The 144,179-nt window shown below is 37.5% G+C and overlaps 1 protein-coding gene across 1 annotated transcript; it reads right to left on the bottom strand.

Annotated features, from left to right (window-relative positions):
- Positions 1 to 44,449: 44,449 nt before the first annotated feature.
- On the bottom strand, positions 44,450 to 139,877 carry LOC130599204 (histone H1A-like). The gene is made up of 21 exons (XM_057409478.1): positions 139,799 to 139,877; positions 138,715 to 138,777; positions 137,873 to 137,935; positions 117,971 to 118,006; positions 115,190 to 115,243; positions 102,461 to 102,493; positions 101,059 to 101,085; positions 93,295 to 93,342; positions 90,367 to 90,390; positions 87,335 to 87,385; positions 86,781 to 86,831; positions 81,791 to 81,841; positions 79,948 to 79,998; positions 79,331 to 79,381; positions 71,322 to 71,351; positions 56,797 to 56,823; positions 55,680 to 55,730; positions 49,937 to 49,978; positions 47,352 to 47,369; positions 45,584 to 45,631; positions 44,450 to 44,679 (listed from the first exon to the last, which is right to left on the bottom strand). The coding sequence occupies exons 4-21, from the start codon at positions 117,999 to 118,001 to the stop codon at positions 44,513 to 44,515; spliced, it is 855 nt and encodes a 284-aa protein (XP_057265461.1). The 5' UTR covers positions 118,002 to 118,006; positions 137,873 to 137,935; positions 138,715 to 138,777; positions 139,799 to 139,877; the 3' UTR covers positions 44,450 to 44,512.
- Between the last annotated feature and the right edge of the window lie 4,302 nt (positions 139,878 to 144,179).

Below are 144,179 nucleotides of genomic sequence, written 5' to 3'. Positions count from 1 at the left end.
AAGAGTCTCTATCTTAATTTATCTAGACTCTGCATTTTTTGCTTGAGGAGAACTTCAGCAAGGACACAGAGCATTTTCCATTTCTGTGGACAAGGTGTATCAGGGTTTCCTTAGTCTGCTCTGAACATGGGTCTAATGGGAGAATGGTACAGCCTTCATGTGTATGCACGCAAAACACCCAACCCAGCCATAGCAACTGCATATATTGTTGAGATGAGGAGGAGGTTGGGGGCCAAGGGCTGGCTACCTGACGTTTGATTTGAAAGGGACCAAAGCACTGGCTATGTGAAACAGCAGGAACAGATGGCAAAGATAATATTGTTATTTTGACTCAGAAGAAGCAAGTAGGAATTAAGCTGGTTCACTGCTAATATTAAAAAATGTTTGTCTTTCATTCATTTACTTATGTAGTTGGGCTCATTTCTTTAAGTCATGCATTTAGCAGCTATTACTTTCAGCTCAGACTTTGCAATGAATTTTACTAAGGGCTATATTTTACAACCATCTGGAGCTTGAAAGTATAACAGAATGTGAGCCTCTGCTCATTTAGAGCATCTTTCTGGAGCGCACAACCTAATGTTTCCGTATCTGTACTATCTACACAGTAGGAACAAAATAGAATTTTATTTAATTTGTTGGCCTGGGACCAGCTTTGCTAAAGCATCTTCTCTCTCAGGTCAATCTGTTACTGCTGTGATCGGAAAGAGACATTTTCCACCCTTTGCCTCTGAACAGCCCAACTGCTCACAGAGGACTGCAGTCAGCAGCCTGCCTGGCAGGATCCTACCTTCCAGAGATGAGTGGGGTGATGGACATGGTAAATGAAGCACAACCTTTCTTCCATGCTGAACCACTACCCAGTGCACTTTCACATATATCTCCAAACTCCTGGTGGCTAGTTACAGACTCAGCAGCTTTGAAACAGTGTCAGGACAAAGAGCTTGCCCAAATACCCGTCAAAGCATTGAGGGAGTCAGAATTTAATACGAAACTAGGACAGAAAGTGTAATTACTGTCCCAATATCATGAGAATAACTGCAGAATAAAACCCTTTTCATAAACATATGAAATTCTATCTTAAAACTAGCTAGGAATTTTTTCCCCCTTTCATGGCATGACCCCTGGAAAGGATGTTTCAGATCCTTATTCTAATGCTGTTTAAGGTTGCTAATTTCAGTTACCTATGGACAGTTGCTAAGCAGATGTCCTCAAGATTTCAGTGCTGTCAGAAGTTTAAGTGTTTAACAGTGAAAAAAGTTTTGTATGTCTGCTTCATCTCTTTCACAGTCCCATCCTCTTCATTGAGAAAATGATCATTTCACCACATAAAATAGTTTCATCAAACTAGTGTATTTTGCTTAGCTAAAGTTCCTGCTCGATTTGGCTAGGATGGGATTTCTATGAGAAGTTATGGTTTTGGATCCAAAAGATTATAAAAGATCTAGATTGATAGAAAATATCAGAGATTTAGGTATAACACTGAGAAATTTAATTAAATCTGCTAGTATTTTTTCCACTCTGCATCATTTCTGATGACACTTGATCACCAGAAAATGTCCCACTCTGGTTTTACACTGAAGATCCAGTGCTGGACTAACTGCAAAGAACACAGAATGTAAGCAGCTCCTAGAATAAAATCACTGTTAGAAGCTAAGTTTAAGATTTACAGTTCCTTTCCCTCAAATTTTGCGTGGAACTTCAGATCAGAAAAAACAATAGCGGAACAATGTAATTAAAATATCAGAAATGTTACAAATAGCACAGTTTCAGACAATACAGTGTCCTATTGCCAAATCACAGATAAGCCTGAAGGAAATCATATAGACTCTTTTGGTAGAACATGAGGCAACATTTGAGCTTAAATTATAAAAAATATTTCTTTAGCCCTGAGGTTAGTTATGAAACAAAATCAAATGTAACCACCAATGAATATAGACACACTAAACAAGTGTCCTTATGCCCTGCATGGAAGTGCTTTGATGTAGGTACAACAGAGAGATCTCTGTCTCTCTGGTGGTTTCTTACCTGATGTATTAGGGAGTGAAAATGTGGAGTTTTAGATAAATGAGGGCAAGCAGGATTTTCCGTAGTTTTGGGATTTTGTTAGTCTCTTTGCCCAAAAGTACCTTAGTAATACCATCTCCATACAATTTTCAACCAGGAGAACCAAGAATAGCAGGTTCTCACTTAGAGCTTTGTACCACATATAATCCAGATGGCAGTGATAACATTTCACTCTCCATCCTCTTTCATGTTTTGGGCTGCAGAAGGAATCACTGAGGCATGAAGAGAGTGAATTGGTCACTTGGCAGGAATCAAACATAGTTCTTTTTTGCCTACCGTGTGCCTTCACTTTTCTCCCAGAATACCACTACTGACATAATTTTTGCTTCTCTAGAGCTAAAGATATCTCATTCCCCACCTAAATGCTAAGCAACTAGAAGTTACAGAATAATCTGCTATCCTGAGCCTTGACACTAGAGGCAATAGGCCATTTCAACTTTTTTTGCTGTTGCTGTGAGTAAGGTTGCAAAAAAAAAGGCTCCACAAGAAGTTAAGGAGCTGGAGGTTAACAGCTGATGCCAGGAAGCAGCACTGAATTGCTTGACTGTTCAATGATTTATAGAGTTGCAAGCCTAAAGAGTTTTTTTTTCAGGTAATGTCACATGCATAACATTTTGGGAGAGAATAAACCAGAGGAAGATCCTTACTAAAATTCTGAGAGGGTCTCATTGGATTAAATTTGCCTTGTTTTTATTTTCTTTTTTCTTCTCTCATCAGAAAAGAAAAAAGACTGTTCACAGCTGGTGACTCCCTATTTTTACACTGTTTGAATGGATATTTTTTACAATGTACCTAGGACATTACTTGTTGAATTATTTATTTTTCAACAGAGGACATGAAGACACAGTGACCCCAGTTTTCACTTGTGAAAGGCTCTTCACAAATAGCTACTTTGAAAGCCAGTGCAGCACATAGGTGAGATTCCCCAGGTATGTTTAATTACTTAAGTTGACTTTCATCCTATTTTCCCAACAGGCTTAGCAATTTTAATGGAGAATTCTTATGGGACACTGTGGCAAACATAGTGTCTCTTTTTTTCTCTGAATAACGTGCTGTTTTCTCTCATTTTGAAAATATTTTATCTAGTTTCATGAAGTGGAAAAGGATAGGTTCATATTTTGAGAACTCATATTGGATTTGAATTTCATCATAGCGAATAACTGAATATTATATGTTAGGAAGGATGTACTGAAAATCCACTAAGGGGAAATTGATCTGAATGATGTGACAAGGATGAAAGAAATGCTTTTCCAGCAAATTATTTCAATGTTCAAATTGCCCTGTCCCCAGGAGTTGAAATCTTAAGTGCACAAACAAATTTGGGAGACTTTCCAGCAAACAGTAGCTAGGTTTTAATACAGTAGGTCATGTATTCTGGGACAAGTGATATTTACTGTCATAATGTTAAATCTGAAGCAAAGATGTTGATATTAGGAGAAAGAACGGTGTCACAGAAACATAGAATAGTTAGGGTTGGGAAGGACCTTAAGATCATCTAGTTCCAACCCGCCTTGCCATGTGCAGGGACACAACACACTAAACCATGTCACCCAAGACACTGTCCAACCCAGCCAGAAGTTGAATGTTTTATATTTTTTTTCTACAAGGAGCAGAAAGTCACCAGGAAATAAAAAAAAAAAGGCATATTTGCTTATATTTGTGTTATAACTTGCTCTTTCATCTATAGGAAGCTGCATCAGTACTTTTGCCTAGATGCATTTTTTTTATGTATGTCCTCATAGCTGAATCATACAGATCATCAGTCCCTCAAACATTAATCTTCATTCTCATGCTTTTTCATTTCCAAATTATTAACTATCAGGTCGAAGTGCCTCTATGAACAACTTTCTACTCTTTAGTCCTCAGTTTCATCCCTCCCTGTTATTCCAGTCTTGAAGATCATCTAGTTCTTTCCTATCCTCCCTGAATCAATAATATTATTCTTTATTAGGTCTTACAAAAGTTTCATTATTACAGTCCTAGTTATCTTGTCCTTGATGATGTTCTTTGGCAAGTAAATTTATGTTACTGAAGAACTTTCTCCTGAACCATCATTTCTCTAAATGTACTCCCCAACCTGGCACACTGATTTTTGTTGGGTTACAAAGGAATCTTTTTCCTTCACAAAAGGCAACTACAATTTTTTTCTAGGTTCCATCAAAGTTCTTTCTACTAGTGCAGGAAAATTTGTAAGAAAAAGATTCAAGTCTCCTTAACACTGAAGAGATCAGCCATAAAATCAAATTGGTGTCTTTTCCATTTAGATAAACTGACTACTGATTTAAATAGAAGGTGTGTTGAAACAATTGCATGATCCTAGGAAAAGGTTAGCAGTTACTCATATCTAGAACTTGAAATTGAAATTCACAGTGTGATTAACATTTCATAAGCAGAGATATCAGTAAAGAAGTCAATCTGATACAGTTACAGGCAGCACAGTATTTGAGAAAACTTAGATGGTAGCATGCTGCATAAACATTTCTCTATTACATATGAAATACTGTATAAAATATAGGACCTTTCTAAAAAGTAGCAATGATATGGTACAGCTGGGAGTCATTTCACTGCATAAACATGTAACAAAAGTAACCTTCTGAGTGCTCAGCTTTTGTGCTTTAGCCCTGCTTTTTGAGATTTATCCTGGGGACAGATACACAATGTTACTGGATCCCTTTAAGACTGCAAAAAAAGTTTGTTTGGGTCCAGGAATTATAGATAGTGGGGATTTACTTCCATTCCAAATAAAATAGCTGGAAAATTAATTAAACAAGAAGTTGTGAATATTTGACTGGTAGGGACAAAACAACCAAGATACAAAAATGGAGAATTGTAGTTTTCTAATATGTTAGAAGCACCTACCTATAGCAATTATCTATTATTTTAATGTTAGTTACAATAGTTGTCTTTTAAGTAAATAATTTGTTTTCCTATATTTTATGAGGATTATTGAATTTGACAAAGGTCTTGATGAGAAAAGTTTTTTTTAAATCCAAATCTTGTTATTTCCAGAGGGTGCAGAAAAAAGGAAGGCAGAAAGAGGCAGAGGAAGAAGCTGGAAACAAGAGCAAGCAAAGAGAACTATTACCCTCACAAATGTTGACATTTTCGACTGGAGAAAAATCATTGTGGGATAAATCTATTTTGTGAACATGTTCAAATGTTTTCATTCTAAATGGAATTAAAATTATCTTTTAAACATGAGATGATGGCTGATAAGCCAGCTTTGCTGCTTTTCACCAGTTATCTACCACAAAGCTCTTTATTAAAACACATACAAGGAAAAGAAACAAGACAAAGAAATATTTTAGAGACAGGATGATAAATTTAAGCCCTGAACTTCACAAAGTGATAGAAGAACTTGTGTGTGAAGTCAGCCCTTTCAGAGATGCTATAACTGAGTGAACTGAAACACCAACAACCTTTCACATACATGCTCCTCTGAATATACTTCGTAAGTGAAGCATGTATGGAGAGCCTTATCATGACTATATGTTATAAAAAAAAAATACTAAGCATTATTCATATCTACACATTAAAAATTTATATAATTAAAATATTTATCATATGCTAAATGAAGCACACAGGATTCAGAAATTATGTGTCACTTGCCTCCTTTTTACTAATCAATTGGTGCTTCTTTGGCACTGTTCCTTATCTTCAGCACAAAAATGCCAAATAAGAATATTTTTGGATATATTAAAGAAGTCTTAGTAATTGATTTCAATTATAATATCGCACTTAAGTGAACATTTCATTAATTTAATCAACAAGTTTGAGCACAAAAATAATTAGTGATAGATATCTTTTAACAGTATTACACTATCTTTATTATACCTTAATCACTTGGAAAGGGTACCTGCAAGGCAAACTTTCAAACTACAAATGCATTTATCATGAATAACTGAAATTACATTATTTTTACTCTTCATGACTTTTTTTCTATGACAGAAATTGCCAACACATGGGATCTTAGTAAAAATTCAAGTTTATCTACAAAGTGTGAAGGAAAAAACTATTGAAAAGAGGAAAAAGCTGCGAATGAAGAGAAATAAAATTTTTCAATGTTTTGAAAATTAAGCAAAATAAAATTTTTCAATTTTAGTTTCCTATTTTCTCTTTATCAACTGGCTTTCAATCTTTACAGCTTTATCTTCTGAAAGGCTGTAATTCATATTAAAAATAATATTTTAAATATCAAAATCTTTTAGAATGGAAAGATGATTTAATCTGATAAAGTAACAGACTTTTAAATATAGGATTCCGTAACATATACAGTATCGGTGACATATTTTGTATTCTACAGGCAAACTGTTTAGATAATGTCTCTATGAATTCACGCTAGCATGGTGCAATATTTAGGGGTGTGATGATTAGTAGATCCATTTAGAGTACACATACTATGTGACCTCACATTTAAACTGGTTTCTTTGAGGAAGCCAGTTCCTTCAGACCTCCTTCAAACATGCTTAGGAAACATTGACAATAATGTCAATGATAGACAGCACTGAGAGTTGCAATAGCTTATTCAGTACAATAAAATTCAGGAGGGTCTTTTTTCTTTGTTTATTAAATGTTAACCATGTTCTGAGTATTTATGCTAGTTTAGGTCCTGTGAGGATGTCGTGCTTTAAACCTAGTCAGGTAACTCGTTCACTCACTCCCCCCCTTCTTTCCCTCCCCCTACTCCCAGAGGGACGGAGAGGAGAATCGAAAAGAATGCAACTCCCACGGGTTGAGATAAGAACAGTTTAGTAACTAAGGTATAACACAAATCACTACTGCTACTACCAATAATAATGATAAAGGAAATAACAAGGGAAGAGAATATATCACCTCACAACCAGCCGACCGTAACTCGCCCCCCCCAGCCCGACCAAGCACCGACCCATACCTCCTCCAACCCTGCAGTCCCCCAGCCCTTCCGGCTAACTCCCAGTTACATCCTGGGCATGGCGTGCTGTGGTATGGAATACCTCTTTGGCTAGCTTGGGTCAGGTGTCCTGTCTCTGCTTCCTCCCGGCTTCCCCTCCTCCCTGGCAGAGCATGAGGCTCACAAAGTCCTTGGCCAAACCAAAACATCATTGTTATCAGCTCTGTTCCCGAGCTGAAAGTCAAAACACTGCACTGCACCAGCTACTAAGGAGGAGAAAAATGACTGCTACTGCTGAACCCAGGACAGAAGACCATCAGTATTACTCTGTCTTTTGGAGCTTGATTTGGCTGCAGTGGCTATGAGATACCTCACACAGGTTTAGACAGTCTTACGCTTGTCAGAAATGGATTTGTAGGTATGTGAAGATAACAGATCAGAGAAGAAGGTATCTATCTAATGAGTTTTTCATTTATGGACCTATATTTTTCTTAAACCCTTTTCCATGTATCTAGGTCCTTCTTTCACGTTCAACAGCTGGAATAATCATCTTTACCGCATGTTGTATAGAGAATTATATTATTTCTCCGTTCTGTACACATTCAGTATCAACTGGTTATTGTTGCATCAGGATATTGAAAGACAGTCAAACAGCTGTCTCATAACAAAAAAAGGATGTGCAATACTGGGGTCCAGGCTTCCCTTTGTCTTACAACTTTCCATGCTCTTGATCCCTCTTTGCCTATCTCAGACTGACATAGCTACGAAAGCAGGTATATATATATTTTTTTTTTTTCCAAAGTTAAAGAGAAGAATTGGGGCTTACTTCTCCAGTGGGCATGGTGCAGGTGAAACAAGAAATTAAGCAAAATATACTTAAAAATATAGTGTTGGCACTGATACCAATAAAGACCAGAGAAGATGATATTTTTAAATCACTCTAGATGTTACAATGTGCTAAGGTAGGAGTAAAATATGTTCACTGTCATTAAAGATGTAGGAAGCATGACAGAATCATGCAATCAGAGCTCTAAATTTATCATGTTTGGTACATAGTTGAAACAGCAGAAACATCTTGCACTATGAACAACTGAGCTAAGTATAGCTCAGCATAGGCTTCTTCTCCCCAGCACTGTCATTGAGGAGCTCACCATTGAGGGAGAAAAGATTCAGGGACAAAAGCTCTGTTTCCACATGGTGGGAGGCACATTGCCTTTCATATTGCACCTGACTGACAGCTGGATGTCGTGGTTTAAACCCTAGCCAGACAGCTTGTTCACACACTCCCAGTGAGTGGTGCTGGGCTGAGAGCAATTGAGCCCCCCGCCACCCCCCTCCCCCCTGGGGCTCTCCCCTTCCCCGCTCCCTGAGGAACAGGGAGGAGGATTGAAAGAGTGCAACTCCTACAGGTTGAGACAAGAACAGTCCAGCAACCAATGTACAACACAAATCACCACCGCTACCACCAACGACAACAATGATAAGAGAAAATAACAAGGGAAGAGAATACGATACCACCAGTCGAGAAACATGTCCCAGCTGGAAGCCCGGGTCCTTCTGGGTAACTCCCAGTTACCCCCCACCCCGGGCATGACGTGCTGTGGTATGGAATACCTCCCTGGCTAGCCTGGGTCAGGCGCCCCGTCTGCTTCCTCACGGCTTCCCGTCTCCCTGCAGAGCATGAGCCTCACAAAGTCCTTGGTCAGGGTAAACATCACTTAACAACAACCGAAAACATTGGTATCACCAGCATTGTTCCCAGGCTGGAAGTCAAAACACAGCACTGCACCAGCTAACACAAAGGAGAAACATGACTGCTACTGCTGAACCCAGGACACTGGACTTTAAGGACTTGACCTTCCAGTTGTTTGAAGAATGGAAATGTTCCACTTGACTTTAGTAGTGTAAATTCAAGCTTTCAAGCTGAGAGGAAAGCCTTTGCCAAAGTTTTAATCTTGAACAGGAATATTATTCACTGCCATAGTTTCATCAATGTCTCTTCAGAGAAATGAATCACTGATTAGGAAATGGGTGTTTTACACTTCTGTAAATTTGAAGCAATTGTAGTAAGTCTTGGAAGAAAAGCCCCTGGACAAGCAGTATCAATAGAAATTTCTTTTTAGGTTTTTATGATGTCCTGAAAAATTCAAATAATCCTTATATTCCACATAGTTTTGCAGGGGTGGGGACAGTCAAGGGATACTGTAAAAATATTGCTCAGGGATTGAGCTGATTTATGCTCATGTTTGAATCCCACCTGGCTGCTGGATATGGTTTTTCTTCTAGACTGTTTCATATGTCAGTTTCAGTCTGGAAGAGAAAAAGAGGATGGAAATAGAAGGCAGCCTATTGCTTATAAGATTAGGGACTTAGCAGCCAGTGTTGGTACTCAGGGATGGCTTTTCCTTGTTTGGGTCTGCAGTAACTGTGTTACGAAAGTACGTGTGTTCAACACCAGTAAGCCCTTGTATTGTAATTCTCCCACCTCATATACCACAAAAAGACAAATTCCACAAATCCAAGTTATGCTTGTTCCATTTTCATTCACTAAATACAGTTATGTAGGTAGTGGTAGTCTCTGCGAAATGTCACCTATTGGTAAGCAAAAAAAAAATCCAATTAGATAGTCTAGTGGAAACTTCTGTGACATGTAGGTGACACAAAATTAAAAGAGGAGAGGGAGTGAGAAGAGAGAAATGACACTCATGCATCAAATCTAATACGAATGTGTTTACTTTTGGCAACTAGAACCTACCATAAGTTCTGCATTGCACTTTTTCCATACATCAGAATTATGCTAGTATACTGAAAACATTTCCATTTCTAGCTTTGATATTAGGCACATAGTGTAATAGTGTCATAGATGAACTTCATACAGCTTTGGCCTTATCCTTATCAAAGCTATAGAGGTGTTCTCTTAGATAGTTAAGAATATAGCAAATGAAGAAAGATGTGCTCCTCTCATGGCTAATTCATCCTACCTCTTGAATACTTATTGCAGAATCAGTGAACTGTCATAAGGAGTTACCAGTCCCTCTTCATTAACTACAGACTTAACATTGACTTAGCAACTACATTACATTGACACCTGGCAAACAAGATAAAGTGAGACAAATCACATCAAAGTCTCCTTTGAGTGATACAGTTCTGTATTCACTCTGAGCTTTAGCTGTTATCCTTTTGTATAGCAGCTCATCTTTACTGTGACCTACTGGGAAATCAGAAATACAGCCTCAGAGTTTGTTCACAGTTCATTTTATAGGTTTATACTCATAAAGTCTAAAGCAATAGAAATATATAATACAGATGGGATTTTTTTTCCTCATTCCTCTATGGCTCTACAAATTAGGGCAACTGCAGATGCAGAACTTAGTCCAGATGTAGGAATCTTAAATAACAGGATTTAATTTCTAGATATTGGTGCTAGTCAATGTTCCTGAAAGTTATGTCACTGGGATTCACAGAGGTTTTACTACTGAAGTGACATCTGGATTACCAGAAATAAGTTTAATGTAGCCCACTATTTTCAAATATATTTGAAAATATGCCATAGTATTGAATTTCAGAATGCAACTGTTTTGACAAAAGAACCTGGATGCTGTTTTAGAAATTCTGGAGGAGCATATACTTTCTTGGCATTTCAGAATTCATTGCTACATCAAGAAAAATGTTAAGAATATACACCAACTCAACCATAGCACAGACAGCTAGAATGGACATTGTGAGGCGATCATTCTTGCCTCTAGGCAGAATCAGCCATAATGGTGTGAGTCCTGATACGTGTTTATCTAGTCTTTCTTTTAAAAGTTCTGAAAATTCTGTGGAGTCTGCCAATTTTACACTAACTATCTTTACAACCAGATTTCTAATGTTTTAGTATTTAACCAAAATGTTTAATTATTTATATTTTTTTTCTGATATTTGGAGTGTGTGAGAGTAGTATGCACACTTTCTCCTTTTTATCCTCGCACACTGGATTTTTAGTCAGCAACCAGAATCACATTTGTTGAAGTACTACACCATATAGATTAGGAGAGATGGTGTCTACTCTGCAGGAAAAAAATTATTATATATGAATATTTGTTTCACATAGAGAATTCTTAGTATTGTTATATGGGGCTATAATTTGTACAGCACAAAGGCAGAAATACTAAGCCCAGGGCTGTGGTTTGCAAGAACATGTAATGGTTATAAAGGCTGTTTTCTGTTCCGTCATGAGTGACTGGTAGAAGCAGGCAGTGGAACAAATGTTTTGTAGAATGTTGTGGAAGGCTGAGGCAGGAGCTGTGGGAAAAGAAATGGTTTTACTGATGTGATATCAGGTTTGGTATGTCTCTTCCTAAAGCTTAGATTTAAGCTACTTCATTGTCTCATGGGATATTAGTGATTATTTTTTTTAACAAAAAAGAACAGAAGCATATCTTACACTTCCAATTGAAAAAAATTAAACATCTGAAGATGCCTTTGGATATATTAAAGAAAAGCACAAAATTAATTAATTCTGGTATGAGCAATTGGTCTTCTGTCAGGCACAGTGATGAGATCTGGGGACTTCCGTTTTCCTTTCTTGTATCTGTGAGGGTATAATAGAAATTACTGCCCACTGAAATTGAACAAGGGGGCAGAACTCATTACATTTTTATGGGTGATCCCAAATACTTTTCCATTTTTAAATTAGATGAGCTTAACAGTGACTGTTGCTTTTGTCAATTTTCAGGTTAAGGCCAAATATTAATATGCATCGGAGTTATGATGGTTAAAGACAAAGTGACTTTTTAGCTGAATTGTCATTATCTAATCATTTATATATATTATTATGATGCTAGTGTTCATGTTGTATGCCAAGCCCTGTGCAAATATACAGGAAATCATGGTTACTAATAACGACAATAAACAGCGCATCCAGCCTAGAGGAGTTCAGGAGCACTATGCCTGGATGGCTGGTTTGGTACCAGCTGGGGGTAGCTACCCTGGCTCTGACAAACTCATGAAGCAAATAACTCTGTTCACACGCTGATAAGCCCCATCTCCATAAATGCTTTTAAGACCATATCTGGTGGGTGAATTAATTCGTTGCCTGTGAGGTGACAGTGGTTCAGTCCCCAGGAAGACTCTAGGTTACCAACACATCACAGAAGCAAGTCTTTGTTGTCTAGTAATTATCCAGCATGTGATCATCAGTTTTGCAAACAGCGCTGGGATCATGCTGTAAAGAGGCAATTCTCATCTCCTCAGAGGAACTAACAGTCAAAGTGGTTTGGGGTGATATTAGTCCATCAGTAGAAGATGGTAGAGACAGCTTGTTATATTTGGGTGCTTGCCAAACAAAGAAAGGAAAAGAGAATACTAATTTTTTAGAGGGCAAGCAGCTTCAGCTGCAAAGCTGCAGATTTATGCTGGCTACACCAACTGATTTGATCAGGGACTGAGATCCATCAAAGCTATTATAAAAAAAAAATGATTAAACAAAAGCAGACACAGCCTGTCTGTGGTTTGCAAGGGAAATGGATGAATTCTCTGTTCATAAAACTGAACATGAACATTGTACAGCCAAAGATAGCTTCTCAGAAATACTTGAAAAATTGAATGCTACCGTCTGAGGGAAGAATGAAAATGCACCAGGACAACAAGATTTAACTTTGTAGCAGTGAGCTTATGGTTTCTTAAGTTCCATATCCACCAAATAGCACATTGCCTCATGTCTCTTGAGCCTTCATTTTGCTTTCATCTGCTTTCACTGTCCTCTTGTTTCTCATGTCTTCCTGGGGTAACTAACTCCTTGCATATCTGGTATATCCTCTCAGCTGGAGAGAGAAAGAATGGAAGAAAGTCTTCCTCAGTAAGGAAAGATCTCATTAGCTCATTTGCACTCATGTTTGTGCCCTCAGTTTTTCACTCATCTCAAACGCAATTTTTCACTAATTAGTTTGCTCCCAGGCCTCTTTCTCACAAGTCTAAAATTAATTTCATAAAAAAGTCACTAGTTTGGATACTTTGGAAGGTTGCCATTAAAAGAAAGCATGTTTTTAAATGGTAAAACAATTTAATTCAGTTAATTATAATATACAAACATTAAATGTTAACGTTCAGATGTGTGCACATTTCGTACAATCTAAGATGTTGTCCTAGGTAAATATGTCAGTGCTCCAAAATGAAAAGCTTTACAGCTTTTCCACTTTTTCCTCTGGTGGAGAATACCAGTGATGGGGTTTGCTCAAATCTGTGCCTCCTACAGGTCTTCGCAGTAGGAAAAATCTGATTTCCAAGGTAAAACACAGTAATTGGAATAGCTTCATCAATGAACCACAGTGATTTGTTCAGATCTCTGCGTCCTGTGGGTCTTCACAGTAGGCAAAATCCAATTTTGAGAGTCACATATAACAATAAATTGACATAGCTTCATCAATGTCAGCAGCAGAACACTAACATAAACCATTACTAAAATGACAATAGTTGTTTGTGAAAAGATGAGACAGAACAGCATTGGAGACTAAGACCTCTTATAAATGCAGACATCATGGGGAAAGAGAGTGCTTAATATACAAACCTTTTGTTAGCTTATCCAAAATAGACTTCAGACATTTGTGCTTTAGTCTAGCTTGAGTTATTGGACTTTATATAAAAGGCCACAGGATGAAATATAAGGGCTTATTTCAGGTTTAAATCCTGGGAATTTACAAACGTGTGCGCATGGAGAGTGCTCTCGGCATGCATATGTCCTTAAAAGTAAAGGTGCATTGCTGCATCCACACACAGACACTCTCATCCATCTTTGCATATTACTTTTGCAGTAATGAGAAAGCTATGTCCTCAAATTGCTGATAGTGTTGGCATAGCTCCACTAAATGTACTTTTCAAGGGGTTGGTATCTGAGCTATCAAATGGTAGTAAGTCATCCACAGTGTGAAAAGCATTTCTTGCTGATGTCTCAGAAGACAACATCTATGTCATGTGATTCTGGATTTAATTATCATTTTGTTATTTATTTTTTTTAACAATCTTTAAAGGGTATGAAAATACTGAAAATACTGGAGAAGGTCTTCCATACTATTACTCAGTGATCTTAATAAGTATCAGCCTCTCAATTTAATTTCACAGGATCATAGAAAACTTAGGCTTGGTAAGAACCTTTAAGATCATCTAGTTTCAACCCCCTGCCATGGGGCAGGGACACCACACACTAACCATGTTACCCAAGACTCTGTCCAACCTGGCCTCGATCACTGCCAGGGATGGAGCATTCATAACTTCCCTGGGCAACCCATTCCAGTGCCTCACCACACTAACAGTAAAGAACTTCTTCCTTATATCCAATCTAAACTTCCCCTGTTTAAGTTTTAACCTGTTACCCCTTGTCCTGTCACTACAGTCTCTAATGAAGAGAGAGTCCATCCACAGCATCCTTATAGGCCCCTTTCAGATACTGGAAGGCTGCTATGAGGTGTCCACGCAGCCTTCTCTTCTCCAGGCTGAACAGCCCCAACTTCCTCAGCCTGTCGTCATATGGGAGGTGCTCCAGTCTCCTGAGCATCCTCATGGCCCTCCTCTGGACTTGTTCCAACAGTTCCATGTCCTTTTTATGTTGAGGACACCAGAACTGTACACAGTACTCCAGGTTGGGTCTCATAAGAGCAGAGTAGAGGGGAAGGATCACCTCCTTCGACCTGCTGGTCACGCTCCTTTTGATGCAGCCCAGGATATGGTTGGCTTTCTGGCCTGCAAGCACACACTAAAACCGGCTCATGTTCAGTTTCTCATTGACCAACACCCCCAAGTCCTTCTCTACCGGGCTATTCTGAATCTCTTCTCTGCCCAACCTGTAGCTGTGGCTGGGATTGCCCCTACCCAGGTGCAGGATCTTGCACTTGGCTTGGTTGAACTTCATAAAGTTGGCACTGGCCCACGTTACAAGCATGTCAAGGTCCCTCTGGATGGCATCCCTTCCTTTCATCATATCAACCGAACCACGTAACTTAATGTTGTCTGCAAACTTGCTGAGGGTGCACGCAATCTCACTGTCTATGCCACCGACAAAGATGTTGAAAAAGCTTGGTCCCAACACAGACCCCTGAGGGACATCACCCATTACTGGTCTCCAACTGGACAATGAGCCTGTGACCGCAATTCTTTTCGTGTGTGAATTTTTTATTCACCAAGTAGTCCATCCATCAAGTTGATGTCTCTCCAGTTTAGAGACAAGGACGTTGTGCGGGACAGTGTCCAATGCTTTGCGCAAGTCCAGGCAATTGAAATCAGCTGCTTTGCCCCTATCCATCAGTTGTGTAGCCCCATCAGAGAAGGCCACCAAATTGGTTCAGGCAGGATTTCCCCTTAGTGAAGCCATGTTGACTGTCATGAACCACCTCATTGTTTTTCATGTGCTTTACCATGCTTTCCAGGAGTACCTGCTCCAAGATTTTGCCAGGTACAGAGGTGAGACTGACTGCTCTGTAGTTCCCTGGGTCTTCCATTTTCCCTTCTTGAAAATGAGGGTTGTATTTCCCTTTTTCCAGTCGTCAGGAACTTCACCTGACTGCCATGATTTCCCAAATATGATGGACAGTGGCTTAGTACCTTTGTTCGCCAGCTCCTTCAGGACCCACGGAGGGATTTCATCAGGTCCCATGGACCTGTGCACATTCAGGTCCTTAAGATTGTCTCAAACCTACAGTGGGCCCAAGATCTTCATTCTCACAGTCCCTGCATCTGCCTTCCAAGACTTGAGTGGTGTGGTAAGAGCACTTGCCAGTGAAGACCGAGGCAATGAAGTCATTCAGAACCTCAGCCTTCTCCAAATCATGTGTAGCCAGTTCTCCTGATCGCTTCTGGAGAGGGCGAAGCCTTTCCTGTTACCTTTCATATCCCTTGTCAGATTTAATTCTAACTGGGTCTTAGCTTTCCTGACCTGGGCCCCAGTTTCCCAGACAACATCCCTGCATTCTTCCCAGGCTTCCTGTCCTTGCTTCCACCTTTCAGAAGCTTCTTTTTTAACCCTCTTAAGTTTCCTCAGCAGCTCCTTATCCATCCAAGGAGGTCTCCTGGCCTTCCTGCTGCACTCCCTTCTAGTCGGGATGCAACACTCCTGAGCTTACAGCAGGTGATCCTTGAAAATCAACCAACAGTCTTGGCCCCCTCTGCCCTCTAGGGCTTTATCCCATGGAACCTTCCTAAGCAGGTTCCTGAAGAGGCCAAAGTCTGCTCTCTTGAAGCCCAGGGCAGTGAGCTTGGTGCACGCTCTTCTCACTGTCCTGAGGATCTCAAATTCGACCATCTCATGATCACTCTAACCAAGGCTGCCCTGAAGAATCACATTCCCAACCAGCCCCTCCCTGCTGGTGAGCAGGAGGTCAAGCATGGCATCCCCCCCCGTTGGCTCCTCTATTACTTGCAAAAGGAAGTTGTCTTCCACACGATTGAGGAACCTCCTGGATTGCTTGTGCTGGGCTATACCGTCCCTTCAACAGGTATCAGGGTGGTTGAATTCCCCCATGAGGACAAGGACCTGTGAGCATGAGGCTGTTCCTATCTGTCTATAGAGCACTTCATCCAGAGAGTCCTCTTGATTGGGTGGCCTGTAACAGATCCCCACAATAATGTCCCCCATAGCTGTTCTCCCTTTGACGCTCACCCACAAGCTCTCTGTTGACTCATCACGTGTCCCCAGACAGAGTTCCATACTCTCCTGCTAGTGCAGGGCTGGGAAGAAATGTCATTCAGTATTCCTCAGCATGTACTGTTATGGAAAGAAGGAAGCAGGGAGATAAAAAAATGGAAGTTGGAAGAGACCTACAATGATCAAGTCCAACTGCTCGACCACTTTAGGGATGTACAAAAGTTAAACCATGTTATTAAGGGTGTTGTCCAAATAACTTTGAAACACTGATGGGCATAGGGCATTGGTCACCTCTCTAAGAAGCCTGTTCCAGATTTTGGCTCCTCACTACGTAAAGCAATGCTTCTTCATGTCTACCCCAAACCGCCCCTGGCGGGGGTCTGAACCATTCCCACATGTCCTATCAATGGATCCCAATGAGAAGAGATCAGCACCTCCCTCTCCATTTCGCCTCCTTGGGAAGAGCTGCAGAGAGCAATGAGGTTACCCCTCAGCCTCCTTTTCTCCAAACTAGACAAACCCAGCCTCCTCAGCCGCTCCTCACAGGACATGCCTTCCAGCCCTGTCACCAGCTTTGTTGTTGTCCTCTGGATGCATTCAAGGACCTTCATGTTCTTCTTAACAGTGGGGCCTAGAACTGCACCCAGTACCCGAGGTGTGGCTGCATCAGCGCTGATTACCGCAGGACAATCACTTCTTCCTGATTTTTCTGTTGTTTTGGTCTCTGTGGGTTTGGGGTTTTTTTTTGTTACTAGCTCCCAGCTTCCCGCATTGATGCCCTCCTCCGTATCTGTATGCGCTGTGGTGGGCACCTTTGGCCCCTGCACGGTTTGGGCCCGGCGCAAGGAGCCCAGCTCCCTCTCAGCTCCCCTGACACGTTTCAGCTACTGACAGCGTCCCGCAGCTCAGCCCCTGCTGCAGGAGCACCTCCACCAGGGCGCACCGAGTGCAGCCCTGCCCGTTGTGCCCCCGCGCCTCACGGGACCAGTGCAGGCACCTTCTGCACCCCGATCTCTGCGCTGCAGCCTCCCCTCTCACCGGCTCTGTCTGGTGCCGACGCTGCCACCGCCGGGGCAGCCAGAGCAGAGCTCCCGGACCGGGTCCCGGCCCTGAGACGAGCGCTCCCCGTCCCGCTGGCGGTTGGCTTCCGCAGCGCGAGCTGGGCTCCCGCGCTCCCTGGGGCGGGCTTTCCCCGCTCAGGCCGGGCCCGTCCCTCCTGGCACCGACCCACCGACCCCTGTGGGTCCCCGCTCGCCTCGGCGGAGCTGCCGGCTCCTGGGCGAGGCCCGCGAGGGCTCGAGGCTCCCTCGGTGGCTCTCGCCGCTCAGAACTGAGGCTCCTGGACGCGGCGTTTCCCCTCGCGCCGGGCTTGGAGCCTCCTCTCTGGAGCTGCTCACCTCGGGAAATATGACTTCAGAAACTTTAACTGAAAATTTTTGGTAAAGACGTTTATATGAGGAAAAGAAGCGGCTGAAACATTAAGAACAGAACTGATCGTTCCATCACAAGCGTAAAATACTCAGCTCCATCTAGAACTAAGTCTTTGTGTATTAACCAGTGATTTTATTTTTAAAGGGTATTAATATTAGAGAACAAATGTTAGAGTATGATTTAAACAGTAAAATACACATATATCTAAATGAAAGTGGTACATTCTTGGAAGCAGAAAGCTGACAATGGTTGCATGTGATAGAAGCTCCTCATAGTAGGGGTCTCAACAAGGATGAAAGCTGTCAAATGGGGTCATACTTAAATCTTGTTAATTGCTCTATTGCGTATTTTTTTAGAGCGTTTATGATATTAACTAAATTGCAGAAACCCTTTTTATTACAGTGTGCCAGTCATTACTATCCATGATACAGCTGCCCAGAAACAGATAGATTTGTAATATATCCCTTTAAAAAATGTGAACTGCACTCCCATGCCTGGATTACTTTTACAATACTTCTGCCTTTGGTTACATGGATTTGTTATTCTCACTAATTATAACCCACTGAAGCTATTGGCCACCAACAACACTGCTATAAACTGAAAATGTTAGACTATTTTTAAGTTTTAAGTTTCAGGCAAATTAGAGGCACACTGTTGGTTTTATTTCCTGGAAATCAGAGCACCCAGAAGTTTAATTTTCATGACATTTAGCATTTAATAATGTCACTGTCATCAGTACAAATTTTCCAAGTGCCTTTTCTGCTTTTGTTTTGAAAACAAATATGTGAAAAAAATTCTTTAGTACTTCAGTTTTCTCTTCTGCTTTTTGGGGAAGCATCCAAATGATTAGCTAAACTATCAATCAGTTAAAAAAGTAGATTCAGGGTTGGATCCAAATGTCTTTAAAGTCTATAGAATTCTATTAACTTCTGTTGCTTGTCCCCAGGGATGATAAATGAGTTGGCAAGGCATTCCTGGGAAAAGCTCTCTTGACAATTAACTAAAAAGGAGGAAGATTTGCCTTATTTAAACATTTAAGGTCTTAAAATCTTCTTAGAAAAGCAGATAATTTAATTAGTTTTTATCTTCTATATCTGTAATTATTTTTTTTTTTTTTTACTTTTTTTCTGAATTTGAAAATAACAGTTAATTTGACTCCTCATTCCGGCTTTCTTGTTCTGGTTTATTAATTTGATCTATGAGAAAACATATAATTCAATTGAAATGTAAGTGGTAGGTATGCAACTATAGTGTACCCATGTATACACTCACATATAGATAGATACATAGCAGAACACTATATCGACTTCCATACTCTATAAAATCACCAAGCAGTAGTGATATATGCAAATTTTCACATGCTAGATTTATACCCACTCACATCAAGGTCAAGGAGAGAACAAAGAGTTTCAGTTGTTTTGAAAAAGGGTGACCATATCACTTTGACAAGAAAATAAGGTATTTAGAGAGATGTATGGAAGGTTCTTATCAAGTTGCCTTCATGTTGCCTTTTCTTCATTGAAATGCTACAACTAATCTAAGATCTAATTTAACAGCGTGGTACTCAAGACGACTCCTTTAGATCGTTTATCTTCTGAAAGAAAAAAGATCACAGAAGGTGAACTGCACAACAAATGTGCATTTATATCTTTGCAATTCAGCTTGAAAGTGTGTAGGGGAAATTCAGCTGGAAAGCTTTATTTTCCTATTTCTTTGTCAGGTCCAAAACTGATCAGACCTTCATATTGTAATAGACCTCTACAGAATAAAAAAGCAGCTGATTAAAGTGTTCCTGTCTACCCTTTAACATAACCAAAATTTTTCAGTTCAATGATTTGGTTTCAAAGAATGTTTGTTTTTTTTCTGCTATCTGGAGCTTATAATGGAGTAGATGGGAGAATAAATGTATTCCTGAGCAAAATTTATCCAAGAAATAGAGAAAACTTTAGAATTATAAAAGCAAATATCAAACTTATCAGGAAGAAGCTGCTTATTAGCTCTGCTCCTAACAACATTCGGTGATTTGCTGGTTCAGACACCAGACAATATTACCTCATATTATTTCGTGTTGGTGACTAAGGCAAAACCCAAGAGTCTGGGATATGGGCATGCTTATTACCATTAGATATTCTGCTGGAAAACAAAGAGGAGGTTTCAGTTTAAAAAATCTAGAGAGGAGTTTGTCTGTGGGCAGAGCATCCTTTCATCTGTAGAAAATGAGACCATTTAGATTTTTTCTTAACAACAGAGAACAAGAACCAAAACAAAGGTAAAACGGGTCACACTGGTCATGTGAGCAAGGACATATTTTTTGCTTTGAAAATAAGCAACCCATGCTAAAAAACATTCTCTAGTTTGTAACAAAGTTTACTAGTTAGTATTAGTAAAACAGAACATCCACTTACATAATAAGTAACATCTGGAAAGAGAATATTTTGCAATAGCTTTCCAAAAAGAAGAATTGAGTAAATTAAGTTGCTGGGCTTTTGGACCAGGCAAAATAAAATTATGCTCTATTTTTTTTTTTTCTCATTTCTATCACAATAAAGGATATGACTGGAAATTGAAGAAAACTCCTGAGAAGTATTTATAGCAATAACTAACACAGTTCTTGAGATATAAGTGTCGTAGAACAGATTTTTGTGTGGAGGATGTATCACAAGAAGTGAGCATATACAGAAATCTATAAACCAAGAGAAAAAAAACACAAAATGCCATATTACATTGTTTAATTGAAAGGCTAAGATTTCTGCATTGAGATGTACACTGTGTATAAGGAGGCTTTGCCCACAGATGAGTGATATGACTCCTTGACTGTTTGGCTAATTATGAATTTTTGGAGAATTTAGGATAAATGGAAGGTATGAAAGCTAGGTATCTGGTGACCTTTTCAGGTGTATAAATAATACATGCTTCATATTTTTATTTGTCTTTGAGCTTCTTCCATCTGGAGAACAAAAGGTGGCAGAAATACCACATTCTCAAAGCTGAATCTTTAACAAATTCTTCTTCTTTTATGCATAGTTCCTGCCCAGGAACTCTCATAAGGCATTTTATATTTCCTCTTATTTTGTCAGTTACCAGCCCCTCGTTCTTTCAGTTTCTTGTTGGTAATTTTCCTGACTGTGTGGACTACAGGCTGGTCATTGGAGACTGTGGGTTTGTCTGTGTTGGTTGTGCTTGCAGCTGTATTTTAAATAGCCGTTTTGATGAACATATGTGATTTTGGTACAGATTAAGTTCTATTCTGAACGACTGCAGCAACCATTTAGCTTTTCATATGTCAGAGTGTAATCCACAAAGTATGTACAAAGACTAGCTAAGATCAGTATTGCAAAAAGCTCATTAGGAATAAATACAATGCCAAAGGACTTTTTTTTTTTTTTTTTCAGGCTGATTATGAGAAATGTCATGTATTTGTATTCAGATTTGTATATACTTAATACTGATAGGAAATGTACATATGTAAATGGTTGTCCTTCAGTTTTGGATCCTCAGGAAAACATACCACAGCCACTAGAACAAGATTTATATTTTTTATTTTCCTAAATGGATATCAATCAGCATATTTTTGCACTATTTCAGGGTAATTTGAGTAAAACCATGCAATTCAAGTAATTTTTGTAAAGTCTTCAGGTGAATTTAATGAGGAAAATGCTTGCCACTTTGAGTGGACCTACTTCTGTTCTTCAAAGCAGGTACTGAGATTAGGAAACAATAAATGACTAATTTTATGTCACTTATCCAATTATATTAATTGTTTATATTACCAATGCTTTCAGATATCTAATTGAAACATTGTGGAAATGAGATCTGGAACATATTCTTGCTATTACCCAACTCAAATGGGAAGACAGGATTAAGGATTAATAAAAAAAAAATTTACCAAAAGAAGCTGAATAAAAGTAACAGCTTATAGTATATTATAGTATATTTGTTCTGGTTATTGGAATTAGATAAAGTCTTGATTTAAATTAACTGATTTTAAGAGTGCTATAATCTCATTTTAAGATAGCTTTCAGAGTAAAAACCTATGGCAATAACATCCACAATAACCTATTCAAAATCACAAATTGGGAAGGAAAAAATGTCACTAGAAATATAAAAAGGCCCACTGAAAGAAAATTAAAGATTGACATTTTAATCATTGCTGTCAGCTCCATCTCCAGAGCAGAGTTCACAGGTGACTATGGAGGCCTTCACAATGAAGTTATCAGCAGTACTGTGCTGTGAGAAAGCCCTTTCCATCAACTACCTGGATATTTCATACACTTCTGGGGTCCCCTCCACTGATCTCAGATATATCAAATTGGCATGTTTACCTGTTGGAAACCTGGATTACTTTAGTTTTAGGAGTGGCATCTCACATCATAGCTTTCATCTGACATATGCTAATAGCAGATGGTTGGCTAGTATTTTGTCCATTTACATGGTCTTCGCTGCAAGTCAATCTGATTTATCCACAGAAGAAAAGTAGAAGCATTAAAATGATTTGTTTCTTGGAATCTTCATGTTGGTAAAACACTGTTTTTCCTCACTTTTGCCATGCTGTTTCACTTTCTGTGTTCACTTTAGTTTTTAGAAAGTGAATAATTTGTATTTCACAAACAGACCATTCTTTTGCTGCTTCAGGTTCTATAAAAATATTTGTCATTAGTATGACTTGTGGAGTCAACTTACTGATAGTACATTAAGCTGCTCCAAGTAAGTGAGAGCTTCAGGCTACACTGGTCAATGAGACATAAAAATAGCACCAGTCACAAAGCAAATTTTCGTGATTTAGTGAGGCTTTTTCCTGTCAGCAATTTGATTGAACGTTAAGAAGAAATGATTTAGGATTGTAGGTAGTCTTGCAGTCTTGCTGATATAAGAGCTACATTCAACCTTTCACTCCCTAGATAAGATTAAATGGAAAACAGACTTCAATGCTGAGCAGGTAGATAAAGAAAAACAAGAAGAGCAAAAGAGGCAAGAAAACACACACACATGATCATACACACAATCAGGTCAACACTTCGTTAACATTGCAGCTTTTCCACAAGAAACAGGGCAGGTTTACATTTCTTTGTCAAACACAGTTCATTACTGCTTCTTTTGCTTCTGCCCCATGGAAACCTTACCAGGTAATGTGTCCAAGTGTATCACATTCCTGCAATGACAAATAACCACTGTAACTACTGTGGACCTCAGCAGAAAATATAAAGTGCAAAATGTGAGCAATCACAGAACTCAGACTCTCTACTGCCCTGGTTTCCTTGTCTTCCTCTTGGAAGTCTTTGAGCGAGTTGTTTCTTCCTTGCTTGGAGAGAGATTGGTGGGAAATTGCAGTCCAAATCCATTAGGTCCATTTAGGAAGACACATTGAAAGTAGCGGACAGGAGCTAGGAAAACAAAGAAGAGGTGGTTTGTGTTTATGGCTTCCAAACTGGGGCTCTGAGTCTATTCCATGTTCTTTCAGAAAACATCTGTATAATTTCATTCTCATTAAGTGAGTTACAACATCACAAATCTCTAGTGTGATGACAAGCCATGTTCCACATAAAGATTTTAGCTAAAAGGCTCAACGGAATATCTTTGTAGCACAAGGTGAGAAATTATTGACAATTTCACATTTAACTCTATTATTTCTGTCAGTGTTATAGTCCTACCTCGCTAAGAATATTTGCATTTTGGGATAGCTGAACCAGTCCCCCAGATTCTTACATATATTTTCTGATTTTATATTTCACAGGCACTTTCAGATACATTGGGAGTTTCAGAAGGTCTCATGTCTAATAGTGTTAATGACATTATTTTATTAGGCGTCACATGGATTATCTTTTATTATGAATAAGGGATTATAAATGACAGTACTTCTTTCCTAGACTTTCACATTCAGGTAGGTTTTATCCCTTTTGATTTTTGAGCATTAGCCTGTGTAGTTACACTTCTTTCCATTATATTTTAAAAGCTTTCAAGAGCACATACTTTAGCACAGGTGGAATTGACCTAATTTGTTTCAAAAGCTGAGTTTTGCACTCTGAGATTAACATTGACAAGATTTTAAAAGATAACTATTAGTCAGTTGTGTGTTTGGAAAAATGATTATAGGAATGTTGGCATCTCAAGCAAATTGCTTTTCATCCAGTTGATTTTCTGATGACTTTTTCTTTCCTCTGCTGTTCACTCCATATTAAATAATAATAATAATAATAATAATAATAATAATAATAATAATAAATCAGCTGTTCCCCATGACAGTTCTAAACCAAGATGGACTCCAGGGCTCCCTGTGCTATAAACTGAGGTTCAGGGTGTATTTATTGACTACCAGGTCATAGTAAACAGTGGAGCACAGAGCAATGTGTCAGAAATGCTGGTATATTCAATCCGATTCTATTATCCTCTGTGGTATTCTTGCCTGACTCACTCAAAGGTTAAGTCTTTGTTATCTAAAAGCACACTTGAAAATTGAGATGGAAATCAGATCCTTTTGCAAAAGAATTACTGTTTTTCCACTAAATCTAAGAATAGAAACAATTCTTTTCCCCAAAATTTTCAGTATTTCTGTTGTTCTTCTGTGAGATGGATCTGAGATTTCTTCTGAAAACAGAATCAAAACAACTCCCTTGACTAGAACTCACAGGCCAAATCATAGAATCAGTTAGGTTGGAAAAGACCTTTAATATCAAGTCCAACCATTACACTGCCTGCCAAGGGCTACCAAGGCCACCACTAAACCATATCACTGAGGGACTCATCTACACGGTTTTTGAATGCTTCCAGGGACAGTGATTCTACCACTTTCCTGGAATGTGACAGACCAAGTTTTCCCTGTGAGGCCTGACAAGCCATGGAGTAGGTGCATGGAGTGGATGTGCTATGTCCTCTACCACTGGCCATTTTATAGAGGTACTTGGGCAAGATATGTTATAGTTTCAACAAATAGACTTACTCCAGCTTTGAACTAAGGTAACTTTTGTGAGTAAACCTAACTAAAAGCAGTGTATTGCCTCTAAACCTTCTATAATTAAAATCAGTTTCTGTCAGAGATTTCTCTATCAGATCTTCTTAAAAAAAAACAGACAAAAAAAAACCCAAAACAACAAAACAAACAAAAAAAAATAAAACAGAAAGCAAACAAACAAAAAAAACCCCAGCAAACACGCATACCCCTAAAATTTAATCACAGTGGTTGCCAGTTTGATAACGAGAAATATCTTACGGGAAGAAAGCTGCCAATTAAAAACTCATCTTTCACTGTTTAATTGGAATTATTTCTACATATTCTTCTTATGGATATAAAAAAGAAAATAAAAAGTAAATAAATCTTTCTACTTTCTGAAGAGGGCAAATAGGGCATCATGCACTTTCTAGCCCAAATTAATACCAATAAATAGTTTACTTCAATGTAAAAATATACTTACCTGTATTTTACATGCAAGAAGAATGCAAAAATTTAGCTCTTTTTCACAAATTCCTGATACGTACTAGCTTACATACATAAAAGCACTTTTAAGGTGGTTATATATAGCATACCTGACTCCATTGTGTTTTCCAGAGGTGTTATCAGATCATCATCATTCTAAAATCACTTATTAGTACTAGCTACTGCAACTGTTTCATGTGAAAACCTGAATCACAGTCTATTGTTAAAAGCCCCTATATTCGTGGAGGGAAAGGGCAAACTTTCAGATTTTTGCAGCTTTGCCAACAGCCACAAAATATATGGGCCATAATACTTAGTTGAAAAATAGGCACAGAAAATAACTATTTGGAAAAATCTAAAATTTATATGCATTTGGAATGTCTGTTGCTAAACATATTACCACGATTGTGTTATTTCTGAGATGCCTGTAGTTTTTATAAAGCGAGACCTGTTGTTTGGCTAATATGTACTTCCGTTGGAAAGTAACGGAGTTACTTTGTGGACAAACTGGAACGGGAAAGTCTGAAGAGTGGAATTTGCAGGATAAACAGTGCAAATGGGATGTGAATAAGTACAAAGGGGCTAGAAAATTTGGGATGTGTACAAGTATTTTTAAGATAAGGAGGAAAAAGCAGTCCCAATTCTTCCAGGAGAAATGTTTAAGAGGTATAAGGCTCAAACACTTATGAATATTGCAGCGTGCTGTCATCCAAAACCAGTGTTTTGGACAACCACTCTGCTGTCAGCCAACAGACAAAACCGCTGGTAAGAGATTAAACTGTTTTGAAACATTGCATGGTATGTGAGATCTAGTAGTTACTGTTATCAGAATACAGGATTTAGTAAGGAAGGTGTTATGTTCCCAAATGTAGGTACAGGAAGAGAGAATATTCAGGTTTTGGATGATAGTCAAACTGTTAAAGAAAGAGGTTTTTTTGGTTTTGGTGGTTTGTTTTTTTTTTTTCATACTCTCTTTGTAGATTGCTTCTTATTAATTCTCCCAGTACAAAACTACACATTTATAAGGGAAAATTTCATCAGCATACAAATTTCACCAGTGTGCATTGCTGGGATGTATCTTTTATATTTTACCTAATCAAGCAACCAGAACTTTGAAGTAGACATATTGCAAATGCCCAGTGGTTTGATTGTTTTGGGTTTTTTGTTTTGTTTTGTTTTGTTCCTCTCTCCTTGCCCCCCACCCCTCCTTCTGGTAAGTCTCTCATATATTGTATTTCTTCTTTATGGCTGATGAGAGTCACACTTTTGTAAACTGAAAGATCAGTTTTTAACATACTTGAACTTGTTTATCAAAATGTCAGCTGCCCATATAGTAAGTCTATGCTGAAGGAAATGGTTTCAGATATATGCTTTTTCCTATGTGCTTTTTCACTATTTCCCTTTCATGCTGCCTTTCTTAGGATGCTTTACTTAGCAAACCTCATCTGCAAAACATGCAGATAAGAACTTCATTCAAAAAATACCAATATCTTTGGAACTGTGTATCAGAGTCTGCAGCAGTGTTTTGATATAAGCTGTAGTCAGGAGCACAATTTGAATTTTAGCATGCAAATAAGAATACAACATCCTGTTCTGACTTTCTAATTCTTACATTCAAAGAGAATACACAATGTGTCTTTTAAACTGAAGAGGGTTCTCAGTTTGAATGTGTTGTTGAATACCCTCAGGGCAAATGTTACACCTCCCTCCCAGACGCCAGAAGCAAAATGTGGTTTAACATTAGACACCTTTCAGCAGCTTAGCTGAGACAAAATAGTGACCTATATCTGGCCTTCTGCTTTTGTTTAGTATGTAGTTTATGAGACTTCATGTAATTACTTAAATTTCCCTTATGAGCAATGCAGAGGGAAAAAAAAGAAAAAAAAAGGTTGATGATGAAAATGTATAAAAATGGGGTTTTTAACAAATTAAAACATGCTGTTATATAAGGATATCTGATATGTCAAATGAATTAACTTCTGAAGGGCTGGAGAAGGGGTATTTGCTTCCTTGTTTTTCACTTTGTGAAAAGAATGGGCACTTTTTCCTCTCACAAAAAGAGAGAAATCTTTTAAATTGTTTTTGATCTTTTAAAATCATTTTTGTCTAGATGGAAATCAGTTGGGAGTGAGAATAGCCAAGATGAGTTCCAGAAAGCAGAGAAACAAACAACCCCCCTTGATTCCAGGTTTGTGTGAAGCTGTTTAGGCCTGGTGAAGAGGAAATTCTGAGTACATTTCATAGATAGCCAATAAATTATACAAAGATGCCCTGGAATATTTGTATAATTTATGCCCTTGATGTTTAAGTGACATGCATCTCATACAGAGGGCTGTTTTCAAGAAATGTGAGTAATATTGCAAGAACACTTTCTAGGTGCTTTCAGTTCTTCAGGAGACAGGAGAAAACCAGCCTATTGATGTCTTTCTGGATGGCAAGATGGTCCTCTGTATATCCCCCCAGCACTGTGCCATCTGCAAGCTTTAATGATCTGTTGCATCATCCAGATCATTAATCAAGATGATAAATGGAACCAGTACTGACCCCTGAGTTAGCCTGCTAGTAACTGGCCTCTAGCTAGACTTCCTGACACTGATCACCATCCTCTGGGCTTGGCAGTTTAGGCAGCTTTCAGTCCACCTCACTGCTCATCTAGCCCGTGCTTCATCAGCTTGTCTATGAGGATCCTATGGGAGACAGTGCCAAAAGCCTTACTGATGTCAAGGTAGACAATATCCACTGCTCTCCCCTTGTCTACCAAGCCAGTCATTTCGTCATACAAGGTTATTAGGTTGGTCAAGCTTGACTGTCCCTGTGTGAATCCTTCCTCACTATTCAAAATCAAATCCTTGTCCTTTGTGCATGTGACAGTGTTTTCCAGGATTAGCTGCTCCATCACCTTCCCAGAGACTTAAGTGAGGCTGACCAACCTGTATTTCCTTGGGTCCTCCTTCCTTTTTGAAGGCCCTTTTTAAAGACAGGAGCAATATTTGCTTTATTCCAGTCCTCAGGCACCTCTCCCAGTTGCTGTGATTGTTCAAAGATTATTAATTTTACTTTGAAGCTCTATTTTAACATTTAAAGAGCTAAAATACAAATTACATACTATTCATTGTTGTTTGTTCTTATTAAGCCTATTGAATGGTAAAGGTAACAGGTAACAGGTAAAAGGCAGCTAGCTGACACAAGTTTCAGTAAAGGATGAGACACTTGAAAACAAATAAAATCCAAAGCCATAAGATTGTTGGAATAATTAAATGGTGTTATTAGATACTGTTCCATTTCCAAATATTCACATAAGGCAAATATATTAGCAGAATTGACTTGGCTGAGAACCAGCAGACAGGCTCACAGAATTAGATCTAATTTTCAAAGCATGCACATCTGTGATACCCCCTACAAATACTTTTATGGTGTCATCCATAAGTCCTTTACAATCCCAAATAGATTACTCTGTGTCTCATAGTGAAGAGTCAAATCCACATGTGTATGGCATAAATCATCATTATATGAATCTGCATAGAGTATTAGAGTCAATGTATGAGAAAGCTTAACACTCAGGTTTGAATATTGCTTAACAGGTGGTTATAGTTTTTTGCCTTATGGTTGCTTACATTAGTTAACAGTCTTTATTTACTGCCTGGGCAGAAAGATTCACACTCAGCCATTTACATTTCCAAAGCATGAGAAAACAGACACTGATGAAATGACAGTAAGATCCCAAACCTTTTGCTGCTGAGAAGTATTATGGAATTACTGGGGAAGACTGAAGCTTTAAATCTTAATAGATCACCAGAAGAACCTTCCATACAAAGAGAATAAAAGGGTCTTCAATCAGTGATCCCCTTCTGTAAGAAACCAGAATGGGGAAAGATTTTCATGAGAAGCCCAGTCTTTAGGACACAGACTGTTAAGTGTCTGTCCGCTAACTAAAAGAACCCTGTAGTGGAAGAGACACTGTGAAAGTTCAGTTCTAGGTAAGCACTGACTTTTTCGTTTTCATCCTGCATATTTCTCCATTTGTAGACTCTTATATTTTAAGCAGTCTATTTTGGAATTGTTTCTGTGCTGATTTAGCTGAAATAGTTCTTTAAGAAAACTGATGAATATGAGGGCACTCTATCCTTAGAGACATGATGGATCTTAAAAGTTAAGGTGCTGGGACACTGAAAGAGTTTGTCTTCCAATGCACTGATTCACAGTTTCTAAAGATAATGGGTTGTAGCTCCACTTAAGCAGCATGTCTGGTTTGGGAATTGATAATTAGGGGGCTAAAGAGGGAAAACCAGTTTTCATTTCCTTCTTTAGCTGTATTCAGTCTAGTTGAGGACATATTTAAACTCCAAGGATGTCGAGGGATCTTGTGATAATTTTCATGAAAGCTTCTCCTTAGGTAATATAATTTGGTATCATTTTTAGGTTGATAGGTAGACTCAATGATCTTAAAGGTCTTTTCCAACTGAAATGATTCTATGATTCTGTGAATGTCAAAAACACTACTTAGGTGTAGCTTTCTAAATTCAAAGTGCCAAACTACTGTTCAAGTGTCTACTCAAGCAATTAATGGAAGTTTTGGTGATCCAAACAACAACAACAAAAAAAAATGTAGTCTTTCACAATCACAATAGTCTTTTTAAAAACTAATCTTATAAGGAAAGGAGGCAGAAAATTCAGAGAAGAATTAAATTTACTAATCCTAAAGAATATAAAGGTGTTCCTGCTTATGTCTTACAATGGTTAAAGTCCATTTATGTAAGGCTGAGATAGCTGTTTTTAATGCAAGTCACCAAATAAATTATTCATTAAAAAGCAATAGCTTTCAGCAATAACAGTTTGGCTATTAGGGAAAAATTACAGAGAATGCGTGAAGAACAAAAATTTATTTCTAGCGTTTTCTAGTTTGAATTATATTCCTTCATTTAGAGGCTTTCCTAATAGAATTAAGCAATTCAACAAAGCACAAAGATTCGGGCAATCATAGCATTAGAAACAACTAATTAGTAAGCAATTATAAGTAAGAGGAAAGTACTAACAATTGCACTTACTTCTTTCTGATTGCTTCTCAGAAATGCACAGACCATGTTTTGGTTCGGCAATCAAAATTGAACCACACAAACATAAAAAAAATCTTTTTCCATGAACTGGAGAGCTGATTTTTTTTTTTTTTCTCACTTACTAAAGGGCAAGGAAGAGAAGCAGGTATTTTCCCATTTGCTCTGTTTGCCTGTCAAACACTGGGCTCTTTCCCTTAATACTTCAGTAAAATTACAGTATGTCAAACTGACCAGAAGAAGCAGAGATACAGATGGGGAAGGGAAGCCATGTGGAATCCTTGATAAATATCACAAATTTTTGCATTCATACGTTCTAATACAAGTATATAAGTCTTTGAGCTTAGTGGGGCTGTGTAACTGACATTTAATTAAATCCCATTTCTTTGAATAGCAAAGCTCAGTGCTGAGGGCCCATGCAGGAAAATGAATGCTGTTCTCTTAATTGTCCATGTTTAGATATTGGCTAACGAAAGCAACATGGTTTGTTTCAAAAATTAGGTTTATCTTTTTTTGACAAGTCCTTTTTGAGTCCTTTCTTGATACTGAGCATGCTGTACAGAGACACCACTGCCATTCTTAAGAAGTACAATGCTTAATGGGAAGATGGAGGGGTAAAAGAAAGGAGAAAACTTTTATATGTTCATCACACTTAAGCAAGAAATATCACTACCACTGTACATCAATTCTATATATGTGAAAACATCCCCTTAAAATGACATTTCTCTATCATTGTACAGACAATGTGTGGACAGGGAAAAAAGGAAATTGTCCTATGAGGGTACTTCTTTTGCATCTTATTTTGTGACTTAAATAAGGAAGAAAAATGAAGAATGGTCAGAAATTAGTTCTCAAAGCTACTTTCAAAGTAACTGTGATATAATACAACTAATTGCTTATCCTTGCAAAGAAACACCATCAGTGTTTTCATATCCATTTTAGCAGGACGTCTGTCAGTATCAGTACAAATAGTACATGTCTCTAATAACACTTTCTTGGTATAAGGTAAGTTTTAAATGTATCAAATCGATAGTTCTAGAGGTTATTCTGGTAATATTTATTGTCATTAGAGGGGAAAAATATCACCATAGTAAAAGTATATATAAGATCTAAAGACAGAACTGGTTAAAGGCATGATATCTTACTTATCAAAGTCAATGATTTTTTAGAAACATAACAAGAAAACTCAATGAATGACATCTTTGTTCTAAGAAAACTGATTTCTGCAATTTTATCTTTAATGGGATATACAACACCTAACAGTCATTTAAGGGAGTAAAATACTGTGTATTTTGCTTACTGGCAAGTTAGCAAACAGGCACTGTCTGATGAGAAGACTTAATGGGTAAATTAGCTGTATCTTTAGAAAAAATTACTTTTGTTACACAATAAAACAATGCAAGATGTATCAGTGAGACATATATGTGGTAATACAGACACTTCCAACAAAGCATAAAAGTAATTCAAGTACAGTCTTTAAAATTTCGCTACTATTGAGCTTTCAAATGAGTCTAGTACTCGTATTATGTGTTTTACTAGTGAAACATAGGAGCAAACTCAAGAAACTATATTCAAGAGGGACCAAAAAATTAATACGGGTCTGATCTAAGGTCTATTATGACCGACTGGATTTTTTCAGAGCTTGCAGTCATAGTTACATGAGACTATAGTGGTATTTGGTGGGCAACAATACAGAATTGGATTTTATTGCTTTACTGAGCAAAACAATGACAGCACCTTGACAGGAAGGTAATCATGTACCTTATGCATGTTGATGTTACATGGTCTCTGTCAACTCATTCCTATTGCCAGCATGTTTAAATGTTATTACAACTTATTGCATTCAAATAATTTAAGTGTTTATGACTAGGAGGATGGGATCTGTGCCTTGTGCTATTTACATTCATAGAATCATAGAATCATAGAATGGTTAGCATTGTAAAAGACCTTAATATTACCTAGTTCTACACCCCCGTCAAGGACAGGGATGCCTCACACTAGATCATGTTGCCCAAGGCTCTGTCCAGCCTGGCCTTGAACACTGCCAGGGATGGAGCATTCACAACTTCCCTGGGCAACCCATTCCAGTGCCTCACCATCCTCACAGTAAAGAACTTCCTCATATCTAACCTGAACTTCCCATTTACGTTTAAACTCATTCCCCCTTGTCCTATTGCTGCAGTCTCTAATGAAGAGTCCCTCTCTGACATCCTTGTAGGCCCCCTTCAGATACTGGAAGGCTGCTATGAGCTCTCCGTGCATTTTTCTGTTCTCCAGGCTGAACAGCCCCAACTTTCTCAGCCTGTCTTCATATGGGAGGTGTTCCAGCCCCCTTATCCTCATGGCCCTCCTAGGGACATACTCCATCAGCTCCATGTCCTTCTTACGTTGAGGACACCAGAACTGTACACAGTACTCCAAGTGGGGTCTCATGAGAGCAGAGTAGAGGGGCAGGATCGCCTCCTTTGGCCTGCTGGTCACACTCCTTCTGATGTGGCCCAGGATAAGAGTGGCTTTCTGGGCTGCGAGCACACACTGAAGCTGGCTCATGTTCAGTTTCTCATCGACCAACAACCCCAAGTCCTTCTCCACAGGGCTACTCTGAATCTCTTCTCTGCCCAACCTGTAGCTGTGCCCAGGATTGCCCCTACCCAGGTGTAGGACCTTGCACCTGGCATGGTTAAACTTCATGAGGCTGGCATCAGCCCACCTCTCAAGTGTGTTAAGGTCCCTCTGGATGACATCCCTTCCCTCCAGCGTATCAACCAAACCACATAACTTAGTGTCATTGGCAAACTTGCTGAGAGTGCACACAATCCCACTGTCCATGTCGCCGACAAAGATGTTGAACAAGATCAGTCCCAACACTGAACCCTGTGGGACCCCACTCATTACTGGTCTCCATTTGGACACTGAGCCATTGACTGCAGCTCTCTTCGTGTGGCCATCCAGCCAGTTCTTTATCCACTGAGTGCTCCATCCATCAAATTGATGTCTCTCCAGTTTAGAAACAAGGATGTCATGCGGGACAGTGTTGAACGCTTTGCACGAGTCCAGGTAGATGACGTCAACTGCTTTGCCCCTATCCATCAGTTCTGTAGCCCCATCATTGAAAGCCACCAAATTTGTCAGGCATGATTTGCCCTTGGTGAAGCCGTGCTGGCTGTCACCAACCACCTCGTTGTTTTTCATGTGCCTTAGCATGCTTTCCAAGAGAATCTGCTCCATGATCCTGCCAGGCACAGAGGTGAGACTGACTGGTCTGTAGTTCCCCGGTCTGTAGGTCCCCTGGACTGACTGGTCTGTAGTTCAATGAAAGATGAAGCTAAATTAGAACATCTTCCTCACCTTGAATTTGCACAGAAAACCATACAGAAACAGAAGGAGACTGTTTCAATAGAAAGAATAGTTTCTGTTTCTGTTTGAAACTGTTTCAGACGGAAAGAAACTGGAATTCAATAGGTTGGCTTCTTTAAAATATTTCACTGAGTCTGCTGTCAGTTCTTCTCTCACTAATTAAGAACTGCATCACATTATTATGATTTCTCTGCTGGATTTGACTATATTGATGAGACCTGGAAACATGAACTCACTACAACATCAGGATGCTGGGTTTAGAGCTTATAAATGTTTAAAAACAAAATTATGTTGATGAAAATGCAGAAGAGTTGCTCTGTTCTCTAAGCAATGTCCCCATTAGATGAGAAGAAATATGACATTGAACGGACTTAAAGGAATGGCCATTTACAAAGCTAAACAATCTGAAACAAAGATAAACAATCTTAGACTAAGAAAACTGTTGAGGAATTAAATTTTGTATTGAAATTTGCTTCCATGAGATATGTAATGGAAATACACAATATGTACTTTTTTCCTCTTTTATTGTCATGTTATTTACTAGGATACACAAGTCAAACTAAAGGGTAAAACCATTTTAAGAAGGAGAAACATTAAGATACTAGATACTGATATTTCATTTGTGGCAAAATCATTCAGAAACTTATACTGAGATACATTTTTTATTATTATTATTTGACTTAGCACAAATTTAGTTGTATTTAAGCACAAATTTAGTTCTATTTATGTATGTGTGGAGTTTAATTTTAGCAAAGTGTTTTGACCCAGTTAAAAGGAAGGGAATGAAATCATTATCCAACAGGCATAAATAATGTTACTAATTGGATTTATTTTGCAAAGTTAGGTAAATCAGATTCTCATTGCTGAATCTAAACCAGCATGCTAAATAATATATTTTTTCATACTACTTTTTTGCATAGTCTGTGACCATTATGCGTTGTTTAGTTACACCAATTTACCCCTACAACTATAGAAATGCTAGGTGTTTCTCTAATTATTTGTTAAGCAAATAATTTTTAGGCTTAACATGAGAAGTAAGCAATTAATGAATTAATTGTAAAAACCTCAACTTTTTATTATCTATCTTGTCTGTCGTCAACTTTTGCTCTTCTTCCATCTCATTTTTTTGCCAAACATCCTTCTTTATTTCTGGGATCTCTCTCTGGACTCTGAATTCTCCCTTAATGTATTCCCTGGTAGAATTTTGATCATTCCCTTTTGATGTAAACAGTCATTCCAAGCTCAGAGGGCACATTGCCAAGTGTGGTAAAACTGAGGTAGTTTTATACTGTTTGTGGACTTAAGATTTAGAGTGGTCTTCAAATACCTTGATAAGATTTAGGTTGAATGACAGCTCCCCCATGATAAGAGTAAATATCCTGCCATTATGGACTGCAAAGCTTTCCAGATATTAAGCTAAGTGCTGTACATGTGCATGATCGACAAAAACTAGCTAGATACATTACAAGATGTGCCTGATTTTATTAGTCCAGAATTATTTCTAAATTTTATCCAGTGACCATTTTGTTTTATGTAAAAAAGTTTCTGAAGCAGAAACAGTCTTGTATTAATGGAAATGGAATTGTGCAAATTCAGGAACAGGCAGCTGGTGTTTCACCCATGTTACTCTGGTGTTCCGCCCATATTGTTTTGTAACTAAGTAGCTCTAGTGACCTCCTGGGAAGTAGAAGCTGTAAAGTTGTCTCTCTCTGTGTGAAGAGGACTGAGTCAGCTAAATCCCTTGGAGAGCACACAGTGACTACACCAGTATAACACTGTCACCACCATTTTAAAAACAAATTTATTACAGCTGCATTTTGTCAAGAGCCTGATATTGATGTGTTAGTTGTGTTTGGTAGTCAGGAATTGTTAATCAAGTTTCTGGATCCTAATGAATTTTTGTAGGAATTGGGAACTAGGCCAGCAGTTTTCCCTGTTTCAAAAACAGGGATGTAGGGGTCAAAAATTTCTGTGCTTGCATAGGAAGGTGCCTTATGGATGTAGAAACCTTAAGCTTTATGTAACTTCTTTGACAGACTGTTTGGGACATTAAAATCTTCTAAAATAATGTTCTGGTCTGACCTTATATTTTTAACAGTGGTTTTCACTGTAGATTGGCAAGGACTCTCTCTGCTCATTAATCTTCAGTATTTACCTCTTATGGATTTTAACTGGGAGTCTGTCAATGGGGTCTGTAAAACATATTCATGGTTGTAGCACACCTAAGGTTTACATAATAAGAAGAAAAAGTTATCAGTTGGAAGACTGAGCTATTGAAGTTCAAGTGCTATTAAGATGTAGCTAATATTTAGGTAGTGCATAAAAATTGAACCTAATCAACCCTTCTTTTGTCACTGTGTTGGTAACTGTGAAAACTTACAATTGTTTACTGGAGAGGTGGATTTTGAGCTGAGTTCAAGTAACTTAAAATTCTTTTTAAATCGAGCATCCTAAAATTGAAGATAGATACAGCTTTCTAAATGGCTTGTTTTTCGTTATCTGATTGCTATTAATATCAGGGACTGGTTGTAAGAAATCTAAAGCCACATGAATCTATTCTATGCAGCTTTTGAAAGCTGAAAGAAGATTTACTATTTAAATTTTTAGATTAGCTAAAACCTTTTCTACTTCCATTTATCAGCAAAAAGTATTAGTATTCAGCACAGCAGGAAAAATTCACTGGGTTTGTCTGTAAACAGAACATGCAAAAGCCATCAAGTTCCAAGTCAAGTGTACATGACCTATGATTTGGTCTCAACTTTTAAATTCTTGGGTTGAGCAAACACCAAGGAAAGAACAACATTCATAAAGAGAAACCACTTCGATGTTTTTCTGGAAACCTTTCATCCATTGTCTGAAAACTAACTTATTCTTTTCAGTGGACAAAGAATAGTTTGAAAGTACTTACATAGTTCTGTAAGTTATGAAAAAGCCAGTTATGAAGAACTGTTTGAACAGAGCTGCTTAAGATCTGGGAAACATTCAGCCAAGAATAATTGCGCAATGATAATGTACAATTAAATCATAACAATTACTGTAAACGAAAGCCACAGTAACACAGTTTTTGAATGATGTAAACTTTGCAGGGGTGCGATGTGCAGAAGAAAGTCCACTGGCAAACAAATTATAGTACATTCCTGTTTTATACTGAATTTGTAATGTTGCACCAGGAAAAAAAAAAAATCTCGTATCTTCTGGAAAACTCTTTAATTTATCTTACTGGTTATTTCTTATGATTAGTACTACTTTATTGATATTAATTCTCTATCAATAAAATAGTAAAACTTTTTTGCTAGCATAGATTCTACATTATGTATCTATCAGCTAAAAAAAGAATCATTAAGAGGAATTAAAGTCTGTATGCAACTCTATGAATCTGTATCACTGATTAAATAAAAAAAGATGAAAAAGCTAAGCAATTTGTTTATGTTTATGTAATATGTTTATGACTATGCAACAAAGTCTTGTGAGCCATGTGTGGAAATATACATGCTAAAATTTGGATGCTTAATCTTACCATTTCATTTGCATTTTCTCTTCCTTCATGTCAGGTTGTTCTTTACTTGTTTTATACTTAGCTACTTCTTAATTATTATTCAAATATTTGAAGTTTATACATATGGATAAATAGATATTTCTAAATACAGATACATATAACTATACATATTACACATTTTATATCATGTACATAGGACACTAAAGCATTCTACTTCAAGTAAAAAAGGTAAAAAACTCATATACAATAAAGTAGTGTGCATGATTACAGGTTAAATTCTTTCTTCAGTAGTTTAAGACAACAAAGTTGTACTGGAGGGATCCATACTAATATTTAATTCGTATTTTCTATGTAAACCATAACCTCATGAGTGAGATTAAATACTTTGATTCTTGTCTGTCATGAATCAGTACAGTTCACTGAAGTTGTAGGGTTTAATTTGTCAAGAATCTGGAACGTTTTTATTTTTACCATAAACTAGGAAAAAAACATGGATATAGACTATAAAACTATGCAGAACAATTTCCTCCTGAGCTGTTTGACCTTTGCTCATCTTTTTTTGTGGGGGGATTGAGGGCACACTATGATGGGAGACAATATTTATAAATGTGAGAGAAGATAAGCTGAACATGCTTCTCCTTATGTGGTTTTGTTATGGAACAGATTTTCTATGAGGAGCATGAGCTTGTTTTAAATAATGTACTGCCAAATGAATTACAGGCCACTTGATTTATAAAGCAATTATCTGAATATATGTTTAAAAGTTTAGGAAGGTGTAAGCCAATACCATTTGACCAAATAATTCACCACAGGAAAAATATTTATGGATTTGATCTACCTGGCTTGCCTACATCATATCCCCTAGATTTGAATGAGAGATGTGAAAAGACTGTGTTTTCTCCTTTTGCAAAAAAAACTCAAAACCCCACAACCAACTCCCCCTCCTCCCCCTCCTCCTCCTCCAAAATAAAAAAAAAAAGGAAAATTTTGTAAAGGAAAAGGAAGTTCCCTTACAATAAAGGGAAATCATATACCTGATGTCAGGTTGTGATGTCGTGAAGCTTCTTTTACTGGTGGGACTTCTAAAAAGCAAAGCATAGGTGATAAATAAATCTCCATTTTCACACCAAAATATTTAAATACATTTCAATAAGAAACATGCTAATTTCCTGGAATCAACTTACAGATAGGAATCTCTATAAACAAGATTTTTTTGTAAGCATGGCTTTCCTAGTAAATTATTTAAACATAGAAATTTTATGTCTAGCAAAGCCATAAAAACAAACTGCCTCTAGATAGTTTACCAAATTTGCACCAATACAACTAATTGGTATCCTTTTCTATATGCAAGTCACTGTCTCTAACCTACGTAGAGAAGACAATTATGTCCTAGACCACTAACTTAATACATTTGCTTAACTTATTGCTATTAATTATCTTCAGAGGTATAGCAGAAACCATTTATCTGTCTGCATATTACTGCAGGGAAACAATCAAAATAGTGCTGCGTCCAACAGGTTAGTCAGAATATAGGTGACCATGAAGTCTATCTTGTGTAAAAAGCGCTACTTGTTATCAGTGTAGTTATTCTACAGTATGAAGCTAGTGATCTAAAGCATCGCAGAAGCTATGGAGATGAACTTTGCACTGTCTCACTAAGGAGCATAACAGCAGACTAAGTAGGGACTACTCATCCTACTAGTCTGTCAATACAGCGCTGGAGGACACCGCAGACAGGCTAATGCTGTACTAGCCAGGGGGGGTCACAGGCAGGGCACTGCTGCAGCCAGATTGGATGTGCTGATGTAATCAGCCGAGAAGCCATCTGACACTCGGTTACTGGGGATTTATGCACAATTTCATCATTTTTGTTTACTTGCATGTATTTAGAAAGACCAACAAAGCTCTTCTTTTCAATCCCATGGAAAAAACTCTTTGCATTTTTATTGTTATCTGCTGAGATTTTCATCTCTTTATTACCTTTGTTTTTTTCATGTTTCAGATGTTTCTTCTCAATTGTTTTTTCTAGCAAGAAAAAAAGTAGCACAGTTCAAGGTTAGTAAACTGACTATGGAACAGATTATTGCCTAGAGTGTTCAAGTAATATTCTTTGAAAATTAACACAGACCTTGTATGGTTTGTTTCAAATAAAAATCCATGTAAAAAGTTTTAATCTCATACTGTTTTAAATGTGATCTTCTACATATGCATGCACCCACAGAGTAAATTCATACCTTCTTTTTCCTTAGCTGTCTTTGTTTTTTTCATAGCTAGAAAGATTTGCAAGGAAAGAACATTAGGTGACAATCATCAGAAATATGGTACTCTTACAAAAAGTACATTGCACAAAGCTGATCTCCTTAGTAATTTCTCTGGAATAATAACTATGGTAAATGTGTCTCATGGCATGTATACAAGGTACCTAATATTACTACAGTGGCTGCTGCCCTTAGTGGCAGTAGTAGTTATAGGCTTTCTGAACAGTCACTGGAAATTGTTTGGATATTGCTGGTTGCAGAGTAGTTTGGAAACTCCTGATAAAGGCTTTAGGCACTAGAATTCTGTAATTCCCTAAGTACTGCCAGAATTCCCCAATTATTGGTGGCCAAAATATGTTATGTAAGGATCCTTCTACTTGATGCCTGCTTTTTACATTTTTTCCTGGATAAATCTCAGGCATCTGAAACAAAAAAAAAAGATCCCTACCCACACACCCCAGAATATGGAACTAGATGGATGTTTAGAAGCTTCAAACGTGATCGTTCTGAAGTACTACAGCAGTAGGTTCTGATTTTTTATTTAGTTTATTTTTCTCTGATTGTACAGTCACCTAGAACACAGGCTTTTTTTCTTTTTGGCATCCTTTTCCCCAGCCTGCAAACACAGACATTTGGTCTGTGACTCCATTCAACAAGGCAGATTGAAATTAAGTAAGGTGCATTGCTTCAGGCATCTGAGCCCATTTCAGTATTCCCTGTTGACTGCAGCAGAAAACTGGCAGGCTGCCTTTGTATTGTTCATTTGCACTTCATATCTTCCCACCAGTTGTAATAATGCTTTGTTCAGTGTCTTCTGATGCATGTGTTATCTGATTAACACTAGCTTACTCAGTGCTGATCACCTGTGTCTAGCCCACCAAAACATGCTGCAGAAGATGAACAGTAAAATAATGTAATAACCAATCAGAACAGTCTTTGGTAGAGAACTGTGCAGCTGCAATGCTGTCAGTTTAACAGTGCTGGTTTACATTAGCATTGTTCATTGTTGATGAACAATACGTACAAATCAGTACTGGTATGTTCATTAATTCTTTTCATAAGAATACCGGAGAAATGTAGTATTTACCTGCTGTTGGGATTTTACCTGTTGGCTCTCCAGGAAAACAAGCAGAAATGAAGAAGAAGGGGGAAAGGAAAAGAATATGAAGTTCAGTACCATGGTTTTTCAAGGCAAGTAACCGTTTAAATAGATCTCTTTAATCTGCAACTTTTCTGCAGTGTATTAATTTTCAAAGACATGTGCCTTAACAATGGGCGTGTACACAGAATTTCACACTGAAAGCTGATTCTCACTCTTTGAAGTACTATAATCCAGCATGCGATGGTTTCTGCAAATGCAAACACTGTGCCAAGCAAAGCTTTCCAGCAAGCAAATATTTAGATTTATTTTTAAATGCACATTTAAGGTTTTAGCTGATTGCGTTACTTTCCACAAAATGTATTCAGTTTGTTACCTCTCTTTTCTTATAACCCACATGTCCCAACCAAAGACTGGCACTGACCTTGAATACCCGGCAATCACCCCTCTATACTGTTTTTCCTGCATTATCAGTTCGCCTTGCCTTTCAAAATAAAAGCTCTTGAGATCTAGAAAAATTTTGTCTACATCTTCGCACAGCACCTAGCAAAAAAGTATAATATATTCCTGTGCTCTTGTAATGCCCATAATAATTAATGAAAATCAATTAATTGATTAATTCAATGGGATAGAAATTCTCTGGTATAAATCACATTACTCTTTTTAAATCAAAGGATTAATTAAATTGTGATTTAGAATCCAAGATTTTTTGTACGTATCACTAATTCACTAATCACAGTTACGTTTTAGAATAAAATTTAAAGGGAAGAGAATAACCCCACTAGCCAGGCAAAACCTTTATTCTTTGAACCTAGAGCTGGATAAAAAAAAAACCTCAGGGTGTCTTTTGATTGAATTATCTATATTTTCTTCATGCTGAGTTTTGTCTTCAGATGAATGTGAACTTCTGCAGCTCACACCAAGGTGAAAATGATTAAATGCGTTTTTCAACAGGAAGGCTGAACAATAAAGCATGTTTTTCACTTAACACATCCCAGGAAACTTTCATTCAGGTCTTCATTCATAAGGAGACTCATAAATGCCAGTGCTCAATACTTCGGCATCACAGGCATTCAGCAAAGACCAGTTTTGCTTCTGTTGAAAGCCCATATGCTTAAGTTCTTTAATATTTACATTTCTGCTTATGATGATGCTTAGTTACTGAAAGCTGATACATTACTGCATTGTGACCCATAGTGACCTATTCTCATTTTTCAGAAGAAAAAAGTAAGAGATTTGTCTGAGGCACTAAACCTGAGAAAGGCGTTCATGTTATCATTCCTTAACTGAGGGGTTATCTGGCTGAGCGATCTGGACTGGCCCAGTTATATGCATATATTAATATTCTAATTAAGGATAAATGATTGATTACCTTAGACAGTGAGGTTCTGGAAGACTGTGGACCTGCAGGGTAGTTAGTCTGACCCTCTGACCTGTATAAGGGTCATTTCTTCTCTCAGTGCATTAACAAACTTCCATTTACCCTGAGGGCTTTGGGAAACATTTTACCTCTATCACTGGACATTCATTATAGAACTAAATGGGAACAGAGTTTAGCCAATGCTTAGTTTTTTTCTAAAAATAGCAGACTACATGTTCTTCCTCTTGATTGTAAAGTATGGTTTGGCAATACTTTTGCATGAGTAAGATATTGCACTATTTTTTGTCCTCTGTTCAAGATAACCTCGCAAAATTTGAGAGTCTTTAGTCAGTATGCAGGGAGTAAATTCTGAGTTTCATTAGACTTTCAAATTTGATATAAAACCAATTGCACTCAAAGACCCTCCTGCTTACTAAAACAGAAATAATAAAAAATAAGATAGTTTACTAGTTGCTTTTATAATTGAGCAAGCAGCTGTGTGGTGTTTAGCTGCCTGCTATTTTAAACCATGAGAGCAGGTTACTATAAAAATGTATTGGTTGTTAATCTGGGGACTTTTCAAACTCAACCTTTTATTTCTGTTTTTAACATGTCATTCACTTAATGTTACAATATCTCTACTGATTTAAACCCCATTTGCTTTTACTGTACAAATCATCAGGGTACAATGTGTGAATGAATTTGGTCCTGAATTAATGTATGGATTTATTTTACCTTCTACTAGACCTGAACTGCAAAATCAGTGAGTATTTTGTCCATGGCTACATCTCGTACTGGATTACATGGTATCTATGTGCATGTTATGACAAGTATAAGTACACCTAGCTAGGAAATATATGGAGCAAAGCTATGTAGAGCTCTAGAAATAAAGAAGGCAGTGATCTAACCAAGTGTTATTATTTGAGTGGAAAAAAGCAATTTAAAATAGATGTCTCTGGTGCTTAAAATCCTGGACTAGATTTATTCAAAGATGGTTAGCTCAAAATAGGCATTGTAAACAGAATTACTTTTGTATATGATCATAGGTCTGCTTGTTACTGTTTTTTCTTTTTTCATTTTTTTCCTTTTATTTTTCTAAAGGCACTGTTAACCTTTATAATTATCTCAAGCAGCAGAATATAAACTCAAGAATGTTGTACAAACATCCCTCTGCAAAGGTCAAGGGAAAATATCTTGGCTGTTCCTTATATTCACAATATGCCAGAGTAATACAGCTCTTGACAAAAAAGCATTGTAGACAATGATTTTGGATTAAAATGTTACTTATTGCAGAAAGCATGAGAAATTAGTCAAATCTCTGACAGTTCTCTAATACTAAAGAGTGCCATCAGGGGGTTTCTCAGACAAGTCAGTGTAGAAGACAAAAAAGTCAGTGAACAGATCTGGTGAATACAAAACTGAAAAAATCTGAATAATGGAGTCAAATAGAAGAAAATTTACTTAAAATACTGTCAAAATTGGAAATAAACCCACCAATTACTTCAAAGGAAGTGATAATTTTGCAATAATAATTTGAAAACTGAAAACTGCAATTCAAGATTGTGGGATATCTTGCAGTACCGGCATATTTCAGATCCTTTGTGTTCCTTCTTTCCCTTTGAAGCTGGGGTTCAGAATAGCACTGCGTCTTCTGACAGGTGGTTAAGGGTGGGTATTCATCTTGTCTAACTTCAAGTACCTGACATAGGAGACCAATTTAGGAATCTTAATGGGAGCATTTTTCCTTGCCTTGTTGTCAGCTTCTGATCTGGAGCAGGAAGAGGTATGTGTCTCATGGGGCTTGGCCTTGGTTTTGGATACATTTTGTAGATTACTTTGCATCAGAATAACACATGATTTGGTCTTGATGCGCCAGGCATAGTACATAAAAGGAAACAGATCTCTTGTGCTGACAAGGCTACAACTAATTAATCTGTGAAGGTCCCTACTTCACCATTTTCACAATTCAAAGCATGCAAAGTGTTTACATTCTTTACATTTACTGTTCTTTTGATTGTTGTCTGATTATGATTTCCAGTATGTAATGTGTAATGAATCGCCATAATAAGCATAGACCTGTCTTTTTCTGTTCAGATAACCTTAACAAGGACATTATCCAATGACTTCAATGAAAGTCTTTGTTATGAAAGAAACTCCCCTTGAATTCTCCTTAAAACTTGTCTAAACCAGAAACATTCCTTTCTCTAATTTAATTTAGTTTTTTATAAAAGTAGGAAAAAAAAGCATATTGAAACAAGGCCAAGAATGTGCTTAGTGAATTAATAAAATAAGTAATTTTCAAATGGTAAAATAAGTAATGAAAAAGTTGTCTAATTCAGTTATGCTACATGCCATTTTGTTATTTCTAACAAACAATATGTTTGCATAAAGATAAGTCATATGTCTTTTAGTGTGTTTTTATAGAAAGCGAAAATAGCAAACAGAGTTTGAATGTTGCAGTCACAATATTAAATTATAGGTTTACTTTGGGTGTGTTCAGTGTTATTAAGCAGATGGAGTACAAAAGCATCTGTAGTGCAAGCAAGAAAGTACCGTTTTGCAACATGACAAAATTGCAAAAATGCAAATTGAGACAACATGCATCTGAAAAAAAGATTTATATTCCATGGGAAACAAGACATGACACGTACTCGCAGTGTTTTTCAGTTTGACTGGGAATTTAAAAGAGGGAAAAAAAATTAGAATAGATTAAGGTGCAGAATAGTCAGATACAGGATACAGCATAATACTGTTACAGTGACTAATGGCTTTATTTGTTCTATCTTATTTACTGCATATCAAAACATAATATTTAGTAACCTCTTAGTAATTAATAACAATCAAATGATGGATAATGATAGTTGAGATGTTCTCATCTGCACAGTATAATTGCTGTGCTAGAGTTAAGGACGAATAACAAGAATTTTAATTCTTCACTTATTTCCTTTCATGGAGAAGCATGGAGACAACATTTTTTAAATCCATGGTGATTGACTCATAGTGAAACTGAACAGTGCTGCTTCCTATATTTGCAGTTATTTTGCTCTATCTTATACAAGTGAGGCTGCGTAGGAGCTGTGGCGTACAGACATTTATCATAGATGGTGAACATTGCCACATCATGATCTGAATAGCACATTGTGTAATACCTGCTATAGACAAAAACTGAGCTATTGCTGGTCCTGAGAAGTTGACTTATGCAGGAAGACTGAGAAGTCCAAATAAATGGCAGACACCACAAATAATTAGCAAAATGAAGTCATTTGAAGCACTTTCAGAAAATGGTTCAGACTCTTTGATGACATAACTTCTTTGGCACTGGTGGAATTACAGATGCAAAAATTTGACCTTTGAGATAGATATATATATATATATATATATAGATAGATAGATATATATATATATATATGACAACCAGCATTGAAATATCTGCTGTGCTTCCTTTGCTATGGTATGACATGTCAAATAGACCACAGGGCCATGATTTTGGCATTTGTCATATATAATTGTACTTTGCAATTTCTTTAAGTAACAGTTTCAAAAAGTAATGAATGAATAAAATGCAGGAGTGCTCACCTGGTTTTGAAGGTAGAACAACTTTTTCATGTCTGACTGCTTCATGCTCTAGATAAAAGAAACAGCATAATAAAATTCCCATAATGTTTCTATTACTGTTTGTATGCCTTTTATTCTTTTCCTTTTTTTTTTTTTCAACTAAGAAAGATTGCATGTCTATATTTCAGGAATAAACATTCATTTTCTCTTGGTTCATTCTGTTATTTTGTGAAAAGGACACGTTCTAGTTACCAATAGATTATCAGCTGAGTGATCTGCCACAAAATAATAAAGTTCAGTAGTGCTGCACATAGCTCCACACATACAGCAACTACTAATATTAGTAAGAGTTATGCATGTATCTTAAGGAAGAAGTCAGTTAATAGGGGCTCCCCTTAAATTCTGAAATGTAATTTATAGCTACTCTCTTTTTTTGTTATATGAAAGAAGAGTACAGAGTAAACTGAGCTACCATCCACTCGACCTTTATGTTGCTGATTCAGACGTACTTGAGCTGAATTCTCAAAGTCTCGAACACACCCTATTCCATATGAATAAATTATTCCATATGAATAAATGGAAAATTAGAGAACTAACAGTGCTTGGTAGGCAGTACCCCTCTCTCTGTCACCCCCTTTCTAGTTCATAATTATTGCTGAAAAAATATGAATTTATGTTAGGTTGCTGTAAATGGAACAGATGAAGAAGCTTCGTTTTACAAGCAAAGTCTAGCACTACATAATTTATACGAAAGTCATAGATGCTTAAAAGGAATTGAAAAAAACTTCACCACAGATTTTGTATTATAGTAGCAGTTATGCCAAATGAAGGCAAATAAGGGCCACTGTTACATTTTAGAGCTAAGAAACCAACAGACAGCTGTAATGGCCTTGTTTCCAGGTGATGTTTCCCCCAGCTAAAAATACTGTTCATCAGTTCCTTTTTGAGCAACAAAGACGTAAAGGTGGGCTGTAAAGTGGAAAATGTTGAAAATGTGTGTAGCCTCTGAAAAAAGGGCAGTATGCCTCAGCCCTTCTGCTACTTGGATGAATAATTGAAGTCCTAGCAACTGTGATTTCAGGTGAAGATATATGCCAGAAAATGCTGAGATGAAGACATGATAGGAAATTTCAAATGGGAAACAGTTCTGTGAGGTGTGAATTAAAATTTATGTCAGTGAACAGCAATATTTTTCCCATATTTGGGCTTTTTTTTGAGCATGGCAGCATTTGAGTACTTAACTGAACACCTTTTTCTGCTTTTGCAGTTTACCTTCCATGCTGAAGATATGAAAGATATAGCAAGTTAACAAGTAAGCTGCATGGCAAATTGATGTATGGACTCTTCAGTTCTTTTTGACTGAGAAAAGCTCTAGACAGCTATACTAAAATAATATATGATTAGGAAGAAAATGTGGTGATTTTTTCTTCTCTTTTTAATTCAGCAAGAGTATTTATTAATCCAAGTAGTTGTTAACGATGATTTTTACAAAGCTTGTCATTCCCGATTTAGTATTTTTTGTTGATACTTGTGGTATGGGAAGCAAAGAATGAGTTTACTCCTATACTGAAGTAATTGGTTATGTCAAATGAACTTTGGCAAGACAGTATGTTAAAAGACAAGACAGAATGTTAAATGAAAGTAATGAAAAGCATGGTGATAAAGACACTATAATTTTAAGCAAAACTAGAAATTGCTAAGACCGAGTTTCCATATGCTAAAGTCAAAAAAGGCATACATATCCATCTATTTTACAGGATTTTTTCTGATGAAGGTAGGTACCACGTACTTGCTGGTTTTGCCTGGACTGCAGAAGACAAAAGAAAGTAAAATGTAATATTTAGATATAAAGAGAAAAGAGATTCTAATTTTTCTTTTTAACGTGCAAATATTTTTATGACAGTCAGTTCTCACTTGCTCTTATCTTCCCCCACTCATGTAAAGATGCACAGCATTTGGGCCCCTCAAATGTAGGTAGACTCTAACATGTTTAGACCTTTGCAACTCCCCCTGGCTAGCTATCAGCTTCTGCTGAAACAATGCAGTATTTGGTCATTTAACACAGCAGCACGTTTACATATTCCAGGACCATTTCTCCCTGTTCAACAGTGTAAATCAGAAGTAGCTCCAGACCAGTCAACAGATTACTGGAAATTTTGGATGGGATTCAACTGATTTGCAACATCAAGAACACATTTGTATACAGCTTTAGTCAGGAGAACACTAGTCCTCTCCAGAGGCTAATCTGTGTACTTATAACTGTTTGTTGAAAAAAGATGGGATGACTTACCCACTGTTGGAAGTTGCCTGTTGCAAGCTCAACAGCTATTGATCTGAAAACTTACACATTATTTCTGTAGTAGCTTATGTTAAATTGGCCTACCCGAAATACTGCATTTTCAATTTGGTTCCGACAAACAGGAAAAAGATTTATCAAGCACATGACTCTAACAAATCTTACAAAAAGTGGTCAAGCCATAATACTTTAGGCAACTTTTTTCCAACCACTCCTGAATTACTGTTTGAGCCTTCTGATTTTGCTCACAAAATTAAAGTGGAAGTTAGCTGACCCTAAAAAAAAATTGTAAATTTAGGTGTAAAAATCATGTAAATTCAAAGATGTTGAATGCTAACTCATTACATGTTTGGGTTAGAAATATATTGAAATAGTTTTCAGTAATTTCTCCACTTCTATTAACAGAAACATAATTTATATGCTTTTGAACAAGCCATAGCACTTTATGATCCAATATGAACTATGAAAACAGATTTTTTTATTGGATAAACAGAGTGCTGTAAAATATCACTTCATAGTGAAATGCTAGATTATCATGAGAGGTCTTACAGAAAGCAGTATAAACAGGCAAATTATATGAATGTTCACAATTAGAGACAGAACCATAATATTCTGTTCAACATCTATTCTGTTACCGCAAAGAAGACATATACAAAATAAGAATAAAAATTATGTAGTAACTGGCTGTCCTGGGTTCAGCAGTAGCAGTCATTTTTTCCCCTTCTTGGTAGCTGGTGCAGCATTGTGTTTTGACTTTCAGCCTGGGAACAGAGCTGTTTACACTGATGTTTTAGTCTGACCAAGGACTTTGTGAGCCTCATGCTCTGCTGGGGAAGGGGGGAAGCCAGGAGGAAGCAAAGACAGGACACCTGACCCAAACTGACCAAAGAGGTATTCCATACCACAGCACGTCATGCCCAGGAGGTAACTGAGAGTTACCTGGAAGGGGCTAGGACTGCAGGGTGGGATGAGGTATCAGTCGGTGCTTGGTCGGGCTGGGGGGCGAGTTATCGGTTGGCTGGTGGTGAGGTGTTGTATTCTCTTCCCTTGTTATTTCCTTTATCATTATTATCATTGGTGGTAGCAGTAGTGATCTGTGTTATACCTTAGTTACTAAACTGTTCTCATCTCAACCTGTGGGAGTTTCATTCTTTTTGATTCTCCCCTCTGTCCCTCCGGGAGTAGGGGGAGGGAAGGAAGAGGGGGAGTGAGTGAACGAGCTGCCTGACTGGGTTTAAACCACGACACTGGCACCTTTCAGCTTTAAACAAAACTATTTTCACTAATTTAGTGAAAATATTCATCATCATCATCATCATCCTCATATCAAATGAAAAGCTGTTGGCCTCATTGTCCAGGATTTAGCAATCTCTTTCATTTTGTTTGGATTGAGGTTACCTCCAGTAATAATCAAGAGGTAGGTATCTAGAAAGGTACTTCAAAACAGCTTTTTATTGACTGTCAATGATGATGAGAATGTTCTAATCCCTTGGATGACCCTTCAGGTCTTCTGTAACAGTCATTATTATTTGAATTTTTTTCTGCCAGCATTATTATTACAAAACCTACAAGGTCTAAGTCATAGAAAAGACCTAGAAACTTAAGGATTAGTTCCAAAAATATTTTCAAGATCATAAAGCCAATTTAAGATACATCCAAGTTCTTAATCTAACTGGTGACTCATCCTCCTGCATTACCCCTTACTTGGGCATTGGTCTTTGTGCTAAAAATTAAGTCTCTTGAAAGATCTGATCTTACAAGGGTACATGGGATCATTTCAGGGATCTGATTTACAGCTACACCCCACTTCATTAGCCAACTCTGGTAGAGAGGCTGGAACAAACAGCCCAAATGTCTTGACTTTGTTGGTCAATGAAAAGACTGGTTCTTAGAATGTTACCTACAATTGTCACTTTGCTGAATTAGCTCTAAAAAAGTGCTAAGTCAGATATTTCAAAATACTGTAAAAAATGATTGCAGTGCAAATGTACTACATTAGATGAGTGCTAAATAGTGTTTAATATCCCTCCCTTTCCCCCTTCCCATCCATAAATCAGCAGAGAATCACTTCTTCTTACCTGACTTCTCACCGGGAGTTGTCTTTTGTTTAATTTTCTCCTCTGCATTTTGAAAGCAGCATTACAATTAGAAATTCACACTGTATTAGCATATACTGGAAAAATATCTCTATACATATATGTATATATTATACAAATGGTTTACAATGACAAAATAAATGGATGTATTTAGCATCACTATCCCACCATAGCACTATGAAACAGCATGTGTGACTTCTAACTGAATGGTGATATCATACTGCATGTAAAAAATAAATCACTAGGCCTAATGTCTCAGCCTCCAGAAAAGAGCCACATGCCTGGCAGTGTGTTTCAGGCAGGCACTCAGGTAAAAAACATGCTAATAATATCACTATTATAACTTTGTGAACATCACCTTCCTAGGTGTCTAAGTTCAACAGTTTGGTATTATACGACACCGAGAACTTCTGCTTAGATACTAACCACAAATATGAATGGAAATACCTACATATGTCTATGCTCTGAAGATGAGAGAGGTATGGAGACCTCCAAGCATATGCTAACTCACAGAGGCACATCCACATGGGAGAGTGTCAGTCTGAATGTGAGTTCATACCACCTGCCAATGGACAAGCTTACCAACACCCAACTGGTTATCTGTCACAAAATATTAGAGCAGCCCTAAACTGCTGCTAATCTCATGAGAAAAGCTGCCCAAGTTCATGTACTCTTGGGCTGCATTTGGCTGTACTCAGCACAGTTCTCTGATAACATGGACCCATGTTGACATCAGCCACAGGACCTGAGCTGCCTCTCCTCCAAGTAAGCTGGCGGATGAAATTTTGGGCAGAGACATAGGTTGGCCTACACTTTTTGATCAGTTGGGGTTTGTCTCTAATTGCCCAATGGCCCAGTGAGGTGGGAATCAGGATGGTTTTTTTTTAGAATCTCTACTCTGCCCAGTTTAGCTGACTTGAACTTCACCCTTCCTAATACTTTCATAGCTCTACTCACATTTTCTCTTTTCCCATACCTGACTTCAAAGTTCTCTCCTAAGCCCTACCTTTCACCATTCACATACATGAATACTTTTCTTCTAATTATGTTTAAGACACATTCAGAATGGTATTTCCCCTTCCTCTTGCTGAGGTAATCAATTTACAGCCATATGCCTCTGGCCCCTTCATTTTCCCCAAGTTGCCTCTGTGATGCATCAGATTGAATCTGACAATGCTTGGACGGAGGTTGTATCAGGCAAGGATGTCTTGTGCCCCAAAGCCATTCAATTCAGCTGAGTACTAGCTGGCTAGAAACCCTCCCAGGTTTGTGCATGCACAAAGCTGCTTGGCTCTTGAACATGAGCAATGTCTCCAGCCTGGCAGTCAAAATTGTTCTTAAATGAGATGAAGGAGATGAAGTAATGCAAAGGGGAGGGGTGGCTAAAATAACTTGTGAACTACCAGATCTCCAGTTTACCTATCACTGTACATCTATACCCTCAAAAAGTCAACCTTAAGAACTGCTGGTTTTTTTTTTTTGGGGGGGGGGTGTATTTCTCTGGAACCCAAATGTCCACATTTGACTGCTAAATCCTAATATGCACTCTGACTAAACACTTGGATAACACAGTATCTAGAACAGCAGACTTCTGTGTGATCTCAAGATACCTGATGTTTTCTTTGAATTTAGCATGTAAGTTTCAGAGGATTGTTTTTCTGAGGGCAGAGAGAGCAGGTTTATCTACTTCTCTCTGCTGATTTCTTTTTAACTTGGCTCTCAGATTCTCAGAGGTGTGCACTTGCCAAAGAGGACCAAGACGACATTTGTCATACGTAAGTAGAGGGAGAAACAGTTTCGTTGTACAGGCCATTTTTCTCATCCTTAACACAGCAGCATCCAGCAAAACTACAATGCAAATATGGACACGAAAGATGCGGCAGTTGTGTTTTGGGGTTTGTTTGTTTGGTCTGGGGGTCTTTTATTTTTTTATGGAAGAAAATCAGCAGTGATGGAGGAACATACAGGGAGGGATAAAGCTCCATGGTTACTGAACTTTTCTATTCTTTGGAAATAAAATATAGCCTTGCATTACCATGCTTTTCAGTTGTCATCTAGTAAGTGGCAATTTAATTTCTCTTTGCTTGTATTAAGTTTAGGGATTTCTCCCCAATCCCGTTGTGCCCTCCTTACTCAGCTATTGTTATTGTCAGCTTCTTATGAAAGCAATGAATTAAAAAATCTTAAGTCCATTTCATGGCTGTCTGTGAAGGTAGAGTTTTTTTTATAGTAAAACCAACATCTGGAAGACACAACTTGTTGAGATGAAGTATCTTCTTTCTGCTCCTAGATGAGCTTTAGCATGTAACAGTGCATTTCACTAATTTAGATTTGGGCATTAAGTTTTCTACATGCCAGTCCACAAAAACCCTAAGCATGCTGACTTTAAACATAGCCCCTGTACCATCATAGAGTCATAGAATGGTTTGGGTTGGAAGGGACCTTAGAGGTCCTCCAGTTCCACCCTCCCCTGCCATGGCAGGGGCACCTTCCACTAAACCAGGTTGCTTAAAGCCCTGTCCAACCTGGCCTTGAACACTTTCAGGGATGCTGCAGCCACAACTTCTCTGGGCAACCTGTTTCAATGCATCACCACACTCACGGTAAAGGATTTCTTCCTTAAATCCAATCTAAATCTACCCTCTTCAGTTTAAAGCCATTCCCCCTTCTCCTATCACTACATGCCCTTGTAAGAAGTCCCTCTGCAGATTTTCTGTAGGCCCCCTTTAGGTATTGGAAGACTGTTACGAGGTCTCCCTGGAACATTCTATTCTCCAGACTGAGCAATCCCAGCTCCCTCAGCCTGTCTCCACAGGAGAGGTGCTTCAGCCCTCTGATCATCTTCATGAAACTCCTCTGGACTGGCTCCAACAGGTGCATATCCTACTCGTGTTGGGGGGCCCCAGAGCTGAATGCGGTACTGTACCTTTGCTGAAATCTGCTGTGTTAATCCATTGGATTAATGACAAGTAAAGTGCTAAATGTTTGGAGCTTCTCTTTCTTTGGATATTCTTTCTGCTCTTTTCAACACTAAATGAGATATTCTTTCTTTTCTAATTCTGGTGATAATTCACAGCAGTGTTTGCTCTGTAACTCTAGGAGTCAATCAAATAAGTCTCTGAGTAGATGGCATGTCTGATCCATTTAAAAGTAAGGGAGGAATTTCTTTTCAAACTTAATTCACACATGAAAGCAGAATGTCTTGGACAGGCTAAGGAATTTGCATTCATCTGAGAATAAATACAGTAATTCTCTGGTATTTATCACCTACCTATTCTGAAATCTACCCACACAGCAAGTATTGATCTGCTGATTGTATGGGAGAACACCCTGATGCATTTCCTATGGCTTTTTCTCTGAGTTTCTAGGATAATACATAGTACTTTGGCAAAAATATAAGTAATATTTCCCATTTCTCATGTACTTTTAATTTACTATACCATGAGGAGTCTGGCAAAAAGAAAAACTAAACAAGACACATCCCCCACCAACTGACGACCTCAAATGTTACAAAAAGTCCAAAATATTTTTTTGTGAATATTTCAGAAAAATTCAAATTTTGTTCTTATTTTGGATAAGCCCAAAGTTGAAAGTTTTGAAATTTTTCATTGGAGGGAATTCTGTCCTCTGCAGAGCTCCAGTTTTGCAGCACTGGAAGCATTAATATTAATTTTTTCTCTGATGTATGTAATTTAAATGGAAAAATACAAAGCTGTAAACGTTTCTGTATATTTCAGGCAGTTTCAGAGAAATGACATAAGGAATAAATTCTCCTGCTTTTCTTGCTCTCACACACATACACAAAACACACTTTAAACATTTCCCTCCAGGATCAATATATTTTCTGAAGTTCTCTGGTTTCTCAGTCATGTGATACACCTAAGTCTTCTGATAGGAGGCATAGGAATAATAATTTGAAGCTGACCTGAATCAAGGTGAAAAAGGAGACCACTGCTTTGTACAGAAGGAGGCTTTTATAATTCAGTCTGCTACCTCAAGAGCACTCATTGACACAGAGCAGGCAGAAGCACTGATACCACCGGTGCTTGCAGATTAATACTTCCAGTCATCAACTAAAACTCAAAACAGCCACTGCTCTCCAAAACAACCATTAATCACCTCGGAAGAGATTTTTTACGTTAAACGAAATTTAGGAAGATTTTTTCTTTTTCTTTTTTTTTTTTTTTTTTTTTAGGGCTTTAGTCTAGAATATACTGTGCTAAAGTAAGCTCCTAATCAGGCAAATGTAGTGGTTTGTGACATCATGCTCTGAGGTTTTCAAATGCCTTTCCAAGGAAATTTATTTTTATGCTGCTATCTGGATGAGATCAGGCTGATTGTGCAGGAGCACTGATTTCATTTTGCAGGAAAGGTGAGTGATCATGCCATCTGCCCAGGCAACCCACATTTTGGTCAACACTGACCCCTCCCAGGTGTCACTGAGCTGGAAAGGAGGGCTTCCTTGCCAGGACATTCCTGCCTTGTCTGAGCCCACCTGCACCTAACTGCTGGCTGATGATCTCTGCTAGATGTTAATACATAAAAAGTGAACAATGAGACAAAAAAAAACCAAAGAACAAACCCAAAAGCTTGGCCTATGTGTCGTTGAAGGTTAGAGTGAGAAACACTGGTTTTTTCCTCTGTTGTCTCAAACCCAGTAATACAACTTTATTAATCAGCTGCTCAAGGCTTGCAGGAAACCTCAAAATGTCTATGGAAATATTTAACTTACAAATAGAATATTGTATTATAATAACAAAGAAGAAAAATAGTAAATATGTAGGAGAAATTGTTTTCTTAAAAACAAAATAAGAAAAAGCATAATAAAAAAAATAAAGCCTGCCTGCTTCTCATTGAACACATAAAGTTTTAAGTGGTTTATCCAATCACTTATTCATGAGCTGCTCATTTGTATGTGAAGTTCAAAGAGCAGCACTTCCAACAAAGGTTGACAGGAGGCTGATACTTGCTTTTCAGTGCTCCCTGTGTCTGATAAGACTCTTCAGGAGCAATGTAAGTGGAGGACCAAAACCCATGATTTCTGTGAAGTTATTCTCTTAGTTTTGTTTCTTCACGCCAGACCCAGCCGTGGATCTCTGGGTGCCTTCCTCCTCAAAAAGCATGATGAGGCACAAAGCCCTGGTTCGAAAGGCAGACCCCGTCCTGCTCACCACAGCCAGTTGTTGCTTGTTATTACTTACAGTTTACAAAAATGCATAGCCAGCCCAGGATTAGCTTTGTGTGGGTTGTTTGTTAATTTGTTTCTGTTTGGTTTTTGTTTGTTTGTTTTCATTATTCAGCTTCTGCTCCTAGAGTCAGAAAATGGAGGTTGCCTCTGTTCAGTCTATCATGAACCCAGTGAGACTGTAGCTCCTCCTTTTTAGGGAGGCACACTTCATGTAATAACTGGTTACTCCTCTTTGATATACTGAAGGGCAGTAGAGAACTTGTTCCCCAAACTCTGGAAATCAGGTTTTGCTAACGCTTTATAAGCCATACTACAACAGTGAGAGAGAGTCACAGGAACTGTGGAAAAACTGTGAAAGCTTAATCCTTCTCGTTAAAATTCACCCATATTTTTGTTCTTCTCCCAAACTCTGAGAAAACCAATGACACAAAGCAAAAACAAGTGTCTAGCTCGGAGGAGTTCTCCAAGCTTCGTAAGCACCACATATCCTTATTGAGTGGAGCCTGGAGTAACTAGAAATTAAATTACCAAACCCACCTGGCTTAGTCTGAGATGAGTCAGCTTTTTCATGTTTAACACGATCATGCTCTGCAAATAAGAAAAAACCCTACATTAGAAAGCTTTTAAGTTTTTAGATTTTAAAAATAAAAGATTCCTATTATGATTTTTAAATATGACTTTGCATTACATACTCACACCAGACTTCAGAAGAATTTTTTATAAATATCTTCTTTGAGTAAACATATTTAATTATTTTTCCCCTAAGAAAATGAAAAATAATGCCAAAGAATTCTTTTTAGTTTTTAATGTGGTTTAAGAGATCACAAAATTCCATTTTTTTTTTTAAATATCATAAGGTTCCTAAAATTGTGAAAAACTTCTACTAATTTTGATTGCTATCACATATACAAAATTTGTCCTGGTGATTAATATAGACATCATAAAAGCATTTTACTACAACAGAAGTGGGGTTGTTTCATACAGACAAATAAAGGTTCAGTATACTGTATACATAAAAAATGTTCAGTATACAGTATACATAAAAAAAAGGAATTTTCCATGTTTCTCTGTTAGCCTGGATCCCACAGACATATTGTGAGGCAGTGACAATAATAAATATTATACTGTACTAAATATAAGCTGTATGCAACTTTCTGCTATTTAAAAACAGTGTGATATCCAAGCCTCAACATTATGAGACAGAATAAAACAAGGTTATGGCATTTCAGAGGAATGTTAAAAATATATTTAATTCTCATTTATTGCAGCTATGTCTAAATTGTGTAGCAGGTTACAGCTGCAGCATACCAAGAGATAAATCTCTCTGTTTCTTAGATTGGGGTCCTAGCCAGGGAATTGCACAGGCCCTTCCTTTTCTTTGTGCCCCTTGATTTTTTTTCCAGTACAAAGCTGCCATGGAGTCAGGGAGCACAGGTAGGTCCTATCTCAGCCCAAAAAGGAAAATAGTTTCCATGTAAACTGAGTCCTGTGAAACACACCTGGTCCTGCAGTACAGAGAGAGTCTTTTCAAACCAAGTCAGCATTTCCTGTGAGCTTGTGTTGATGAATCCCTTCTTAAGCTGCAAAAACTTTAACAACATAAATATCTCCTAAAAGCTCAAATGACAATGTTCTTTATCAACTTGATACTTACTGTGTTCGTGAGGTTTCTCTAAGGTCGCTAGAATTAAACAAAAGAGGTTTATTTTAATATTTATTTGTATGCCTGTAATGCAGGATTTAATGCTTTTTTTAAATTACATGTGTAGTTACATAAATGGCCAGTGAAAAAGGTTCCCAGAAAAAAAAACCACGCGAGATAAAAGTGAAAAATGAGCTAATGCTTTCCATGGACCTTAAGAGAACATTTTTCAGGTAAAGTGAGAGCTCAGGGAGTTGTACCCAATGCCATTTTTGATTCTACAGAAGGAAGTGAAATGCTGAGACCTAGCCCACCAGCTGGATTTTTCTTCTTGGCTTTTGCAAGGCAGCTGTTATTTTTAAGAAAATAAAGGCTCTCCCAGCTGCGTGTAGTGTGTGAAAGAGCATCATCCCACAGAGAGGTGCAGCAGTGCAGTGGATGAGCTGCCTTTGCAGGCCCGGCAACACAAGCAATAATTTTGCTGCTTTGAGCTCCTGGGCTCTGAATCACTGAGCTCTCGAGCTTCCACTCGGGGCAAAAAGTAACTGCTGTGCAAGAGGGTTTTTGTTTTGCTTGTTTTCCCTGCGGTATAAAACTGCTTCAATTTTATATCCAGCCTCTGTTTAATCCAAGTTGTTACTGAGCCCTTAAGGAGACAGCAACCGGAGATGGTGTGCAGAGCAAAGCAAAAACAACAAAACTTTTCTGGGGGTAATAGAGACTATAAACACAAATTAAGTGTATCTTCTTGTTCCTAAGTATAAAATCAGAAATAAGAAACAGCAGAAAAATAGGGATCCTATGACAAAGTTATATTTGTTATCTTTATATGTGTAATAAAACTTTTTTGTAAATTTAGGCTCACTTGTTTTGTCTAAACAACCTGAAACCTACAAAAAATATTTCCCTAAACATCTTAAACTTAGGTAAATTCTGTTGTAATTTAGTATCCATGAAATATCTCTGAAATTTGTAAAGGAAAATAGTTTTGTATTGTCTTAAAACACATAACAATATATGCTCATCTAGCTATAAATTTGATTTAGTAAAAGGAAATTCATGGCAAATATATGTAAAAAAACCCCAAACAGAACGTCAGGGGCTGATATAGTGACTTACATAGCTACCACAGAATATGAGTCACATAAGACTTTCAGTGGCCACCAAAAATGATCATAGCTTGGCCACATGTGAACAATATTAAAGAGTCTTTACTGTCACTGCTTGACGAATTTTACAAACAAGCTTTTGTTACACCATCCTTATGTCATATATGCATTTTGTTTTAAAACACTAAAATCAAATCACAGCCATTACACGTGAACTTTCTAGTGAACCCACTGCAGATATTTCCTTTTTTCTGCTGGTGAATATGAGTCACAGAAGAATGTTTAAAACTATAGAAACTCAACCCATGTCTGGCCTCACAAGTTCAGGAAGCTATTTGTGTTGCCCTTTTCCATATTTTTTATGGAGGTATTAATTAGCCAAAGTTGTATAGTGTCAGTATCCAGACAGAGCCTGAACACTGAGATCATAGCTATCAGCAGTTTCCTAAAAGCCTAACCCTCTTTTTTTTCTTGTGTACCACTCAGAGATATTGCTGCTGCATATCTTAATGAAATAATGAAAATCTAAAATAAAAAGGTTTTGCTGGATAAGTTGGCTGTTCTAAAACATATCTAAATTTTATTGAAAAAAAAAAACAAACCCAAAACATAACAAAGTGAAATTTTGAGATGGTCTTTAGGCTGTAAAGATAGACATCTGCATTATGACAAATCTGCTAATTATGATTTCCGTCCATTCACTATTAATCATATCCTTCTTATGTGTTGTATTATCTCATCAAGATCATAGAATCATAGAATCATAGAATAGTTAGGGTTGGAAAGGACCTTAAGATCATGTAGTTCCAACCACCCTGCCATGGGCAGGGACACCTCACACTAAACCATAGCACCCAAGGCCTCATCCAACCTGGTCTTGAACACTGCCAGGGATGGAGCATTCACAACTTCCCTGGGCAACCCATTCCAGTGCCTCACCACCCTAACAGGAAAGAATTTCCTCCTTATATCCAATCTAAACTTCCCCTGTTTAAGTTTTAACCCATTACCCCTTGTCCTATCACTACAGTCTCTAATGAAGAGTTCATCCCCAGCATCCCTATAGGCCCCCTTCAGATACTGGAAGGCTGCTATGAGGTCTCCACGCAGCCTTCTCTTCTCCAGGCTGAACAGCCCCAACTTCCTCAGCCTGTCTTCATATGGGAGGTGCTCCAGTCCCCTGATCATCCTCATGGCCCTTCTCTGGACTTGTTCCAACAGTTCCATGTCCTTTTTATGTTGAGGACACCAGAACTGCACACAATACTCCAGGTTGGGTCTCATAAGAGCAGAGTAAAGGGGAGGGATCACCTCCTTCGAGCTGCTGGTCACGCTCCTTTTGATGCAGCCCAGGATACGGTTGGCTTTCTGGGCTGCAAGCACACACTGCTGGCTCATGTTCATTTTCTCATCAATCAAAACCTCCAAGTCCTTCTCCGCAGGGCTGCTCTGAATCTCTTCTCTACCCAACCTGTAGCTGTGCCTGGGATTGCCCGACCCAGGTGCAGGACCTTGCACTTGGCATGGTTAAACTTCATGAGGCTGGCATCAGCCCACCTCACAAGCGTGTCGAGGTCCCTCTGGATGGCATTCCTTCCCTCCAGTGTACCAACCGAACCACACAGCTTGGTGTCATCGGCAAACTTGCTGAGGGAGCACTCAATCCCACTGTCCATGTCAGCGACGAAGATGTTAAACAAGACTGGTCCCAACACTGATCCCTGAGGGACACCACTCGTTACTGGTCTCCAGCTGGACAATGAGCCTGTGACTGCAATTCTTTTCATGTGTGAATTTTTTATTCACCAAGTAGTCCATCCATCAAGTTGATGTCTCTCCAGTTTAGAGACAAGGACATTGTGCGGGACAGCGTCCAATGCTTTGCGCAAGTCCAGGCAGTTGAAATCAGCTGCTTTGCCCCTATCCATCAGTTGTGTAGCCCCATCAGAGAAGGCCACCAATTTGGTTCAGGCATGATTTCCCCTTAGTGAAGCCATGTTGACTGTCATGAACCACCTCATTGTTTTCCATGTGCTTTACCATGCTTTCCAGGAGTACCTGCTCCAAGATTTTGCCAGGCACAGAGGTGAGACTGACTGCTCTGTAGGTCCCTGGGTCTTCCATTTTCCCTTCTTGAAAATGAGGGTTGTATTTCCCTTTTTCCAGTCGTCGGGAACTTCACCTGACTGCCATGATTTCCCAAATATGATGGACAGTGGCTTAGTACCTTTGTTCGCCAGCTCCTTCAGGACCCACGGATGGATTTCGTCAGGTCCCATGGACTTGTGCACATTCAGGTTCTTAAGATGGTCTCAAACCTGATCCTCTCCTACAGTGGGCCCAAGATCTTCATTCTCACAGTCCCTGCATCTGCCTTCCAAGACTCGATTGGTGTGGTAAGAGCACTTGCCGGTGAAGACTGAGGCAATGAATTCATTCAGAACCTCAGCCTTCTCCAAATCCTGTGTAGCCAGTTCTCCCGAGAGCTTCCTGAGGGGGCCTACGTTCTTCCTAGTCTGTTTTTTATTTGCTATGTACCTGTAGAATCCCCTCCTGTTATCCTTAACATCCCTAGCCAAGTTTAATTCTAACTGGGCCTTAGCTTTCCTAACCTGGTCCCTAGCTTACCGCACAACATCCATGTACTCTTCCCAGGCCACCTCTCCTTGCTTCCACTTATTATAAGCCTCTTTTTTCATTTGAATTTTCCTCAGGGTGTTATTCAAATGGTGAATACAGTAAGATGAAAGCCAAAACCTGAAATTCCAAGACCATTAATTTCATTTTTACAGTATCACATATGTCTATAACAGTTACTCAGTTACAGGGAAGAAGATAGAAGCTAAGTATCAATGATGTAGTCAAACTTTCCAATATATTGAACCATATATTCAATATAGGTATTTAACCTAGAGGGTGAGGAATCAGAGGCTGCATTCTGCTGCTCTCAGTCATTTCATGTAGTATCCTCCACTGAAAGTAAAGCACGTCTATTCAAATTTTGAATTTAAATACTATTTCTTTTTACAGTGCCTAGATAATCCGTGACACATGCTTCAAAATGTGTGGATGTTGAAAATCTTAATGATTTTAAAAAGTGACTTGGCAAATTAAAGAAAAATTTACAAAGTGCCCTTAAACATGAAGATAATGTTTCTGGCTTAGGAAGTTCCTGACCTGAGGTCCTGGGAGGTTACAGTATGATCTCTGTGTGGCTGTTTTATTCCTGTACACTTCCCTAGACATTTGCTGGTTTGGCCATTGGCAGAGAGTGTGTTGGGTTAGATCATCTCTTGGTCTCACTGTTCTGATGTTACTAATTAACAGGACTAGCTGTTGGGTAAATAACTGTTTGTTCTTAACAATTGTTAGAAAATTCACTCCTAAGTACTTTATATTCATTTGTTCAACACTTAAACTATATTAGAGGAAGAAAAGGGTCAGGTTGGGATCTAATGAAACCAGATGGATGTTTGATGAAATACTTGAAACTACATCAAATCTGAGCTTGATCAATGAAATTATCTGGTTCTATCCTCAGCAAAATGTTTTCAAATTTCTTTTGTGTCAATCTAAATTAAACTCAATATCAGGGCTTGGTAGTTATCTTGCTGTTTTTCACATTCACTTCAAATTTTCTTTGACTCTTTCTTTGTGCCTGCTATGGAATCATAGAATCATAGAATAGTTAGGGTTGGAAAGGACCTTAAGATCATCTAGTTCCAACCTCCATAACATGGGCAGGGACAGCTCCCACTATACCATGTCACCAAACCATTATCAAAGATAGACAGCAACACCACAGTCACTGAAGTGAAACACCTGGATAACTGGTGAGGTTTATCACACCTGTTTGTGTGGAGCACGGTATCAAATATTGGTACACTAACCCGTACAGCTGTTTTCTCTATAAACTCTTTGACCTTACCATCCTATTCTGAATTCCAGTAGGTTATTAATTATATAGTGTGTAGTTTTGTAAATTAGTTTCTGATATTGATTCAGAAACAAAATCCTCTGTTTTATTGAACCATAAATTGGTGAGACTAAAAGCAGAACATGCTTTTTGATTCTAACATGTCTATTTTCCATCTGGATAGCAGTCATTTGCTGTTCAGACAGCAAATATATTTGTGAGTGTGCACACTCTGTAAGAAAAAGATATGTTGTGCAGGAAATTAAAACAATGCCAGAACTATTTGTTTTTTATTTATTTTTTAGTGAAGAATAACAAAATAATAATACACGCTGTAGCTGAGAAAATTATTTCCAATTGGATAGTTACATGTACAAGTAAGAAAGTTACTTTACATCAGGCTAAGTAAGAGCCTGGATCATCTCTCATTAAAGAGAGCACAAACTCTTTAACAGGATTTGGACTCTGCATCAGAAGAACACACCCATGATGTTTATCTGTAACAGCATTGCAGGCCAAAAGAGGAATCAAGATCAATAGCAGTCTTTTAATGTAATTCCCAAGATTTGTGCCTTAACCTTCCAGTTTATACATCATGATGAAGGATAAATCTTTGCTTTCCTTATTCAAGCTAAGTTAGTCCATTCTTCCTGAAAATAAGCCATAGACAAACAAAAAAATTTGGCCCTTACACAAAGTAATGGGCATTCCTCCTTAAAAATTCATTTTGTAATCTGCAAGAATTTAAGATGCCGCATCACTCTGCCTCATCATCAGTGTGTTTTTAATTTAAGGTTGGATAAAACTGTCAGTGCAAGGTTTTACAGACTGGAACAACTGTATTATCAAAAAGTCAACCATAATAAAACATATTCTTTACACTGGGATGGTTCAGAATGTCTTAGATTATATCAGCTTCAGGAAAAAAGGGGATTATTAGGATTTATCATTGTTCAAAAGCAGCTCCCTGCCTTTGTGAAGTTATTGTCTGTACCCTTTGTCATTCAAAGGAGAAATCTAATGTTCCCACAAGGTTCCTAGATCAGCAGACCCTGTCTCCCATATCTGCCTGTGTCCTACTCAAGTCCTGCTGGCTGACTGAGCAGCTGGCAGACTGTGCAAAAAAAGCAGTCTAATGAGCATATGTCAAAAAAAATGACTCCTCACAAAACAGATCAGCTGCAGCAAGCTTCCAATAAAGAGAATGGCCTGTGCTCACCCTGACCCTTGCTCTATGGTAGAAAATTGCCTTGACAGTGTATGGCCAATAGATGGATGGGTCATAGAAAGCAAGCAAGAAGAATGTGATAGTGGGGTTAATAGAGGAACTTGTATAATTAAAGTGCATGCTGTCCAAGACTTGTCCTTAAAGGTTCTCTTAATTCCCTACAGTGTTCATTTTACATTTCTGGTTTACCTTAAACCTACTGCTTTCCAGGTTATCTGTAGAGGTTTCCATATGTTCATGGAGTATTATTCCACATTAACATGGCAGGTATGGAATACTAAGCGATTTATCTAAGGCTATCTGAAAGGTTTGCAGGAAAGCAGAGAACTTGAGGTTCCAGGTAGTGCTCTCACTTTTATTCGTTTGCAGGGAGTGCTCATCTAGGTCTGTGCAGCACCACAGACTTCCTTGGACCACTGTTTCAACAGAAGTCTTGTGACTAATGATGGTAATAGGGTAAATGGTTACGGCAAACCTTCCTAAAATGCCATGGTTCTCCATTATATTAATAAATAACCACTGATATCAGAGCATGCAGGGTATTCACTTGCAACAGGCTGATGTTTCTATCTTTGCTTTCCACCAAAAATCTGTCAGGCTGCTCTCCCAGTTTCTTCTGCTTTTGTTCCATTACCAGAGTAACCTGGTCCAAGATATATGCTTTCGTACGGTTAGCATGTTTGTGTCTTTTCTGTTTGGCTTGCCTTATACCTCGGGGCTGTGTAGTGAAGAATGAGCTGACTCTTGGGTTTGGGGGATTTTGCTGCTGTTGTCTAGAGCAACTTGTTTTTTAAAACTTATTTTTAACTGGTAATTCAAGAGTATTTTATACAAACTGGGGGAAAAAAAAGGGATATTTCAGAAAGACAAGGAAAGGGAGAAACTTAATATGGCATAAATGTGGTAAAAGTAGGAAAGAAGTACAGACATTTCTGATAATTTTAAATGATTTTTAATGAGAGGAATTGGTTCGAGTTGAATCTGAGATGCATGCCTGTAGGGAGCATCAGTAATGATTCCAATCCTTCTCTATTTCCCAGTTTGTCTGTTAAACAATAGAAATGCACTGGGAAATGTAAGTCTTGTTGAAACAGCAATCTTGTACGATTACACTGAAAGCTAATGTCTTTAAGGTACTACAAGTTTTAAAATCCCAGGAGGACAAATCTTCCATCGATGGAGCTGGAAAGAATGAAATTTCAGTCAAATGTAGATGAGGTACATGTGCTGCATTAATGTATTCAGCTTTAGGCATGTGTGGCGAAAGACCTGAAGAGCTTCCTCTCAATATCATCCTCAGCTTCTGGCGTTCTCATGTGCTCTTCCCTGAAATTGTGGGATGGGAACATACAGATGAGGGACAATATTTTAGAAATATCAGTTTTACATTTGCATATAGCTAAGGCAAAACATAGCCAAGCTCAGGCCATGCTTTATTGCAACACAAATTATTGACTCGTAAAGTGTAACTGAGCGATATCTGGCAGACTGAGGTATGTTGGATGTTAAAGTGATGGCTTTTTTTTGAGCAGAAATAGTGTGTTCACCATTCTATATAAATTGAAGCCAAAATAAACACCTCTTGCAGATATTAATATTCATTAGTATTTGAATCTTTATTTCATAATGCCTGTTATTTGCAAAAGGTGCCAGAATCAATGCAAATACCTCAAATATAAACTCCTTTGTTGAGCTCTTTTTTAACTATGACTGGATTTGTAAAAGCATAATTATGGCTGAGTAGATATTTACATATATTATTAAATAAATGTAAAATAATTGCCAGTGAGACAAGAATACCCTGGAATACCTGGAATTCCATCCCCATCTCTTGAAGTATGTAAGACCAGGTTGGATGGGGCTTTGAGCAATCTGGTCTTGTGATGGGTGTCCCCTGGCTGTGTCAGGGGGATTGGAACTAGATGATCTTTAATGTCCCTTCTAACAGTAACTATTCTGTGATTCTACAAAGAATAAGATGACCTTATGAAAGTCTAGAAAATAAGATTTTTGGAGGAAAGATTAGTTGATATTAAGGGTGAATAACAGTAAAAAATAATTAGCTTTTGAAAAAATGGACTTTTAACAGTGTGCTACCGAAATTAATATGGTGATTAAAGGAGAGGGTTAAAGATTAGCTTCTACAGAACATCCTAAACCATCATCATTCTTCATGAAATGCTGCTGATCACTGGTTTTGCTTTAATTGCAATTTTATAAGAGCACATTTCTGAAAGTGATGTCTGCACAGATAAAAAAAGAAATGTAGATTATCACCAGAAAAACTGTTCATTCTGGAATTTCATTTGAATAGAACACCTCTGAGCATTCATTTGCAGACATCTTTACTCAGAGCAATAAAGTAATAGTTTATCCCATGGGGAAATTTTTAGTCAATTAACCATGTGTTATACGGATATCCAGGTGTTTAAGCATATTATGCTGATTGACAGGTGAGAGTGTTGCTGACATTATGCCAATATACATGTATTATACCTAACTTACGGTAGCAACAGAGGCCACCAATTACAGAGATTACTTTTTCTACAGAAATCACAGCTGTTTCATAATCATTAAAATACTAGTTTAACTGTCTCCATGTATTGGTAACAGGGGCTGAATAAATTATTGTTATACTTTAAGGCAAGTAAGAATGATTAACACAAGTTGTAATCATACCTGCAATTGAAATGCTATGCTAGGTCTATCAGTATGAATTATTTTGCAGGTTTGTTGTTACATAAGATACAAAAAAGGTATAATCTCAATTTTACCTTGAATGGATTACATGGGTGTTACCAGTGACAAGGTTTAGATAAAATATTTTGAGAATAAAATGCATAGAGAATAAATTTGTGGGTATTTAAAGAAAAAAAAAACAACACTGATGCAAGTTAGCATCATTACTTTTATGTGCCTTAACCAAACCTAAACTGTGTTCCTTGTTATAGTCAAGTCAGAAATATAGTTATATCCATGGGGCAATTCTTTTTATTCTGACAGATATGTGAAACAGTTGAAACACTCTCTGCAGATGCTTATTTCTCTCCATTAACTCTAAAGTGAAATTAGGGTGAATAGCTTTTATGTAGCTGATTAATTTTAGACATCTATGCTTGCTTGAGTTAAAGTTTCTTAATGATTAAATTTATCTGAGGATCTAAAAGTTCTTTAAATTTATGAATGCAGTGAAAAATCTTCACCCCACTGCACTCATCATTCCTTTGCCTGCTTTCTATTTATATTGAGTGGGTACTTTGAAGGGCATGTTCTGGTCATGTCTTATCCTAACTGAAATATCTGCAACATGGAAAGTACATGAGCCTGGTCCCTCAAGATCTGGCCATCACTTAACAAAGGTTGTACAGACCAGTAAGTCTCTCATAACCCTGCAAAATGAGCATAAATTATTTATAACCCCCAAGATAGCTGAGATGAGGTGAACAGAGGTCAAGCAAATTTCAGCTAAATGATGCAGACTTTTCAAAGCATCTTCCACATTTCATTCAAATGCTCCAGCCATCATTATTCTTTGAAAATGCCAAGGTTTTGTTGCTTCACCTTGGGAAGTCAAATACTAATGTATGGCCAGTCATCTATTAAACGAAAAAAATCTTCAGGTAGGACCGGATTAACACCGAGTTACACCTTGTGTGTAGTTTAAGGCTCCTATGAAGAGTTCTTCAATAAACCAATGTTGTTTAGTTCTTAATCTGATTCAGGAAGGAATGTTAACTACTGGCTTGAAGATCTTTTGAGCTCCATCTTGTGGCTAATTCAGTAATTTTAACCTCTTGAGAGAGATGCCTATCCTAACTGTAGTCAAAATAGCACTGCTAGTTTAACATCATATTAGCATGTGACTGGTTTTATTATCTTCCCATAGATAATACAGTATTTTTGACACCATTTTAAGAATATGCTCTTCTACCTTTTTTTTTTTTGTCCCCTACCTTTTTTTTTTTTTCTTTTTAGGAGTACACATTCTGTTAGCAGGCTGTGTTATACAGTTTGTAGTTGTAGAATTAGGCATATTAGAAAACTACCTGTGAAAGTGTGGTTCATGTTGCACTGGTGGTACTCACAGATGAGAGCAGAAATCCCACCCTGATATGACCATTTCCTCTATGAATAAGAAGGCTGTCTTCCAGTTTTCTGGTCAACTCCAAAGCTAAGCAGTTCTGAAATGCACTACTGCCCAGTTCTTTTTTACTTTGGAAAGCATCTTGATTTTTATATACATTGACAAAGGACATTGCTGTGCCTTGGACAGTTTATACCATACTCTGTATGCATAGCAGCAGTTGACAAACAATGGATAGGGTATTATTACCAGGAGTAATTGAAAGAAATTGTCCTTTACTGGATTGGCAAAAATACGTAGTTTGGAGCTGGAATGTACATGCCTTACCCATTTTCTGCATTTTTTGATATTAGCTACACTCAGACTATATGCAGTGTTTTGCACCATAATGTGCTTATTAGGAAAAGGTTAAAACATGATCCTTCATACCTTCCTGTGAAATTACTGCCAATGAAACTTGTCAGATGAATGTGTTTTTTTTTTAAACTATTAAATGAATTGAAGGGCAAACTGCCAGAGTGATAATGCTGAAAATCAGAACGGGAGACATGTTAGCGACAGGCAACTCTCTTCTGCATCCAACTAGCTTACAAGTACTCATAACATCTAAGTAGTTTATATAGGAGATGGGACTCCCAAAAGACAACTATCCTGAATTAGAGGTGGATTCTGACTTGCCCCCAGAAGCAAGACAAGATTTCTCTCTCTGCAGGAAGCCTGGAGAAACCAACTTCCTGACAACTGAGGTTCACAATTCACTTTAAACAATGGGACTGTTATTACACATATGCATGTGAGTGCACAACCCACAAGGATTCTGCGATGGTTAAATGGGTTCACTAGAATCACAGAAGCAAAGAATCTTAAGGCAAGCTGACCTGGAGAGAGAATTTACTAAGGGTGCTTGCTTAACATCCCTATCTTAGTCCATGCCCTCTTTAGTCAGATATCAATAAGGCAAAAGAACTGTGAACTGAAATGAGATATTCCATTTTATGCAGAACTAAGAAATCTTGAAATTGGCTTTAATCTGGCTACCTTTCACACAAAGAGTTTTCGAAGCTCTCTGGAATTATGAAATATTACTGAAATACAAAAATAGTGGTTTGATTTAAAAAATATTAAAATTCCTTTTGTTTCAAGAGGGCACTTGAAACTGAAAAAGTGCTGATTTTTTTTTTTTTGTTACAGCTCTATTTATTGTTTTTTGGAGATGCCCTGAGGCTAATGGGCTTTGTCACAAATCACCAATGCAGGTGAGTATTGTAATTCACTCGAATCCCTGATTGCAGCACTTTGAATTATGAGCAAGGGTTAAAAATTTCCATGTTCTGATAGCCAGATTTGCTCTTGGGGATTTTAGGAACTACCTTACTCAAGCAAAAAGTTGCTACCTCTTGACCTTTAGGAATTGCCAACTGTTTACACATTTCTATGACATGGCCTCTCTCCCACACATTGAAAGAAGTCATAACAGATGCTGGAAGCTGAAGCTTTGGTCACAAAGTCTTAGGACTTCAGTCACAATGTCTTAGAGAGCTAACCTTTTAAATAGAAAGGATTAATATGTAAATTTCATGTATAAATTGTGCCTTAAGGTTCCTGTTAGTATCACTGATATTTGGTGAATCACTGAAGTACATAAGATTTCTTCACTTTAATATTGTTCTTTCTTTGTCTTTCAAACTCCTCTATGTCTGATTTGGGCTATGTACAGAATGCACCGTTGATAGAAAATGACATTCCATCTTCTCTTTCTGTGATGGCTTGTCACTGTATTGCTCATTATTGTTTTTCTAGAGGAGGGGTGTGCATTGGAAAAAGAATAATTGGAGAAGCTTCGCATGCAGTACAGTCCCTATATGCTCTGTTTATGGTGATTCGCATGAGAAATGGTAAAGTGGTATCTGAACTATGCATACTATTACTGCAATATATTTTGGATAATGAGCCAGTCAGTTTGGAGCTCTGGTTGGCTACTTCTATTACTTTTGCAACTGGGCAAAAATACTGTATCCCTAAGCAAAACCAGCAAACATCATTGCCTTTTCTTATTGCCAGTCAGAGGAATAGACATGCACCCTGGAGCAATTTTTATCGTAACAGAATAAGCAGAAATAAATAAAACCTGATCATAATAGAAATTAGGTAATAATAAGCAATACTTTCCATGTTAGGCCTGCAGAGAGTATGAAGCTAGCTAAAACATGGCATGTTCATGGTTTTGGAGGAGGCTTTGTTACTTCTCTCCATTTGTCCAGTTTTGTATATATCTACTGAAGACAGGAACATCTCTGAATTAAATTTCCTTAGTGGAAAATTTCATTTGACTAACATGGTTTTCACTAGAATCACTACTTCCTCTGCTGACAATGTAGTTTATGATATCAGAAAACCAGAGGGAGGTTTACTTCCAAAATAAATAAAATTATGATGTCTTAAGAATGGCCAAAGCTGACTTTCAGGCTGCACCTCCATGTTTCTGTGGAGTAGTTGGTGATGATCTCAAGATGAGGTACACCCTGCCCTGAGCCAGGTGCTTGAAAGTATCCTACGTATACTTGTTGGTAAATCTTTCCAACAAAATCAGAAATCAGAGGAAAATATTATTTTGTTTTTTGCAGAAAATATATAAGAAAATGTAATGGAAAAATTGATCCAACTTCAAAGCATGCACATTAAAGACTAATATTTTAATCAATTTTGTTAGGGAAGATTATTGTTAAGGAGGAAAAATATCCTAACCCATGAAAAGAAATGAACCAAGCAGTAGGTATTTCAAACAAATTCCCTTGATGTTCTTCTGTAAATGAATGCACCCATAACCTATGTGAAGCCTGACTAAAGTAGCACCTTTAACAATTACCTCACTCCTTTCTTTCCATTAAGGATGTAACAGTCCATGTGATAAATTGAAGGCTGTGAACACAGAAGGCATTTTGATGTCTGAAAACCACTGGCTCTAAGTGCACTTGCCAGTTTTCTTATTCTCCCTGCTTTGTGTGCTACCTTTCATGCCTCAGTTGCTGTAAATTAATCTTTGGACAAAATATCCTTCCTGATCCCTATTAAGCATGGTTGGTTTTGATAATAAAAATGAACTTTATTATTCAGTTAAACACATGAAATGAAATTTTGGCTCCAGTGGAGTGAATGGGAATTTTGCCACTAACATCAGCACAGCCAAGATTTCACTCATGAACTGTTAAAACAGTTGAGATTATAAATTTTTTTCCAGTTCAGTTAACAACTCTATAGTAGGGATAATGGAAAAAATAATAAATTATCAGAATGGGAAACATCTTCATGTATAGACAGTAAAGGCTGGCTCCATTGTTCGACTGTGTGAATCACAGAATTTCCAAATCTTTTTGAAACAAGAAGAGACACTTAGCCCTCCTTAGTCCCCCCATCAATAAACTTCAGAAATAAGGAGACATTTTTTTTCCTCACTTACTCAATGCTGAATATGAAATAATCCTCTGAAACCTATGGAAAATTTCTGGAAACATTCCCAGTTTAGTGAACAAGGTATGGCTTATTAAAAAAAAAAAAAATCAATAAAGTTGAATAGATTAAAGAAAAATGCCTTAATGCCAATATTTCATTATTTTTGTTTTTGAAATAAAATTGACAAATTACAAAAAAGTTTCAACTCAGCAAGTCTGATTCTATATATATATATATTTAGGGCCTGATAAATACAGTATATTTTTCTTTAAGCATATTAAGTAATGTTTTATATTCTGATTCTGGGCAATTTTTCCTACTAATCTGTTAAAATACCAAAGAAAGACTTCAGCAAAGATTACGTGCATGCTCCATACATATCTGAAAGGAGGAAATTAAATGCGCCTAGGAAAGGTCTTCTGCAAAGAACTAACAGCCAGGTCAGCATACACGGTGCACTGCCAGTTTTGTTCTCTGACAAATCCTAACATGGTAACAAAGAGCTTTCATTTTCTTCCCAGTCAGAAAGATGAAGTGTCTGATACTGGGCTGTGTTGGCCTGTGGTAAAAAGGAGCTAACAATACTGGAAATGACAACTGTGTTATCACAGTAGGAGTAGATAAAACTGGCTGATGGTAGCACATGAGGTGGTGTATGTCATCACAATTGTATCACTGAATAAAAGAAACATTTCTCGCAGCAGTCACAGCCTGAAAGACACTTCAGTCAAGGGAAAATAATTGATTTACCTTTCTTCTCCCCATCCTTTTTCACAGCAGCTGAAACAGAAACAAAAATACTGTATTTTCACAATTGAAGTTAATAATATGTAATATCAGTGAAAATAATTCAAACACGCACGCATATATAGCGTGCATGTCACAAACCATACATAATTATGCAATATAGAAATAGATCTCTTTGCCAGATGAAGAAACTGATAATCAGAAAGATAGAGTGTTTTCTCACAGACACCTGGCTCTGCTGTTCATGAGAGAAAAATCCAGCTTTCTATATTCTCATACTTCTTTAGTCACAAAGTCATTTTTCATCCCAGACACTAATACTGGGAAATAGAGGCACAGAGTGAATATTTCAAAATCAATAATTTGAATGGGAAGGCATGAAGGTGTAAGGAGAGTTCAGAGGAAGGCTATGAAGATCCTTTGTTTAAGAGAAATATGTGCTTTTTTGCTATTAAAGCTTGTGGTGGTAAACAGATGAGGAAAAAAAACACCTGACATCATGTTCAGGTTTCTAAGCCTTTACCTAACATGAGGATTTACAAGACCTGATTATGCTGCGATCCCATCTGCAAATCCTACAGCATAAGTTTTGTGGAAAGGAAGATTGAAAAGAGACCAGAAGGAAACTGCTGCTTTAAACTTTAACCCCAGTTTAAATAACAGGGAATTATTTCCCCAGAGAAAGCTGTGCTGTGTGAGCAGTATTCAAAATCTGGAGACAAAATATAAGTCCCCCAAAAGCCATCTTGGGATTCCAAGCAAATAGTGCATGTATCTACAGTGGGTACTGAGGTATCTAAAGTGGGAGAATCACCTGCGAGAATGAAAATAAAGTTTTAGTATCTCAGGAATGTGCCCAGCAGTAGAAAAAAGTTTTCTTGCCTAGACTTAGTGGTACCAGATAAGGTTTCCAGGATACGGCCCTCCGCTTTCCTAAGTGATATTGCATAGCAAAGCTGTGAAGCATGCCATTCGCAAAACTGTCATTACTACAGATTTAGTACTTTTTCCCCCAAGAAGCTGCTATAGAACCCGCCATGGTTTTAGAAAGGCATGCTTACACTGTCACTTTAAGTGTGTTAGAGGGACCCCCAAATCAGCAGAAACCCCAAATGTCAAGACTGGGTAGGGCTTATAAGCAAACATGCAAATGCACCCCTGTGCTTCTGATTTCTGTCCTGCCATCTTATGGGATGTGCCTCACCATGGTTCTGGGCCTGAGGCAAGCACAAGCAGAGCAAAGTCCTTTCGGGCCTGCAACTCCTCTTACATCTATCCAATGTCTATGATTATCCTCTTGTGACATCTGTTTGAAATTTCACCTTGGCCACACTTTTTCTGAGGGAATATATTGTAAATACTCAACAAATCTTAAACGACAGAGAAACCTTCTTCTGACTACTGTTGCCAATAGCATTGTTCTGATCAAATCCTGATAGCCAAATTTAAGATGACAGGGAATAAATGAAAAAGAGCCATCCTCTTTTCTACTGCTGGGCACATTCTTGAGATACTAAAATGCCATCCTTTACACTGCTCTTTCAGAAGCAGAGCAATATATCTAAAGTGCAGCAAAAAGATGGATAGATTACCCAAAGAATTTGGTCTACAACTGATCAAGAGCCAGATTACCTGCTGAGAACAAATGTGAGTAATATATTGTAGCTGGGAAGGAAAGGACATGAAATAAAGTAGAATGATGAACTAGAAAATGTGATGCTCTGATATGAGAGATGCTCTTGGCTGTGGTTGTTTTTTTTTTTTACCTTGATTATTTGGAGAAAGAGCAAATTCTAAAGTCAACTATTTATTTTATTTTTTGCACTGTACTGATGAGGGGTATCATCTTATCCTTAAATTAGAATTTTCTATCTACAAACCTGTTCAAAGAGGACTGTGTTAATGGCCTTAAATCACAGTCTTCGTTTCCTAGCACTATCCAAATCCAGTTGCACACTTCCATTTAATATAGATATGGTACAAAGCAAAATATGCACATCAAGGATACATATCACATTTTCAAGGATCATGAATCCAGATTGACAACTGCTCCAGAAACTGGAAGTGAGCACCATCATCCTTTATGTTTTGGGAATGGTAGAAAAAATTCTTATGAACCATGATGGACCTTGTTCAAAGTAATAAGTATATTTATGGGGGGGGGGGGGGGTGGGAATCAGTTTCAGGATGGTTCTATTGTTTTTAACTTTTATCAGAAACTTGAAACTAGATCACCAGAAGTTCTTTAATCCCATAGACAGTGATGATTCCGAGGGACCTTTTTTTTTTTTTAACTATTCAGCAAACAGGAACATTTCTGAAATATTGAAAATAATTAGAAAAGACCAAAAATCTTGAAAACACTGTTTCCTATTCAACAATAGCCCGTTCCATGTAGCTTTGTGATGTAGCAGGAGCCAGGAACAGATATTTAGTCTGAATATTGCCAAATAAGTGATTTCTTCCAGAAATTCTCCTGTTATTTTTCTTATAACAAGCAATTAGTTCCATCCTGACACATGAAATTTAACTCCCTTTCTAAACTTACAATAATTAATTATGAAAATTTGAACTATGAAAACTGCCATTTTGTATAGATATCCAGTTCCTCTGTGGTGTTTTTGAAGATCCCTTGACTTAGATTTGTGATCTTCAATTTTATCATGGTCAGACTAATTAATCTAAAAGGTAATCTGTATTTTTCCTATTTGCCTTTCTGTGAGACATTTGTTGTGCTTTCCTAGCCCACTCTAGCACTTACATGATAAGTAACCTTTGTCGACAACACTCCAGACAAGGTGCATCTTTGATTTGTGCAATGGTGTTTTTCCTAATACATCTACATATGGAAGAAAGTTCTTCACTGGCTTGTCTGCATCAGTATTGAAGTCTTTTCCTAAATTTACATGCTTAATTTAGAGATAAATTCTTCTTTAATATTTTCCCTCCAGTATATATTTCATCTATTGACATTAAATTTTCTTTGCCATCACGCTGTCCATTCACCTTGTAAATTCAGTGTATCGCAGCCCCTTCTGATCCTGAATTCTTTAACTATGTCATATGAAAATTTCATTACATTATTATTTCTATCTTTGCCTGTTAATTAAGGAATATAACATGAATCCAGACATGGAATCATAAGCAATTCTGTAAACTGGTTGCAAGATTTAAATGAATCAGTTGTTTTCTGCTTCCTAATCAGATATCTATTTCCTTAAATACTGTTCCTCTTAGGCAGCAGCAATTTAGTTTCTGCAGTAATTCCTATACTGCAACTTCCCAAAGACCTATTTAAACCATCCCACAAATGCTGTGCTTATTACTCTATTAAAATATTTAAAACACTATTAGTAATATATAATTTCCTTTTGCAGATACCATGCAGGCTATATCTCTGTGATGTGATTTTCCAGATACTTGTTTTTGTTCTGATTTTAATTATGACTTCACCACTTTTCTGACTCAGTTTAAAATCTCTGAATAACCCTGATGTAATTTAACATATAGTATTTACCCTGACACACTTTGAGAGTAGTTGATTTGGCTGAAGTTGGCGGAAGTTTTGCTTACGTTAATTTGGTTATAGACGTGTAAGTTGCAGTCAAACAAGGTCAAATGCAGGCTCATTCCCTGCTTCAGGTACTCTGTGATAACTGTTCATATATATGCATACTTCTAAGCTGAAGTGAAAACCACCTCATGTAGAGAGCTAGAGCAAAGCAGCTGGCATTCACTAAGTTGATATTGTCTTTGCCCACCTCACCATAAATTGTCCATCTGTTCATAGCCTGAGAAATAGGTAATGGTTTAAAATATTTAAGAACTGTATGAAGTGCTGCATCTTTCTCAGGTCTTCCTTACAAATATTTTATATCTCTGTTCCAGTCTTTCTGAGTTTAGGATTTCTCCTATCCATGTCAAGAAAAATTTTAATCATGTCAAGAAGCCACAGTTAAAAGAACCAGTATACTTAACAACAGAGAGAAATTAGCCTTTAAATTTGTTGGCGCATCTGTGTTTAGAATTATTCCCATTCATTGGCAGGAAACACCTTTCTTACCCCTTTCATCCTTTGGGCCAGGTTTTAATGAGCAGGCTTGGAGAAATAAATTCTTATTCAATTATCTTGATGCATTTTATTATTAGTGGTCAAGGAAGATGTTGCAGTCAAATTAGCAACCTAGCTATCCTTTTTATCCTAATTTGTAAGAAATAGCTGCCAGACCTAGTAATTCACTAGATAACCCCCAAAAAAATTTTACAGTGTTTTCATTACCAGCAATGCCTTAATGAGAATACACAAACACATTATCTAGAATTAAAGCAATACAAGTGTGCAAGCTCTGCTTCAGATTATCAGGATTCACGCTGCATGGTTTATCAGGCCCCCTGTGAAGTCACTGGATAGAGGTGGTAAGAGGGTGGATACTGAGCTAGTCACCTTTGTGTGTGGAGTCAGGTCCAGCCTATCATCAACAACTAAGTCATACTGACTACTGGCAGAAACCTGACTTCTCCCATCCCTGTTTGAGTCCTTGATACCTAAAATGTATGAGGATTAATCCAAGCACAATCCCAAGGACAGGCACAAATCTCTGAAAATATCACAAAAGGCCAGCGAGTGGGGTAGAGCCACTCAGGGATCTGATCTCTCTGCTGCATCAGGGGGTGCAAATCTCTCTCTGACAATCTCACTTTTCAGAGAGAGTTCCCGAAGTACAAAATGTTTTTTGAGAGGGACAGTTTTCCCCTAGATCTGTGCAAAGAAAAGTGCATTTGGCAGTTAACCAGAGGGAGCCTGACTATGTCAGCTGTGGAGAAGCACGTTGTCTCAATCAGAGAGAATCCTGGTTTCTGATCTAAAATATTGTGTGAAACAATACTGTGCAACAAGAATTTTGATTTATTGTGTAAGCATATATAAATAAAAAGTTCTAGATATGCACTTAGAGGACTTTTCAGACTGCTGTTATAGAGATCTGGGAGTCCCAGCATGTAACAGTCCCTACCTCCAGGAAATACCTTAAGTGTCAGCAGACATTCATTTACAAACCTGTTTTGACTATTGAATGTGTATTTCCACATATATATGCAGATGCTGCTTATTCAGCTTGAACATTTTCCTTTAAAAAAATATATATAAAAAATCAAACCATAAGGACAGAGTTACACTTCATAGTTTTCTGTAAAACATGCTTCATCTTTAACTTATATAAACTGCTTTCTGGAATGAAAATCTTATCTTTCATAGAATGGTATTAATTCGTATTACATGTGTTATGTTTGTTCTTTTTATCTTGTTTTCTAATGTTTATTGAAGATTTTTCACAAAGGAGTGCTAACTCACAATAGGAATAACTCCCACTATGACTCAGTCTTGGTATTTATGTATCTGTCATTATCTTACTGTCTGACTTTTAGAGCTCTGATGCTTTCTTGAAGTATTTCTTATTGACAGTGTTCAGCAATAATATTCTGTAATGGACAGACTGTTTGAACAGGCTGATACTGCAATTTTTATACACCTATTATATCTACCTTACATTTAGCCTCTCTATTATTTAAGATTTTCTATTGCAATTCTATATCCAGCTTGTATGGATTTGACTTTCACATTTCAAAAATATTGTCTTAACAAAGGGGTTACACAGTAGCCACTTCTAGAAATGCAATTTACGATGGATTTGACAGATCTCTAAAATGGCATGTCCTAATCAAATCACTGCTGTTTCTTAAGGTGTGTTTTGGTTGGATAGTTCATACTGAGTTGCCCACTAAAAAAGCTTCATGTGTACTCTCAGTTGGTTAAAAAAAAAGTAGAACCAGTGCTTATAAACATGACCTCCTGCTTGCGCTTCTTTACAGGGCAACAGCCACAGAGCACTTTTCCCTACAGAGGCTTTTCTCAAACTGTCTGCCTGATCTATGCACCGTGTCACTTAACATTGTTAAAAAAAAGAAGTTTAGTGAAGCACAGCATCCCACACGGATGCTTAAAGCCACTTTACGCATTGGGACTACACTCTTCTGACAAAATGTCAATGTCTTGTCATACATATTCAGTGTTACTGAGTTAGTTGTATTTGCTTTTGGATGTGCTGCATTTCTATGAATCCCATCAGCTAAGAAATGGCATATGAACATCTGTCACATGGAACAGAAAAGACAAAACCAATTTTTAAAAACCTGCAGCCACTAAGCTGAACTGCCTTCAAAGTGAGCTTGTGTAACACTTGCTGTGTCATGGACATCTATGGCTAGAAAATGACGGAATCCTTTTGCAAACACTAAGGTGGCGTCACTATACCCATGTATGCAAACTGAGACCTTCCCACTCAAGTTGTACTTTTCTGTTGCAGTCTTGCTCAAGGGGCCTTGAAAGATCTGCAGTCCTGCTATGAACAGTTACTTTACAGATCTAAGATATACAGGACTTAAAAAAAGCCAGTTGGCCTGATTGTGTGTCTCACAACATCTAATCCAGTCTAAGTTCTTATAGAGCCAGCTAGAGTAAAAAAGAAATGCTTTCACTGCTGTGGGATATGAGTTACTCTCAGTGAGCTTGCGCAAGGCATCGAGTACATCCACAGGAGACATGCAAGGCTGTGCGCCAGCCACTAGGAAAAAGTGGAGAGAGTAGTGAGCATCTCATGTGGGAAGCTGGTAAAGGCTGTGCAGACTCAGCGTAGTCACCTCTAAATTATGGCATTGCTTATCCAAATATCCTGCTGCTACTATAAAACTCCATCAGTTCTAGTTCAGACTTCATCCAAGCCATTAATTCTTTATCAGAATAATCACAGGTGTCTCTAATGTAATCTTGTACTTCAGTGGAGTTAAAGTCAGCATACTGCAGTAAACATTCAGATCTTGGGTTTTGTGTCTTGAAAAGCAGGAACTATAAGACTGTGAGAAGACACAACAACACAGTACACCCTGTTGACTAAAGTAAACTGAAAAAAATGGTACAGTAATAGGTCCCTAGTTTTCTAATGTCCATGATCTTGGGCTGGCAACCCAGGTTCATCTACTTTGACTACATCAAAGAGTTTCAGGCTGTTTAAGCCCTATTTACTTTTGTAACACTAACAAAGCATTCTCTTTGCTTCAGAATGGTACAACTGCGCAAAGTAATAACGGATTTCTCCTATTCTGCTGTATACTATCTACATACACTACTGAAAAAACTGCACTTAAAAATTTGCAAATATTACCTTTCAGAACTTTGTCAGAGAAAATGTTGCCTCATTATTTCCAGTGATCCTTAGGGCAAATCTAAAGGTAGGGAGTATAATTGTCTGAAGTATTTTCTAAACCGACTTGAAGTTTTTAACATTGACTACTATATTCCCATGACTCAGCTGACTGTTATTAGTTAGCAAGTTATTACATTTTCTTACTCATGTTAAATTATTTACACATTCAACCCGACAGACTGCTTTTTGTTGAGCAAGTGCTGTTTAATCAATATGCAAATAGTGTCAAAGTAAAACTAAGTTTTGTTTGAATTTAGTTGATATGAATAGATAAACATGAAAGTAGTTGAGTAATTATAATTACAGTTTTATCATTTCCTAAAAAATGCCTAGCATTTGACAGGTATTACAAATTGTAATTGATTTTTATTTGATGGCTACTGCTAATGTTTCTTCTAATGAAGAAACACCAAAGCACAATCAAACAATGTGTTATAGAAGAAAATTAAAATTCAATCTGACATGACAACTTTAAACAGAATAAATGACTCAAAAATTAAGATTAAAAAAATAAGTTCTCATAACTTTGGGGTCTATAAAGTTCTACTGCTACAACTTGCTTGTTTAGCCCCAAATGTATCTCTCATTTATCAGCCAGGTAAAAAGAATGTCCAGCAGAAAAGGATGCCATTCAATGATATTTATGTATGGCTAAGTGCAGAAACTAGGATTTCATTTGGGAATACTTGCACAATGGACTTATTTTCTCAACTGTATCTTATGATAAGGCTCAGCACAACTTGGAATTGTTACCTTTTTCTTTAGCCATAGTTGAAGCCTTCATTTCTTTTCCTTTTGAAGAGTCTGGAAGAGATATCCAACGCAAAAAAGGAAGCAGAAAATAAGTAGCATAAGTATACACTGTGCCCAATATAAGAAACATGCATAACACCAGATCAACCAAATATGCAAAACAGGTAAGTGTTAAGAATTAGAATTTCTGTTTAATAAGAACCTCAGCTAAAGATTTGAAAGCAAACCAAACAAAATTCCTACTATATTACCTGACAAAATTTCTGCAATTCAAATTATGCATTCATTCCCGTGCAGCCTATCATTTCAGCTTGTCATGTGTATTCGGCAACGGCTCTGTTACTAATTCACTCAGAATAGACTAGCATTCCCACTGTAATACTGGCTGTGCAGGTCAGAGTGTTTAAAGAACACCACAGAAGGCTTATGACTTTAGTATTTCTGATTCATGTCAGACACTGCTCCTTTCAATATTTCAGATTTATTAAGTGAGTAGAAGCTAGGTTTAGTTCCTTTTCACCAAAAGCTTGTAATTCAAAATATATCAAAACTGCACCAGCAGGTCCTTTCATGAGGACAACTGGTTATTTCCCAGCCACATAATGATAAGACATTACCCTTTTCCTTTAATGCTGCTGGAGGCTTCACATCTTTTCTTTTACCAGTCTCTGGAAAGAAACATTTAACATTTATCACAAGTCAGGTTAGAGAAATAAGATGACACTTGAAAAGAAAACAAGTCAAACAATTTGATATGTAGAGAGCAAAAAGGATGTGATAATTAAATGGATTTAACAGCACGGAAATAAAGAACAGGGCAAAACAACAAGGTCATTCATTCATCTTTTTAGACTTGGATATGCAAAATAATAATTCTTCAATATGTCATTAATTTCTTCACATTTTGAGGAAATCGTTAATCTGTCTTTTAAGTGGGAAATGAAGAATAATAACTTACAAAGAGGAAAGCAATTCTATACAGCAGTTGGCATCAAAAGATTTTTCTTTTGCTGAACCCAAAGAAAAAAATAATCCACACTGATATAATTAAAATATTAGGAACACTATTTTTGAAAGCCAGAGGCTGCTGATAAAGTGAAGTGGGAACTTTTTTATTCAGGAGTGACAAAAGGACCAGTTACTCATTCAGGATTCCATTATTCTTTCGATATCAAAGACACCATATGGGTATTGCCTGTGAACAGGATTTCACTTCCTGCATATATATAGCCTTTTAAAATCACAGGCAAGCTGGTTGTAAAATAAGAGCAGTGTTCATCCTTTGAATGTACATTCATATGTTTTATGTCACAACGAATAGTTCGAGAACATCATCGTATCTAATTTTTCTGCGCTGTATGACAAAGTATTAAAGGAGATGAGAAAAAAAACACTGATGTTCTAGTTCTTTCTTTCTTCTACTTGACAAGGCAGAATCCAAGGACCAAAGACAATCCAGAAGTTGGCTAAGCAGAAATAAAAGTAAACTATAATATTGTTATGGAGCCCAGGTGAGATGCATGGACTGACAGCAGTGACAAACAGAAGAATCCTGAGCCTCAAGTGGCACCCCGGTTTCATTCCCCAGAGTTTTCACAAGGACTAATACATTCCTCCCAGAAGTGCATCAAATTCTGCTTCATGTCTATTCAATACTCTGCACTATACCAGCCATAATCTGGACTTTATGGAGTATATCCAGCTTCCAAAAAAAATGAGACTCTGTCACAAGTTGGACCTCAGATGTGCCTTTATAGTTCAGGAACCATAAGCAGTTCTGTTAGCCTTTGCTGCGTCCGTTAAATTTTTGAGCTGTCCCAGTACTCTCCAGAAAGACTGTTCAATGCATGTCACATTGCAACAAGTAAGGTTTCCTCCAAATACACACTACTGAATAATCCATGACCTCTGCATGCACAGCTTGTAGGCCAGCCTTCTGTAACTGAAACGATTAGAGACATATATGTCCGTGCAGCCATCAAATTGGGAAAAACCCCTGACATATCGGTCACGCTCAAGCACCTGGATCTGTCAGTAACCTCAGCCTGTCTCATTCTCAGTCAACTGTATTCTTGAGACATAGCCACATGTCCAAGTTTAGCCTACTCCATAGTGGGAATGTCCCCACTATGAGTTTTTTAGACAATTCACTTTTGACAGATTAACATTCAAAGATGAACATTTTTGATTAACATTCAAAAATAGATTTTAATATTTCCCCCAGGATGCAAATTCAAATCTCTGCATGTAAAAGAAGCCCAGGTAGTTACTAGGAATCCTAATGTGAATCTGTAGAGTACAAATGTCGTTAAAAACAATACAATGGATAAAATAATCTAAACATGAACCAGGATGGGTTTGATTCTCTATCCTTGTATACTCCTACTCAAGACCTCCTTCTAGCACTGAATAGCTGTTCTGATACGATTAACTTCTGAATTTCTTAACTTCTTCACTTACCTTTTTCCTTTGATCCCTCTGGATTCTTGGGATTTTTTCCTTTCAAATAGTCTGTAGGGAGATAATAAAGTTTTTGAGACTTAGAAGACAGGACTGCCCCTTCACAATGAAAAAAAAAAAAAGACAAATATTTAAAAATTAAAACTAAAATTCTGAACATAAGTGAGCACCTAATACATTTTAAGGTGCAATAATGTTAGTAGAAAATGCAAGAGTAGAAGTTACTGTAGATCACTGTTTGTAGAATTTTCACAGGAAGGAGAAATTGGAAAGGAGAAGGGGAAAATGCAAGTCATGACACAGGATTACGAATTCTTAGGGTTTTATCTAAAACTTCATGAAGACAGAAGGGATTATCATGTTTTCTGTGGTGGTCTGAAGCCTAAATTTTAACCTTAGTCCTTCAGGGACCGTGTATTCAGGACCAGCAAGCACAGGAAAAACATACATTATATTACATAAACAACTAATTATTTTTTTTTAATTATGTAATAGCCTTCTGACCTCTTAAGTGTATGCAGCAGGGAATATTAGGAGGAAATACAGTTTTCCAAAGTGAGGAAGTAATTTCATAGGCTTATGAATATATGTGGTTTGAGTGAGAGTATATCACAGGTTGAAGGGTGCTGTGTAGATGCTGAGTAGACCACTGCACTCCATCTGACAGGATATAGCACCTAAGCATCTAGAAAAAAACATGCCATTTATTCCAAATGAAAGTTCACCAAATCTTCAGTAAAACAGATAAAGCTGAAAGATCCTTTCCAAAGTAAATTTAACTCAGATCATCCTCCTGGCTGCCATGGTAGCAGGATGTGATCCCACATACCCATCTGGCTTTAAGTGTGAGTTGTAACAGAAAAAGTTCACTTCTAAGATGGCTGAATTTGTAGGAAAAATCAGATGTTCAGGGATAGGTACTTAAATTAGGAGCCTGGTCTTCACAGGAGCAGGTAGACTCCTTCAGGGGATTGAAAATTCACTTCCTGTATGAAGACTGAAACCCTTTGAAGGAGCCTACCTGATATTTCCTACTATCTGTAGCACCTAAAGCAGGTTCAGCACTTTTGGCTCTTACAACTGGTGGAGGTAGCTGTCACTGTAGGACTTCCCCACCCTCTGAGCCAAGGCTACTGAGATCACCAGTCCTGCTCTCCAGAGAGCACATTTTCATCTTCAGGAGTTTGAACAGGGACTCTCTGAAGACTTTAAACTTTTGCTCTCGACTGCCCACTTTACTGCTGGTCCCAGAGGAGGAAAAACATACAGCTGGCTTAAAGCCAACCTTCAACTTGCTGTTTTCCTCCAGCATCCTACTCCAAGGATGAAACTGGGTCAGGTTAAGAAGATGATATAGAAAGATACAGCAGCAATAGTATGTGAACTTTTCAGGGTAAAAATCTCGTTCTTAGGCAAATGACAAGAAATAAGTAGATAGAAATTGGAGGAAATATTAATTGAAGAGTCAGTGCTTTTCTGCAGATGAGTCTCACAATCTAACTCTACTATTAAAGAAAAAAGTGTGTCATAAGTTAAGATAAAAAATGCTACAGGCAATATGTTATTTCATTTTACTTTTATCTTAAAGGAAAGACAAGCATGGCATAGCAAGTGCAAATCAGCACATTTGTCTCTTTAATGACAATGTGCTATTATGTATATGGCAAGAAAGAAATACACGCTACTGGACTTATTTACCCTACCAATCTGTGCACAAAAATAAATGGGCTTATTATCCACACATAACTGACATGAGAAAAGATGCAAAGATATCCCAAAACATGGCAAAACCAAATAAGAGGGGGAAAAGGACCATTTGTTTGGAAAACAAATAATGGAACACAATGTAAGAGTGAATTTATATTATCTATACAGCACAAATGCTGTCACTTTAATAACTCAACATAGTGCAATTCCAGCAAATTTCTTAGAAAAACTCAGTGAGGAGTTATACATAAAATATCATAAGCTTTTAGTGCTACTGTTAGAGACTGGATAAATGAGCTGCTACTCTGATTAGCTATCTACCAAAAAGCACATGGCAAATTATACCTTAGCTTTTCAGTGGCCTCACATTATTTGAATATGCTTCTATCAACAAACACAAACCCCACCCCCCACCCCCTCCCTTTCATATTCATTATTGTAATGAATGTAGTTATTGAGCTTCTTTACTCTTTATTTCAGGAAAAAGTTGAAAAGCTAATTATGAATTTTGAAGGAGTCTTGAGATGCCCTTTCTCACAAGACAATGGAAAGTATATTCTTCCACTGTTCTCTTTAATTGCTGCAAATAAAATTAAATTCAAAGACTGAAGACATTTTATTCACCTCATAAAATACATAAGATGACATTCTGAGGTTGCAAGCTACAGAGTATCCCAGGGATAACTCCAAATTCAGGGATCTATTTTTCCTGCCACTGCTTTAAATGAAAATACTATGCACTGGTTTATGAAAAATAGCCTTCTTTATGATAAGGTTTTTTGTCTGGACATCATCCTCATTCATCCAAACTTAGCCCATCCTTCAAATAGAATGGGGTATGATGATGCCTGTTTTATTGCATAAGGTGCCAGGCAAACATTAATGATAAAAACAATTTAACACCTTGTCTAAAAATGCTTATTTGGTCTTACATGAATTACAACAAACTACCAAGATACATAATTAGCACACATATGCAGTCCTGAAAACCCTTAATTTCCTCTTTTACACACAAAAATATATTTTTATTTGCTAGAAACTTCCACTTTAAGAAGCAAATCTTAAGACATCAAGTTGCGAAGAGTGAAAAGAAGGCCCCAGTAATCTGGTCCACCTTTCCAGAGGCCCACTGAAGAGGCTCTAAGAGATGATGGAGAAGGGAATGAGTGGCATGCAAGTATGGCTTTGAATAATTTATGAGCTACAGTTTGGGTAAATATGGTTATGAATTGGGGGATTTATAGTGCTAAATATATGTTTATTTAGCAGGGTGATCCAGAATGCAGCCACTAAGATTTCTATGGGTTTCTCCCACACAGCTTTGCCAGTTCTTCCTGTAGAGTCTTTGCTGACAGTATATTTTGAACTGAGCTACCCCGCTCACTAATCAGCACCTGCATTTTTAGACACAGGCACTGGACTTTGAAAGTTTGACCCCTATTAGAGGAAACAATGTGGCAGGTGCTCACAAGATCTGAGGGGGCTGGACATCAATGGTGCTGAAGGGGTTCAGAAGCCTGTGGTGCATTTACAACTGTATTCGGCATCAAACAGTAGATTGAGATGCCACTGTTAGCGGCAGTAATGCATTAGGCATACATGACTGTATTCAGCAGGTAAAGAAAGTGGCCTGAAGCTCTGTTTGGTAAAACTTTGAATAGTACATTGGGATTTTTTACAGATATTTTTGCCTTGTTTTCCTAAAATGTAAGAAATCTGATACAGCATGGTCTGCACTTGATATTTAGAATAAATTCTTGCCTGCCCCTTTCTGGCGTCTGGGTGGAAATGGTCTAAGGTACTCTGCCATATTAGAAAGACCTGTTAATAACTTAGTGATTGAAGTCACTGACCTATTGAGCATGAGCCCAGGAAATGAAAAGCAGCGCTTTTGGAGGCACTCTAAAGGACATGCTACAGAAGCTTTGTTCAGGGCTGGAAAATCCCATTCGATCAGTTCAAAAGAAACTCTTGTCAAAGATGAAAAGTGTTTGAATTTCCTCTCTCCCTCTTTTTCTCCCCCTTCTTCCCTGCAGTCCTCTGAAAGGAGCAGCAGGCTTGGCATACCCACTCCATGAAGAGAAGGACAGGGCAGAGCTGTCACTCAAGTGCTTCTTTCAATTTTTTGGCACAGCCCCATGAGGTAACAACAGATTATTCAAGCAGTCCATGGAGAAGGCCATTCGACCCTAGGAGAGTTTGGATATACATTTCTGGTCCAGGTAACTGTAAATGGAACATCTGTACATTAATAGTAGATATGCACAGAACAACAATACATGAACCACAGGATTAGCAGATTATTATAATTTTTTTTTTTTATGAAGAAGTGATTAATTAGTGATTGCCTAACTAAACAAGAGTGAATGAACACAGCTTCTGGGATTTTGAAAATATGTCTAGCAATAAAATTATTCCTTCTTTTGTTTTAGGCATTCGGTTGGGTTTTGTTTTTCTTTTCATTTTTCCATAGCACTTGAGCTAAGCTCTTCATTCAGTTCTTTATTTGAAATAGGTTATAATGACTGTCATTTAGAGTGAATATTAATGTCTATCTGTAACATTGATTTTTTTTTATCCTGAAGAAGCTAAAGAACACGTCAAATAAGGTTTATCTATAAATCACATCTCTTTCAAAATATAGCTATCTCTGGAAAGGAATGAAGCAATAAAATGGTTAAAAAACACTCAGCAAAATAATGGGTGAAAGGAAATTCATCTCAGTTAACCATTTACCCTGACCAAATTTAAAAAGATATTGGAACTGTTAAAAAATATGGAATAAAAGAAAGATTCAGACCAACTCTCATGTTCTAGGTGGGGGTCTGGATGAAGCTGGGGTTTTAACTGTAGATTTTACAGAGTCCAGAAAGTACATTATCCACTCATATCCTCATAAACTTTACTTTATTGCTACTACAGCCACAGATTTATGCAAGCATTCAGTTTTGACTTTGTTTACTGGCTCCTATTAAAGACTTTGATTCTTTAGGGAAGCAATTTCTTAAGAAAGTTCTTAACTAGTACTCAGAGTGGTTTTGTGATATTTATTCAATTCATTTTGAGACTTCTGAATGTGCATCAGCTCACTATATTCTATTTATGTCCTTTCCCCCCTCCCTTTTTCCATGCCATAAATCCTGCAATATGTTTTAACCCATTAAATGTTGATTGGTTAAGATTTATAATGGGAAAGATTTATAATGTTTATTTTAAAATTACAATTTTAATTCTACTTTGTGTGGTTTTCCAATAAGTTTTATATTTTATTATTTATTCTTACCTTTATCTTTTAAAGCTGTAGGATTCTTTCCTTCCTTTTCTTTAGCATGTTCTGTAAAATAATTTTATTATTATTCAAGTTAGAATGATAAAAGGTTAACATCTAATACCTCTGGGATAATGATTGATTGAATAATTGTTGGTGTCTAACTGAACCATGATTACCAATTAAATGTAGCACAAAACTGTTTCATCAGCTTTAGCATGCACACAAGGAGAAGCTACAAAATTTTCTTAAGTGTGATGAAAGAACAAAGATTATTCAAAACTTACTTCACTTTGCAGCTTTCAATACCAAACATTAACAAAGCTTTCCTAAGTTCTGAGTTTAGAATTCTAAGTTTTCATACAGATGTTTCATATTACCAAGGCTCTATTTCACTTCTGATCCTGGTAATGCAAATTAAGTTTTATCATAAACTTAAATAGTATTATATAGATAAATTCCTAACTAAACTCTACCATAAAAACAAAATGTCCAATCCATTGCAAGATTTTTTTTTCTTACTGCACATAGATCCTAGGGTTTTATATAATTTTTTCCTGACATGTTACCTTTATTTTTTGTAGCAGCTGGAGATTTGGATTCTTTCTCTTTTCCAGGATCTGTAAAAAATGTATTCACACCGATAAAGTGACGATCAGAAGCCATCACTGAGTGAAAGTACGAGATTTAATCATATGAGAGAATGAAGCATCTAGATCATATGGGTGACTATGATTACATTAGAAGAAAGAGCGAAAAATGTAGTCATTGGAATAGTTGTACAGAATTCAGCTGTTCCCATTCAGAGGGTTCAGTCCACAAAATGTTTTTCATTGATTTGATTATGAAACCTTTAAAATTTGCAAGCTTCAACTTAATATGGTATCAGGATAGTTTTTTGTCTTAACCACAAAGGACAAAATGACCTTTGGCCAATTTTGACCCATAAATGCTGTCTGTGGTCTACTGTCCTCATCTGGGATTGGCCATTCTTGCTGAGCAAATCCAAGGGTCTCTTGTTGCAAGTATTCTTTCTAAGGGTCAGATGCATATCAAATTTAGAGAGCGACACAATAGTGACAAATAGGAGGACAAACAGCTCTTTTTATTCTGCCTGCAGAAAAGTAGTGAAGATGGCTAGGACACACCATCCTTGATGGATACTGTCTCAGGGAGGGCAGTCCCCTGTAAAAGGTATAAGAAATAATTTGAACCAGACAGAAAACCAAGAATTATGTTTGAGACAGTATGCAAGATCACCTTTCTGGGCTGATGAAACCAAGGTCTTCAAAGCTTTTGCAACCCAAATGAAAAAGACAGTTGAGACTGTCCCAGAACAGGCTATTCAGAAGGACCAGAGACTTGGAGTTTGGATTTTTTGCATGTTAAGTGATTGTTTTAACCATCTGACTGCTGATTACACATATACATATATATGTATGTTACATATATAACCAACTATATATAGTTGGTTATATGTATAGATACATGTAAAACCAACTAATACTGTTATATACATGTCATTCTGAGAAATACTAATTAACAGGTATTTTCTGGGGGAAAAAAAAAAAAGAATAATATAATGTTCTCCATCAGATATGAAGAAAAAAACAATCTTTCTGTTGAGAAACTCAGCAGGAATTCAGTGCCAGGTCTTAGAGAACTCTGTTAGAAGACTCCTGGTTGCTACACATAAGAGGAAAGATCAAGACTTAATGAGGAGGAGGCTGTGTTTAGCAGACAGATATGAAACTTGCAGTAGCTATGGTGAGTAGCTGCAGTGATGATTTTTTACTGTCTTAAGCACACACAATTCAGAAGTTGTTGTTTTTGTTACAAAAGCATGGAAAGTGTCTAGTAGTTCATTATGGTATCAATCAATCTTATTGTTCATGCTTCACTATTTGGCTATACGTAAGACAAACTGAGCTAATAGGGAATCTGAATTGAAGGAATCCAGAAATAATAAAATCTTATTTATGGTAGAAGTAACCAGCAAGTAGAAAAAAATTAATGTACTGTTAACTTTGAAACTCTTTTTCTGTTGGAGCTCACGTCAAAGGATAAATGTTTCACTATTTTTCTCCTTCTACTTTGTGCTTATAAAAAGGCAATACTTCCAGGCAATTAAATTTTTAAAGGAGAAGACTTGGAAAAGGTATTGCTGAACAAGGTCAAAAGTGTAATTTTATTGTAATAAAGTGTCTCTTTCCAGCCTCACTACATCTTAGACATCTGTTGTTCAGAAGCTACCCCTTCTCTCCTTCTTCTGCCTCCAGGTTTTGTACTCACTGGATTATGATTCAGTCACTAATTTTCAAAGTCAGAAAAAACACTGCAGGTGTTTATGAAGCACATACAGTGGAACTAATGTAGAGCTGATCTCTAATAGTCCTAATAAAAAGTCAACACCAATTTTTAAATATTAAGTTAATGACAGAAATCTATGCTAACAGAAATAAAACTCAGTGAGAAGACTGAAAAACTTGTCCTTCTGTGCTCATGTGTTATAAAAAATTGCCAAGAGAGATTCCATGGTTGGTGCAATGGTGTCTATAAAAACTGGTAGAGGTGGAAGACACGACCTTTCTTTTTTCTTTTTTGTCTTCTTTTTCTTTTTCTTTTTTTTAATGTACATTATAAATTCTTTACTTTCAAGAGCCTGCCTGTAACAACTGTAAGTTGTTGTGCACCTCCATATTAAGAAAATTGTTACCCAAACTGTTGCAGAAGATGTTACCACAGTGATGCATTTTAAACAAAAGAGCGTTAAACAGCTCTGACTGAAACATTAAGTTGTTACTGATGAAGCTTGAAGTTCCATGTGATCCCCAAACAAAGAAACCTTAGGAAAGGTTTTTCAGAGATATTTGTTATCTCCAGGAGAAAAAAAAAAAAAAAGTCTTTTGGGATGGCATGGCATGTAATATACATACTGCTAAAGAATTTAAAAAAATATTCATGAATGATATGAAAATGGCAAATTGAATTGTAAATACACACTGGCAATATTCTGTAGGACTCAACTTACTGAGGTCTCTTAGACAGTCTGCCATAACCTGGCAAAATGACAACATGTAGCGCAAATCCCATGACAAGAACCTTGTGTTACTTCCTCATACTTGATTTGCAGTGTTAAGCTTTTATTGACCTCAGAACACATAACTGAGATCTGCAGTGAACCTAGCAGGTGTGGAGAGAATAATTTTGTGTGTAAAATAATAAAGGTAAACTTTTTAAATGGCTGGGCTTCATTTGTTGTTTCTTTTTTTTGGTTCATTGGTTGTTCTGAGGGTTTTCTGGTGGTTTTTTTGTGTGCTGGCATTACACATCTCTTCCTTTTGTCAAGGAAGAATGTACAGTATTGGTGTTAAACTTCTTAACTGGCATAAACAGACTAGAATTTCTTAACATATCCATTGTTATTATTATTATTATTTATTATTATCAGATATGTTGCATCAGTTCTACTCTGTCTAAAAAAACATAATTTACAGTTCTGACTAGCAGCAGGAGCTCCTATACCTTTTTCTTTTCATTTATAGATTTGATATTGCTTTATCAATTATAGGGAGAAGCATTATTTAAAATGACAGCTTACTTCCTTGCTTCGTCTTTTGTTTATCTGAGGAAAGAGAAAAGAGGGGAAAGAGAAATGAAAAGAGAAAAGAAAAAGGAAATATTAGAATACATATTCACATAGAAAATTATATTTAATACAGTCAGCTAATGAAAATGTATTTAAATATATGTTGTCCAAAAATGCTTAAACATATCCTGAAAGTGATTTCCATTCTATTGCTGCTTGACAATGTATGTGAAAAAAATTCATTGTTCAGACCTAGTACCTTGCAGACACGCAAAGAAAGGAAAAAAAAAAAACAGTCTCACGTGACCTGCTTTAACTGATGGCAGTTAATTCCTTTCTTGGTAATCTTGGATATCTCATAAAAAAATCTTTGCCTTTTCCTCATTTCATTTAAATATTAATTCTCAGTTGCCTTAATAACAGGCAGTGTCTCCCTGGCAACCGTCTGACAGTTGCTCGTGTCATTTTTCAAATAGGACAAAGAATTAAAGCACTGTGTTTTCCTAGACACTTATGGCAGTTCTCCACCTTCTTGCTCTCCTTTTTACTGTTAAAAATGTTACATGTAACTTTGATTTACTACTAATAAAAGATCAGTGAACTGAAATGGTGTAGCGATATTTAGTCCATTTCCAGACCACAGGGATCTGAGGTCAAAACTGCAATAGCATGTTTGATCACTAAAACCTTCCAGTTTGAAACAATGAAGCTACACCCCAGTTGCTAGACAGACTCATGAACGTTACGTTTTCTTGCAAATATCCATGCATTTAGTGTTTTTCTTAAATTACAAATCCTAGTTCTGACCAGCTCTGAATCCCTCTACTTTTGACCTGTATCCTAATGGACTGTAGCTATCAGAACAAATTATTTAATTTCTCAATCTAAAAGGCTCAAAAATACCTTTAAGTTCAAAAACTATTTTCTGATGAATTCATACATCCCTGATTAACAAAGAGTCCTCACTTTTCTTCAGAACTTTCTGATACCTGGAATCAGTGAATTAGGTACAGTTTTCACTCAAAACATAACTCAGAGCTGCTTCCATCACCTTATATTTTACTCTTCCATGAGAAATACAATTACATGCTAATATTAAAAAAAAAACAACAACTTTCTGAAAGTTTTTTTGGCTCATTTGTCTTTGAGTGATCAACATGTTGGCAATCTGTTGTGCAGATATGAGAAGCAGAGGCAACTGCTGTCTGAAAGTATTTATGTTTGCTTCTGTGCAGCAGAGGAACTGAGCTACTGCCAGCACTTGGAAGTAGCTGCAGAAGTAGTTGTAATAGATTGCTCTTTTTCCTTTGTCTTGAAGAAACTAGATGGCTGCTATTATGGGGAGATAGTGCTGCTGCTGCTGACTGCTGTCCCCTTTTTGAGTCCTGTGGGTATCACAACCAAGGGCTTAGAAATCCCTGCTCAATGCCAACCATGTGAAACTATGGTTTGTACTGCTCTCTTTTTAAGAGAGCCTGTGTACTTTATGGCACAGTTGAAATATATTACAAATAAAGTCCCATCTAATGTTGGCACATTGTAGAAGGAACAAATCTTGCAGCAAACACAACCTCACTGCTGCATGAGGTAGCCAAACAGAAGGGAAGCAGTGCAGGTGGCTGCGAAAGCACTTTTATGTCAATGGAAAATAGTGTGGAGATACCCAGACTAACAATAACTGAAATCTGGACTAAGACCCACCTAATTATAACCTTTTCCATCACAACTAACAAGCAGCTGACAGCTTCTGCAGGGTGTCTGTGCTGGTTTAAGTAATGCTGAGTAAAGCTGAAGCTGGGAAACTGAAGAAAGAGATAATAGCTCAACTGACCAAAACTACATTACTAAGTATGGGCTATACTTCACTTTGAAGGTTACTGGCAAGTTTGGAAAAACTCCAGTATGCTAAGACTGAAATGCCAAATTCATCATCAGAGCTTTAATTGCAAATTCGAGCACGAGTAAATATGAAAATCACCTTGGTAGACAGTAACAAGCACAGTAGATTAAGATGTGTATTGTTATAAAGGAAGCCAAGGCTGATAAGCTTTGGGTATTTCTGCCAATATTTTCTACTTTGCTCCTTACCATACTAACCTAAAAAAAAGTATGAATTGCTTTTAACAAGTGTACAAGCAAGAATGCAGGAAAAGCTGAAAGTAACAACAATAATAATAGATATAATTGTATATCATGGGAAAACGCGCATCTAAATGCTACAAGGCTATCTAGACGCTTTAATTCTCCTTTTCTATTCACCACCATCACACAGTGGCTCAAGCTTTGTTTTAGCCTGGGTCTAGACCAGCCCTTGCTCTGGTTGGCTTCGGAAACTATGTAGACTTTGTGACCTTCTGAACTATGTGTTGTCAACATGTGGTTCTTGTATTCTGCTGATCTGATTCCCAAACATTCCCATTCCTGCCTCATTCATACCAATCTTATGCTTTTTGCTAAAAACGTCTACAAGTTCTGCTTTTGAAAGCTTTTGAGTTTTTCTGCAGTGGATCTTCATGGCTCTTCATGGGGCTAATGTTCCATTAGGGTTAAGCTGAGTTGACTTTAGGGGTCCTCTGCCCCTTTACCTCATTGCAAGACACTCTGAAGACTGAATATTAAAGGCTGATCCATGCCCAAGCTACAGGGGCAGAAAGCCTCTTGCAAGATCTGTGTGTCACAAAGTCCCAGCATAGGATATTTAAGTGGAAATGGGCAGTCTATTCAACCTTTTTGAGGGAGTTACATTTTTGTGGAAGCGGGACAAAGCCAGCTTCCCAGTGGAAATTCCCTGTTTGATAAATACAGCAGAGCCCTGACTAATACTTTGCAGAGCAGTGGATTTAAAGGCTGTTGTCATATAGCTGTCTGAATCTGAGGCGTTTGTTTCCGGGCCATTGTTTTTAAGAGAGACAATGGCAAAACACTTTGTTTTCTTTTTACCTTGCTCTGCTGCCTTTGTTGCTTTTTCTTCCTTCTTTTCAGGTACTCCTGCAAAACAAAGATAAAGTTTAAGTAAGATTTCTAGACTGAAGTGTTGCTCCAACAGACAAAGCTTTTCTTAATGCTTACAGATTACTTTAAGGCAAATGATTTCAAAGATTTGGAAGCAAGAGATACCTTCTCCCTTCCCCCACATCCCATACATGTCTATATAAGCATTTGACTACAAGTATTATTTATCTATCTTAAAAAGAGGAAAAGCAAAAAGGGATTTTATTTTTTTCCTTTCAGAAAAAAAATAGCAGCATTGACTTCTAGATCCCTGCTGAAACACAAGCTAAACTGCAGTACACATCACATAAGAGAGAGCAAGGCAAGCAGGTCTACTTTGCCCAGCCATGTGAGAGTTTCTCATGCAAGCATGATTTTCTGCTTGTACTACAGAAATCTGTATTCTGCATCCTTGCAAAATACTTCCCATAATCTTAATTTTAACCCTGTAGCTAGTCTCAGGGAGGACAGTGGGCCACAGCCAGATTATATGCTACAAATACATAACTGTATCACAGTTGATACTGCGATTACTGCATGAAAGAGAGAACTCAAGATTCGTCCTTCTGAAGGGCTGATAGATCTTTACTGATGCCAGTAAAGCATCAGTAAAGCATCACAGCCCAGGTGAGGCCAGGTGACATATCCAACTGACAGTTCCTAAGTCGATTTACGCAGCTTGAAAGGCAAGGGACAGAGATTATTTGTTCATGGCTCCACACTAAGGATTAAATCATCTAAGAGGAGGAGGTACAGGAAGGAATCCCTTCAAACTTTGCTGTCTTAGGAAACTTACATAAATATGTGAATCTTTTATAGTTTCTGACAATTTACAGGGCAGGTTTGGCAATGTACAAGATTTCCTGTAGATTGCTTAATATATTTAGGACAACATATGTATTTTTTCATCTAATTGAATTATTCAAGGTTAAGTCTTGCAAATACGTAAAGTTATTTTTTTAGCTGTAATTGGCACCGCTCACACATAGGTTCTATAAAGCCAAGGTTTTGTAGCCAGAATTTGTTATAATTATTATGATGAACAAGAATTATTGCTTTAGTTTTAAAACATATCATCTTCTCACAGTGTTTGAGACAAAAAATATGGCATTAAGAAAATGAGCTTCACTGTCATTGCCTTGCTTAAAAGTAGTGCAAAGAGTAAAAAAACAGCATAAATGGCAGGACGTTAAGACGGACAGTAGAAATTAGTTTACATCTGATAATATAGAAATGGCTTTGCAGCTACAAAGTATCAGCCCATAACATCTCCTCAGCTTGTTTTTTCCACCTGCCAAGCACAGAAGTATTTTCAGCATCTATTATTTTATTGCAGAAAATCACAGTTGTAAATTAAGAGCTTGGCTTTTAGAGCCAAGGTAAATACTGAGGATCGTGTTCTGTTATTATTATTTATGCTGAGAAATTCAGGAAACTTGAAGGATCTATAACGTGCCTCCAGGCATGCTGGCTGCTCTTGGAGGGATGTCCTGGTGGTACCTCTGGGGCCAGGCTTGCTGACCAGGCAGCAGTTGAGCCTTTGAACAGTTGAGCTTTTGAGCAGTTGAGCATGGTGGCCCAATCAAACCAGCTCAGTTGGTAACCTATGGCCTGTCTGCAATATCTGCAGGTGGGCTGGAGCCAAAAGAAGGATCTTCTGTTCACAGCAATAAACCTTTCCTGAGATTCAGTGAAACGTCAGATATGGACATATGAACTACGTCATGTTGTGTGAGATGAACCAGCTCACATACATCAATCACTCCCTTGCCACTTGCTTTTGCTTATCCCAGGACACTGTGGGGTGAGCGGGTGTTTGTGACCAAGCTCCATGAAGAAAGTGAAATATTGCACCTCTGCACCTCAGTTATCTCAGGTAACTCATTTTATTGAAAATTATAATCTTCAATTTGCCTGAAAATCAAGTCTAGGCTGAAAAAGTGACTGACTGGATCCACAGGAAAAAAAGCCAAAAGTGAGTACTCCATTTCTATCGAAATACCTAACTTTATATTGATGTTACTGGACATACAGAAAGTAAAAGAGGAGCAAAGTCCGTTAATATTTATTGTAGTTCTCTGCTCTTAACATCCATGTTATTTAGGTCCACATCAGTAGGGCTACTCAAATCAGCAAGAAACTAGACACCTACAAGCATAAAAGAATCTAAGCAGCCCTGCCACTGAACAAACCAGTATCACAGTGCTTACTGAAGTGGTTAACATCTTGAATAATAACCTTATTTTAATATGGAAAAAAAAGGGTTATGAAAAAGAGCACCAGAAACCAATCCCATATGCATTCCAAAATCTACTTTTACTGTCGAAAGTTGCAAAGTAGCTAAGAGTAAAATGAATTCTTGAGAACTGTTGTTTTCTCCAAAGCATGTTTATCCTTTTTAGCTAATATTAAAGCAGTTTTGTTTTGTTCAATTTCTGAAAACCAGAATGCTGATGGAATAAAAGATGAAAATATTTTCTGGATACTGAACTGCAGGGTAGAAAAGCAATACAACATTCTGAGAAGATCAGGTATTTGGAGTCATCAAAATCATGCAGTGGTGGTAGACCATGAGTGCAGTTATGGCAAAGGAACCAGTCATCCTTGAGAAATGCTGAGGCTGCTGTTTAAAAATAAGAACTAGTACTGTTAACAGTATTCTAGCTGTCGGTGCATTCAGTAATGCTGGAACACTTCTGTGAATCTCTGTAAAGAAGAACTTGCTGAGACAGATCAGGGCTTTAGTAACTTTCAGGAACTGCAAACTAGCATTATCTGGTTATGGCAAAGAAGTATCGGGAAGGACAAAGAGGACATTGTATTATTCTCTTTGTTTCTTGAGAAGGAAGGTGTGAGCTACTTTGGTAATGCTGAGAGGTCTTTTATCATCAAAGTAATAGCTGTCACTTTAACAGTCTGTATAAATAGGTAGCCTGCACACATAGAGTTGGTGTTTTGAATAAGACTTCAAAAAAGGTTTTGAGTATGTCTAGAGAAGGAGACTCCACTTCCTGCCTGGCAGCTTGCTCCAGTGCTCTGTCACCCTCAAAGTAAAGAAGTTATTCCTCATATTCAGATAGAACTTCCTGTGTTTCAGTTTGTGCCCGTTGGCCCTTATCCTGTTGTTTTGCACTACAGAAAATCTGGCCCCAGCCATAACGACACCCACCCTTAAGACATATGTATGCATTGTTAAGATCCCTTCTGAGTCATCTCTTCTCCAGGCTAAACAGGCCCATCCCTCTGAGCCTTTCCTCTTAAAAGAGATGCTCTGGTTCCCTAATCATCTTCATAGCCCTCTGTTGGACCATCTCCAGTAGTTCCTCACCTTTCTTGAACTGGAGAGGCCAGAACTGGACACAGTACTTCAGTGTGCCTAGCTGTGTTGTCCTTCCAGCAGATAGCATAGTTGAAGTCCCCCATGAGAACAAGGGCCTGTGCATGTGAGGCTACTTCCAACTGTCTGTAGAAGGCCCAACAACTTCTTCTTTCTGATCAGGCAGGCTGAAGTAAAGCACACAACTGTGCCACATATCTTAGTCTGCCCCTTAATGCTTACCCATAAGCTCTTGACGCATCCTTCACTCAAGGCAGAGCTCGATTCATTCCATTTTCAACCCTTGCCCCTTGAAAGATGATCTCTTTGTAACAATTGATCTCACTGCAGGTGTTATCAGTTTGAAAAAATGGTCCTTTAGTCATATGACTTCAGTAAAATAGGCATTTAATAATTTATTCCTCAGCAGAAGAACACCAGATGTTAAAAAATCCCTCCAGAAAACCAAACCAAAACCACTTGCTCCCTCCTGCCTGAAATAATAAAAAATTAAATGAATGCACATAAAGGGAAAGGTAGAAATTTGTTAGGGATCCATATTTTCAGTAAATTATAGTTTTAAAAAATAGATGAGGTAAATAGAGTCCGAACTCCATTTATATTTTGTCATTAGTAAAATTTCTTGACAGCTTGGCATAATGTAGATCAAATGGATGATTTCTGTGAGGATTGTTTCTCTGATTCCATAATCTCTTGAGAATCAAATGAGAGATAGCTTAGCAGATATTGTTTTGTGCTCAAAGTAGCCAGGAGAGCAATTCATCAGTCAAATATTTCTGCAGTCTCAATAGTTCTAGGCTACAATCAAATTGTCAGAATGTTTTTATCCTAAAAGAGTCAGGTTGCATAACTAACATCCACATCAAAATATGCATTCCAAAATGTCACTGATTTTAAAGCTATTTTGAGATGTTTACTCAGTGTGAAGGAAAGCTGAAAGAAAACACTCTGACTGGAGACAATAAACACTTCACAAACTGAACCGTGAGGTCAGAAACAGGATCTCTTCATCGTGACATCACTAATATCACGAGGTCATGAACCTAAGGAGTGTCTTATGGTTTAGGAACTGTTCTATTACATGAAGAAATGAAAAAATTCCTGGCCATAGTGGCATTACAGAAACTTTTATGAGAAAATGCAACAAAACTTAATATGAACTTGATAGTTCATCAGAAGTACAAGTTAGTTGGAGTGGCCCAGACCTCCTCCATGCCAGCAGATTAATTTTTTTAATTACCAAAGAAGAGAATTTGATCAAAAGCCTTGTGTGGCTTCAGAACAGAACTGTTTGTCTTCTGTTAATATGCTTAAAAGTTTCAAAATTTGCCAACAATTACTGAATATTGGAAACCATGTTGCACCCAGAGTGTTGCTACTCTAAATGGATTAATAACAGAAAAAATGGTAAACAAGCAAATAAAGAGCAGCATTAAAGAACAAATAGAGATTCAAAAAGAGTGATTTTTTTCAGTCTTAGCTATTAAACACTATTGGAATTTGTCATCATTAATATATATTTAGAAGAAAATAATAGCATTCCTTTGTGATTTCTTACTAAGAGGTAAAAAGAACAGATGTAATATTTTAATATAAATACTATTTTCCCCTGGAGTCCAGGCTATGTTTGAGTTTCAAAATTAGCAACTTAATGTTAAAAATTAGATCCCTTGTTAGCAAGTAATTTTTTTAGAAATTAACAATTACTTCAGAGCTAACATCAGCTATTTCTCTTCAACGGTGACTGACTAAAACAAAGTTGTTATTTACTTAAATACTGGAGAATATTTTCAGGTTCAACATTCAACTGATCCTATGGATGGCCAAGACCAAAATTTTCAGTTGTGAGACTTCTCTGTTGACAACAGAAATAACAGAATCATTCTTGTTTTATATAATAGATAAATTCCTATTTATTCTTAATGAACTGTGAACTTCCTACAGATTTTGTTCGTGCCCCTTAATTCAATAGCTCATAAGGAAGAGTTCACTTCCATCTTGCAAAATGCTGAAGACATGATGAAGACTTATTACCTATACAAACGTTTGCTTCTTATCTAATAAAATATGAAATAGGGTATTCACCAGAAAAATTTGAAGCTACTCAGAGCAATAAAGCATAGAAGTAAAAGCTCCGCAGTTTCAAACCCCCTGCTAATTCTGTTTCTTTTTACAAGTGACCTAAACAAAGTAATTCTTAATAAAACTATAGACACAATCCACAAGAATAACAATTTCAAAAGATATATGACAATATTTCCCAGTAGTGGCCAAAGAAAATCTAAAGTTTGCAGAAACGGACTTAATTCTGTGAGAAACAAGTGCTTCATCAGTTCATTTTTTTCAGGCCCTGAAGGACATAGGCTTGGCAGAAATGGGTTCACAGATGTTGAGAAGTTGACTTTATATGCATACTACAACATTACAAAAGAAATAATAATGTCTCAAAAGATTTATTTAGAGGCTTCAAACAATAGGGGAAAGCAATCACCCATAGCAGCAAGTCTACCTTTATTTTCAGCTTTGGCTGTCTAGAATTTGCTAAAATATAAAAGCTTAACTCCACATACTTTTTGTTTCCCCCCCTTTAGTTTCTGTGTTTTGTCTGGTGGGAGTAGAAAGAAATACCTGAATTATTCTGCTTTGTGTTTTGCTCAACACAATTAGCTTCAGAGCAATGACAGTGTTATGAATTTAGCCCATGAAGCAGGGAACTTAAAAATATCCAGTAAAGGGAACAATATATCAGCTTTGATTTCCTTACATTAATCTCCACAGCTGTGATTCTGCATCTCTTCCTCATGCTCCAGAAGAGCACTTCACTGCCTCACAGTTCAGCCTGACTACTTATTTACTGGTTAATGTGAATGAAGCTTCAGAGACAAGCTCTGAAGTAGAAGGTGCTTGAAAAATAGCAGTGCATTAAAAACTGGTAATTCTCATTTCCCTGCATTTGTCTTGTGAGAGACAGCTTGGAGACCACAGTCCACAAGTCTAAGCATTTGATACGTGCAGTCTGTCCTGGGTTCAGCAGTAGCAGTCATTTTTCTCCTCCTTAGTAGCTGGTGCAGTGCTGTGTTTTGACTTTCGGCCTGGGAACAGAGCTGATAACAATGATGTTTTGGTTTGGCCAAGGACTTTGTGAGCCTCATGCTCTGCCAGGGAGGAGGGGAAGCCGGGAGGAAGCAGAGACAGGACACCTGACCCAAACTGACCAAAGAGGTATTCCATACCACAGCACGTCATGCCCAGGATGTAACGGAGAGTTACCTGGAAGGACTAGGATGGCAGGGTTGGAGGAAGTATCGGTTGGTGCTTGGCTGGGCTGGGAGGGGGGAGTTATCGGTCGGCTGGTGGTGAGGTGGTATATTCTCTTCCTTTGTTATTTCCTTTATCATCATTATTATTGGTGGTAGCAGCAGTGATTTGTGTTATACCTTAGTTACTAAACTGTTCTTATCTCAACCCGTGGGAGTTGCATTCTTTTGATCCTCCTTCCCATCCCTCCGGGAGTAGGGGGAGGGCAAGAAGGGGTGGGGGGAGTGAGTGAACAAGCTGTCTGCCTGTGTTTAAACCACGACACAGTCCCATTTGTTTGAAAGGGAATGTTTATAAAGCAAGGTGGTCATTGATATGAATAAAAATGGACTAAGAGTGAAGTGCAGTTTGTAACTTGCCATTCCATTTTCCATTTGTGTCTAAGATACACGTGACATCTGTAATGTTCATGAAGGCAATTCAGAGCTAGTATCTTGCATTGTATATATGGTAGAATTCAGACACCGGCATGAACAATTAAACATTTGCTCAGCTCAGACTTAAGCCCCTGATGTTCCTCACTAGTCTCAGCTTTCTGTGCCTTCTGGAAAGGAGCAAGCAATCCTTGGAGCAAGCACTGATGCTCCCACAACTCCCACCTTCTACCATCAGCAGTTATTACATGAAAGGAACATAAAAACTCTTTCACTGAACCTCACTGTAAAAATTCCTAGTCTCAGTAAAAAAAAAAACTATTCAGGCACTGGGTTTGTGCTGCAGCTGGACTGGCAAGAAGTGCCAGTCTCTATAGAAGGTTGGTTACTTCTTTCTGCCTTTAACAAAAGCCTTTTAGTTTGAGTTAGGGTTAGAAACTGAGTTTGATATAGACAGAGAATTACAGTTTTTTTAGTCCATGGACAACTCAGAGAAAAGACACCTTTTTTGTAGAGCTGCTTTGAGGTCCTGCAAGGAAGGAGCTGATGCAATTTAAAAGGTCCACTTTGTCTTAGATAATTCACACCTGCCAGCAGTTTTGTCACAAGAAGCTCCTTCATTAACAGTGGAATTAACAACAGCATTCTTCCCTTTCCATCTTAAAAACAAGTAAAGTAACCCACCTTTTGACTTCAGAGTTTCCACAGATGCTGTAAAATAAAAGAAAACATTCCAGGAAACAAATTTTGCAAATGCATAAAGAAATTATGATTGATCCTAACATCTGTTCCTTTGGTCAATATGCTACTTCTCTACGTAGAGCAGGCATTCATTTTTTTTAATGCAGACAAAAACTGACACACATATATGTCATTTTTTTGGATAGTCTCATGGCAGATGACTGATTAACCTGCAGACTAAAAGCAGTGGAAAACAAGGTCAATAGGTAAGTTATATATGGAACTTCAATATCTCCACGATTTTCAAGTAGTGAGAGAAGGAGTGAAAGCAGGTTTCGGAGTAGGCACATACCAAACATGGACATGCAATAGAAATCTCCTTTTAACAATTTCAGTAATTTTTGGAAGTTAAGGATTTTGTTTTTCTTCTTTTTAGTTTATTGAAAGCTCAAACCACAGAGCTCTTCTAGTATTAATAAAAAAGGGAATATCCAATTTTAATAGTCTTTCTTGATCTTTTTTTTTTTCAGTTTTGTTTATTATTCTTCATAATTGCATTAGCTGAATCAAAATTACTTGAACTAACACATTTTTCTTTCTTCATTATTCACACCTTCATTCTGAAGCACTGTAACAGATTTTTCTGCTATGGAAAAGGACAGAGTCATTTTTCTATAAATTGACAGTCTACAGTAGGGTTTTTTTTTTTGCTCAGAATTTATGTCTGAGAAAATAGTCATCTGATGAATGAGTCATCAAGCTTGGCTGCAAAGGGAGTTGAAAATCTTTATGCTCTCACAAATTTGGATAAACTGTAGAAGCAGATTCCAGTTAGGAATAAGAAGAGCACCAAGCTACAACAATGAAATGCTTGGTACTTGGAATAAATACAAACTAAACAATCTAAATTTTTCCTCTGCTCCACACTCTGAAGCTCTTATCTTGTGTTTTGTTCTCCATCCTGGAGAACATTTCCTGTAACCTCAAAGCAGTTCCCCTTCCTTAGAAATCTAAATCTTGTAAAAGCTGAAATAAAAAATTCTCACCCTTGTTCTTCCCAGCACCATTTGATCAGATCTTAGTTCTGGAAGACCAAACGGCTGTATGTCTGCTCCACAGCCATACACTTGCTCAAGTAACTATGATCAAATATTTATCTCTGGCTTCGTTTTTTTGTCAATTTACCTAATCCTGTCTCAAGTTAAAATATAATATAAATAATAATAATACAATATAAATAAGACTCTAAAACTTACTGACTTTCAGGACTTACCGTGTACTTTTACTTCATTCTTTGCTGTTTTGGGTGTAAAAACAAACAAAAAGAAAATATTTACTTCTGGCATGTATTAATTTAAAACATAATCATAATTAAAAAGCAAGATAACACAGGGAAAATATTCACCAATTTCTATTATTTTTTCTTTCTTGTGTGGTTCTGAAAAAGAACTTTTCTCATAATGTTTTGTTTAGTTGCCCTGGACAATCATTTCTGTGTTCCTAGCAGGAGTTTGTTGTGGAACATTCCTTTCAACTCTCAGTTCAGGTGAGCCCTTCCCTATTTTTCTGCATGCCAAAGTAAATTCTTTATTGTTGCCATCAGTCTCTTCAGTGGTTTTCACACTACCCAAACAAGGTCAGACTACCTGTTTGGATAGTGTAAAGGATAAGGTGTTAGAAGAAAACTCTAGAAACAATGCAGGCTAAAATACCTATACTTTTACTTCAAGGTGGTCTAAACGGAGAACCAGCTGAATATGCCTCAGGATACCTGTGATATGGTCCTTGCCTTTCTTTACAAGAGAGGCTGAAGAATAAGCAGAGAACCTAGTCAGGCCACTGCCACTATTGCCATGGGATAAAGACAGGTGGCCCTGGCCTCTTTTACAAAAATATACAGTGTGGTGGGAGCCATGGCAGGGTCTGGAACCTGAAGCCAAAAAACCTTATCCATTTAAACTCTGCACCCTCTGGCAAACTATGACTGGGATTTAAAATTTTTAATGGTGATTTCTGTAACATCTCTTTCCATCTTGCCAAGACAAGCTTCAAAACCCCCTCAGAGAAGGAGTAGGTGACCTACCAGGGAGAAGAGGGATAGACTGAACATGTTTCAGAAACTGACCGTAATCTACCAGCCAGGATTGATGTTCATGGTAGCAAAAAAATAGATAAGCTTTTGCTGTCTACAGATGATGTCTGCAGATGCTTTTAATCAGCTGTCCTGGGTTCAGCAGCAGCAGTCATTTTTCTCCTTCATGGTAGCTGGTGCAGTGCTGTGTTTTGACTTCCAGCCTGGGAACAGTGCTGGTGATACCGATGTTTTCGGTGGTTGCTAAGTGATGTTTACCCTGACCAAGGACTTTGTGAGGCTCATGCTCTGCCAGGGAGGAGGGGAAGCCGTGAGGAAGCAGCGACAGGGTGCCTGACCCAGGTTAGCCAAGGAGGTATTCCATACCACAGCACGTCATGCCCAGGGTGGGGGGTAACTGGGAGTTACCCGGAAGGACACGGGCTTCCGGGTGGGACTCATTTCTTGGCCGGTGGTATCGTATCCTCTTCCCTTGTTATTTTCTCTTATAATTGTTGTCGTTGGTGGTAGCGGTGGTGATTTGTGTTGTACATTGGTTGCTGGACTGTTCTTGTCTCAACCCGTGGGAGTTGCACTCTTTCGATCCTCCTCCGCGTTCCTCCAGGAGCGGGGAAGGAGAGAGCCCCGGGGGGCGGGGGGGGCTCAATTGCTCTCAGCCCAGCACCACTCACTGGGAGTGAGTGAACAAGCTGTCTGGCTAGGGTTTAAACCATGACATCAGCATATGGAAAAGCTCTGCTGTGCAGGTTTGGATCCACACAGGAACATTACCTGTATTTAAGAGTATTTGAGCTGACTAATTACAAGATAAAGAGAGTTTCTATTAAATACATGCTTGTCATTTACCAATATCTGATGATAAACAAAAGAGATGATCAAAATTAAAAGGGAAGTTTTAGGTTAGATATAAGGAAGAAATTCTGTACTGTGAGGGTGGTGAGGCACTGGAACAGGTTGCCCAAGGAAGTGACAAATGGTCCATCCCTGGCAGTGTTCAAGGCCAGGTTGGAGAGGGCCTTGAGCAACCTCGTCTAGTGGAAGGTGTCCCTGCCCATGAAAGGGGGGGTGGAACTAGATGATCTTTAAGGCTCCTTCTGAATCAAACCATTCTGCGATCCTATGATTCTAGGATAATATTTTCTCCATGATTATTTTAGGATACATTTGTATTAATGCTGTAGTATACAGTTGAGAAATATTAGTATTGAAAACGTTTCCATTCTATAATCAAGACATAAAGTTCAATTTTAAAAGCGATTCTGAAAATTCTGCCCTTATTAAAAGCAAACCTATCCTTAAATTTGAGCTATCCTTGAAATGAATATGCAAAAATGAACAGGAGTAACCAGTAAAAAATTAAATTAAAATTAAATTAAAATTAAATTAAAATATGTTGATCAATAATATTAATACAATATTCACATTAAATATTAATTCATAATCAATATTAATACTGAATGCACAGTGGGCATCAGAAAAAGGTATGCTCCATACAGAGCTATGAAATAATTTGCATTAGAAATGGCAGGCTGATGTGAAATATAGAAAAATCCCCAGACTGCTAGCTTTTAAACAAAATATGACGTTGTTCCATACTACCATTCCTAGTAAGTTTGTAGCAAGCAATAGGTGCAGTTCTATCTGAAAGAAAATATTCATTTTTGTCTGAGTATTTAAATCTAGATGAGGAGTTAGCTTAGGTATATTTTAAAGAAAAATGTAGTTTCTAAAATAAAGTTGTGCTCTGAGGGTTAGGGTTTTTTAATTAAAAAAAAAACCAGATTTTTTATTTTTCTGTATTTTCTGAAAATATTGATGGAATTTCATCAGGATTTCATAAGAAGTCTCTTTCAGCCAAAATGTAAACTTTAAAACATCATGACTAGTTGACTGAAATCAGGGACCGAGTTTTTTTACTGGTTTCGTGAGGTTTTCTATTCTGCTATTGCTCAAGACAGCTTCCTGGAAATTGAAGGAAATGTAGTTATGACTTTAGTGGTTCTGAGGCAATTATTTTTCCCTCTTGTTCTAAGATCTGTCAGCTCTCATGAGATCAGGGAATAGCATGACATAAAAAGCTCTCAGCAAGTACTTTTGCAAACTATAAAATTTTCCATTTACTTAGCTTTATTTCCTGTTTTTCAAAACTGCAACCATTACAGAACTTCAAGAGAGCTCCTTTTGTAACAGTTTTACTTCCAGAGGCATATGAAATAAGACCCTTTCTCTTGAGAAAAAAAAAATTAAAAATACTAACACAGAGTCTGACATCAAATATTTCTGGGAAAATCTGTTATGATATGAAATTTCAAGTGATTTGTGCTCTGATATTTTAATAGAATGAACCGAAACCTATTATTACATGAGACAGAAATGTCAGAAGCCTAGATCTTTCCTTTCTGCTACAAGTTAGCATTGCTTAATTTCAATGTCTTTTCTTTCCTTTTCTACTTTAACTAACAATAGTTAGTATCACACAAGAAGGGGTATTGCCAACTGTGGACACATTAGGCATTTGCCATGACATTTGTCATTCTTTTTATATTTAACCATTTTTATACATATATATATATTTATACTTATATTTATGTATACCTATATGTATATGTTTTGACTGTACAACATGTTTTTATCCAGGAAAATTTTGCTGGTAATATCTATTTTTCTATCAGTCATGGAATTCAGATTTGATTTAGTTTAACATTTCACCATCTTTATAAGCAATGATGCTTTGAACAAATGGCTTTTCTTTTTTTTTATGCAAATTGGTAAAGTTATGTATAACATGTATTTTTTATTTTATTGTTAGTGACATACTCCTAGATACCCCTGGAGCCTGTGGGAGATGGAAGAAAACCTTAACCTGCCTCTGCAGCTTTTCCCCAAGCCATAAAGCTCTTCCCAAAGCACAAACACTGCTAAAAAGCTTCTAGGCTGGCCCATTTGCTGTGGTGCACTTTGCTACGAGGATGGATAATCCCAAACTGTGACCTTCTGCCATTTACCAGGAAAGAACAACTGATATCCCATCCTAATTTGCATAGCTATGTGTATACATATGTGTGCCATACATGTGTTATTTCCTAATTCAGATACAGCATTCATGTCCAAGAATTATTCAGAAAAAAAAAAAAAAAAAAGTGAATGGAATCGCACAGATTGGGAATTTAAATAAATGCAGTTTCAAGCGAATGTGCTGTTCTGTGGCATGCACCACATTAAGTAACCAACATCATTCTGTTTGTACTCTGTAGCTGCATAAAAATGGTGTTTTCTGTACTGTTGAATTTTTATCACAAGTATTTCAGAAAAAATATTGTTAAAAGAAAAGGAAGAAAAGAGGCCTGGATGAAACGCAAATCCTTTCAGTCCAGTCTATTGGATCTGTACCTTTACTTCACATGTAGAAAGCAAACGGCATCAAAACTGACAATGGAAGTCTTCACTATGGAGAAATGAATAAGGTAGAAGCCACCAAAACAACTTAAAGACTTTTCTTGAGAGGGTCAGGATTATGCTTTTTTTCTTTGGTGATTTTGCATAGCAAAACAAATATCTACACAACTGGGAGGCAGGAGATAGAGTTGCTGCCTCATATCCAAATGTTTGCTTTAACTAGTTATCTTAGCTTCATTTTAATACAGCTAATTTCTTGTTTAATACAGGTCCTGCATAATTTTTGATGCATGGCTGTTGCTCAGAGAGGAAGCCAGCACTGACATAGACACCATCAAACTGGCCAAGGTCCTTAATTTTGGGTGGATGTAGTCAAATCCTCATCAAATTCAAGCTAGACACTTGTGGTTTCAAAATCCTCCCATGTACCATGTATCAATTTTTGTACAAAAGTCATTATGAGGAAGAAGCTAAACTGGTCATACCTCGGTAAACCCCTCTTTATCTCTGATTTAAAAGGCTCTGCTTTTTCCTCAGAAGGTTACACAATCAAAACAACCATCTTGATGTTAAAATGTTAACAGTGTGTGATCTTCTGTGTTATGTGGACATACTTGAATAAAAATTGCTAGAAACCTTCGTTTAGGTCTAGCACACATTTTCTCACTCATCAGCAGGGTAGAGGAAGGAAAAAAAAAAAGAAAAAAGGAAAAGAGGTGATAAAAATATATTGAGCGCTGCCCCTAGGATATGGATCTCAGAAAGTGGGGTCATTCTTAGATTCCAGATCCTTCTCTGAAGCTGATGGGATCTGTCCTCCCATACTTGAGTAGGCAGAAAGTCTACCAGTTCTTTTTAGAATATCAGGTTCTATTAACTCAGAGGTAAGGGAAGCGCCTTCTTTCCATAAAACTCCAGTATAATTATAGTGAAGCCTGAAGACAAAGCTGACTTTCAGAAAAACAGTACCTTTGCCTCTCTAGAGCCTGAAATGCTCTATCATTTTCTGCAAAAATTGGGATAATCAAGAGAAAAATAACCAGTATAAGGAGGAAATGGAAAGAATGTAGATTTCTGATGACTGTCCTGCCAGCCTTGAAAAACTCTCAGTTGGAGAAAAAGCACTCCCTAAGAACTGAAATCACATGCACAGAAATCAGTTGCTCAGGTCAACACTCTTGAAGCACATGCTTATGTAAATGTAGAGTATATTTGATCACTCCTAGGAAAACAACACTTTCATCACTTTTGTCATATGAGAAGGGGAAGGTGTGGGTCTTCTGCTTTCCCATCAGTAGGAGCAGAGCTAATACACAGTGTGGGTGTATTCATAGAACACAGATGCCAAATTCCCCATTGGAATAAAAATCTTTCTGATTTAAAATCCTTAAAAAGGAAATTAGGTTAATCCTACAATTCTGACTAGGGCATTTTTTGTGTTTAAAACAGATGCACCACTCTTGAAAAGGACTCTCTCTGAAATCCTTACACATTATGAACAGAGTCATGGTGAAAAGATCCATTCTTGATGTCTATCATCAGAACTAATTTTTAAAGAACAAATTAACTTCACTAGCCTTAGGATATATGGCATGGGTATTCAGGTTAAGGCTCAGGTGGCAAAAAAACTTCTTTATAAACATGGTATGATTTTCTTAATGCAGAGGGCTAATATCTGCTAATAGATCTTTGCATGTGAAAAAGCTTAACCTGTATTTCCTTTAAATTATGGATCTGAGGAGCACTTCCACCCTTTTCAGAACTAAGATGACTAAGCTGATGAGGTGCAAGTATTTCCAGTGAATCCCCAATAGAAGGACGCTCTATTGCTTTTAAAAGAATCCTGTGTTGAACCACAACAGTTCAAACTGGGAGCACCTCAAGGGAGGTATTTCTACATCACTCTAGGTGGAACTTCTCAGAAGAACATGAGAAATTACTGAGTATGAGAGCGGGTGTAGTACCCAAGCTCATAGACCACAGCAAGGTGAAAGTAATTCAGTTTTCTTAATGGTCTCTCACTGTGAGGCAGACCGAGTCATATTACTGTGTAATTGATTTAGAGCAAGAGCATATCCGCTGAGAGTGGTCATAGCTTCGATGGTGCTCAGCCATTATTACTTGCTCATGATTTAACCTAGTCATACTCCACCTGTTTTTTGAGAAGGGAAGGATTTCTGTTTCAAGCTCTGTAATCCATTGAGAGTATGAGTCTGAACAGATATTTCACGCAACTTCTTCAGAAGGTATTTGAAGAAGCAACATCATTGAAGGAGGACAATGACAGAAAGTGCTAGGAGAAGTGTACAGCTAGAGAGTCAATAAAATACTCAGAGGAGTTTACTGTAAGAATTAAATAAACCCAGCCACCGCTATTTCTGAAATATGTAAAACTACAAATTCGGGCACTCCAAGCAGTTGTTTTAGGAGAAAAAAATTACTCATCAGATTATTTGTGGTGCTCTGCAGACTAAAGTGGTACTGTGCATTGGTAATCGCTTGTTTTTTGCTTATGATACTGGGATGCAACTTCTTCATACAGAACCTTTCAAATCTATAGTTGATGTAGACCTGTATGATGATGTAAGAAAATTCATATTTAAGAAACATTATAGTGAAGCATACTGTGTTTCCACTTGCTCTCAATCTAAACCGTAGCACTACCATATTCAAGAACATCATAAATTGTAGATATAATATAAACATTAATGGTATAGAAAAGTCTAGTCCACGTCACTGCTCCTCTGAAAATTAAGTCCATTTTTAGAATTGTCTCAGTGATCAAGATGAAGCCCATTTATTCCCTCTCTAGCAAAGTGAAGGTGGTACCTCTTCCAAAAGTCTAATGCCTAGGAAAGTAATCATATATATAGTGCATATGTTAGTCTAGATCCAACAAAGTTTAAGCATACACTTAAATGCTTTGCTGACTCAAGATAGAGTTAAAGATATGTTAAGTGCTTTGCGGAAATTGGGCCCAATTCTTGCCAAAAGTGCACTTAAATCATGAAACAACTTCAGTGCAATGAAAGATTGCTAGCCTCAGAATAAAACCTCTTAAAATGCTTTTTCCATAAACAATCCTTTTAGCTCTGGGTTTTATTTAGAGAGTATTTAATTTTGACTCTCTTTTACTCTCATTGTTACTTTAAAGTAGTAAATAATTTCTTTTTCATAGTTAACTTGCTCCCCCTGGCTTGCTTTTGAAGAAACGCCAGGTTTTTGTGTTAGTAATAACAGCAGCGCTTTGCTGCATTGCACAAATTGGACCATGGCATTTAATAGTAACTGGTAATAAAGATAATAAAAAAATATAAATCACAAAATAAGATTGCATTTTTAGTACAAGTGTCTTCACAGTTCACTGTGATGTAAAAGGAAGTATAGAAAATTATTTTAACTTGATATAATCCCAAAACAGAGGATACTGTAAGGAATGTATAAATGCAACAGCGGTATGCCAGGCTATGAGACTGGGCATTTTAACATCCTAGCAAATGAAGAAAAATATCCTGAATTCTAGGCCATTTACTCAAAAAGATTTTAAAATTTGGTGAATAAATACTGGATTTCAGATGACAAAGCTTAGTGTAAAATAAGCTATTTTATGCTCCATTTAAGTAAATCCTGTATGTAAAGAATTCAGGGTTGTAAAGTAAAATATTCTAACACTGGGAAATTCTTCCCCTTTGAGGTCATTTACTGTGATATAAGAACTCATTTTGCCTTTCCCATTCAGAGTTAGGTAATGATCCTGTTTACATAATCCTGCAGACAATTTAAGACCTCTTAGTCTGCAATATTTTTGCAGACTTGAGCTGGGATGAAAATGTCAGTGGGTTGGAATGATTTGTGGAATTTGTCTCCATCCACATAATAGATTCCTGCAGATATTAAGAAGCATCTGAGTGAGGGACTACTGCAGTAACAGCAAGGTTTTAGCTGCTGAGGGTACAGTGCATTCCTGGCAGACCAGGAGCAGATGCAGCTGTGAAGCTCCACTAAGGCCAGTGAAAGCTCTCTGGGATAAACTTGTGAAGACCAGGACCCAGTTTCTCCTGTCTTTCTGTAGGTTGTTGGGGACTGAGATCAGATAATTTCCACCTACTTAAAAAAACTGACAAGTCTGCAACTTTACATTTAAAACCAGAAAAAAACTGACTAACTCGGGAAGGTACGATGTTTAACTTCCCAGAGAGGAAGAATGATGCTGACTGGGACTGAAAAGAAAGCCTCTTTGATTCAAAAGGACTACAGAATGATCCTGGATCTAAACCTAAGGACCCTGAGCAGGAGGATTAATACAGGTAGGGTTTCATTATTTTGTTTACCACTACATAAACACCTGCTACTTGAATAAAAATTTATTTTGTCCAGAAATAAACTGCAAAGCCTGTCCTTATACACATAATAACCTACCTCTATCATTTGTCCCTGAAAAGTTAAACTGTAAACCCAGAAAATAAGCCCTGAGAATGGGTTAACTTCAGGGATTAGAAAACTGAATGGACTTTTCCAGCTACCAGAAAAAATTTTCTTGGTAACACCTGTACCAGAGAAATACATGCAGAGATGTTAACCGAGGGCAGTGGCTGTTTGTAAAGAGAAATTTGAGGGCGCATAGAGGTACTAGCACATGATATCTTGAAGAGGCTGCAGGGTGGTAATTTCTACTAGCGCCATGTCCACATACAGTGAGAAAGAAAGAAACACTGTTTGTCTCCTTTTCATCTTTCCAAAAGTACTTCCATGGGGAGTGTGTAACATGCAATTTACACTAGGTTTTGATTTCTCTTAGGCGATACATTTGCACAAGAACGCATAACATATACATGGGTTTATCATTCTTTCTATGTACTTGTGTCCTATAGGTGATCAAAAGAAGACAACCACCAAGCCCAGCTCCTTAATAAACATTTCCTCTATTCAAAGCATATCTGCTGTCTCATAAGCTTTGAATTATTTTTGACTTTTTAAGAATAGCAATGGTTATACCATATGGCAAATACAAAGATTCTTCCTTGTTGCTGTTTTAGTTGCTGTTGTTCTCTTTGAACCAAGATTTAAAATAGTTTGTTAAGTCAGTACTGCCCACTGCTAGTAGAACCAGCAGTTCTTCCTGTATTAGGCAGAGTGTTCTGAACCTCTTCAAACTGATCCTCTGACCAGGATTTTTGGTATAACCCGTGTTCTAATATTCTGTACTTACCTCATGAACTCATTTCCTACGTAATTTCCTATAATGTCTTTTTTTTTTCTTTTTTTTTCTTTCTGCTTCTTACCAACAGCAGGAAAATCAGAGGAATAATAAAATAATAATAATTCCAGCACAACTGACAGAGTCAGTTTGAGAACTGGATGCAGCTGACATCTAAGCCCTAGAAATTGGCTATTTGTCTGTCATACTTATTTTATTCTTTCTTGGCCTGAACAAAATTTCATTGATTTTCAAAGGGGGAATTGTGCTCAAAAAAAGTTTCTGCTATGAATCGACAGGGAGCAATGAATAAATTTTTTATTTTTTTTTTTGCATGTGCATCGAGAGGAAGATGGGAAAAATTAGGCATTAAAAATCTGTAATTAGGCAGTTAAGTGTCAGTCCAAAATCTGTTAAACATACTGTAAAATTAAATTAAAAATTGCAAGATCATTTCAGGGAAATTCTAACAGTCAAGTTTTACAGTGTCAAAAAGTTAAATTTGATTTTTAAATCAGGCAAATCATTAGGGGAAAGCACTATCACTGGTGTTTAAACAAGGTGTAGAAATGTTGCCTATAATGTGAGATTATCCCATAAGAAAGACTCACAAGAAGGACTGTTCTCATCCCTGACTATAGCAAGGGGAGCGTGTGGAGTTTAGTGTAACTGAGGCTCCCTGCTGCCTGCTGGGGATCCCAGTCACCTCTCTGCTAATACAGCTGCAGATGATCCCTGTGTGGAGCCTATGCTTCCTGCCTTGTCCTGCACTGCCATGCACTTGTTTTCCTCACGGTGCTGAAACAGGACAGAACACTTACCAAGTTGAGGTGTGATGTGTCTGTGCCCAATGAATTCATGGGAGCTGCAGGGTGCGATACGTAACATGGTGTGGGACCTCTTCCCAGGTGGGCTTCATGGGGATGGGGGTACGGGGAAGAATGCCAGAAGATGGCAGATAATGCAGGTGTTCAGCACACACATTCCTAGCTCTGAGAAACCGTCTAGAGAGCACACTGGGCACAGTTCACACAGAGTACCTGAGGAAAGAAACCTGCGTCCCTCCTCAGAAAAAAGCAATAGAAAGAGATTTTGTAAGGCTAGGTGACTCTCAGACCTGTCTTGATGACACAACTAGGAAGGCAATGCACTGTGATGAAAGAAGAGGAAATGACAGTGGGGTTTAGGATGGGGACATCATAAGACAGTGTAAGGGAAGAATAGTCTCATGAATTATCTTCAACTCCATTTTCTCCCTTCAGAATAACATCAGTTCCATATATCTATGAAGCTATTCTGCTTGAAAGCCAAATACCATGTTCTCCAGCACAGTTTCAGATGGTTGCCAGAGAAGGACTTTTTGTCCAGTTAGAGAAAACACTACATTTGAAAATATTCCCTTTGAAAATCAAGTAACAGATATTCGTTGAGGCTGGTTTCCTAGAGCAGCCATCAGTTTCCAGGCACAAAAGCTCTCTTAGGATTCCAAATTCCACACTCACTCTCTTTTCGTTCTCTGTCTAAATATATGGAGATAAAATAGTGCACAGTGTATTAAGCAGAATCTGCTTCACCAGTGACGTTAAGACCAGGAACATATGTGATGTAGAAGCACTGGAAGATGACCAGCTGTGCTCTCAGTCTGTTCAGCCTGTTGATAGGACTAAACCTTCAGCTCTAGGCATTCTGGGATTCAGGTTATAATGTAATAAGATATGTGGAAGAAAATGAAATATGAAATTGGATAATGCATTTAATTTACTGTACTAACAGGCAACAGTCTAGTTATGATGTTGCCAAACAAGCATATTTAATATTTTGCTATGGTGAGTTATTACGGGAGTAAATTAATTTTCAGAGAACAGTGGCATTTGGGGAGGAGGAACAAAAACGTAGAAGTCAAAGTCTGCTGCTTTTTATCACTTTTAAGGCAAACTAGGTATCTAGAAATGTGTCAGAACAGACAAACTCATATTATTTTTCCATAAGAAGCCATGCCAGTTTTGCCCCTTTCTTTTATCTTAAGTAGATTACTGTCATCACCATTCTTGCCAACAAGCAGACTCATTGGAATATTTTTCAAAAATGAACACAAATATTGGATGCAAACAGGTGGAATGAATTAATTTCAAGCATATGGTTCTAACATAACGATTTCTGCAGTGCACTGTCGAGACATTTAGGGGTCTAACTATCACACATTTTGGCAACAAAGCTGCTTTAAGAAATTATCAGTTACACAGCTATAGATGTGAAGCCAGACTTACTGATGTGATCCAGACTGAACATCCTGCCACACACACACATACAAACATGCATTTGTAGGGCAGTTTTTAGCTCTAAGACATGGCAATGATGTGGTTTACACTGTTCTCCCAGTTGTGTTAGCACAACTGAAAACAGTGTCAAACAAACACAGCAGACAGGGATTGGGAGCATCTACAGGGAAATGGTGCTTCTTAGGCCAGCTTCACACAGTACATTGTATAGCTGTACTGTGCACCCTACAATACCCTGTAGTGACTGCACTTCCAGGCTGCAAGTCCTTTTTTGGTAGAGCAAAGAGGTTTCTGGTTTACATTCATCCTGGGCTAATTTTCAGTCATCTCCTTTACTATTGGAAGTTATTATTCCTTTATTTGGTGGAAGCAATCTCTAAAAACAGACTACCAAAAAGGGCTGAATTAGAGAAAGACAGCTGGAAAACAATCTTAGATAAATAAATAGGTCTCAGAAAAATATTATGTTTTTATATTGATACATTTTCACATGAGAACACCCATTTTTTTCCTCAGTTATTTTAAAATGTAGTAAAGCTACAAATATCCTGATGTTCAGGTTGTTATTCATTATATTGTGTTTTACTAAATTAACCAGAAATGCAACATTTTTTAAGATTCCTTTGTAGTAGGTGGAATCAGAAATCAATTGAAAATAGCAGATTTACACAATCCAATCTAAATTCAGATATGATTTTGTGCCATTATTTTGTTTAAAAAGTGTTTGCTTGTCTTTTCAGTGCACATTTATGATTATCTAAGAGCTCCATTTTTGAAAGCCTACTGTGAGGTCAGCACTTTGTAAAAACAGACTCTCTTCCTGAAGAGCTCAAATACAGCCTCACATAGGAATTTATTTCTGTGAATACTGCTTTTTTAATCAGTCTTTACATTCATATTCTTTTTTTGTATCTCAAGCCCTGCAGAATGGCCAAATATGACACCTCATAGCTGCCATAGACAGACAAGAAGCAATCATAACATTAGAGATCAATGCAAATACTTTTTTTCTCAGCAGAGATTTCACATACAAATTATCAAAATAACTTAGAGCAGACAAAACACCTCAAACCAGTGGCTTTTGTATAATCCAGCAGATGGTGCTACGACGCAATAAACTGATTCAAGAACACAAGAAATATACTGAATATGAACATTTTACTCCTTTACCTGGTGCTGCTGGTTTTTTGGTGGCTGGTTTGGCTGCAGGAGCTTTTGCTGGCTCTTGAAAAAAGAGAGCAAATTAAATCAATTACTTTGGATTGTAATATTTAAAAACAAATAAACAAACAAAAATTCAAACAGAAATCTGAGGGAAGGCTTCCAACGAGGTTCAGTCTGTAGCATTTTTTATATTGAAGAGTTAGACAAAGGTATTTCCCAAAAAGAAAAGAGCTGAGTTGCTTTCAATAAGCTCAAAGGCATCAACAAAACAGCCATCTGAAGGAATAACAAACTCTTGCCATTGGGCACAGAATAATTTCTTTTAGCCTTTTTTGTCCAGTAATTCACTACCTACTGGCAAAGCAGAGCAAAGCAGGTATCTAGGGGTTTGGGCATGGCCATGCTGCTCAAGCAGCAGCTGTGGTCTGGGAGCATTTGCATTTGATTTTATGAGAGCAGAAGGTCCTTAACCAGCCTATGGCAACAATTTCATGTGTGATCCTGCACTTGAAAGAGCAGCTGCTGAGTTCTCCTAGCAGAGAAGAAGAACTTTTCAGGCTCCTAAACTGTTTCATCTGTTCTTGATCTTTTCATTTACACTACCTTCTCTTTGCTGAGACAGTACATTTCCTTGCAGAATGAAGCTCCAAATGATAAAGGGTATGTGCACCCCCAAAGGGACTTGAAGAATCTCAGTCCTGGTTAGAAGAACCTAACCAGCTTACTGGATTTCTTTACTCTTTACTAGTGTTTAGTTAACTGCTTTGATCTTCAGCAACTACCAAAATAGACCATATTTAAATCACAATAATTTAACAAATACCCGTATGCTAAACTCCATTGACTTTCATAACTGATTTCTTATATCAGCTAGAAGATCCTCTAACTCACAATTCACCTTTCCATATTTGAGAGGAAATAATTAATCATTTTAATCACAACCTGAATTCCAGAATACCACAAATATGTTAGCAAATCCTTCACATCTGTCACTGCACTATTGCAAAGAAAAATGATATGGCTAAATCGGGAATGTAATTTTGATTTCTTCACCTCCAGTCTTTTGAGAAATTCATAAAAGATGAATCAGATTGTCTTCTGGAACAAAATGAAAACAAAATATATTTTGCATGTGTGGGATTGTTTTGTTTCCATCCATTTGAAAGCTTACAGCAGACAATTATATCCTAACTTATTATCACAGCATTGTAATTACTTGGGGTGCTCACCTCGACTTCAGGGAAATATGTGGAAGACCTTGAAGTATTTACTTAATGTTACTTTCCTGACTGCCTGCTCTTGCAGAAGAAGCAGGACACCCAACACACGTGTTCTACAAGTGACAAGATGGACTTAATACAAAACTGCAGGACTCCTGCATTTATTTCCTTCTGAGCTGTTGGCTACAGCTTGTTGTCCAGTGAGACTTTTTAATTTTTCTTTTGTAGCATCCGTGAAAACACATTAAGCTGGAATTCTTTTTTCTACCAAGATTTTTATTTTAATTTGAAATATTTAAATTCTGAGCAACTAAAATTATTTCAATTGAAGTAAAAATTTAAAATGAAGGATATGTTTAACCAAAGCCTTTTAATTTCTTTTTTTATTTAACTTTTCAGTAGCATTGAAACAAAAGTTCAAAATGTTTCAAAATTTCTTTTGCAAGCATAAGCTTTGTAGTTTGTAATTCACACATTGTTTGAATGCTAATCGCTGTGCATCAATAAGTGTCAGATGAAAATTGCACCTTGTGAAAGCTGGGAAGTTTTGCTGTGACAGCTGCTGGAGAGTTTTCCCACAAGCAGAATCATGTGCCCAAATCAATAGACCCTTTAAGACCTGCTTGCAGGCAGGCAGTTATTTCACCAACAGGACATTACTTGCAGAGTAAGTCCATTGAATCTTTTGTTCAGTGTTTCTGCAAAATTTGAGTAGGAAATAAATGTATAAGCTTTTCTTGATTATCAAAAGAAATCTTTCTTTAAATTCCTGAAGAAGTGAGGATGGTGGGGGATTATTCTGCCATACAGGTCAGGAAAGATAGTATATGGAGATGGGAGCCTGAATCTTTAATCATGAATTTGAATGAGATTTCAAATTCCCATAATTTTCCTATTTTTTCTTATATACTGCACTTTCAGAACACAGATCTGAGAAGATGAAGTTCTGCCAGTGAAACCGTCCTACTATGTCTGTGTTGAGGCATCGATGCTCTGAAATTTGTAGAAAAAGAATGTGTAAGAGTTCCATTGTTAACAATATCATGTTCTCACAGCATGTTTTTTGTTATTTATACAGAATAGCCCAGCCCCTACCTCTCTTCTGCCTCAGAAGTCTCTCTGGCTGAATCTGAAGTAACTGGATAGGCAGGGCCCGTTTTTTTTGCATTTGTGAAGATAAATTTGGTGGTCCCCTTGTTGTACCCTCAGTCTTCCTATCCCATTTACCAAAATTGATGCCACTGAGAGCATAGTTAACTGAGATCTCATTTGGAGCTGAGATCTCCCCATGAAACTTTGGTTTTTGAAGACAATGATAGAAAAGAGGGGAAGGCAGAACTGTCAGTCACAAAGGAGTGTGGAATTAGAAGTAGGATAAGAATGGATTTAGAAAGTAAGAGGCATCAGAAGTCTAAACATGTCATTTTTTAATTATAAATGGTGCAGCCACTTTCTTCTTTGTATTTTCAACAATTCAATAACTATTATTTTGTACTATTGAAACATGATGTTTGAAACTACATGACATATGAGAGAGATTATAACCTATGACACAGTAGTATCTTACTTTTGAGTTCTTTGGACACAGCAGCTTCCATTTTACCTGTAAGATAAAAAAACACATCTGCATAAAAACAGCTAGGAAAGCTTTAGGTAGATAGAAAACTGCAATGTGTGCTTAGAGGTGAAACAGCTTATTTCCCACAAAGTGAATTTGAATGGTGCAGTAAATCGGTTTACTTCTGTTTGTTTTCTGGTACAGTTTAATTTAACCTTAAGTGTAAATCCAACAACACCTGTGTGAATGTGAAAATTTTTGTTTAATTTTGGTATAGTAATCTGTGAGTTTCAACATGTAATTGAGTTATCATGGTTGACATGTACTAGCTGAGCCATGGCTGCTCATCATGTGTACATTATCAGGCTGCAGAAACACAAGGGAAAAGGAGCTAGAAGCCGAAGTATGTAATGAAAGGAATTATCTTCCTACAATTGTTTGCAACCATACAATTGAGGCTTAGTTTGGAAGGCTTCACACAACACCTAGCCAAAACTCCAACTGCCACATACTTCCCACAAACCAAAACAAATGGAAGATTTACAGCAAAAGGGAAGAAAGAGAGAATCCAAGCCATTCCTACAGACCAGCCAGGAGGAAAGATCCCTGCTTCTGCAAACTTTTCCCAATGTTCAGTTAAAGTTCAATCTAATGCATTACTTTCAGGCTTGTGAAAAGGAACTCATATCCACCCCTGGTTGATCTAAACAAGGTTAAAATAAATTGGCTATTTCAAATCACAGCATGGTCAGGCAGCTTATCAGAGACACTTAACTAGGCTGTTCAGTCTCATCTTTAGTTAAGGCGACATTTTTGTGCCATTTTTTGTAGGACTTTATCTGATTGCTGAGAGAAAATTAAGGATCTTTACTAAACAGATGTAAGTGGGTAGAAATACTCAGTGATAGCTTCCCTCTCCATTAAAATTCTTGGCGCTATTCCACCTCAGGGCTTTTAGCTGGGTACAAAAATTGTCCATTTTTATAACCATACTTCAGGCCTTGCATGCCTTTTTCAGTGGCCTCATCTGTACTACTAAGAAAGGTTCATGGAGGTCTTGTGGGATAGGAAACAAAGAGACGCATAGACCAGTATCAGAAGTTACTCCCATAGGTGCCCATAAGGAAATGAACATCCTCTCTAATAATCTATAGTGTGCCTAAAATACAGACGGGATAATGTTTTTACCTACAACATATGTGAATGATAAATTAATTGTGCTCTTAAGCACTAATACAAGAAATACTTCAGGGTAGATGCTGCCAAAATAAGTAGTTTGCAAAACCAATACCATTCCATTACGGGCAATAATATAAAGTTCCTTCAGTTTCTGTTGCTCTCTAAATTGCTGTGAAGAATTTGATATGAGATAAGGTAATGCAAATGACTGCCAAGTAGTCTAGTAAAAAGTCTTGAAAAATTCAGAAGAAAATACATTTCTATTTGGATGATATGATGCTCTGAACTGAAATGTTTCTAGGTTAATCCTCTGCTTCCACTAACTCTCTGTGAAAGCATGTTTTGCAGGCATTACTTCAAAGTATGATAATTACCACATTTAGATGAAATTAATCATGAAGCAGCTTTCAGCCACATTATCTGGCTAAGGAGCCTACTGAAGCCTTCAAGAAGTGCCTATTAGGTGCCAGATATGGAAATGTTTAAGTGTGTATATTGCAGTGATATGATCATTTATCACAATAATCTTCTATTGCTGAAGGTTATAAAAAAATAAATAAATTCACAGCATCATTTGCAATAACAGTCTGAATCTAAATAAAGCCCTCAAGTTCTTTCATTCTTTTTTTTTCATAGAAGTCATCATTTATTAGGACAACATACTTTAATATATTTTAGAGCCATAATTTATGTTGAAAGTATCAATGTGTTTTTCCATCATATGAAATACACAACATATAGTAAATTCTGAATAAATATCTGGACAATTTTTGCACTAAAAAAAATCTTATCATTTAGGGTGGTTTGGTGCATTTTGTTTTGTTTTGTTTTTAAAGAGCAAAAAATTACCAACAGTTGGTTCCAATAGCACATGTTGATATGAAAATATAAATATTTTTGTGCTTAGGCTATTCCTTTCAAGCCAAGGGCCCTAAAGTTTGATTTCTAAAGCCATACTTAGGCTGTAATGATTTGCAGAAAGGTGCCCAAAGGAGTTTTTGAAGGAGCTTGAACTATGGAGGTTCCTTTGAAGCTATATACCATTTGCATCTAGGCACCTCATATTTGAATGCAACATGTGACAATTGCAAAGAACTGAACAGAAGGATGGAAACTCACAGAAGGAGGGAAAACTGACCTGGATTTCTGAAGTCCCAAAATGTGCTTACCTGCTATACACCACAAATAACACATAACTAAACAACTCAAAGGAAAATAATGCCAAAACTGAATTTAAAATAAATTATATTAGTGTAATTTAAGTCAATGAGCATTTTGTCTCATTCATTTTTGTTTTGTACAGGCCTAGGGTTTAACTTTTAAACTACAAGGGTGGTTGAGAATGCAGTTTATATTACATGGGGTTTTTATAGTCATTACGTCTTAAAACCACCACCACCAAGCTCTCTGACACCTTGGTAGGTCTGTTTTTTTCAGGTTAATTAAGAATTGGAATTCGCAGAAATAATTAACTTTTCAAACACTAATGTTAGGCAACATGTAAACATCCTAATCGCATCTTTGCCAAAGAGTTTGGGAAATAGAATCTCCAGACCTTTAGGCTATTTTTCTCTTTAAAACTTTACATCTGAAGTCTGGCAACAGGGAAGGCAAGTGTTTGACACAAGAATGATGACTACACTTTTTGGAAGCCATGTAACTTCATTAGGACCCATGTAACAGTTGAACATCAGGCTGGGCACTCTAGCAGCCTTAGAGAGTAGTACAGTCAAAAGCACTGTGACTGTCTTTGGTCTTGGTGATAGAACTGTTTGATATTCAACAATAGGAAATGCATTTTCTTTTCAAGAAAAGTCGCACTTCTACAACAATGTAAAACAATAAAAGACCCCTAAAATTTTAGCAGACTTAACACAGGTGATGACTTCAAAATATGATATGTTTGGTAATTTGGTGCCAACCTGAAGTAGTCAATTTTTCAGAAGTTGTTGAGGGCAGGTTTGATATTCAGGTCTTCTTAAAGGGCTTAAACCACCCAAATAATGAACAATCAAAAGTTTCTGGCTATGTATGACAATCTTATCCATGCTGTTGGTTTTGCTTTTAGTTTTGTTTTGGTTTTGTGGTGTTTTTGTGGTTTGGTTTTGTTTTGTTTTGGGTTTTTTTATTATTTTGAAAGCACCTGCAACAGACTTTAAAAGGCAAAGCACCATAGCTTAGAAAATCATTTTTCAGCTGTGGAGGACTGTGAAGCACCCTTTTCTTTTTACAGTTAGTCTCAGGAGATATTTGAGAACAGTTATATTCTGGTCAGTATTCTCAAAAAGCAAAGATGGTTGTACAAGCTCCCCTCTTCCCAGATGAATGAACAGATTTTTCTTTTTCTGACTATTGATGGAAGTAAAACATTTTTTAATTATTTTATTAAACCCACCAAATATTTAAACAAACATGACCTAACTTTGCTCTTATTTCTACAGGCTAAAAGGATCAATTTTGAATTCAAACTAAGAATGAGTATTTGGCAACCAGCACAGATGTATCTCAGTAGAACAGCAAAGTACTTTATTCTCTCACCTCTTTTCAGCACATAGCTCGATCTTTTCCTCAGGCGTCAATCAGCATTCTTTTGAAGTAAACTAGCAATACACAGTAACCGCAAATGACATCTAAACTACACATAGGGCAAGAAAAAAAAATCCCTCTAAGCTTATATAGTGCCTTTCATGCCAGTGAGTCCCTAGGAGGTTGATAATAATCCATTTGATAAGGATGCCCCAGTGCTCTAGTATAGAGTGTGGTTGGTTGAATTTAAACAAACTTCCAAAATGTAGTATTTCAAACATTGCTCTGAAATGAATTCTAGACCTGAAATTCACAAAATTTTTAGACCCTTTTTAGCAACATATTTAGAATGCAGTCTACATTGTACATCTGAGGACAGCAGATCTTCAGCAGCTCCATACAACCTTTTTTTTTAATATTAAAAGAAGTTCATATTGTACTCTCTTGAAAGCCTTCCCTGTATTTTTTCTTCCTAGAAATCACTCAAATATATATAAGCATATAAAAAACTCTTAAATTAGAAGTCTTATTCAGATAAATTAATATTTCAGAGACAATATACTGATGGCTCTGCTAATGATGAACTGCTCAGCTGCCTAAACCCACTTTTACTGTTGGAAGCATTATTTTTATATGTTGTATCTAAAACAACCTTTCTCTTTGGAAGCTTACCAAAGAATATGATGGTAATACCAAAATTACAAACAAAACTGATTTCCGTTTCAGTTGACAACCACAGTGTCTGAGCTGAAGGGTAGCTAATATTCTAATAAAAAGTTGTGTAAGCTAATAGCTAAGTTTGAGGGTGCTAATGATGCAAGGATTCCTCTGTACTGGCTGATCTGGCCTAAGCAACAGGATCCTAAGAAATTACTAGATGCCTCTGACAGACATGATTCATGGAATCATAAACCAAAGAGAAATTTAAACTGTTAAGCAGTTACTAAATGAGGAATTCTCATCCTAAACCTCAGCTAGCACTGACCATCTATCTTCTCTACCTGTAGCTGATGATCACATACTAGAATGGACTTAATCAAACCCTACTGATTGTCTGATGATCTACATAGACCCATAGAAAAGAACTTGCATGATGAAGATGCCTCACACAATCTGATCATAGCTCTACCAGCTGACTAAAAGAAGAATGTTTCTAAGAAGACTTACACAAATCTTGTGTCATAGTTTGGCTCTTACCATGTATTATGAAGTAGGTTTTCAGTTCTTCTTTTGAATAAAAGTGGGAGAAGGAGAAGAGGGCAGAAAAATGAACAGAAACCAAGAAGCAGAAAGAATTATGTTGAAAGTTGAAATTATGTTTTTCCAGTGTCTTGAAGTCAAAATTGTGCTGGCTGTCCAGAAAAGAAAGGGGCTTCTGGTTGTTATTACTGACCAAAGCACAGCAGAAAGCATGTTTCAGTTCTGGCTCTGTAAATGAAATACAGCTACAGAGCTTTCAGGACAATGTACCTTACAAGTATGACTGCTAGTGTTCCCTTTGGTTCCGTAAAAAAAGTTCACAAGCATGGAAATAAAACAGATAGCAGGTGGCATCTGATGCCTGAGAACTTCCATCATGTGGATGAAAAACATAATTAAAGTCGCCTAGAGACCAGTCTCAGCACAGTCTGCTCCCAAGCTAGCAGATGTACCAGAATTTAAAAACAATTTATTAAGTAGCAGGATTTGCAGCTAATGTGATTTACAGTGGTAAAAAAGCAAGACACCCCAGACAGCTAAGCATTATGGAAAACGAACTGCTGTTGAACTCATAATAATTAAACAAGCATTTTCAAACTCTATTGAAATATACTGTGCAATAGAACCTTTTTTTTATTATTATTATTGTTATTTACCTGGAGTTCTTAAAACTTATTTCCACAAAACGGTATTGATTTCAGCTAATATTACACCATTCTGAGAACTGTTCAGTTCAAAACTGTCTTTGAGAATTTGTTAACGAATTCCTTGTCCATTTATACTATTTTTGATAATTTCACACTAATTGTGTGGCATTACTGAAGTAACTGTCATCTTACCACATCTCAAGGCTTTTGGGAGTATTTTTTATTTTTATTTCAGACTCTTCTGAAACAGCAGATGCCCATTATCAGAATGCCTACACTTTCTGTTTTAATGTTTCCATTTTACAATAAAAATATTTAAAATGTCATATTACAGGGAATTAAAACAATATTGTTCTTTTCAGTGAGCTTAGAATCTAGGAAGCCTCTATCAAAACTGCTCATACTAATGTAAGATTTACTTTTTTAACATATTTTCCCCAAACCCTAAAATTTGACTTTGGCATTGAAGAGCTGTTCAGAAATAACAGCATTTCTCCCACATGGAAAATTCTGTTTGGAACAACACTTGATTTTATTCCTTGTCTTAATCATTGAGCATGATATTGCCATATGTTCTGTGACAACTACTGACAAAACTCCTTTTGCCTTTCCAAAATATCTTAGTGAGCATTAAAAAGGCTTCTCACTGCACTAGTGAGGCTGAAGATGTGCACGAGGAAAAGAAAGGTACTGTGCCACTGCTGCTTCAGAGATGTTCCCTTGACCCATTTGGTGACAGCAATAAATCCCTTGACCAGAGTTTATCTAGCTTCATTTGAGAGTCATTTAGGCATAACAGGGAAATTTATCGGCAGAGGCCAGAAGCCTTGAATCCCAGACTGCAGGTTTTGTGTTGAAATCTCTCCAGGCTATAGGACATGAAGTGAAGGGAAACTGCAGATGTCATTACTGTTGCTGGGTGAAAGTGGAAGAAAATGGAGCTTCTGGGAGGTAAAATCAAGTTTCCTCAAGCAACATGAGACTGGACTATAACAAAGAAGTCTCAAAAGGTGCTGATAACCAATGTGGGATATAAAGGGGTTATAAGAATTTAGGACTATGAAAAATCAGCTAGCTAACATTCTTCTGTTGTTATTACAATAGTCAATTAGTGATAGTACTCTTAAATTTTTACAGATTATTTTCCATTGAATCAGGAAAAATATTCAAACATTTCCTTTCACTGTGTGTGAAGGGTGTTCTTTCTCTCACATTGTCTCTATTTTCTTCCTACTCACAAGCTTTTTGATACTTTTTTAATTTATAGAATCATAAACAAGTTAGGGTTGGAAAGATAATTAAGTTCCAACCCCCTTGCCATGGGCAGGGACACCTCCCACTAAACCATGTCACCCAAGGCTTTGTCCAACCTGGCCTTGAACAATGCCAGGGGTGGAGCATTCACAACCTCCCTGGGCAACCCATTCCACCACCCTTACAGTAAAGCATTTCTTCCTTATATCCAATCTAAACTTCCCCTGTTTAAGTTTTAACCTGTTACCCCTTGTCCTGTCACTACAGTCCCTAATGAAGAGTCCATCCCCAGCATCCCTATAGATACTGGAAGGCTGCTATGAGGTCTCCACACAGCCTTCTCTTCTCCAGGCTGAACAGCCCCAACTTTCTCAGCCTGTCTTCATACGGGAGGTGCTCCAGTCCTCTGATCATCCTCGTGGCCCTCCTCTGGACTTGTTCCAACAGTTCCATGTCCTTTTTCTCTTGAGGACACCAGAACTATACCCAATACTCCAAGTGAGGTCTCAGGAGAGCAGAGTAGAGGGGCAGGATCACCTCCTTTGACCTGCTGGTCACGCTGCTTTTGATGCAGCCCAGGATATGGTTGGTTTTTTGGGCTGCAAGCGCACACTGCCAGCTCATGTTTATTTTCTCATCAACCACCACCTCCAAGTCATTCTCCACAGGGCTGCTCTGAATCTCTTCTTTGCCCAACCTGTAGCTGTGCCTGGGATTGCTCCAAACCAGGTGTAGGACCTTGCACTTGGCATGGTTAAACTTCATAGGGTTGGCATCAGCCCACCTCACAAGTGTGTCAAGGTCCCTCTGGATGGCATTCCTTCCCTCCAGGGTATCAACCGAACCACACAGCTTGGTGTCATCAGCAAACTTGCTGAGGGAGCACTCAATCCCACTGTCCATGTCAGCGACGAAGATGTTAAACAAGACTGGTCCCAACACCGATCCCTGAGGGACACCACTCATTACTGGTCTCCAGCCAGACATTGAGCCACTGACCACAACTCTTTGTGTGCGGCCATCCAACCAGTTCTTTATCCACCAAGTGGTCCATCCATCAAATTGATGTCACTCCAGTTTAGAGGCAAGGATGTCGTGTGGGACAGTGTCGAACGCTTTACACAAGTCCAGGGAGATGATATCAACTGCTCTACCCCTGTCCATCAGTTCTGTAGCCCCATCATAGAAGGCCACCAAATGGGTCAGGCAGGATTTCCCCTTAGTGAAGCCATGCTGGCTGTCACCAAACACCTTGTTGATTTTCATGTACCTTAGCATGCCTTCCAGGAGAATCTGCTCCAGGATTTTGCCAGGCACAGAGGTGAGACTGACTGGTCTGTAATTCCCTGGGTCTTCAATTTTCCCCTTCTTGAAAATGGGGATTATATTTCCCTTTTTCCAGTCATCTGGAACTTCACCTGACTGCCATGATTTCTCAAATATGATGGCCAGTGGCTTAGCAACTTCATTTGCCAGCTCCTTCAGGACCCACGGATGGATCTCATCAGGACCCATGGACTTGTGCACGTTCAGATTTTTAAGATGGTCTCAAACCACATCCTCTCCTACAGTGGGCGCAAGGTCTTCATTCTCACAGTCCCTGCATCTGCCTTCCAAGACTTGGGTGGTGTGGTCAGAGCCTTTGCCAGTGAAGACCAAGGCAAAGAAGTCATTCAGAACCTCAGCCTTCTCCAAATCCTGTGTAGCCAGTTCTCCTGAGAGCTTCCGGAGGGGGCCTACGTTGTCCCTAGTCTATTTTTTATTTGCTACATACCTGTAGAATCCCTTCCTGTTATCTTTAACATCCCTAGCCAAGTTTAATTCTAACTGGGCCTTAGCATTCTTAACCTGGTTCCCAGCTTCCCAGACAATATCCCTGTATTCTTCCCAGGCCGCCTGTCCTTGCTTCCACCTTTTAGAAGCCTCTTTTTTCCTTTGAATTTTCCTCATCAGCTCCTTATCCATCCAAGGAGGTCTCCTGGCCCTCCTGCTGCCCTTCCTTCTAGTTGGCATCTCCAAGTCCCTTATCATCATCAGGCCTTGCATGTGTTGCTTCCCCACTGTGCTGCTTCTACTATGTCCATCATGTTTACAAAGAAGCATTATATTCTGTGCAGCCATCGAGGGCCTGTAAGCCCTGAGCAGCAGAGCAGCAGAGGCAGGTAGTATGCTAAAGGTAATGGAAGTTTCCTGAAAGTTGAGTGGCAATGTGTGTGGCTAAAATACTAAATGTTACCTCAAACAGATTTCCCAAGATCATTGAGAAAAGTACAATAGAGTAAAAAAAAAAAAAGTGAGTAGAGAGGGATGTGAGCAAACAAGTGATTCAGCTACACTTGTAAGAAACAGCCTGTGCTTTGGGAATGGCTAATTTCAACTGTATCACTGATTCATAGTTTCACTAATTAGTGATTTCTCCTTTCTACTTTGTAATTGCTGAAATGGATTCAGTCTCCCTCACTGCAGAGCAGGTGGAAACATGTTCCATTGCCTTCTGCATTCATCAGGAGTGGTTTAAAAAAGCAAAACTTTCAAGCACGATGCAAGATCACAGTCACCCACATAGAGGAAGCTCTAAGTACAGTTAATTACACAAGCTGAATTTGTTCAGGGGAAAGGTAATGTTTTACTGTGCTGTAAGTGCAGGTAATAACATCAATTCCTAACATTTAAGAATCTAATCGTTTTCTGAAATAAACTGTCCATTGTATTAGCATAAAAATAACAGCTGAATGGTTGCTTCATCATTTTTTACCTTTTCTTGAAAAATTATGGAGGATATAGTGCCTGTATCTTTCTTAAGAAAGCTCAGCACCAATACTTGTTGAGTGAAGCATAAGAAGTTTTTTTTTTATAGTCAGAATAGGCTTTGTTAAGTGTATGCATGTCATGCATCCCTTGGTACCTCTTTCTGTATTTCTCAACGCATATCAATTTCTTTCTGTTAGAGAGAAGGATGTACAGATGGCATCTGTAGACATAATCACTAGGATGAAGATACTTCCTGTTCTTCTGAACTCAAATGCAGTCAGATTTCTCACTCTGTTAAAAGGGAGATCTTGAATAATGTAATGTCCATCCATTCATCTATATAGGTGACACACACTCTCATAAGTGAAGCAAAATCTATAAGCAAGCAACCTCATGCAGTACCTACTGCAAACAAGCTAAAAAATCAATGCCGTTATAACCACAGCTATGCATGGGTCTTCTGCTTAAGAGCACCTGCCCATTCTATTATGCTAATCATTCAATAATACTTCATCTGACAGTATCTCTGAGTTACTTACAGCAAAGCCACAAAGTTGGCTCTGCTTCTTGAAAAAGAGAAAGAACCAGTATGGCTACTGGGAACATTTACTGCAAGGTTAAACAATTGTAACTAAGAGTGAAATGTAAAGGATGCTCTCGTAAGTCAGGAATGCCTCTGGTCTATGAAGCTTTCTAGGGGAAAGGCATCCAAGAGACTGAAGTATACTTTCAAATAAGTGACATGGAAGTCTTTATCAAATATGTATTCATTAAAACTTCAGTTCAAAGTTAAGGGGAAATTTGCCTGTTTAAGTGTAAAGGAAATAAAGGAAAGAACATCAGTTGGATCCCAAACTCCTAAGATTATCACTAACTTTATTTAGCTGTTGGTCAAGCCTTGAACTTATTTACTGAGTGACAGCAGAAAATACATAGCACTGCCTAGATACGTCATTGCAACCTGGCTGATGTGCCTGTAAATGGATGTTTCACATAGAATAATTATCCCAAATATCAGGCCTACTGACTCAGATATACATTTTGAGGGCACAGAACTGTTTTCCTTCCTTAAAAAGATTAACTTCGTGTTGTTTGATGCATAAGCATATTCTAATCCTGTTATTTCTGGGTGTGACTGGAAAAATAAACATTACATTAATCCCAAGACCAACATAAACAGTATTGCTGCAATAAATTAGATTCTTTAATTAGAGCTATGCCATCCAGCTGGTTGCACAGCACAGGTAGTTCATTCTGTATATTTGAAAGTCCAAATGAAAACTGATTATTTGGTTACCTTGTGGACTTTAGATATAATATATACCACCTTCAAACTTGATTATTTCTAGTGTCACACTTCTCTAAGAAGTTCTTTACAAGAGTGGCAATGCAGTGTCAGAAGAGATTGCCTGTCAGACACTGACTTCTGTGCTCCATTCAAAGAAGATTCTCTTGCCACCTCATCAAAAAGGGACTTTGTAGTACCAACCCAAGCCTCCTCCCTTTTCTCGGTATTTATTAAAGAGTTGACATTTTTAGTTCTTTGCCAATCAAATTTTACCACTGTCATTCACCATTTGCTTTTCACACATCACTCCCTGTTTTGTGCAAAGATGGAAAAGAACGAGCACAAAGAAGCAGGCCTGGCCTGAGTCATACTCAGCATAGTCTTGAAAGTGCTCAACTCACAAAAGGAAGCAAAGGGGCCACTAGAATTTGCTTAAAACTTATGCATCTACTGCTAACATTTCATGTACAGAGAAGGCACAGGAAATATTCACCACCTTCTCTTCTAGAGTTTTATTTGCACAACGCATGGAACTGAACAAGGATGGGAAGGGAGATGGAGGTTCCTCTAAAGCAGATTCATACTAAATGAAAGAGGAGGTCAGTCTTTCACCTCAGAGTTGCAACATCAAGCACAATGAAGAGTTTGTCTTACATTGAGTCAGCTGTTAAGGTGAAGTGAGAGACAAAGGGAAGGTAGGAAAAACTTGTTTCTAATTCTTTACCTCTTTGCATTTTACCTGATTTCTAGCTCTTGAACACTGAACCCTAACCATGTCCTAAAAGGGCATGAGTGTTTGATTTGGTCTTGGTATAAATGATGTTACCATTCCCAGCTGAAGAACTCTTTCTACAGGCAATAATGGACAATATTTTCAGAAACAGCACAGTGACCTTGCAGCCTCTGTACATTTTCAAAAGCTGTTTAGGAGCTCAGTTGTCTCAGAAAATCAGTGGCAGTTATGTGCCTGGCCTACTTTGACATGCTTGTAAATCCCACCAGGTACCATGCTACACCTTTAGGCATCTAAATATCTGAAATCATGTTGTCAATCGCTGCTGCTGATGGAACATAGAATTAAATGTTATAAAAATAAAAGAATTTCTGTTCTTCCAACGAACCTGCAAGACAGGTTGTCTCCCGCTGCATTTCTTCCCTGGCCCTCCACAGCATTCTTTTAGCTTTTCTTGTGTATCTCTGAGGATATAACCCCATAATGTCCAAGGCTAGAACACACCACTGGGTTATCTAGTTCAATACTGTTGTCAAAGACTCCTACATTTCAACTAGGCACCTTTTCAGCAGATGTGTATCTTCCATTAGGTAAACAATCATCTTCTGCAGACATCAGGGAAAGCAATATACACCCCTGTGCTGTGGTAGTTTATCACTCCTAGTGCTAAGAAAATGTATCTCATTTTCAGTCTGGATTCATTTCAGCTCCCAGACATTCATTCATGTTATTTTCCTATTAGGTTAAAGGGAGCTATAGTAGGCAGAAACATTATTTTCTTTGCTTTGTTTGGGTTTTGTTTTTTGTGGGGTTTGTTTGTTTGTTTGTTTCCCCTGTGAAGGTACTTAGTATCCACAATAACAAACTCACCTCTTTCTGATAAGATGAGGAGAATACTCTACTCTTCTCTGTGAAGAAAATCCTTAATTTGTAAAGAATTCGAGTTACTTTTTTCCGTTCTTTCTCTTATTTGGACACTGTATTGATATGCATGTCCTAGTCAGTCCAGTGCCTTGTACACAGGTGAAACGTGGTCATGGTCTGTGTTCCCTGTTGTTAGGTTTATGATGTTATGGCTGTATGAAAAAATATGAACTTGCCATTCACCTTGTCAATTTTAAAGCTACTTTCCAGATGTAAATGTAAGTGGCAATATAACACATGAGGCAATAGGGAATTGGGCCCTGAGGTTAGAAAGACTGTACTTGAGTGTCAGAAGAGAATATAACTCTGAATAATGGGATAAAATTAAGCAAAGGAAAATTTAGGGGGAATGGAATGAAATACTTCTTAACTGTGAGATCTATTAAGTTGTAGAATAATCTTCTGTGGGAATTGATGGAGGCCTAGTTACATCAGATATTTAAAACTCAACTGGATAAAACACTTGAAGATATTCTGTAAGGAATTACCCTGCATTGCCAGAAGGAAGGATTAGATGACCTAGTAGGTCATTTCCATCTCCACTTTCTGTGATTTTGTTATACAAAGCCCAACAAACAGGAAATTGTTCTCAAAGTCAAGTCTAAACCCTGTCTGCGTCAGAGAAAGAAGAGTGAGTAACATCACCTGCTAGTAACTGCGTAGGAATTCTAATCTAGCATTTCTGATGGTTAGTAAATGCAACCTGTACTGAAGGCTGAGTGCATAGCTTTTGTCTGAAAGCAGAAGCATCTACTAATGCAAAAATATGAGGAAACAGTAGTTGAGTTATGAATAGGATCCAGGAGAGGAGGGGTAGGAAATTAAAAATCAGGTTGGATCTGACACACATAATAGTGTCATGAGCAAGATTAGTCAGGAATGAGTCAGCCTGTAGTACAAGAGAGGAAATCTGAAGCTCTATTCAGCCAGCTGGGAAAACTAAATGTGTTTTCTAGGCTTTGGTGTATGGGCATTGGTTCATAGAATCATATTACTAACAGAAGTCATAGTTAGGATGAGACCAGAGCCAGGGTCTTTGCTAACGGTTGTACAAACTGCAAGCCAAATGTACAAGTGGATTAACAGTCTAGCAGAGAAAGATGTAAAAAGAATATTGATAAGTAAAACCCTAGATCATAGAGTTCTAAGGTCCATAACTTGATTTTCCTTTTTTTGTGTGTGTGCTTTAATGTGATTTGTTCCTGAATTTGCTCTCAATTCATAACACACTATGCTCCCTTAATTATTGCTCTTATACATTTGTCTTTATGAGGAATCTCTAGGCAACTCATTGCTTATTATTTCTGTTACTAAATTTCTAACCTTTCTAAACCTAGATGCAAATAAACATGAATTATAGGTTCCTGTACTGGCTGGAATGTAGTTAACTTTCTACATAGCAGCCTGTATGGTGCTGTGCTTTGGATTCATGGCTTTAAAATTGTTAACATATCCATTTTGATTATTGCTGAACAGTGCTTATGCACCACCAAGGCTTTTTCTTTTTCCTACTATAGCTGCCCCCACCAAGCTGGGAAGAGGTTAGGAGGGAACACAGCTGAGACAGCTGACCCAAGTTTGCTGAAGGGATATTCCCTACCATATAATGTCAAGCTCAGAAATAAAAACTGAGGGCAGAGAGGAAGAGTGGATGTTGCTCACACTGGCTGGGAATTAGTCTGCTTGTGACAGGTGATGAGCCATTGCAACTGCATAACTTTATTTTTTCCTCTTTCTTTCACTTATTAAGCTTTGTCTCAACCCACAAGTTTTCTCACTTTTGCTCTCCCTTTTCTCTCCCCCGTTCCACTGGTGGGTGGGGAACGAATGAGTGTCTGTGTGGGTGTTCAGCTGCTGGCCAGGGTCAACCCAATACAGTCTTTTTTTGCATTAAACAAAGAAAGAGTGACAAAGGGTTCTACCCCTCAAAACTCCTACCTTATACATGTTGAGGCAGCCACCCTAAAAACAGGCTTCCAGTTTTTCTATTTTCTTATTATTTTGTCTAATAAGCCATAAGAAAATTAAGGAATAAACGTATTTTGTTTTCTGTATGTGACCAGTCACTTCCAAAATACCATTGGGTCTCTTGGTCTGGCTTCCCAACTCCAATTTGCTGTTGTAAGTGGCCTAAATTGAAACGTCCTCTATGCCTACTTGGCCCTTTCAGGTCTGACAATGGATTCTTCTGAAAGTACCTGTCACACTCCCATCTGCTGACATCTATCATGTGACATCTCTCACATTAAGGGAACATGAGACTCAAGGCAGAGCCCAAGCTGGGCTGCTGAAAGCTGTCAGCACTTCAGTTATTTCCTAGCTGGAAATACACTCCTGGGAGTGGGCAGGGCAGCGTGAAGAGTTTCAAACCCTGCTCTTGAGAGACAAGAGAGATGGCTTCCTACAAATGTGTGCAAGCACAACCCATTTGCTCCTTGGAAAAAGATCTGGGATTAACTTTTGGATCCCAGATGAGGCATTACATCTATTACAGACAGAGCAACCCAAAACATTTCAGGCAACGTGGTGTGTATCTAGTCTAGATCAGTGGGTATGCGAAGAATTTTTTTTATTATAAATTTATGTCATAAGGTATGTTTTAATTAATTTTGACTTTTCTGACAGAGCTGAAAGTACTGTTATTCCAAAATGTTTCTTCTGAGAATAGTGTCACATTTGGATGGCATTCTATCTTATTAGCCATGAAAGCAATAGGAAAGGATTGTGAGGAAGTAAGTAGCAGGATCATCATTTCATCATCAAACTTTAAATTGCCACATTTAAAAGCAAACAACAAAATACCCTACGTGTATAGAATAAAAGAAAAAGGTAATTGGCCACCAGGTGTCAGTAGTTGTTCTTTTATTGTAATGGAACAATTAATATAAAGACTGTGTCGGTAATGGTTGAGCCAAGGAAGTCACAAAATTAAATGGATTTTTTGTTGTTGTTGTTGTTGTTGTTCAGACCAGGAATTAAAAAATGATCAGCATAATTTGTCTTCCTGTCTGTTTAGAGCACAATAACAAAAAATATACGGTGCATAAAATGGTCTTTTTCCTCAATTTCCTATTAAATCATTGCATCTGTGACCAACCCATGCAAAAAATGACTGGAACCTGGTTGGTCTTATTTGCCATTGCCTGATCACCTCTAATCTGCTCTGCCTATCTAGTACTATAAAGTAGCTTCTCTAAAATGGGATTGAAGGTAAACTCCCAGGGAAATGGTGGATTCACCATCCTTGAAGGTATTTAAAAGACTTGTAGATGTTGCACTTAGGGACACGGTTTAGTGGTGATCTCAGCAGTGTTGCATTCATGGTTGGTCTCCATCTTAAAGTTCTTTTCCAACTTAAATGATGCTACCATTCTATGAAAGATGCATCCACAACAAAGTGGATGGGCAACCACTACAACCTAGCTCCCTGATTTAGATAGGGATTTCAATTTTCCTTAGAAAGGCTTGGATGTTTTGCTGGGAGCATGCCTGTACCAACACAACAAAATACAAGCCAGATCATTCTCCCTGATCTGTGGTCAGTGGATCTGCACACCAGGTCTGTTTTATGTCTGCCAAGCAGAACTGCTTGGGGAGGTTTGTCACCATTAAGATGTTTGTCACAGAGGGTCAGCACGTAGGGATTCTTGAACACTTGTCCAGGTGATCAGGCCTTATGTTTTTAATCAAAACCATTTTCTTCCTAAACATCATCTGCACTGGTTGGTGTCCTGGGTTTGCATTAGGGAAATAATGAAAGTATATAGAAAATTGCGATATTTAATCCAGCTAGCTTTATGAACAAATAGCCTGGTAGACATGCCTGTACCTAAATGGTCTTGTGTAGAAAGTGGAAGAAAAGACACTGACTATCTTCCTAAAGTCATTCTAAGTCACATTATAAAAAAATGCTGCACAAGACCTAGGTATTTTTATTAGCATTATTATTTGAAATTATGCAGCAGTAACAGGAAGGCAAGATCATCAACGACAGCTGAGCAGAGCCTTAGTTAGGAAATGGTGTGATGATCTAGGGTGACATTTTCATTGCTTTATAAGCTCATTTATTACCTATGTTATTTGTTGTGAGAACCAAAACAAAGTGGGAAAGGAGTTTGCAGCAATCAAACTTAAACACATAGGATGTGTGTGAACTTCATGAATTTTTAGGAAAGCTGCTACAAGAAGGAGCTTAGAACCTCCAAACTGTTGAGACTCTGAGAAAGGGACCAACAGGAAACAGTCTGCAAGCAACCTATGAGTACGTGAGAATACCAGTCTCTGCATATTCATTTTCATGTAAGGCTGGGCACCGAAGCTTTGACAGACAGAGTCTCCTTTCTCAGACTGCAGGCTAGACTCCTCCAAGGTGATGTGTCCCAACCACTGGGAGCTTTGTCCTGGCAAGAGGTTGTCTCTGTCGAGGTTCAACAATTCCTTTCACAGAGATTTGGAAATGCAGCTCCTTCTTTATCCAGAGTACTAAATAGATTTTTGTAAAATGTTTTGAAGTGTGACTGTGCCAGACCCTTGTGTCTGACAGTAATGTTTGTTTAAGCAAGATATCTGAGTTTGTAACAACGGAATTATATATTTTTCAGGACAATTAAACAATGTTTCTGTATGAGATGAAGGTCAGAAGATTAATGTGGTTTTATCTACAATGCATTTTTAAAAACTAATTAAGAATCGTACAGTTCACTCTGTACTAAAGACTGAGAACATTTAACATTAGATGACTCTTGCTCCTCTGCAGCAGCCAAAAGAGAGAGAGAGAGGAATGGAGGAGGAGAGTTAGAGAGGAATGGATGAAGAGAGTTACAGATGAAAGTGAGCTAGCATGCAAATAAACAAATACATCATGGGGATGCAGTTAATGGAGAGCCATAAAAAGCCCCATTCTTGTAACATCAGACATAAAATTTTCTCTTGGGTAATAGGGATAATCTAAAATATTAATCAGCAAAAATAGTCTGTATTTGCAATCATAAGCATTTCTTGTTAAAGGAATAGAGATGAAGAGAAATAAAGTGCTGCTTTCAGAGCATTATTTTGAAGACTAATTTATCACCTCATGCTTTTGGACCATCTCCCTCTCTCTCTCTTTTGTGTTTGACAGTCTATATACACAACCATTCTTCCATGGGGAAAACCTGGTTAATAGACCTCCTGTCAGAGGTGAGTCTTCTGGGAGGAGGTATGTGAGGGTGAGGAGCAGAAGTGGGACTGGAGTGCCAGTCAGCCAGCTTGTGGCAGAACGAGCTGCCTGCTGGCATGGTGATGGGTGCTGGTGGCAGTGAGGAGACACCATGGTGCGTGTGCACATCGGTGTCAGGGATGCCGAAGTTTAGAGGAAGGAAAATGAGACAGAAATCAGAGGCATCCAGAGGTAATGGGAGGATTAAAAATACAGTGGCCTAGCCTTTTAACGGGAAAAGGTAAGAAAATTGGAAGCTGTTCCTAAAACCTTGCTTTTGGATGCTTATCTACACTGCTGATTTAAGCTCTCTGAGGTTCATTTGCTCTGTCTGGCCAAAGCATATAAATGCTATCAGACATTAAGGAGCCTCATTTCAAAACTGGGCTATGCACTGCTATTCTGTTGATCAAATGTGGCAATTATTTCAGGCTTAAAACCTTTTAGGGATAACAATAGGTGCTGCCAATCAAAGCTAGAAGGGATAAATGCATTCAAAGATGAAGCTGAATGAGGAATAACAGCAACATGTGTAGCTAGAATATATTATGGATTACCATCCTCTCACACAAAGGCTAGTAAACTCTTCAAAATGCAGCAACCTACAGAGCTAATAAAAGGGACAGAAATGTGCGGATGTCTCAGTTTGTCTAATTTGTGTTTTTCTAGCATTGGTAGGATGACTCATTGGATTTAGCAACAGCTTGTGAAGATGAACATATTAATAACTTTATGTTGCAGCTCTGCCATAAAATATAATCTTTTACAATTCTATATTCTCAAGTGAAATACAAGCTTAGTACCAGAACAAAATTAGGAAAGATATTTGAGTTGTCAGTATATTTTCCTTTTATATCTGTGTTTGTGCATTTAAATATGCAACTTAACTTGGAAAAGAGTATTTCCTTTCAACACCATGCCTTTCCCAGTGTGCCACCCCCTGCTATAAAAGACTGAAGCACGCTTAAATATGATGCTGTCAGGACAGTACTCCAAGGTATTCCATGTCATTCTCTGTATTTTTATATTGCACCAAACATAAATTAACATTTTCTTACCAGCCATAAATGCTTGAATAGGAAAGTTCATGTAGACTACGTAGGATTTGATGACAAAGAAGCCAGTTGCATATTGAAATTTGCATCTCTAATCCATGGTGTTAGTAAATAATGGGACATATATTCATTCAGCTTTTGACAAAATTCAGCAGATTTTAATAAATAGATAACAAAGCACAAGGCTTGTCTTGAGGACATAGAAACTATAGTTCTGAATCTTTCAATCTTATTTTAAATCTCTCCCCATGGTTTTAGGCATTACTCTAGTCTACTGAAAGGTTCATCTGAGTAATTGACAGCTTGCAGACAAGATAGCAAGTAGGACCAGTGCTTCTAGGCATTGAGATCATGACCAAACCACTAGACTGACCATCTTGTTTCTCCTTGATTTTAATGAGACCTCATTTTAATGAAACAGTTTCACAGGCTGTGTCACTTACTGGAGATACGTTTGTGGTTTTTGCATTAAACATACTTGCAAATGTACTGAAATAACAGGACAGAAAAGTTTCAACAATTTTAGTGCAAAGAAGACCCCAAACTTAACTTCTAATATATTTGAAAAAAATATTTTTTTATGCTAAATAGTATGAAATACAACTGATTAGGCTCAGGACATTTAATAACTTTATTTTAAAATTAAAAAAAAATACTTTCTGGGCATGGGCAAAGCCTCAGACAGATAACTGGTTTATACCACACTAAGTGGTTTGGTATGTTGATATTACCATTACTACTTAAAATGAGCTGAATTTGTGAAATAATTAATCAAAAAAATCTATGCGCTCATTCAGGCCTCTCATGCCATACACCCTTTGAAACTACTTATGTTCCTGATTGATTTAGCATATAAGATAAAACAGTGTTTCTTATGTGTTTGCAAAAATCCCAAGATCACAGAATTGAAAATTACATGTATTATATATACACAAATGCATATATGCATATAATATGCATAAAACACTAAAAATGTTACACACACGCGCACACACACACACACGTATATATAAATATGCTTTGATATTTATCTCCAGCTTAGATTCTTAAATAATATAAATTACATATGCCCCTATCTCAAATACTTAAAACCTGAAAGTGCTCACACTAAATAGTCAGATAGCTATTGTAGAGAAAGATCGAATTCAATTTCTTACCTGCTTTTTTACTTTCAGGGACATCTGTCTTCTCATGAGCTTTCTCTTTTTTTCCTTCTTTTTCTAAGATTTAATTAAAGAAAGTAATTTGATATGCTAGAATTCTGAACGATGCACTCAAATATGCAGTCAGCCAAATCCTAGTGGGCATACGCTGAAAAAAAATAGTGACTTATTTGGGAGTTTAATTCAGATTATTCTCTTATAGCACTTGCACCCAACTAGCCCCAGAGCAATAACTGAAAATGGAAATTAATCATTATGCATCAACTCTGGATGATTTGAACCCTTAATAATTCATCAAAAGCTCTGAAAAAATCAGTGAGTGAATATGCTATCTTTAAGCTTAAGCTTGAGTAGCAATGAGGTCATTAAAAATTAATGAATGACATAAATATTTTCCCATGAAAGCAAGACCTTAGTGGATTTTGGGTGCTTCCTGGGAAGGAATGGTCCAAATTCTTATTCAGATGGATATCAAGGCTTTGCAGTTTGGTCACTGCAAGTTTTGGTTGTAATTCTATAAAATAAATAAATAAATACTGCTACTTCACATTCAGAAAGTAATGTGCCATAGACAGAGCGTCTCTCTCATAAGTTTTGTGTATGGCAGTATCACTATGTCCTGCTATATCTAGGGACTTCATAATTTTTTTTTTTTAAAGCCCATAGATGGGCAACAAATGGAACTTTTTATTTGTCAGGAAAAGAATTTGGAAAATATTGGACACAGACCACATCAGACATCAGATTAGGCTTAACATAAAAAAGAAAAAGGCCTTTGAGCCAAGAGTGGAAATGAAAACTGAATGAAGCCAGAAAGAAATATTTCCAAACCATACCTTTCTTCTTAGTTTCAGTCGTAGCCCTCTTTACGTCAGTCTTTTTCTTTTCATCTTTTCTCTCTAAAAGAGGAAAGAGAAGTTCAGACGACTAATTTTACATAGATATAAATATGTGCACACAAACACACATAAAATACACAAATGCACAAATACAACTTGAAACTCAGAGAGTGAATGGGATGCTAAGGATAGAACTGAAACCAGTATGTACACCAGATAATTACTTAAGTAATTACTAATTCAAACAATTATGCCCATTAACCTGATGTAACTAAAAGTTAGTGTGGTGATTCAGTAACTGTTCACCTGTTCTGCTTTTTTTATAAAATCTGATTGCCAGCAAAACTACCACAAAAACAGTACCTGCGATTAAGTGCATAATGCCATGAAAAGCCTGCATATATATGTTTTACAGCACTTTTAAGGAATTGAAACTTTGAAACTGTAATTACAGCACTTCTGTTATTCTTGGAGAACTGCAGTTAAAGCATCATCTGTAAAAGAACATGACTTGTTCTTTTAAAAGCATCTGCCTCTATTTTGTCAATTGATTGGATAACAGTAGAAATAACGATAATGTTTTTGCTTTTTTTACAAAAAGCTACAACAATTTAATTACTTATTCCATGAATGTTATTAGCTAGAACATTGAGAGTTCAGTAGAGAAAATGAAGAAGCTATAATTCTTATTTTTCCTTTGGGAAATGAGTCCCCATTTTGATGGAAAGAATACACGAGTACAAGAAAAGTTACTCTGTTTTTTTAACTGCTCATCCACAAAAATCCACATTTGTTACCTTCTGTTTGTGCTGCATGGCTTTGGGTGTTGATGTAGTTAGTGGAAATATAGTTTTCTCTTTGTGATGTTTTGCTGTTATGAATGTGGATAAGAAACCAGGTTTTACTACCATGCAAAATGGCACAAACATAGAGCTACAAGCCTTTAAGCAAAGAGTCTTTTCTTTCCTTTAAAAATGAAGGTATAGGAATATTTTCTGAAACCAGCAGATACAAGAGGCAAATATGATATTATCCTGTGCATAAATTAACATGAAGATAAAGAAAAAATGAAGACACTTACTTTTTACTCCTCTAGCTACCACAATAGACTTTTCTTCTGCTTGAAAACATATAAACAGGGAACAAAAACAAAGATTAATTGAAATACTGCACAGCATGCTTCCTAAACCAAACCCAAATATATGTACGTTTGACAGAAAAATTGATATTTTCATACAGTACATAAATTCTGCAGTCTGGTCATGATTGTTTCATAAGTAATTATTTTGCTTTAGGTGGGGCAATGTATTTATTTACCAATATTCAGGGTCTCCTCAAACCATATTTCTGCTGATTTTCTGACAATCGTGCTCAATGTTAAGCTTCATCTTGACATTTTCTAGTTCTTGTTTTAAACAGATTTGTTTAATGTGTTTCCCTTGATACTGTCTTGACAAAATGAACCAGAAAATCCTTGCATGTATTTTACAGAATGTTTCTCCCAGTGTTCTGTGTGCTTAATTCTCCCTGTTGAAATCCTGGAAGTACTGGCCTTGAAGATACAAATTGCTTTGTGTCATGAGCATGTTTTCTGATATTGAGGTTTCCTAAGAATGTATAGAGCACCAGAGTAATGTTCATGATCCACAAACTTGTTTGGAGCTTAATTTTCTTGTAAATGTTAATATTCTTGTTATTATCTATCTCTAGGATTCCTAGGAGTCTCTCTGACACGTTGTTCCAAAGGCTCATGCTAGGGACTGTGGCTGCCTTCTCAAAAGGGGAGAGTTCACCCTCAGATTACACACCAGTTGTTACACAGCTTTACTTTTCTGTGCCACCTATGAATCTTCAGTGTTTAGTTTCCACATGCAACGTAGAACATTTAACTGTTTAACTTTTGCTTACTCTGCCTGACTTGACCGAAACTGTTAAACATACTAAGTCTATCAGTTACTGTCAGGAAGAAGCTTCCTTCTAACTGTCTTCCTTCCACTAACCTTCTCTCCTAGTAACTAGAGACTGAAGTGCTGCTGGTACTTCTGTGATTTATATTGTTTTTTCTCAGTACCTCAGTTTTGGTGGAGCAGTTATAGCTCCATGCTTCCAGATTTTTCTTCCTTATGCTTCTGGTGCTAGGTGATGCACAGCCATTATTCTTAAGACAAGAGCCTTACAAACAAGATTCCCTTTAGCCAGAGAACATTTTTCCTCTTGAATCTATAGCATTTTGCATGCTTCTGTGGCCCAGCTAAGATACACAGCATCTACTCCAAGTTTCATAGCAAGTCTCAGAGCCGTATGTGTCTTGAGAGCCATGAGCTGAGAATGACATGACATGAACATGACATGGAGCTCTGAGAAATGGAGCTTTATATTGATGAGGTACAAGAAGTAGCAGAATTTTTTACAGCAAATAACCTAAAGCACAAGGAGACTACATCCCTGGCTGCAGAGTTTTTATTGCCAAGTCATTACACCAATTAATTCTTCTTCCATCAAGCTCTCAAGCTGCAATACTCAGAGTGCTCAGGGAGCCTGGAGACATGTATATTAGTTATGAATTTTTTTGAGGACAATTACATGGATTACATACAGGTATTAAAAGTAACCCATGAGCACCGCCCAATGCAAGATATGCACTCTTGGTAAAGTCTTAGAAAAACAGTCAAAGGGTTTCCAATCACATCTTGGCTGCCCCATTGATGTCCCTCATAGCTACTACTGACAAAAGTATGGGTAAATTAGAACAATGAACTTGGTAAATAGATACAATGAAAGTGTTATTTCTGATTTCAGGACGCAATCCCGGTTCTTGAATAAATTTATTTCCTTTCAATCCGAGTAGCTCACAATTGTTGCATTTTAAGCGTATATTTAACACCAGCAAAATTGTAATTTCTGAAGCAGTAAATTCAGTGGGTATTCTACAGATTTGTAGACAGCTAAATTAAGAGGCAGAACAAATAATTACATAGGAACTTATGCAGGTCTTTTGCACTGTAAAATATGAACCCCATTCTTTTACTGAAAGTACGTGGGGTTTTTTAGTTAAGAACAGTAAAAGGACTACAAATATTCATGGATCAGTTGCTTAAAGAGGGATCAGTGGCTTACACAAGGAAACACAAGGTGGTTTTGATGATTCAGGATTGACTGTATTAGGCAATTAAAGTGCAATTGACTACTGATAAAATACCTTTATTTTTACTGGGTTTTGATAATATAGTTAGTTATGCTTTTTTCACCAGGAGTGCTAATTGTGAACTACATTTTATGTACAAAGTGTAGGATGTATGTGTACAAAACAAAACCTCACCTTCAGAAGTCTGCAATGACCTTATAAGAATGAAATAGGCATATATGCAGATGGCAGAGTATGAGGTGACAGTCAATGAGACAAGCAATGGACTTTGCATTTAGTCATTTTTTCTGTAGGCTCTGTGCAGAAGTGGAACTTTACATAGTACAAGGAGCAATCCAGTGAGCATGAGAAGTGTGTGAATTATAGTGATGTACTACTGAATGGGAATTCAACTAATTTTTTTTTTTTTTTTTCTGGGAGTGAAAAAAAAAGCATAGAATAGTTTTATTGGAAAATGACTGGAGTAAGGAGAACAGCCCTAAAGAAAGAATCTCCTGAGATATAATTATTTATTTCTGAATAAGGGGTGAGAGACTGATAACACCAGTGGAAAACCAAGTAAAACTCAACAGAGACCAAGAAAGAAGTGCTTCAATCTGAATTGCCTGTATCATCCTTGACAATGTCTTTATGTTATGTTCATGGGACGTCAACTAATTCTTGGACAAGAGGGGGAGGGAAGATAACAGAAACATGCTAGTAACGCAGCACTTGAAAACAGGCCTGGTAAAACCAGTGTGCTACTGTGCCAGTGCTGAGTGGAATCTAAATTTAGGGATGCATGTGATTTCCTGGGCATAGTGTCATGGGAATGCTGCCTGAGAACTGGAAGAGGAAGGTTCTCTAAGAGTTTCTTTTCCATGTTGTTCCAGATGCTCCATGTGCTTATGGAAACACTGACTCTGGAAGAAACTGTCAGCTCATACTATCCCCTCTGAGAAACTGAGGTAAGAAGGGCAGCAAAATAAAGCTACCTGTACCTTCTTATGGAGAGGCATGATTATAACAAACACTAGCTAGTAGGACTGAATGACAGAAGTTAGAAGATGTTTTGTTTCAGATAAGCTTTCTAAAGTTCAGAGACTTAAAAGGCTTATCTGCATTTATCTAAAACCCTTTGAAAGGAAATCTCAGGAGAATAGTTCTTGTGAGAGACTTTGGATATTGTCTGGCTTTGTGAAATACTACAAGAGCTTTTCTTGCCTACTGATTCTGGTCCTGGCAGAAATGGAGTGGCAGAGATATGCATATACTCACTCACATACAAAACAGAACAAAACAAACATTTTCTTGAGGAACTATAATTCAGACTGAATACAATAACTTCATTTCAGATAAAACTTAATTTCATTTTTCTGCAAGCATCTCTGTACACCCGAAGCTGTCACTGGAATAATTTTAAAAGACCGTAAAAAAAAATCTGTATTTTTAAAATTGTATTTCCTTATTAATTTTTAAGAGATTATGGTTGCTCTTCGTTGTGAGGATTGAAATTATGACTTTGCATGTTGCTTAGGGTGGAGACTGACGATGACTGGACAGTTGAACTTTTGATTCTAAATGATTTCACACACATTCAAACAGTAAGGCGGCTTTAGGTTTACAAACATTTTTAAGGAAATAACCAAACCAACCAACCAACCAAAAAAACTGCAAAAAACCCAAAGAAATAATTTCTGCTTAATTTGGAATGCCATGGAAACTCATACTTTTAAAATTAAATCTAAATTTCAAGTAAAAATTTACCTCATCTGTCTCTTTGAAAAACAGAAATCCTTTCTGGGTAAGAATGTCCTTCTTGGTCCAGTTATTTTCTCTATGAGAAAAAAATCCTGCCTTACCTCAGACAAACTACTGAAAAGTCAAGAATGATCAAAGTAACCTAAATGGTATACATCTAAAGTTCTTAGAATTGCTTCTTTTCACAAACACAGATACACACACATGCACACACACATTCTCAAATACTCCCTGTAGCTCACATGTGAATGCTTAGGCAAAAATAAGTGCACTTTCGAAAAACTCTGTTTAAACCACACCATTTCAGCAGAGTAATTCAATACAATTTGTTCTCATACTGAGCAAGTGAAAGACTAATGTGGCACACAGGTGATTGGAAGTATAGGCCACCCTGAAGACCTAGGCAATCTCTCCAGACTGATTTTACTCTTTGAAACTGCTTCACTGTTTTCAAATCCTGCTCTGAAACACTATTTGGTAGCTTTGAAGATTGCTTATGGAGGTATTATTGAGGTCTGCAGAAAGTATGTATTAGCAATTTTGTGTTTGAAATTCCGAATGCTTATATGTGACCCAC

This window comes from Pezoporus wallicus, unplaced genomic scaffold (genome assembly GCF_028554395.1).
Source record: "Pezoporus wallicus isolate ANWC-B61680 ecotype Strahan unplaced genomic scaffold, APGP_CSIRO_Pwel_v1 contig_3817, whole genome shotgun sequence".
Lineage (NCBI taxonomy): Eukaryota > Metazoa > Chordata > Aves > Psittaciformes > Psittacidae > Pezoporus > Pezoporus wallicus.
The sequence above is the reverse complement of the archived record's forward strand: the minus strand, read 5'-3'. Positions and strand labels throughout refer to the sequence as shown.

Excerpts from the sequence above, each read along its gene's own strand:
- LOC130599204 (XM_057409478.1), bottom strand. The coding sequence starts at position 118,001 with ATGGAAGCTGCTGTGTCCAAAGAACTCAAAA. Across the intron at positions 87,386-90,366 it reads ACAAAAGACGAAGCAAGGAA|ATCCTGGAAAAGAGAAAGAA; the intron begins GTAAGCTGTCAT and ends CATTTTTTACAG. Across the intron at positions 81,842-86,780 it reads TACAGCTTTAAAAGATAAAG|ACTATTTGAAAGGAAAAAAT; the intron begins GTAAGAATAAAT and ends ATCTCCCTACAG.